We start from the raw sequence: 139,049 nt of genomic DNA on the forward strand, positions 1-139,049 counted from the left end.
TAGTTGAAGCACTGGCTAAGTATTCAGCAATTCCAGTTATTTGAGTGTCCTCAACTCATTATTTTTTTTCTTTTTTTCTTTTTTTAAAGATATTTATTAGAGTTTTTTTTAATATAACAATAAAAAAATAAAAAATAAAAAGAAACAAAATACAACATAAAAACAATTAAAAAAACAAATAATTTTCCATAACATATCTTTCTTACGCTTATTTCCCCAGACCTCCTCATACCTCCCTTCTTTGTATTCCACTTCAATTTGTTAGTTCAGCAAATCCTTACCATTAAGCTTTTACCCATTTATAAACCTTTTTTTCCCGTATCTCCTAAAGCATTACAGCTGGAAACCCCTTAGTTTCTATCCAACATCCTTCTAACATTCATTAATTTTACAATATTTCTGTAAATAATCTTTAAATTTCTTCCAGTCTTCTTCCCCCGACTCTTCTCCCTGGTCTCGGATTCTGCCAGTCATTTCTGCCAATTCCATGTAGTCGATCACTCATTATTATTATTTTTCTTATATAGGGCTAGTTTAAGCATGTAACTCTTTGTTGGAATTTATCAGCATTATCTTAATATAAAATTTAATTTAAAAAATATATTTAAAAATAACTTCTGGATTAAAGGGTGCTGTGCTGAATTAAAAAGCTGGTAAGACTTGGCTAAATACTTCCTTGACTTTCCATATCCTTGGTAGATGATTGTAGCTCAGTGGCAGAGTATCTGCTTTGCATGCAGAAAATCCCAGGTTCGATTCCCAGCATCCCTCATTTAAATGTTCTTTTTTCTTAAAGGCTCAAGGGATTAAATAAATAAATAAATAAATATTAAATTCCTGTCCTGCCTTGCCTCCCAAAGGAAGCCAGGGTGGCAAACAACAAAATGATATAATTAAAAAATAAAACAAGGGATGGGGAATAAACATTGAAGGGTGTTTTGCCACACCAGCTCATAGCTAATAATGTCAAGGCTGCTGGAAATGCAGTTATCATTCGGCTATCAAATCCCTGGGTGAGCAGAAATCTGTTTAAATTCCTGCTGTAGGTTAATAAGGGGGAAGCACCTCACCAATGGGGGGCATTCCAAAAATGGAGAATGTGGACCAGTGCCAACCAAGCAGCCCCACCAACAGTTTATGGGGCTTGCCCTCTGTTTTAGCTCAGGGTACATACCTCAACGTGGGTGGTGCTGTGGGTTAAACCACAGAGCCTAGGGCTTGCCAATCAGAAGGTTGGCTGTTTGAATCCCCGCGACGGGGTGAGCTCCCGTTGTTCGGTCCCAGCTCCTGCCAACCTAGCAGTTTGAAAGCATGAAGTACAAGTAGATAAATAGGTACCGCTCCGGCGGGAAGGTAAACAGTGTTTCCGTGCGCTGCTCTGGTTCGCCAGAAGCGGCTTAGTCATGCTGGCCACATGACCCGGAAGCTGGACGCCGGCTTCCTCGGCCAGTAAAGCGAGATGAGCACCGCAACCCCAGAGTCGGTCACGACTGGACCTAATGGTCAGGGGTCCCTTTACATTCCTCAGCTAAACAGGAAGCTGCCTTATACTGAGCCAGATCACTGGTCCACCTTGCTCAGCGTTGCCTCTATACTGACCGACAGCAGCTCTCCTGAATTTCAGACCTGCAGATGCCAGGATTAAATCTGGGACCTACTCTCAAAGCAGATGCTCTACCACCAAGCGCTTCCCCCTAGTGGCCACCAGCCTCCATATTTGAGCTTTCAGGATCCCTTTCTAGCTGATTCATACATCTCATTCATATCCTGCCTTCTTTCCAAGGAGAACAAAGTGAGACATCCTCACCTTCACCATGTTATCTTCATAGCAATTGCTGAGAGAGGCATTAAAAGACCTGCCAAAGGCTGCCCAGCTGCTGGTAGTTTGGGATTGCCAGACTGCTTTGGTCACCCTATATGATGACCTCTGATGACACAAGGGAAACATGTCCCTGTTAATTCTTCTCGACCTCTCAGTGGCTTTCAATACCAACGACCATGGCATCCTACTGGAGCAACTGTGCAAACTAGGGGTGGTTGGCACTGCTTTGCGGTGGTTCCAATCTTACTTGGATGGTCATTCCAGGAGGTTTTATTTATATATATATATATATATATATATATATATATATATATATATATATATATATGCTTTCGTAGATTTTCACGGGTACAGGAATGCAGGTTTTGGTGTCTTCGGGTGTCTTCCCGTGTAAGAGTCGGGGTGTCTGTGCGACGTTTCGACGAGGTGAGACCTCGTCGAAACGTCGCACAGACACCCCGACTCTTACACGGGAAGACACCCGAAGACACCAAAACCTGCATATATATATATATATATATATATATATATATATATATATATATATATAAAAGTTTCAAAAAAAGGAATTGCATTACAACAGAAAATGCAAAAATAAAAGACAAAAATAAAAATACAAGAAAAATACAGAATAAGTATACAGATTAAAAAAAAAGAAAAATTCAACCTTTCCATATCTTACATTCATATCCTTGTTTCCCTGACCTCCTCATACCTCCCTTTTTTGTATTCCAATTCAGTTAATTAATTCAGCAATTTCTTTCCCTCCTTATTATCCTGATCTTTGATCTTAATATATTATAACATTAAATTTTTACCTATTTAAAAATCCAATTTTCCACATTCTTTTATATCATTACAGCTGGAAACCGCTTAACTTCATTCAAACATCATTCTAACATTCATTAATTTTGCAATACTTCTGTAAATAGTCTTTAAATTTCTTCCACTCTTCTTCCACCGACTCTTCTCCCTGGTCTCGGATTCTACCAGTCATTTCCGCCAGTTCCATGTAGTCCATCACTTTCATCTGCCATTCTTCCAAAGTGGGTAAATCTTGTGTCTTCCAATACTTTGCGATGAGTATTCTTGCTGCTGTTGTAGCATACATAAAGAAATTTCTGTCCTTCTTTAACACCAATTGGCCGGCTATGCCCAGGAGAAAGGCCTCTGGTTTCTTCAAGAAGGTATAATTAAATACTTTTTTCAGTTCATTATATATCCTTTCCCAGAACGCCTTAATCCTTGGGCACGTCCACCAAAGGTGAAAGAATGTACCTTCAGTTTCTTTACATTTCCAACATTTATTATCGGGCAAATGATAGATTTTTGCAAGCTTGACTGGGGTCATGTACCACCTGTATATCATTTTCATAATATTTTCTCTTAAGGCATTACATGCCGTAAACTTCATACCTGTGGTCCATAACTGTTCCCAGTCAGCCATCATTATGTTATGTCCAATATCTTGTGCCCCCATTCCAGGAGTTGCTTGGGGAATGCTTTTCATCCCCATGGAACCTTCATGTGGGGTTCCGCAGGGCTCAATCCAATCCCCTACGTTATCCAGTGGTTTGGAGTACATTGTCAGCAGTATGCTGATGATACCTGGCTCTATTTCTCCTTTAAATCTGCAGGTGAGGCAGTGAAAGGGCTGGACCAGTGTCTTGCCTCGATAATGGACTGGATGAGAGCCAACAAACTGAAATTCAATCCAGATAAGACTGAAGCACTGTTGGTGGGTGCTTCCCCTAGACCAGATGGGTGGGAAATCGCCTGCTCTTGATGGGGTTACAGGAGCAGGTTCGTAGCTTGGATCCTTTGCTGTCACTCGAGACTCAGTTGGCTTCAGTGGCCCACAGTGCCTTCTATCAACTTCTGCTGGTGGCACAGCTATGCCCCTATCTGGACAGCGATAGCCTAACCACTGTGGCCTGTGCTCTGACAACCTCAAGGTTAGATTACTGCAATGCATTATACTTAGGGCTACCTCTGAAGACAGTTCAGCTAGTGCAGAATTCAGCAACCAGGTTGCTCACCGGAACATGACGGTTTGAGCATATTACAGTCATACCTCGGGTTACAGACGCTTCAGGTTGCTTTTTTTTGGGGGGGGGTTACCAACCCGCTGAAACCTGGAAGTACCGTTACTTCCAGGTTTCGGTGGTCGTGCATGCGCAAAAGTGCTAAATCGTGCTTTGCGCATGCACAGAAGCGCTGAATCATAACCCACGCATGCGCAGACGCGCCACTGTGGGTTGCAAACACTGAGGGTTGCAAGCATGTATCCCGCACGGATCACATTCGCAACCCGAAATCGCACAACCCGAAGCGTCTGTAACCTGAGGTATGACTGTATAAAGCCTGTTTAAAACATACAAATAATTACAATTAAAAAAAATGGCACTAGCCCTTTCATTAAAAAAGGCAGTTCCCAAAGGCTGCTGGAACAAGAAGGCAGAAGGAAAACCAGGAGGGAGCCAATCTGAGATCCAAAGTCTGGGAGCAGTCACTGAGAAGGCCCTCTTCCATGTCCCCACCAACAGCCTGTAAGACTGGATGGACCTAGAGAAGATCTCAAAACCTGGGCAAGATCATTGGGGGGGGGGTGCATTCTTTCCCAGTCATAACCAGCACTTAGAATTGCCGGTGGAGCTGTTACAACAATGGGCTTGTATACTGCTGTAACCATCTGGCTTCAGCTCTCTTTGTGCCAGCTGAAGTTTCTGACAATGTGCGAAAGCCACCCACGCTTACCCAGCAGATCAAAACTTTAGCTTCTCTCTTTAGACAAAAAGCAGAACCACTCAGTATTTACAGTACACAACGAACAAAAGCCAGCTTTTCCAAGCAACAAAACAAAATTTAATTCTTCTGCTGGCTTTGCAAGCACAAATCTAAAAATTGCTACCTTCTAAATGAACTACAGTGGTACCTAGGTTCTCAAACGCCTTGGTTCCCAAACACTGAAAACCCAGAAGTGTTCCGGTTTTCAAACGCTTTTTGGAAGCCGAACGTCCGATGCAGCTGTCGGCTATTGTTTCTGGGGCGCCTGCACCAATCAGAAGCCTTGCCTTGGTTTCTGAACATTTCGGAAGTCAAACGGACTTCTGGAATGGATTAAGTTTGAGAACCAAGGTATCACTGTATTTGGCACTTTTGTTTTTGAGGCTTTTTTGGTTCATTTGTTTTTGTACTGTGTGGAACCCAGTTCAGCTACTGATTGATTGATTGATTGATTGATTGACTGCGGAAACGGATAAAAGCCCCCCATCCAAACAATGACTATCATCAGTACAAGTAAGCATTTATCTATTTTTAAATTTTTATAAACTGCCTTATTTTATAGTACCGCACATCGATCAATGGTCTCATTAGAAAGTAAAATTCATGTTAAATGGGGTTGTTTTCAAAAGTCTGGAATAAATTAAGTCCGTTTTGCAATGCTTTCTACAATGAAAGCACAACTTGGTTTCGGAACAGAATTCCAGAACGGATTAAGTTTGAAAAGATACCGCTGACAATAAAAAAAAAATTATTACAAAAGGTTCAGATCAGAAGGGTACTGTGCCCCGTCGTAACAATTCGGGACGGCACATCTCACGCAGGCGCATGAAAACCCACTCATCACATGACAGAACCTGAAGGATCGCTGAAGCGCCTGCGAGCCTGCGCCACCATTAGGTACCGCAGGCTTTGATGTTATGGTGGCCTCGCTCCTAACCCTCCATTTCTTGCCCCTACATGTCTCCTCCTGACGAAAAAACAAAGGCGGTGCTTCTTTCCCTCTCCCTCCGTAGCCTGGATTTCTTCTTTTCCCTCAGCAATACCAGGACCGGGCACTCTCATTAGGCATGTTAATATATTCACCATCCGTTCCCGCCCCCTTTCGCTTTACGGGAAACCGGTTTGCGACCTGTGGGAAAGCGTCGGTGCTTTCCGGCGATTTGTCGCACAGAGCTGCGGTTTCGCGGCCAAAGCCGCCTGAACAGAGTAAAGTGGGCTTAGAATAAGGAGAAATTGGCGAAGCTACATGAGGAGGAGGAGATGTTCATAGAGATTAACTGCTAGAGCGGCACGTAGGCTGAGCTTCCGGTTCAACTCGGAAGCCACCATTTTGTTTGTCGTCAGCCATGATATTCCGTGCGGACACCCTCTCTCTCTCTCCCTTGACTCCAGTGTAGTGGAAAGCATGACTACTTGGGACCGGGCGTTAGAGTGAGAGGGCAAAGGCCCTTGACAGTTTTGCGTCGGAAATGCTTCTGAGGCTTCCGGGCCGCGTGTTCTGCTTCCTATCTCTAGGGTCTCCGCTCGAACTTCCGGTTTGAAACGGAAATCCGCTGCTGGCCGGGTTCCGATTCCCTGGGAGGCCTAATGAGGCCGCTCTAGGCCGCGGCCTCTCTATGGTGAGAGCCCTCTGCCCAATCCTTTGCTCTGGGACGCGCTTTAAGACCAGCTCAGACTGAGTATTAGAGCTCAAATACTCAGAGGGGCTACAAACGCCTTATGAGAAGGCTAAATACTCCCGAAGGAAGCTTGCATTCTCAGCAAGGGTTGCAATAAATGCAGGGAGGCTAGGAACCAGTTTGCTGGGAGGAGGGGTAAAAGTTTTTTTTTTTTTTGGGGGGGGGGAGAAGATTGAGGTCCTTCTCCATCACCACCACCACCCAGAGCCAATGGCGCAGCATCCCTTGCTAGATTCCCTACAGTGGAGCATCCCAGAGGGCCAGGGATGCCTCCCCCCATCAGAGCAGGTTCTCTCCCAATTCTTGCAGCTTTTTGCAAGCAGGGGAGCCAGCAGTGATGCCAAGGCAGGCATGATCAGAGACCTCCTGGCCATCTTGGAGGCCGTGGACTGCCAGTGGCTCTTTGGGAGCTGCCACCCGAATGCCGCCCCCACCCTGCTCCGTGACATGGTGGTCGCGCTGAGCCTCTATGCGGCGCCACCCCAGCAGCAGGAGCCAGAGGGAGGAGGGCCCCCCAGCGGCGACCCCTCCTATGCCAGCCGAGCAGCAGACGTCAGCCTGGGCTTCATCAGCATCGTGGCCAAAGTGGAATCGGCTAAAGGCCTCGAGAGACTTGGCACTGCGGTGGTTGGTCCCATCTTGCGCCAAGTGGCAGGGCCCTTGTATCTTTTTGCCGTGACACACGTTGAAGAGAGGTGGTGGACCACACCAAAAACTCGGCGCATGGCTCAAGAGCTGCTGGATGGTCTCCTTCAGGCTTCAGACTGCCGGTCGGTACCTGAGTTCCTGAGAGGCGCACGGGAAGACGAAACAGGGTGGTTGGCAGTGGTGGTGCAGTGCCTGAAACCAGAGTTGACCAAGTAAGTGAACTGAAAGCCCAGTGATGGTTGTCAGAGGCTAATTATATTTGTGGGGCCTTTTATAGGGACAAAACGATTCATATGGACCACCCATCAGTGACAATGTTACAAGGCTTTCAGGATTGTTTGGAAGTCCGAAATTGAATGTAACTTCTGTGAGGTATTGTGGGTGTGGTGTTTTAGGCAGAAGGACGGCTGTGGCTTGTGAGAACTGTGGAATGTTCTTCAGTTATTTCATCCCACTGGGGTCTTGAATATGGGAATTCTGTGGAAGGGCCATAGGGCAGAGCAGCTGCTTTGCATGCACAAGATCCCAAGTTCAATCCCTGACTTCTCCGGGTAGGGCTGGGAGAGAACCCTGCCTGAAATTCTGGAGAGTTGCTGTCAGTCAGTGTTGCTAACATCAGCATAGACAATATTGAGCAGAAGGACCAATGGTATAAGGCAGCTATGTTTCCTTGCAGCTAGTTCTCTAGCCTTGATCATCGCTTGCTGCAAGTGAAGAGTCTGGTGCTGCTCTTGCAAGGAACCTAGGAAGCAAGCGTATACCATCACTTGCTTGTGCCTAACCCTTTTAACAGGAGGTGCCAAAAATTGAACCTGGGACCTTCTGCTTGCAAGGCTTTTCCTCATTCCATTCACCATAATAAGGGGCTGCTTCTCTGAATACCAAGCCTGTTACCACTAAAGTCACTTTGTGGCGGCTGGTATTGCAGGCTTCCCACTCTTGGCTTGAATAAGGTGGGTAAATTGCCTGCTTTTTGGCTGCCCCACTGTGGCTGACATATGGGGGGGGCATTTCTGAACTGCCTCCAGTTATGAGAGAAATATTTAAATGTGCCCAACAGAACTCTGGCTTGAAACAAGCATCTTCCAAATCCTTGGCCGCCACCCCCAAGTCCCTGTTACCTTCACCACCTTTTGAATTAGTGCTGTGTGACTGAAATTAGCACACATCTGTGAACTGGAGGCACCATACCTCAGTGAGAGAGCACAGGCACTGCATGCAGAAATGCCGCATTGAATCCCAGGCTCCTTGTTAAAAGGGCTGTGTCACAGGTGACAGGGAAAGCCCCCTCTTGGCCTGAGAGGTCTAGTTAAGAGTAGATAATCCCTGGGCTAGCGGGGCAGAAAGACAGATCTGGTATAAGTTTATGTTGTTAACACACCACCAGCAGTCCATCTATAATTGCAATGATTCCCTTTTCCTCTGCTCCAGAGATACATGGCAGCGCAGCCCAGCAACAAAACATGTCTTCTCCTGCACGCTCCAACACGTCACAAGGCCCTGGCTTGGCCCTCACTTGGAGAAAGTCCTGCCGCCCTCGCTGCTGCTGTCGGACGACTACCGAGAGGAAAATAAAATCTTGGGAGTGCAGTGCCTACACCATATCATTCGGAATGTGGTAAGGACAGACGTACATAGGCATTTGGGGGACCATGAACTGGGTCACCAGAGTCCTCTGGTCTCCAGCCAAAAGTTGGGGGTGGCTTTACGACTTTGTCTGACTTCAGAGTAGGGAATCATCCTCAGAGCCATAGGAGAGAGTGTTAGCAGGGGCTGAATCCTCACACCCACCCACCTCCATTTTACTAACTATTTTGCCCACAACTAAAACAGCATTCATGAGAATTGGTAGCCATTAGATCATTGCTGTTAACATAGGTACCCTTGGATCAAAGACTGTTACTTGGCCTAGTGTCCAGTTGCATCCTCACTACCTTTGTAGTTGGAGTTGTGAGGGAAGGAAAGGTGGATTTGGGTGATGCTGCTGTACAGTGGTGCCTCGCAAGACGAAAAGAATCCGTTCTGTGATTCTCTTCATCTAGCGGTTTTTTCGTCTTGCGAAGCAAGCCCATTGAAGGATTAGCGGATTAGCGACTTTTATCTGCTTATCTGCTGATCGGATCAGCTGATAAGCGGCTTAGCGGCTTAGAAAAAGGGGGGGGGGAGGAAAAAAACCCAGCAGGAACTCGCAAGACATTGTCATCTTGCGAAGCAAGCCCATAGGAGATTCGTTTTGCGAAGCACCTCCAAAACAGAAAACTCTTTCGTCTAGCGGGTTTTCCGTCTTGCGAGGCATTCATCTTGCGGGGCACCACTGTATTACGTAGGTTTTTAATAAGAGCAGACACCATTCAGACATAAGAAGACACCTAGTGGATCATGCCAAAGGCTCATCTAGTCCATCATTCTGTTCTCACCTGAAGGACCTGAGTGCATCTTCTGGACAACCCGAGAAGTTTCCAAGTACAGCATGGTTTTATTTACTGTTGCTTATTTCAAGCATCTCATTGCTTAAACTGCAGCGCCATTAACTGTTATTTTGTCATTTGCTGTCCTGTTGGGTGGGATTTGTAAAGGTCCCATCAAAGCTTGTGTCATGCCACCGCCCCTGTTAACAGTAAGGGTGAACCTTGTCCCTTGTACAGAATTCCTTTTGCATAATGCTGGTCAGATGATAACAATCATTTCCTTTCCTTGCAGCCAGCAGCTGACCTCTGCCAGTATAACCGGGCTCAGGTTGTGTACCATGCCCTTTTCAACCACCTTTATAGCAAGGAAGCCCAGCTCCTGCAGGTAATATAAAGACTGGTGTTTCCTCTTTAACTCTACTGAATTTATTCAGGTGGTGGACTAAATACAAGATTACAGATCCTTTTACACTCTACAGTAGGGGGTGGCAACCTTTTTGATCCTGAGAGTCACATCCAGCAATGGGTGGGCTATTGCAGGGTGACACACCACTCAGTGTGGGTGGTGATGGGCAGGGCCTAGGCTGACACACTCATGCACACACACATATTCCTATGTAGTTGTGCTTCCCCAGGTTCCTAAAGAGCTGTTTGGCAGGCTGGGGGAAGCAAATTTTACATTGGTAGCATGGCATGTGTGGATGACTTTCTGACTTGCTACCCTGTGCTTCCTTTAGCCCTTCCAAACAGCAAGGGGAGATATTAAGGGTTAAAGCCAATGTAGCACTAAGTAACAGCCCACATGTGCTCTATAACATCTGTTTCTCCCTGATGCTTTCTAAGCATTACGTTTTGAAGGGGCAGCAGGTTTCAGGTCGTAAGTGGAATTTCTACTGGTTCAAATCTGAACGTGCTTAAAAGAACCAGCCATAGCAATATTCTCATAGTGCTGGCTCAGTAGGGGCTGCTTATTTGTTCTCTTCTGCTGCCTTGTTAACAAGCAGGCTGGGAATATGTATCCTTGCTAAACCAAGACCTGTGTTTAGACCACCATTTTGGCATTTGGCGAATGCACAACAGAAGCTGAGGTTCGAGTAGCAAAACAAGGTGCTGCCTGATGGCATGTCAAGCCATTGGTCCGCCAAGCTCAGTGTGTGGGCTCTGCACTGACCTGCAGTTCAACATAAACATCAGGGTTAGAAGCAACTGATAGCCTTATCCTCTATGAATTTGTCTAATCTTTTTTTGAAACCCCTCACTGCCTCTTGTGGGAAGAAATTTCGTAGTTTAAGCACTGTGTGAAGAGGTACTTTAGTTTGCCTGTCCTCAATCTTCCAGAATTCAGCTTCAGGTGTTACTTGCTTTTTCTCTAAACCCATCCCGTTACTCTTCGCAGGTTGTGTTGCTGTGCTTGCTGGACTTGCTTCCCATCCTGGAGAAGGCCCTGCAGCGGCTGCCCCACAACCCCCAGCTTGTCCCACCTTCCGATGAGGTGCTCCAGCTGGTCCTGACCCACATGGAATCGGAGCACCGGCTCCCCTTACGGAGGGCGTACGCCAGGAACCTGCCTGCCTTTGTGGAGAGGTGAGTGTTTTAATGGTGAGCCCTGTAAGCAGATAAGCCTCCCTCTTTGTGCAGAGGTTTATAATCCTTGATTTGTCTTTTGAGAGGATCGGCATTCAGATAGCCCGTCATCTGAAGAGGTTGCAGCGGGCGATTGTGGGATACCTGGAGGTCTCCGATGGTCCTGACGAAACGGCTAGATTCGCAGCATTAGAAGCCTTGAAACACACCATACAACATGCTTGGCCCAGGTACTTTGATAATCCCTAAGCACTGGACAGTAGCTGTGTACTTGTAGAGGGGCATTTTTCTCTTCACTTGATCTTGCTTTAAAAAACCAACCAAAAAACCTGTCGCCAAGAAGCATCCATCTCAGAGGTGGGTTGGCAGCATGGAAACTAGTCCCACTGCTTTGGAGGTGCTGCTTCTGACCCCAGTGTGAAGCCGAAAACTTGAGTGTAAGCAGTAAACACTTCTGCCTGCCTAAATACAAATATCTAGCTAGTAGGAAATGAGAACTTCTGGTTCCTGAACCTGCCACATGTTTTTGAAATGGATATGGGGACCTAATACCAGTGAGCCTTAGCTGAAATTCATCAGGCTGTTATTGTGTTTGGACTGTCCTGGTTGTACAAGAGCTTTGACTCAGCAGGCTCAGTTCAAGGCATCATAAGGCTCCTGCACTTCCTCATCCCATTTTTCTTTCCCTTTCCCAAATGCACTAGATACAGTGGTTTAGAGGAGGAGAGTTCTGGCAGCAGTATCTTTCCCCTTCCCCTGCAGCTCCGTCGCCTGTCAAAAGTCTGCTCCGGAAGGTTCCCATTGTTCCCTACTCTGGGAGGAACCATAGCTGGATAACCTGTTTTGCATGCAAAAGGACATAGGTTCAATCACTCGTTAAAAGGGACCAGGTGATTGGAAAGATCTGCTAAAGATCCTGAAGAATATCCCTCCAGATATTGTTGGGACAGCCGGCATGGCCAGCTGTCAGGGATGATGGAAGTTGGGGGTCTACATCTTGCTCTGCTCTGTAAAGGTTGTTACTTGTACCAGCTACACTGAAGTTGTAGTGGCAGCTCCTCCTGGGATGCAGCGGCTCCAGAAGTAGCTTTCATTTTTTTTAAAGTAATATTTATTAAAGTTTCAAAAGGTACAAAAAACAAAACAGAAAAGCAAAGAAAAACACACAAAAAATTCCACCTTTAAAATCTCATTTTCAATAACTTCTTTTCACGACTTCCCCACACCTCCCCTTCTTGTATTCCAAATCCAATTATTTGTTCAACAAGTTTTTATCCCCAATGTCTTAACCTTAATTTGTTAATGTGTTTATTTGTATTAGATTTTAACCCTTAATTCATTATTATATTTAGTTCAGTTTATAAATCAACTTTTAGTTTATATACCTTAATCATATGTAAAGATAATTTTTTCTAAGGTTGACTCTGTTTCCCTTCCACGAATTCCCCATTCTTATAATGATAAACAACATGAAATTTAACACAGCATAAAAAAGATCAGGCCCCCTTTGGACTTCCAAACCCCGCCCTTCTCTCCCCGGTTTCAGTCCCAAACCATAGTCCATTGGTCCATCTATTTAGCCTTACGTCCGAGGCTCTCAAATCTCTCTCAGTCCCTTTCTCCAGAAGTAGCTTTCAAGTCAGGCTGACATGAGTTTGCCATCTCCTTGCTGTAGAATGTCCTGCCGCCTCGCTGTCCTTCTCAAGGCTTTGCTGAGAATGATGTTGGATGTGGCTACAGACAGGAGCTTAAAACCAGAACCAGTGAAAGCAGAGTTACTCCAGAAAGCCACTGAGTGCCTTATCTTACTGGATCACGCTTCTCACGGACAGGTGAAGGTAAGCAAGACCAAGGGGGAGCCCAAGGTTCAGCAGGCCTGTGATTTAGGGGAAAGCAGGCCCTCTGCTTCTTAACAAGAGACAACTGCGGAGTCTCTGGGTGCGTTGCATATGTCTGGCAGTCACCACTGATCAGCAGCTGATCAGCACGCATGTGCCCATAAGAAACAAATTAAGTGCAGTCCTTTTTCTCAAATGGACATGCTAATGAATACTCTTGTCGTACTCCCAATTGATGAGTCCAGTCTTCCTTGATTTTAATACTAAAAGTAGCTCCGTCAAGGAAGTACACCTTGCAGTGCGCAGACAACAGCCTCAGCACCTGGCTCATAGGTGCTTTGCATTCGGAACATCCTAAAATCACTCTCTGGCATCTCCAGGTAGGACTGGGAAAGCCGCCTGAAATGCTGGAGAGCAACTGCCCACCTGTCTGGACAATGCAGAGCAATGGTCTAACTTAGAATAAGGGAGATTCTTGTGTCAGAAATAGAGCAGATAAGAGGCTGTTGCTGCCCACTTCTAACACGATTAAATTTGATTTCTTCCCATTCCTAATATTCAGGTCCTACTACAAGGAGTCCGACGCAGCTGTCAAGATGAGACCCTCAAGGAATGCCTAAGAAAAGTAGAGGAGGAGCCTGTAAAAAGTATAATCACTCCCTGAGCTCAAGTGGGGAGGCTTATATTCACTGTGTTCAGAGTTGGAAGGAAGAACATTCCTAGCTTAAAAGCTAGTCTTAAAAGACTCATGCTATACATAAACTGTATAATGTTGGAGAAAGCAGGGCATTAAGTAAAAAAAGGCAATGACAGGTTTGTTCTGATTCATATTTATATGCTACTTTTATACCTCCCAATCCACCCCCCCAAAAAAATCCCTTCAATGCAGCTCACAAATTAATAGACATATACAAATATTTAACAATCTTAGTTGGGTAGCCTTAAAAATAGATGACGTTTTAAATTGTCAATATGCAAAAATATACGCTGCGGCATCTGGGAATGCCAGCTCACTAGGTCTTCAAGCAGCTGGAACTTTTCCTGTATGATCTTGCATCCCGGTGAGTCAGCCTTTGCGGAGAAACATCCCACCAGCTAGTTCATTCAGTCCATTTTTCAGATCTGCCCCCACACACTGGGTGGAATCACGTTGCTTTCAATTTAGACAGCGGTTCTGTCTCCTGCTCATACTCTATTTCAACATAAGCTCGTTTTTTCCTGACTGCTGGCCCCTTCAAGGGAGTTTTGCCTTTAGACTTGGGCCGCTGGCCTTTCTCTTCCTCCTCGCTGGATGTAGCCTCCTCCTCCTCCTCACTGCTCGTTGCCAGTTTATCCATATCCTTGGCAGAGAAAACAGGCGCGTTAGCACACTCCCTTAGCAAGGTTATCGGTTTTAAGAGAAAATGCGAGTAAAACGAAACATGATAGAAGTATATATAATTAGGCCTGGTGTAGAAGTTGTGTGAAACCGCTTGGTGTGTTCTGAGCATCGCTGCCCTCCCTGACCGCTTAAGTCAATGTATTACATACAACTTTTATTTGTTTTATTATCTATGCATTTCATTTATAGCCCACCTTCTCCAAGGAGCTCCAGGTACCACACATAGTTCTCCCCTTCTGCAATCCACACAGCCCTGTGAGGAAGGTGAGGCCACCCAGTGAGCTTCACAGCCAAGTGGGAATTTGAACCCTGGTCTCCCAGCTCCTAGTCTGACACTCTACCCACCAGAAACCCACTGGCATTTTTGTTCTGCCTGATGTGTAGTTATTCTCATCATACTTTTTGATTCCCAGCCCTGCTTTGAGGGACGTGTGTGCATTGCGTGTAGCAAGTACGTAAGTTAAGTAGAGCAGAAAATATTGGGAGGAACCAGCAGAGGGTTACAGGATAGGTTCTACTGAAATAAATGCTGGTCAGGAGCAGTGCAGCACTCTGCTGGGGCTTAAAGCCAAAGACCCAGTTTCTCTCTACAGTGATACCTCGGGTCAAGTACTTACCGTATTTTTCGCTCTATAACACGCACCTGACCATAACACGCACATCATTTTTAGAGGAGGAAAACAAGGGAAAAAACATTCTGAATGAAACAGTGGATGTATCATTTTTGTGCTTCATGCTGTGGCCACAGACATGTGATCTGATGGTGAATTTGGGCTGACCCAATGCAAAGATCCTGAGGATCCATGTGGATCCATGCTTTGTAATCATGTTTTTGCACCATTGCAGCCCCAGACAACAGTGGGTGCGTGATTTGGGGGGGGGGGGCAGGCTGTAGCCATGGACATGCTATGTTCTCTGGTGGTGAATTTGGGGGTGACCTAATGCAAAGATCCTGAGGATCCATGTGGATCCATGCTTTTTAGCCACATTTTAAGTGGGGAGGGAAGGAAAAACACAGAAGGGCTAAGAATGCAGGAGTGGGGTATAACGGGAGGGAGGAAAGGAAGGCAAAAGTTTCCCCCACGCACCCACCCAAGCCAGCCAGCGCGCGCGCTCTCTCTCTCTCTCTCTGTGTGTGTGTGTCTCTCCCACCTGCATGTTTTCAGCAGCACCGGGAGCACAGAGAGGAAGGAACGACACTCTGCTTTCCCCTCTTCTTGCCTGGAGGGGAGGGGCTTTCCCTGCTCTTTGTTCCGTTTCAGCAAACACAGCAGGGAAACAGAGGGGGTGGGCAGTAAGACCCTGAGGCAGAGTGCAGGAAAGCAGAAACTTCCTCTTTCCAGGTTTCCCTTCTCTGTGAAGCGCGGTTTGATTTTTGCCCGATTTTTCGGCTCCAGGGACCACACATTCGCTCCATAACACGCACAGACATTTCCCCTTCCTTTTTAGGAGAAAAAATCTGCGTGTTATAGAAAGAAAAATACGGTAATTCGTTCCGTGGTCAAATTTGAAGTTATCATTGTTAGGCCAAATTGCTGCGATAAAAATGAATGTGCTGCCAAGGATGTTGTTCTTGTTTCAAACATTACAAATTTTGGATAAGATGGATTGTTTCAAGAAGTGGCAGAAAGATATTTCCAGATGTGTTTGGCAGGGCAAGAAGCCTCGAATAAAATTTAAGATATTAACTGATGCTAAAGAAAGCGGTGGTTTTGCCCTGCCAGACCTAAAACTCTATTATGAATCAGCTGCTTTTTTGTTGGCTGAGAGAATGGCTGCTACTTGAAAACACTGATGTGTTGGATCTAGAAGGTTTTAATAATGTATTTGGTTGGCATGCATATCTGTGGTACGATAAGGTAAAAGTACATAAAGCGTTTAAAAATCATATTGTTAGAAAAGCATTGTTTAATGTTTGGATAAGATATAAAGATTTGTTAGAAAAGAAAACCCCAAGATGGTTGTCACCAATGGAAGCGAAGGCACAGAAAAAACTCAATATGGAGGCCAAATGGCCGAAATATTGGGAAATTCTGGATCAAGATGGAGACAGAATAAAATTGCAGAGCTTTGAAAAATAAAGTGCGAGATTGGCTCCATTATTATCAAATAACGGAGGCATATAATTTGGACAAAAAAGTTGGTTTCCAGGTGGAAAAATCAAAATTGGAAACAGAACTGCTAGATTCAAAAATCAAGAATTTGTCAAGAATGTATAACTTGCTGTTGAAATGGAACACTCAGGATGAAATGGTGAAATCAGCTATGATTAAATGGGCACAAGATGTTGGACATAATATAATGATGGCTGACTGGGAACAGTTATGGACCACAGGTATGAAATTTACGGTATGTAATGCCCTAAGAGAAAACTTAATGAAAATGATTTATAGGTGGTACATGACACCAGTCAAGCTTGCAAAAATTTATCATATGCCTGACAATAAATGTTGGAAATGTAATGAGACTGAAGGCACATTCTTTCACCTTTGGTGGACATGCCTAAGGATTAAGACATTCTGGGAGATGATTTATAATGAAATGAAAAAGGTATTTAAATATACCTTCTTGAAGAAACCAGAGGCCTTTCTCCTAGGCATGGTCGGCCAAATGGTACCAAAGAAGGATAGAACCTTTTTGATGTACGCAACAACAGCAGCAAGAATACTCATCGCGAAGTATTGGAAGACACAAGATTTGCCCACCCGGGAAGAATGGCAGATGAAGTTGATGGACTACATGGAACTGGCGGAAATGACTGGCAGAATCCGAGACCAGGGAGAGGAGTTGGTGAAAGAAGACTGGAAAAAGTTTAAAGACTATCTACAGAAATATTGTAAAATTAATGAATGTTAGAAAAATGTTGAAATGAAGTTATATGGCTTTAGTAAAAATATTATAAGGAATTAAGTACAGATAGGTTAATAGAGTATTAAAGGAAAAAAGTTAAGGTTAGAATGAGTTAAGATAATTATAGGATAGAAAACAGCGGAGGGTGGAAAGGAATTGCTGAAATAATTAACAGAAGTGGAATACAAAAAGGGAGGTGTGAGGAGGTCGTGGAAATAAGTGAATGAAAGATGGGATAATGAAATTGGTTGATTTATTTTATTGTCTTAGTCTTGTTTTGTTAATTTGATGTGTTGTATTGTATTGTTTTTCTTTTTTTTTCTTTAGTGTTTTTGGAAAAATAATAAATATTATTTTTTATTTTTTTTAAAAAGTACTTAATTCGTTTCGGAGGTCCGTTCTTAACCTGAAACTGTTCTTAACCTGAAGCACCACTTTAGCTAATGAGGCCTCCTGCTGCCGCTGCGCCACTGGCACGCGATTTCTGTTCTCATCCTGAGGTAAAGTTCTTAACCCGAGGTACTATTTCTGGGTTAGCGGAGTCTAACCTGAAGAGTATGTAATCTGAAGCGTATTGAACCTGAGGTATCACTGTATTATGCTCAGGGAGGATTCCTTGATAGGAATGGAATAATCTCATCACACGCCTTCTCCTCTCCCACCTCCAGATTCTAGCATGGTTTTACAGCACCATCAGTGTGCACAGCACTTAAATTTGACACAAAGGAAGGGGAGGCAGGCCAAAGAAAATAGCAAAAAGTATGTTTCAGCGTTCCATTAGAAGAAATGAAACGTAAGAGGCTCTAAATTATCATAAACAGTTTTTGACAGGCTGCACTTACCTCAAAGTCACTGAGGTCACTCTCATCTACTTCCACAAATTCTCTCTTGTTTGAGTCCTACAAGCAGAACATAGCAGAATACGAGTTGGAAGGGGCCTTACTCTAGGTCAAATACCCCCACCCCCATGCACGATTTTGCGATGCAGGATGCAATTACAGCATTCCTGACAGATCAAGGGGAAGGAAGGAGTGTTCCTTCTCCCTTGGCTACACTTTTATTTTTTCCTAATTTCAGTCTACATGATAAGATCCTTCATCCAGTTCCAAGTCCTTGATCAATGAAATCCAAAGTTTTTGGAACCCCAGTTCTTGGTAGGAGACAAAGCACAAATTGATACATAGTGCGTAACAGCCAAGTGAACAGCTGTGGTTTCTTTGGCAATGCCAGTCTATATCTGAGGTTTCTTGGCAAGCGATGAGGCTCTGGCTATGACTGTGATGTCCCATATGCAGGGCCTTGGGCTAGTCTCCTAAGTACATGAACATTTAACGCACGGGCAATTAATATTTAGCCACCCCATCCATGACATTATTTCTGGAGGAGGAAAGCTTAGGGAAGGGAACAGAGAACTGTGCGAAAGTTGTAATAAGTGCTGTTTGGCAAGAATGCAAGCCATTTGGCAGAAATAACTTGCAGACCCAATTCTCTCCTTAGTATAAATGTGCAACGCATAGAGTTGCACAGTTCCTGCCCTCCAGCCCTGGAGAGTTGCACTGGGAAAAGAGTTTCAAAAGCATTACTTCTTCCTCCTCCTCCTTCTTCTCTGTATCCGAGTCACTCTCGCTCTCCACTTCCTGTTGTTCTAGAGCTTTGTCGAAGGCATGGATGGGGAAGTTGTAGATATCGCCGTACTGAAGAGGGAGCACATTAAGGAGGAAGGACGATTAGATAAGATGATCCCCAAAAGCACACAAAAAAGCCACAGATTTAAAGACATAGACAACTTTGCATACGATAGCCTACCAAAATAGGAATGAACACTCTGCAGCGTTAGCCAACACATTCCATAACTTTGGGGCTTCCGCCAAGGATGATCTTAACCCAACCAAGGGTAAGGAACCGCCATCCCACAAGTGAATTCTGGCCCGCAAGGCTACTTCCCCCAAGCTGCTCCCACCAGCCCATCAGTTGAAGCCAGTGGATGATGTCAACAAGTGGCCGGATTCACTCCTGCTTGGGTGGTCCCACCCCACCCACATTTCAGCCATTTTCCAGCTGCAATTAGTCTAGCTGCAGTTAGGTAATTTTAAGACATGGGACTTAAGAGTCGTACAGTTAAGGTGGTAACATGCATACTTATTTGGAAATCCGATAAGTCAGCTGTGCTGCTTTTTTGGGGGGGGGCTCTCTGCTCATTCTGGCCCTGGGCTCTCCCCCCCCCCCACAAAAAAAAATCCTGCCCTGAGCTGCAGAGCTCAAAGAAAATGATCTGAGGGCTGAACACTGTAAAATTGGGCTCAGCTATACAGGGCTCTAAGGTAATAATAATAATAATAATAATAATAATAATAATAATAATAATAATAATAATAATAATAATTTATTATTTATACCCCGCCCATCTGGCTGGGCTTCCCCAGCCACTCTGGGCGGCTTCCAACAAAATATTAAAATACAGTAAAGCATCAAACATTAAAAGCTTCCCTAAACAGGGCTGCCTTCAGATGTCTTCTAAAAGTCTGGTAAGTTGTTGTTCTCTTTGACATCTGGTGGGAGAGCGTTCCACAGGGTGGGTGCCACCACCGAAAAGGCCCTCTGCCTATAGGCTATCTGCTGAGCATCATGCAGAATCAGGCCCTGGGATCCTCTTCTGTCCCTCCAGCAACAACTCTCAACAGCCAAAGTTGTCATCCAAAACATTGGGGGGGGGGCGGGCAACCAGGCTAGCAAAGGCTAGTCCAGGTGCCACAGGTGAGTTACAGCTAACAGCAAGGCGATCCTAGGTAGGTATCTGGGTACTGCTTCATTTCTTTCACTGCCTCCTGGGGAAGCAACCTGGTTAATTGACCCCTGCACAAACAGCATGCACTGCATCACAGCATCTTACCGTCTCCTGCTTGAGTCTCTCCAGCAATTCTTTCTCTATTGCGTTGTCCAGCTGAGCAGCAATCAGAGCTTTTTCCTGGCCAACAAAAACAAAGGGATGAGTTGATTTGGAGGAAGGAAACAGTGGATTTATCCTGAAGATTTTTCACGATGGATGGTGGCGAGTGGGGGAAAGAGGAGAGGAGGGTGCCTTTTGGAAATAGGTTAGTTCCTCCCATCTTCACCAGGAAGCAGGACTCTGCAGGGGTTTCCCCCCGTCCTATTCCACCTGGGATTGCAGATGAGCAGTTAGGAATGCCTTGCTTTAAAAATGCCCATTGGCACAGCGTCCACCTTCCATGCAGAAGGTCCCACGTCCAATTTCTGGTATCTCCAGGTAGGGCTGGGAACGTCCCCTGCCTAAAGCCCCATGAGAGCGGCTACCAGTCCGTGTAGATAATACTGAGCTAGGCAGACCAATGGCATGACTCTGTATTTGGCAGCTTCTTAAGTTTCCATGTAAGGCAACAAGATCTGGGAGAAGCAGCTGGTGAGCAAAGCTCTACTGGGGGCATTGTGGGAAGTTGAAATGGTAACTCCAAAACACAGCTGCCTGGTGCTGATTGGAGTATTAGGGGAGGCAGAAACAGCAGGCCTTATAGGAGCTGCATGCTTCATCTGGACTGAGAGATAAACTGACGAACAGTAAGGAACCACAGCAACAGACAGGTACGTTACCTCTCGTCTCTTCTCACGCCTTTCGATCTTTTTACTTAACGGAACAAGCTTCCTCCTACAAAGGTGAAAATGAAGTTAGTTAAGTGGTTTTGCAAAAGCAACTGTCAACAAGCAACTAGGAAAAAAAGACTCCAATTTCTAGGGCTTTTTAAATGTTCTTCTAGCCGAGTTTCTATCACAGTGCTTTTGAACAACCCCCTGAGCATTCTGGGGACACCTGACTCTCCCAATAATCCCTTTCAACTTCTTCTTTTTTTAATAGCAACTCCTTCATTTCAGGGAAGTTGCCTCTTTTCTGAAGTCAAATGTGACTGTTGTGGACTTTTGCGACTGGCAAACTGCCCAATGACAGATATGCTGGATTTGATATCACTGTGGCCACTGTCCCCGGCTGGTTGGCACGAGTCTGCCTGGGACAACAAAACTCAGGAAAAGGCCCCATGCCAAGCCCCATGACTTACTGCCTCTTGAGAGTCAGCTTGCGGATTCGGATCAAGTACTGGGTGATTTTGGTGAAGCGCTGCTTGCACTTGTGCCGGATGAAGCGGGGCCAGTAGATCAGGTTCTCGTCAATCTCCTCCAGCGCTTTCTCATAGTTCTTGCTCAGCCGAACCTGCCAAAAATTAGGAAGGGGAGAAGTCTGTGGTGGGTCCTCATTTGCCATTGTTTTTCCATTGTTTTTCTCGTTCACAGATCCTTTTGGAGCTCTGTGACGTCCTCTCGGGTTTTTGCCACCCTAAATTAGGGAAAGTCCTCCACTGAACTGCCTGGAGAGCTACGTCCAGTCAGAGTAGACAGTGCTGAGCTTGATGGACAAATAGTCTGACTTGGTATAAGGCAGCTTCCTATATTCTGAGAGGCCCATCAGTGCAAAGTAGAGAGAAACAGACTTTGCCATGAAAAAACTTGAGTTTCCATTCTGGCTTAAGATGTCCTTTCTTGACTAGGGCCATGCAGATTTAGAGACTGGTTCTTATTTAAATTGCTTGCTTAAGTTTTGAAGAAAGACTGTAATAGTTATGAAGGTGAGAGTTAATCCACTAGTCCTAAGAACGATCAGACCAAAGGCTCAGCTAGTCAAGAATTGCTTTTTCACAGTGGCCAATCAGATGCCTTCGTGTCTTCTACTTCAACTTTTAAACATCTGCTGTAAACTTTTTCCATCGGGCTTGTGCAGGCATTTAATGATATATCTTCTCACAAGTGTTTCCTGATTTTAACTTCTTTATATGGTTTTTATTCTATGGTTTTATGTAGTTGCTGTGAACCACTTTGATTTTTTTTAAATGACTTTGTGATATATAAATATTTGTATAAATAAACAAATAATTCAACAAGCAAGGCCTGAGTGAAACTCCCCAGTTGTGATTAACAGGAAACAGTGCCCTTGAAGGTACAGGCTGAACATCGATGTTGTAGCTAGTAGACACCAGTAGCCTTATTCTCCATTAAAACTCATCTTGATCCTCTTTCAAAGTCATTAAATTCACAGCTATTTCTAAGAAATAAGGGCTATCTGTGCAATCAAACTCAGAATGTGTGGGTAGCAGCAGCAGAGAGGAATCGCAGCCTCTCCTACAAGCCGTAACACATCCATTGTTTAAAGTCTGATCACTCTTTGAACGAAAAAACCCTGCAGCATCACGAACCCAAGCCATAAAGCTAAAAACAAACAGATCAGACCCACACCACCCTAGGAGGACTGGAAGGAGGACTTACCCTTTCCCACAGCCGATTGGGGAACGCAGCACGTTCAATGGTCTTCATGTATAGGTAACACTGCCCTAAAAAGGGAACAAAAGCAGCTTATGCATGGTCACCACGAGGTCTGCTGCAGCCTTGGTTTACGAGATGCAGGATGCGGGCCACAATACAAACACAGCTCACACCATGCAAGGTCAATGCTCAGACGTTACTGGAGCACCAGGTTTCTAGCTGAAGAGCAAGTGCTCCTAAATCTACGAAGAGCTCCAGAGCAGGCACAAGACGGCCTGATGCAAGGCGTTGGATAAACGGGGACCAGGCAAGCATGGAAACAGTACTGTCATTGCAAACCCTTCATCTCTGATTTTAAGCTAGAGCTCTTTCATCTTTTCTTTTAACCCTCCCATATTGTGTGTCACATCAGATGCATTAAGATTTGTCTCAGATAATTCCTAAGGTAAAGGTAAAGGTACCCCTGCCCGTACGGGCCAGTCGTGTCCGACTCTAGGGTTGCGTGCTCATCTCGCTCTAGAGGCCGTGAGCCGGCGCCGTCCGAAGACACTTCCGGGTCACGTGGCCAGCGTGACAAAGCTGCAGCTGGCGAGCCAGCACCAGCGCAGCACACGGAAACGCCGTTTACCTTCCCGCTATAAAGCGGTACCTATTTATCTACTTGCACTTAAGAGTGCTTTCGAACTGCTAGGTGGGCAAGAGCTGGGACCGAACGACGGGAGCTCACCCCGCCGTGGGGATTCGAACCGCAGACCATACGATTGGCAAGTCCTAGGCACTGAGGTTTTACCCACAGCGCCACCCGCATCCCTCAGATAATTCCTACCGGTGCATAATATTCACAGCATTTTAACCTTTGGGCAGTGCTTATAACTCTCGATGGCTTCTGCACATTGTTTGAAAGGCACTTCCACAAATTTAAGACAAGCCTTCCCTCTAGGGGCCTAAAGAGGTCAAAGACCTATGAGACCACTAGAATCACAGAGTAAAGGGACCTCAGGATCATCTAGACCAACCCCTGCAATATGCCGCTCCTTCTGGGGGATCAAACCTGCAATCTCAGGATTATCAGCACCACACTCTAGCCAACTGAGCTATCCATGAAAGATGAGAACCAGGTACAACATTGAGGAAAACAAAGCAAAGAGCCTCACCTTTCTCTTCCTTAATGGTCGCATACTGGCTGTTTGCCAAGGGGCAGGAGGAGCGGTTGCACAGGCCTGTTATATTAAATTCATTCCGGCAAAAGCTCTGTGTTTTCGTCCTACAAGGAAGAGACTTGGAATGAAACATTCGTTTCCATACCTTGTATTACGTAGAACATTAATTCTAATCCAGACTACGGAATGTCCCTACAGAACTGGAAGAATTAAACTGATGGGCACAGGGGGGTTTAAAGTCAGATGTCTTAGGGACAGCCTTTCCCAACCTGACACCCCCCAGATATGTTTTGTACTTCTAACTCTCACCAGCCCCAGCAAGCATAGCATCTGGAAGGCTGCCTGACGATATGTTCTGATAAACATTCAAACCACAGGCAAAAAAATATTTTGGATTTTGGATAATCCCTGTGTATTCCCTTAATTCCCGTATACAACGCAAGCTGGCACATGCCATTTATTATTTATTTATAAATATATACATATTTATATACCACAATGCCACAAAAAATATCAGAACGGTTTGCAACAAGAATATCTATATACAATCGAACCGACATTAAAAAAATAAAACAAATCAGAGGCCATCTATTAACAGAAAGATGTCTTCTCAATTGCCAGCACAGAATAATTTTCAGCGGGCAGTTAAACGCAAGGAAGCTGCTGAATCTTCCACCGGACCAAGCCAAAGAAAGCAAAGGCTCTTTTTCTTGTTGCTGACAGATGTGCCTCAACAGCTTGGGGGATGGCCAATGGCGCTTCTGCAGAGGACCGCAGTGACTGAACCAGGATATAAGGTCTCAGGCCTTCCCTAAGGTACCCTGGACCTAAGTTGTTCAGGGCTTTGAAAAACTAATGCAAGGACTGTGAACCTGGTTTGAACATCCAGCAATTGATGTGCTGCAGTCCTCTTAAATCAGGGTAGGGAGCCTGCAGCCCTCCAGATGTTGCTGGACAAAACTCCTATCCTCCTTGACCACTGGCCAGGAGGCCACCAGATAACATAGCCCTCTTCAGATGGCGTGGCCTCCAACTCCTATAAGCCCCAGCCAGCAGCCCCAATTATCGGGAATGATAGAAGCTGTAGCCCACAACTTCTGGAAACTACCATATGATCTAAATCTACACTTTTTTAAGCGTGCCTACATATTCAGAGGGGATGCGGGCGGCGCTGTGGGTTAAACCACAGAGCCTAGGACTTGCCGATCAGAAGGTTGGCGATTCAAATCCCCGCGACGGGGTGAGCTCCTGTTGCTCGGTCCCTGCTCCTGCCCACCTAGCAGTTTGAAAGCACGTCAAAGTGCAAGTAGATAAATAGGTACCGCTCCAGCAGGAAGCTAAACGGTGTTTCCGTGTGCCGCTCTGGTTCGCCAGAAGCGGCTTCGTCATGCTGGCCACATGACCCGGAAGCTGTATGCCGGCTCCCTCGGCCAATAATGCGAGATGAGCGCTGCAACCCCAGAGTCGGGCACAACTGGACCTAATGGTCAGGGGTCCCTTTACCTTTTACATATTCAGATGTTATGCGTGCTTGCTCAGGAAAGATACAAATTAGGCAGGGGGAAGCTCAATTTAAATCACTATTTACTTTGGTTCTTTTTCCTGAGATCCGAATCTACCCACCCCAGGCAGTACTAGAATAGCTAGTACTGTAGCCCTTAAATTCAACAAGAGGTAGAGGAAAGGGAGCAGAATACTTACTTGATCTTAAATGAGCAGAACTGTCTATTGCCAAGAGTGTCCCAGACAACCTGACAAAGAGAGAAAGCTTTGTTAGTAATTCTCCCAATGCTATCCTGCTCCGAAACATCAACACTCTTTGTCTGATATGCTGTAGCTGCAACTCAAATTGAAGATCTTGTGTTTGAGCACTGGTTTTGCACTGCTAGACAGCCTCCAAAGTCCCTTCCAAAACGTCTATAATTTTGGACACATGGCAAACACCTTGCTCTAATTTAACCTCTGTTGTCGTTTTATCAAATTACTACCGATTCCTCACTAACAGGACGGATCGGAAGCCTGTGGGAAGCTTGAAAGTTGGGCGTGGGCCCCGGTCTTATTAAACGGATCACAACAGGAGGGTTGGGAAAGGCAGAGTTGACAACCTTAGCTGAAATAGATGGATGATCTTAGCAGCCTTGCAGCAACAGAGCTCCTTCCCAGCAGCGACTGAGCTTTCAATGCACAGATGGTGGCCTCCAGATGTTGGCATGCTACAACTCCCACCATTCCAGACCACTGGCCATGCTAGCTGGAGTGAGGTTGGGAATGCCAACCACATCTTGGGGGGGGGGGGGCACAGGTTCCCCAGCCCTGCTTGTAATGTGATGCATGTGAGCACACCCAGTACGGGAAAGTACATGCGTCTGCAACAGGGGTCATTCAGTCAGACTCTGGTTCAGTCCTGACATCTACAGCAAAGGTCTCAGAGCCACCATCCTTCAGCTAAGATCAGGCGCTGTTTCTCAAACTTGGGACCACAGCTCCTATCATCTCGGACCAGAGGTTCTGCTAGCTAGGGAAGATGGGAGTTGTAGTTCCAACCACATCCGGAGAGAAGGCGAGCTTCCTACTTGACGTAAGGGAGCTTTCTATACTGCCACCAACTCACTCACTCACAAACAGACAGACAGACATGCTTCTGGAATCAGTAACAACAACAACAACAACAACAACAACAACAAAAAATTATTATTTAGATCAGGGAGGCTAACACCAATAAAATCACAGTAAAAACATTATAGGGGGAAAAGAGAGGGGGGGAACCAATTTAAAATACAGGTTAAAATGCAATTTAAAATGCAGCCTCATTTGAAAGTAGCTGATAAATCAAGACCATAAGGGGAGGGAAACATAAGGGTCAGACCGATGAAGTAATGGCGCTCTGTGCATGCTCAAGGGTCACCTTTCCACGTGCAAAGTTCTACACGGGAAGGGATCCGGCGTGGTGTGGTCTGAGACGACGGCCGGGGAGGCACAGAATCACAGAATTGGGGGTGGGGTGGAAATTGGGTGGCTGCTTTTAATTCTGAGGATGTATTTTGTGGTTTTGTATTTCGATTTTATTCTGTGAACCGCCCAAAGTATAGGGCGGTATATAAATTCAATCAATCGAACAGAACTGTGTGGAGTTGGAGGGACCCCTAAGGGTCATCCAGCCCAACCCCCGCCATGCGGATCCCCGTTCCACACGGGTCTTCCCCCTCAAAGACTCCCTGCCCGCTTTGCCCCCCGACTCACGTCGTCCGCGTGCATCTTGCGGCCACGAGGGAGACGCGACACAGCGACCCGGCGGAGTCCAGGCGGAGCTCAGGGGAGGAGCCGCGCGCGGAGACCTCGCGAGAGCTGGGCGGTGGGCGCTGCCCGGAGGAGTAGGAGGCTGCAGCTGCGCATGCTCGGCCGTAGATCCTTAACATACAGATCCACGCGCGGGGTCTCCTTACGGGTTCAGTATAACTTTTGCTTCTCTTTCTTTTCTCCCCCCCCCCCCTTTTCTCTCTCTTCCCCCGGTAAAAAAAATAAAAATAAAAAATCAATACAGGGTTATAGTGCAGCCTGGGTGGTTTTTTTACACAAAGTGGCTTTCAAGGCACAACTGCCTGATCTCCCTAACACGGGTCTAATTTAGCACGGTTTTCTTTCTTGCTTTCAGGACGTTTTTAAAAGTGTAACGTATCTGCATACAAGTCGATTCTGCATGCAGTTCCGCACTAAATTTGGGCTAGTTCTGGAAGTTTAACAGTGACTTTTCTTATTTGAACCCGGAAACGACATGCCCAGATAAAGAGACGCGTCACTCTTTCTTGATTTCGTATCTCTAGGCAGTAAAAGTGTGGACGCATGGAGAGGTGGGTTTGAATCTGATGAAGGGACACAGGATTGGCTGAATTGCAGCTAGGGGTGGAGCCTCTCCGTGCGTGGCGACCAATCAGAAAGCTCAGCTGTTTGTTTCTCTTTATCAGTCTGGTTAGGGTTTTAGCCGCGTTATTCCTCCCGCTTTTGTTGCTCTTCAATGTATCCATTTTTTAGAAATTAGTAAATTGGGGTGGTGGCTGTCTGCGTAGTAGGAAAGTCTATAGCAGTGGGGTGCGATCCTGCCCCAGCCCACCCAAATAGCTTGTAGTTTGGCAAACCTTCTGCAGCTAATTTCGAAGTATATCAGTTGCTAATTCCCTTTTTTATACAAAAAGTAAAGGTAGCTTTGCCATGAGAAAAAAATCAAAAATCTTTATTAAGGCAATGCCGTTACTAGGTCAACTGAAATGCCACAAAATACTTGCAGAAATACTGTAAAATTAATGAATGTTAAAGGGATGTTGGACTGAAAATACCGTAAGCGGTATTGGTAAAAAGATTAGTAAGAATATGTAAATACGGATTGACAATGGTTGGAAATACATGGTTATAAATAGGTTAAGATATTAAGTAAAGATAAATGATAGAGGGTAAGGATTTGCTGGATTAAATATTTGAACTGGAATACAAAAAGGGGGGTGTGAGGAGGTCAGGAAACAAGTAACTGAAATATAAGATATGAAAATGTTGATTCTTTTTTTTCTTTTTTAACTTTCTTTTTACTTTTTATGTACTTTGTCCTTGTATTTTTCTATCTCTTTTTCTTTTAGTATTGTTATTCTGTTCCATTTTTTATTCTTAATTCTGTAACTTTTTATTGCTTGTAAAACTTTAATAAATATTTAAAAATAAAAATGAAATGCCACAAAATAATGCTCGAGCGTTTCATATGCGCTACCTGGAGATGCCAGGGATTGAACCTGCATGCAAAGGATATCTTCTACCATTGAGCCTCAGTTCTTCCCTTAAATCCCTGCACTCAGTACCAGATCACCAAACCAGGAGACAGGCATTTGTGCTTGCTCAGGACAAAATGCTGCAGTGTAATTTGTGCCATTTAAATGCCTTCAGTCCTTGTTCACAGTTTTAAAAAAAACAACAACAAAAAACATTGCAGGGAGAGAAAGCAACCACCAGTGTCTCAGGAGCCATCTGTATGCAGGTCCTTTCTCAGAGGTTTCTTCTCCACGTCCCTTTGGAAATCTGGCAGCATGAACAAGGATGCCCTGATTCCCTTCCCAGTCTCACGCCTGGACTGTTTGAAATGGAAATTGTGGTTGCTTCAATGATAGAGACAGGCAGGTGCAGTCAGCCCATGACACACACTGATGGGTGTTTTTGAGTTCCTCCAGGGACAGTTGAGATGAGAAGATTCAGAACAGGGATTTGCGTGGAATATGGGGAGAGGTGGGGAGTGTGCAATGCATTAAAAAGGCAACAAAGCCTTCTAGAGTTTCTCAGCACAACAGTCCTGCTGGATCACAGCAAAGACCCATCCTTTCAGGTATCCTGCTTCTCACAGAGACAAATGAGATACCTTCAGGAAGTTCACAAGCAGCACATGAAGGCAATAGGCTCTCCTCTTATAGTACACATAAATAAACTGGTCTTTGGATATACTGATTCTGATCATGGAGGTTGCACTTTATCATCTTTCCCTCCATTGAGAAAGGTCCATAGCTCAATGGTAGAGCATCTTCCTTGCAGAAGAAGAGGAGCTTGGATTTGATATCCCGCTTTATCACTATCGTAAGGAGTCACAAAGTGGCTAACAATCTCCTTTTCCCTTCCTGCCCCACAACAAACACTCTGAGAGGTGAGTGAGGCTGAGAGACTTCAGAGAAGTGTGACTAGCCCAGGGTCACCCAGCAGCTGCATGTGGAGGAGCGGGGAAGCGAACCCGGTTCACCAGATTACGAGTCTACCGCTCTTAACCACTACACCACACTGGCTCTGCAAGAAGTCCCAAATTCAATCCCTGCAATCTCCAGGTTGGGCTGGGAGAGATGCCTGCCTGAAACCTTCGGATGCCGCTGCTAGTCGGTGTAAACAGTACTGAACTGGATGAACCAATCATGGTCTAGTGAATCAGAAGAGGCACTTTATATATGCCTTAGGTGTGAGTGCTGTTATTTAGGCAACCAAAAGGGCACCATTCTCAGAAGAAGGAGATATCAGCATTGTTGTCCATATGAGTTTTCTTGATATTTGCAAGTATTCGTTGACTTTTAAAGTATATTCCTGTAGTATGGAGACGAAAGGCAGGACCAGAAAAGTGGATTGTGTGAATCCTGAACTAAAAGTAGTAAGAGACTTATACCTTGAGCCTGGAAGGATAAATACCTACTGCCTGAAGACCTCACCATCCTTGCTATATTTGAACACATTTTTTATATGTCAGTTTCGTGAGGATACGTATTTGGACATGTAAATGGCTTACATAGATTTATATACAGTGGGCTTGTAACTTATGCCCCCTTTGCATATGTGATTGCAATCTTACACGGGTCAGAGGGAAATAAATAAAAAGATGGAGATCAGGGAATATCCACAGTTCCCCACTCTCCATTTATTCCCCCCCCCACCAGTTCACTCAATGTGTTTTCCTTGCTTACTAGCCTCTGCAGTGGTCATGGGAATACCCTGGGAAGCTTCCAGAGCCCTCACACATCTTTTCTAGGACCCGATAAATAGCCCTCTGCCTCATTAGGGGGCATTTCCAGTGGTTCCTGACTTTGCTTGGTTTTGCCTTTGCACATGGACCCCCAGAACAGATTCCTTGCATACGTTGTGGGCAAACTGTACAGATGATTATAGTATTATCAATGTGAACTGATGGGAAATTTCCCCTTTTTTCACACACCCACCTCTCTGTTTTTCTTAACTTTTCTTTCTTTGTTTTTCTTCATGATGCAAATTCTGGCACTCAAAGCTGGAGAAGTATGGACCTGCAGCTGGTCAGACCCCCTCTTTGGGATGTGTGAGATTTTATTTTAATTTTAGTTAAAACATTTGTACCCCTCCTAATGCAGAGAGGTTGCTAAAGGACGCTATTCCCAGATCAAGCAGAAGAATAAGTCAAATAGCTTTAATCACTCAATAATAAGACAGCAAACAATGTTTAGATGAATAGCACAGACTGGCCACATCTGTTTGTTTCAAATAGCCATAGGAAGATATTTAACTTCTGAATGGCAAATGGGAAGTGTTTCAAAGCAAGGGTGTTAGTTTGCCTACACACTGCACATAAATTGACATTCCCTCTGTTTCCAGGGTTCAGAGTAGGAGTGTCATTGCTTATGTTGCCAAAATGGCACCACCCACACACAAGAAAGAGGCATCAGCAAGCATTGGGAAACTTCAAAGTTTGCAGAAGTATGAGAGAATCTTGGGGTGGGGAGACCCAAGAACAGTTGATGAGGACTCAACTTGTTCAGTGGCTGTCGAATGAAGGTGGAATCCAGTTGGCAAGCCAGAGGGAGAAGGAATGGAACGGAGGAGCTGGAATCCTGAGCAGGGAGTATCCCAGGCTGCAGCATTCTGTTGCAGGACCCACTTCTGCATTCTGATGCCATCCTCCGCCATTTATTATAGTACATCCCAGGGAGACCCCTTAGAGTACTGCACTTGACTTGGGGCTGCACTGACTTGACAACGCAGCCGTTGATTGAGTCTCGGTTCTGCTCATCGCTCTCAGCTCCTATTCTTCAGTCTCAGCTTCTTCATCACTGCTGTCTGTGAGTGGGAACTCCTGGAGGGCCTTCTGTGTGGTGTAGCTTCTGGTCTGCATGGGGCATTCTTGGCTTAGAATTGCCTTTGGAAGTGGGGTGGGGGTAGCGGGGAGAGACAGGACAAAAAATATCAGATGCATTGTAAGGTGCCGGCCAAGGGATCTTAAATGCCAGGTCTTTTGCACTGACTCGGCCCTTCAGGGGGAAATGTCTCAAAGGTCCTGTTGTCCCCGTCCCAGTGAACGACACACTGAGAACCCCTGCCCTAGTACAACCAAATATACAAACGACTCCTCGCTCTGGAGTTGTATTCATAGGCTGTGAGCAACCCATATATATTGTAATAAGAATTTTAAGGTCTTAGATATATATTAAATGTTCATAAATGTACCAAGCAAACATGTACATAAATATATAAACCACACGTCTGAAGCAGCACAGGAAGACAGCCCTGAAACCATTTTGACTCCCAGGCTGACCAAATGTTTCTCTGAAAAGGAGGGAGGAGGTGGGGAAAAAAACCTTCCTTGTTACAGGAATTTAGTAATCACCATTTCAAAGGGTGACAGACTACCAGGAAAAGACTACCAGGAAAGGCAATCAGATAAGGCATTATCAGGTAACCTGGCAGACAGGAAAAACAACAACATTCAAATTTCTGTTGTAAGGCCACCTTTTCTGTGATGTAGGTATGATGTTTGTGGGGGGTGGTCTTGGGTTACACCCCTTCTGTGATGTATGTATGATGTATGAAGGGGTGGTCTTGAGCTCTAGGGCATGGAAATTAAAATGTCTATAAAAGGGCAGGCACACCTTTGTTCTGGGTCCTCCTCCTTTCCTGTATGTGAGGGGAGCACCCTGTTGCAACAGATCAATAAAGATCAGGCTTACTAGCTGCTTTGCTTCTCAATATTCTCTGGTTGGTCTCTGTTATTTTCTCCTACCAATAGCGAACCCACGTAAGGACTCTATGCTGGCTCTTGGATACCCCATAAGGGAAAAAGGGCAGATTGGTTTTGTTTACAACAATATAAAGCACACAACTTCCCCCAAAGAACCCTCGTTTGTCCCACACAGAGCCACAATGCCCTGCACCCTTACCAAACTATGGTTCCCAGGATGCTTTGGGGAGGCTTTGCTCATGCTCTAAGTGTATGATCAGCACGTAGCCAGAGTTGCACCCGTGCCACACGCAGGCTGCTGTTAATGGGTGCCCTGGACATAGCAGCCCAGATGGAAAGAAGGGAGGAAGGCATGGTTGGAGTTTCAATAATTAACAGACTAGCCTTAAAGAAACAGCGTGTGCACATGTTTGCTCACTTTTGCAGATCACCCAACAAGAAGCTACTCACAATCATCTTTCCTATTTGCAAGAGAGGCACAGGCTATGCATAGATATCTCAATCTGTCCTACAGAGGGAGCAATGCTGGAGGCACAAAATGTCATGCCCCCCTCCCTTCCTTGGAGGTTGCTTCTGGCAGTTTCAATTTTGCACAGAATTGTCACACGGAGAGATCATCGTAAGCCCCTGCATGAATTTGACTTTATAATATTTTCTTAATTGGGATTCACTTTGAAAATTCATACCAAACCTTTCGATCAGATTATTTGCAAGGCAGCTTGCCAGTCCGAAGAATACAAAAACCTCCATCCCAGCCACCTTTAGTCCCGTGGCTGGTGAATGAGGCCAGAGTGTGCTCAGTTCTGAAATCCTGGGGCAACTCCCCGTTGTTCTTTCTGACAAGGAGGGATTAAGCAAGCTCACTGCATCTGCACTTTCTCTGGCCAATGGATGGGGCCAAACAGGACCTCCCCTTTCCATGATGAATTTCCTGGGAAGTTCAGCCTCTCAGTCATCTCTTCTGCAGAGAGGGATGTTTCCCTTTTCTCCCTTGAAAAATAGATTGATCTGAAGGTGGAAGTTGGAAGAGTTACACTTTCCCCCTCCTCCTCTTTCAGCTCTATGTGTTTCTTAAGTCCCAGATTAATTCTACTGGATCCACATTTTCTACAGGATCCAGCAGCAGTCTTCCAATGCTCTTTGCGCCCCTGGTTAATGGCACAGGCCAGAGTGGATATTTTAGCTGCTTACATTTGGACTTCACCTGCTGGCATTCCCTCCTTTTGATATGACTTTTGGATTATGGGTTTCAGATGCTGGGAGGCACCTTGGAAACATTACGGAAAGGTGGGGTCCAAAATGTTTTATATAAATAAACAAGAAGACTAGGAACCCTTTGGATTCGGTCAGATGACTCCCTCGGGGGTGAACTTACAATCTTCTCCTCCTTAGCTGGTGGGCTCCGCAGGAACCAGCAGAGAGGGGCATAGGCAAGGTTGATCCCTCCGATGATGACCATCAGCCAGGGAAAGCCAATGACCCGTACAAGAGAACCCCCTATAGAGGGACCTGCAAGCAAAGAATAATATCAATGCTTAGTTAATTCAGTGAGCTAAGTGCATTCAGGCTGTGCAGTAAATTCTGTTTTCAACATTCAGTGTCCTTCAAAAGCTATGCAGTATTCAGAGACAGTGGGCTGATTGGGAGCTGGTGGGGGGATGAAGACAACTTTACAAATTACAACTTGCATCTGTTCTGAGGTTGGGCAAGGGACACAACAGACTCTCTGAGGTGACTTTTTGTTTTGGCAAATTACAGTTGAAATTAGAAAAAAAAGCCAAATGTTCTACTGCAGCCTGAGGACCTCTCCAGATGTCCTTTTCTATCACACATTCTTGATGGTTTGTGTTCATGATGCTGTCGGAGAAGTCATAAGCCAGCATGGTGTATTGGTTGGAGTTAAATATTTAAAAGCTAGAAAAGAACAGCACATGTGCGCAACCGATAGGCAAAGAAACCACAAGGCGGCAGAGTACTCATCCATACCAAAAGCAAAGCCCATGCAGAAGGCCACGTCAGCAATGGCATAGACACTGCCGTAGACAGAAGTGTGGCGAAGGTCCACCAAATATCCCATGATCGGCATCATTGAAGAATCCACCATACCTATTCCCAGAACAAAAGGGGGGGAAATGCCATGAGACGTAGTATTTAGCCATAGCCCAGGTTTCAAACCACATGTGATTATTGTTCTGAAATATTAATATTATTATATTATATTCAGTGCTTTTTTCCTTAAAAAAATGTTTAGGGGTACTCTCATTTTGACTCAAGAAAATCACCATTTTATAGTTCAAATCGGGGGAAATAAATACGGTAAATGGACAAAAGTACAAAGATTTACAAAATGTTTAGGGGTATGCGTATCCCTGTGTATCCCCCAGGAAAAAAGCACTGATTATATTAATGAATCCCTGTGAAACATTGTGAAGCAATCATATATATGTATAATTTTATTGCATCTAAGCTGGGATAAAAAAAATATCTCCACTTAACATTTATTGGTTGGTAGATATGGTGGCTATGAAATAACTGCAACAAATAACCCCAAAATACATTGCCTCCCCCATTTTCTTAACACACTACATTTATGCAATTCAGTCTAGAAGATATATTCCAAGCAGACCTTTTGAATTACCCTGGGAATTTTCCCTGGCACATAGAGGCAAAGGCTTGTATTAGTCATACTCTGAGACTACTGAGAAATTAATGAGGACGACAAATTTAGGTCCACGAATTTCAGTGGGTCTACTCTGTGTATGACTAACATTCGATGCAACCCAAAATCTTTGCCCTGCCCCATCACAAAAAGCTGAAATGGCAACTCTGAATAACCCATCTGTTGACGCCTCTTAAGATCCTTACTTGTGAGTCAGATGCAAAAAGTCAACTAAACTAGAATGTGTTTCCTGGGAGAAGGACAACCAGAGGCCTGTCAGGATGGAAGTTAAGGAAAACAAGGTTCGGATGAAAACTTGGTATGAAATGGAGAAGGAAGATTGGGGACTCCCTCCTATGGGGAGTCCGAAAGACCTTTGGATTACAAATTTGATAAAGGTGAAAATTGAAGCATTTGGAACATTTGGGACATTGGTACTGGAAAAGACCAAGAAACAGGATCTGGACCTTTTCTTTGAATATGGAGGCCTGGTTGGAAAAAATACAGACCCTAGTGGGTCAAAGCTGCTCCGAGATTTGATGTTCAACATGAAAGACCGTCAACAAAACCGGCTGAAAGGGACTGAAAGAGACTTAAGGGCCTTGGACGTGATAGACCCAGGCTGATAGATTGAAAGACAATTTTCGGGGAGCAAAACCGGGGATGGGGGAGGGGAGATTTTGGAGTCCAAAGGGATATAATTATATGTTTTTATTGGATAAATTGTTGGGTAACAATTACAAAAATTGGGAAACTCGTGAAAGGGAACTTGGGTCAACCTTAGAAAAAGGGGTAAATGTTATGTATTGAAAAGAGGTTTAGAAGTTTAAATTTGATAAATTAAGACAATTTAAGTAAAATGTTAATAAGGGATAATTTGGGGATAAGAACTTGCTGAGTTAATTATTGGAATAGGGATGTAAGAAGGGGAGGCGGGGGAAGTCCGGGAAAGTGGTTAAGAAATTAAGATTTTAAAACTATATTTGTTATGTGTGTGTTGTGTGTTGTGTCTGTATGTTGTTGTGTTTGTCTAAAAAACTTTTTGAAAACCCTAATAAAAATTTTATTAAAAAAAAATAGAATGTGTTTCCTGGTCCAGCATGCATCGTTTGTTTGTTTGTTTGTTTGTTTGTTTGTTCTCTTATCCCAATTTTGCAGTCACCCTGTCTCTGCAGTGGAGGCTGAGGATGAACACAAAGCTGAGACGCAGAAGGCCAGATGTCTATCAAAGGAACGTATTTCTGTTATACCGATAGCAAAGTGACAATACAGTCCTCTGAGGTTTCCCTTCTCAGGTTACACAGTATGCTTTCAAGATAATCTGGGTTAGAGTGGAGGGGAAATTTGAGATTTGTAGATGGTTGGCAAGCAGGAGCTTTGTAGGGTTCCAGCATGCAGTTTGCTTTGGGGAAACTGAGGCAGCTTTAAAGACTAGGGACTCAGGTACACTCGTCAATTACCGTATTTTTCCATCTATAAGATGCCCCCATGCATAAGGGCATGCATACTATTTTGGGGGACTCAGATTTAAGAAAATGGGGGGAGATGGCCCAGAGTATGACACCCCCTAATTTTTGACATTCTTTTATAGGAAAAAAACGTAGTCTTATACATGGAAAAATACGGTATATTCTTATAACTGCGTTATAAACATGCGACAGCAGATGGCATTGAGGGGCAGTGATCTGTCATTAAGAGTTTGTAGAACATGTTTTCCTGTAGTGTTTTCTTTATCTGTGTAGATCCAGCCAAAGACTGCAATATTTTTACTGAATTCAGAGTCCCAACCCAAAATGGGTCACATTTTTGTCCTGATTTTGAAGTCCCCCTGACCCAAAGTTCAGGGGATATATTTGTAAACATGTATTACAAAAATATCATTTATCTCCAGTATTCAGATTTCACAAGGGAGTGAACCCTATAAAAGGCAAGTCTTGGGAATTCAAGCTGCTCAGGATGAAATGCAGGGAACTCTTCCATTCCTGCAGTACCTGTTCATTTCAGCTTCCTTCTCTCTTCTAGAGTAGAAGTCTCTACTGTCTGCAGTTATCACCATTAAAAAGGCAACAGTTTTTCTAGACTTGCTCAGCTCCTGCTGCTGCAGAATATAAAGGGCCAAGGGCCCTGTCTCATCCATATTTATGACCCCTGTTATTCCAGGGACTTCCTGAGGTAAACTATTTATTGAACAACCATCCTCATTTAACAATGTAAGAACAGCCTGCTGGAACAGTGTTTGGCTTGCACAAAGCTAATGCAGAGGTTAGACTATGTTCAGTCTTTGTTTAGCATTATTCTTTCATTCCACACCTTTTAATGCACCTCCCTGTCACTTTTCAAACGCCAATTCTTTTAAAAAGTAGATTTGTTGCCCAAGCGCTTTAATCCAGTTTAATTGTGCAAACCTAAATTGGCACAATGCACTCGAATCCCTCCCACAAAATAGTGGCAGTCTGGAGGTATCTCAAGTGTGGACAATCAAGGGCCAAACCTGGTGGTCTCCTGGCCAGAACAAGGATGGGTCCCCTCTGATGGTTGAAGAGCCTGTCCATGCAGGACGATAGTGACCTCCCCTCCAGCCCTTCTCAAAATCCAAGAGCCTTCAGACAGTGCAAGTGTGCTCATCCTGGACTGCACCACTTTGGATTCCAGGTGGGGGTATTGTGGGAGGGAATGCTTTCTTCATGTCAAACCCCACACACACCTAGAAAAGCCGCATATCCAGGAGAAGACTGCCCCATGACCTTTCTTCCTGGCATGCTAAGCTGGATCTTTCATTTTAACTCCAAGCCTGCAAATTCCCCACCAGCCTTTCTAAAGCTGTTTGGCTGTTTTTCAACATGCGTTTTTGCTCTATGTGTTTGCTGCGGACGACTTCAAAACCTTACCAAGGGCAAAGCCAACCCCACCATTAGGCCCGATGAGTCCATAAAGATTTTGAGCCAGGGGGACCTGTAGGACGAAAGAAATGAGATGGGGGTAAGGCCTGGAAAGGACAATAAAAGCCAAAACAGTGCCCTGCCTCTTATTTCCTTTACAGCATGGGTAGGCAAATTAAGGCCCAGGGGCCGGATCTGGCCCAATCGCCTTCTAAATCCAGCCTGCGGACGGTCCAGGAATCAGCATGTTTTTACCTGAGTAGAATGTGTCCTTTTATTTAAAATGCATCTCTGGGTTATTTGTGGGGCATAGGAATTCATTCATCCCCCCCCCATTCAAAATATAGTCCAGCCCCCCACAAGGTCTGAAAAAGTTTGCTGACCCCTGCTTTACAGACTTAAAAGCATGGATATGTGAGTTCAACACCTGGATATGAAATGAGAGCACTGGCAGAGGAACGGGGGGTGGGGCAGGGGAAGCGCACCCCCAGCACCGTCAGGGAGAAGGTGCCATTGCAACCGTCCCCCACGGGCATGCGCCGTGCACCCCCCACCGTGCTGGGCGCCACGCCCCCACAGGCGGCACACATGCCCCCAGGACACATGCCCCGCCCTGCGGGGTGTGCGCCAGCCACACCCCTGCCTGCTCTCCTCCCCCGGTGCCAGAGCAGGCAGCTTCACCACTGAATGAGAGAACACATCTCAATCCAACATGACGACTCAGGTACCAAGAATGACATTGATTAGGAGTCTTGCGACAAAAACGTCACAGTGTGGAGTGTCCCTATTCAGGGTTCCAGCAAGCCAGCCATGGCCTGTCCCAGGATACTCCAGCCCTTCAGCTAATCTTGAAGGGAAGGTGCCTGGGACGGTCCTGGCCCTATAGGCCTTGGTGGTACAGAAGGCTCTTCCAGGGGTTCCCTGCTGGATAGCCTCGGATCTTCTGCAGCAGGCTCAAGGTCACGCTCCTGCTGCTTATCTGGTGAGTCTGCAGCGTCTGACTCTGTGCCTGGATTGCTGCTGGTTTCATGGGTTATGACATGGGGAGTGCTTAAACCACAGTTTCCTGGTTTGGACATGGTAGGAAACCATGGCTTGACAATTCATAGGTAAAGATGGGCATGGAAGGAGATGGGCTATGACTTTAATTCATCACTTGAGCAAACCACTGTTGATTGGAGAGAAACCTAAGTCTGAATTGGGCTACTGCCTTACTATTTGGGTGGGTGGGGGGTGGACTTTGCTCTCCTGGTGGATCATCGGTCTTCATTTCATAGGACAGAAAATACTTGACTAGTCTGCTGCCACCAAATTCTCTTCCAGGATTCCTTTCCCACTCATAACGCAGATGGCCAGAGTTAAGCTGGCACTGCGGCTCTTTGGCCTGGCTCCCCATTACAGCTGATTTCTCTGCATGTCAGTCATGGAATACAGATTCACTAGCGTACTCACGCAAAGGAGGCTGACTCCCACTACCACCATCCCAATCAGTGAGCAGAGCCACCTATAAAGAAAAGGCAATTGGTGAGAGAGAGATCCGAGCATGATCTGAAGGGCACAGCAACCTTTCTGAAGCTAAGCAGGTTGAATAAAACTGACAATCTCATGCTGCTGTTACACAGATCTACGATGACACCACACTTGGAATACTATGTGCAGTTCTGGTTGTACATCTCAGAAAGGGTACTGTTGACCCAGAAAAGGGAAAGAAGGGGGCAAACAGGGGGCTGGATTTGCAGCCCTACAAATAAAGGTTACGTTTGAGGTTATTTCATTGAGGGAAAAAACAGCATGAAAGGGGAAGCATTTATTAAACTTGGCATGCAAAAAGTCCAAGGTTGGATTGCTGCCTCCAGTCAGCATCCAAGATGGATGGAGCAATGGTACGAATAGGTTTTTAAGGCAAGTCCTGTGTTTCCCAAAGGTCATAAAAGTGACTCACGGATTTGCAGGATTCAAACATCTTTGGGCTCCTCCACTTACCGCCCCATTTTGTTGGCTAGCATCCCAAAGAGGTTGGTACCAATGAGGTAAGACAGGCTAGCAGGCAAGAAAGCTACACCTGCAAAACAGAGAAGCATCAGTCTGAAATAAAAGCACGTGGCATTTTCTGCAAAGGGACAGAATGACCTCGCAGAACTCTCCTTAAATCCCTGTCACGTGCAGAGATACATAAATGCAGCAGCGGACACCTACAGGAGGCCAATCCTCTAACAATGGTCAGGGACAATAGGTCTTGTTAAACCAATACGTATGCATTGAAGATATGTCCCTATATATTTAGTTATTTATAGAGTGGGGGAGGAACAAGATTTTAAAATGGGATGAAACATATTTGCAGAGGACCGGTCTAACAATGGGTATTAGCCATCATAACAAAATTAAACCACCAGCTATAATGGTGTTATTGGCTGAATACCAGTTGCCAGATGGGAAACCCAGCCAGATGGGCAACGTATAAAAAGAATAGCAATTATTATTATTATTATTATTATTATTATTATTATTATTATCACCATCCACTTCCTCTCCAAACTGCACAGGGATCATGTTCTCAAAACTCTGGTGGGTATCTCATTCACAAACACAGAGAGATTCCCAGCTATCAGGAGACCATCCCCTAAACATGGCCTTCAAGCTCTGCTTGTGGGATTTCAATAATGATGATGATGATGATGATGATGATGATGATGATGATGATGTATTTGTACTCCATCCATCTGAATAGCTACAACTGGAAAGTGGATGATTGACCAAATGAGCCATCCAGTAAGGCTATTCCTAAGTACTCTTAAGGGGAGAAAGAGGGACACGTATAATAAAAAAACTAGATTCCATGTTGCCAATTGTGGTGAAAGGTGGGACTGGGTATCATTGCCTTAACTAGACTTCCCCACTACTGGCTCCCTGGATGTTGTTGAACTATAATCTCCACCAGCTCCATCCAGCATAGGCAGTTGTCAGGGATGATGGGAGATGTAGTCAAACAACATCTTCAGAGCCCATTTGGAGGGAGGCTCCTACGTCTCCTTGTTTTGAAGGTGTCATGAGATAATCTTACCCCTAGCTCCTTTGATCATTTGCAAAATCTTGGCTGAGATATACTCCTGAATCCCTGGGCATCATAGATATTCCATACCTAAGTTGTATTCAAAACAAGTTCCATGGCAGACCCCTTTTTTAAACTAGTCCATATGAAACCAACCCATTTCCTCCCTCACTTCAGCCTCATGCTCTGGACCAAGAGAACAGCAATTTGATCTGCAGTTATAATTAAATCCAAATCAAATATTTGACAGGCTGTCGGTTGGCAGTTGCTTAGCTTTAATTTACTCTCCTCCGGCTTACAAATGTGTTGCAGGCACCTCTGTTTGCCTGGATATGTCACAGCATCCTTATTGAAACCCGGCCATTTGTGTTTAATTTCCTCTAAGACAAACCCTTATGTTTATCTTGCCAGTGCTCTGGGAAAATCCATGCTCTTCTGCTTGTGAAACACCAGGTTAGGCAAATAAAAGCAATAATTGAAAAATGCCCTGTGCCAATAGTTCAAAAATACTCAAAATGATGATGATGTCATTCGTCAGCCTTAAGAACGTAAGATAAACCAGGTCAAAGGCCCCTATAGTCCAGCACCCTGTTCTCACAGTGGCTAACCCAGGCACCCCCAACCTTCAGCCCTCCAGATGTTTTGGACTACAATTCCCATCATCCCTGACCACTGGTCCTGTTAGCTAGGGATCAGGGGAGTTGTAGGCTGGAGGGCCGCAGGTTGGGAATGCCTGGGCCAACCAGATGTTGCTGCAAAGACCACAAATGCAACCTGAGTGCAACAGACGGTTAAGTCCAGTCAAAGGAGACTCTGGGGTTGTGGCGCTCATCTCGCTTTCAGGCCAAGGGAGCCAGCGTTTGTCCACAGACAGCTTTCTGGGTCATGTGGCCAGCAGGACTAAACCACTTCTGTCTGGCACAACAGAACACCATGACAGAAACCAGAGCGCATTGAAATGCCATTTACCTTCCCACCACAGCGGTACTTATTTATCTACTTGGACTGGTGTGCTTTCGAACTGCTAGGTTGGCAGGAGCTGGGACAGAGCAACAGGAGCTCACCACCGTCGCATGGATTCAAACCGCCAACCTTCCGATCAGCAAGCGCAAGAGGCTCAGTGGTTTAGACGACAGTGCCACCCATGTACTGTTACAGCTATTACAATCTACTTGCTCATTGTTAGGTTTTATCTACTGGACTGGAACCATGTTTAATTAATCGGGCTTAAGGTTCCATTGTACTCATAGAATCATAGAATTGTAGAGTTGCAAGGGACCATCTAGTCTAACTCCCTGCAATGCAGGAATCTCAACTAAAGCATTCGAGACAAATGGCCATCCAAACTCTGCTTAAAAACCTCCAAGGATGGAGAATCCACTACCTCCTGAGGGAGCCCATTCCACTGTCAAACATCTCTTACCATCAGAAAGCTACTCTTAACATTTAGTCAGAATCTCCTTTCTTGTAACTTGAATCCATTGATTTGAGTCTTACAGTCCGGATCAGAAGAAAACAAGCTTGTTTCATCTTCCATGTAAAGCCCTTGAGATGTTTGAAGATGGCTCTCCTCTCACTCTCCTCTTTTTCAGGTTAAACATGCCCAACTCCCTCAACTGTTCCTCATAAGGCTTGCTCCATATGAGCTGGGGCTCTTTTTTATTTTATTGCCCTTAGTTATTTATTTATTGCATTCATATATCACTTTTTTGTACAAGGAGTTCATGGTGGCATACATACATGGTTCAATGACAACCAACACTCAGGTCTATTGATTTCAATAGGTGTACTAGTAGGACTAACATTGGATACAACTCAATGACTGGCCCAGGATCACGCAGTGGACAACTATAACAAGCAGGGATTTGAACTAGTGTGCCAGTAACACAGCTGATGTGTACGTGTATCTCACACATGATGGGAACTGACTGAGAGTTGACAAAGTGCTAGGCTCCAGAGCAGAGGACTATAAGGTTCTCCACTGTTCATGAAGGGGTAGGAGTCTGGGGGGATAGGCTGGCAAGAAAGGATAAAAAGTTCTCAAACAACTCCAGCTCCAGCCCTTATGGAGCAAGTTGTCATCTTGGAGCTATCCAAGGTCCTGCAGTACCAATCTGGTGGTACCCGGATGTCCATCGTTCTGCATAGTCTCCTGTTCATGGTCCAAACAAGGCAACTGCCCTGAAAAGAGAGCAGTTGGATCTTTGCCACTAATGTAGATGAGGAATTAGCAGCCTTCCATATGTAGTCAGATTTCATCTCCCATCAGCCCCAGGCAGCAGTGATCAGGAATAGTGGTAGTCTAGCAACATCTTATCCTCAATTTCAGAATAACGATTCCTCTTTCTTCTTCCCATGTTTCACAGGTTCTGTGTCTCTCGTTTGTAACATCCTTCTCATCCTTCTTTGCTCCACTGCTTGTTCTTAGAAGCGAGCAGAAAGGTCATGCTCACAGGCCCTTATTTAGCCAAGGCTTCCTGCTGACTAACTGGTAGTTAACTTGATTAGTGGCTCTCGGGAGCACTACTGAGCCTAGGTAGCAATTTAATTTGGGAAGAAAGCATAGCTGAGAGCATCCCCCCAGGCCCCTCCTCCCCAAATTGAATTTCGAGGGGGGGGCGTTTTACAGAAAAGGTAGGCAATTTCATCTCATTATCCAGTCTCCAAGGCAGCACATAATTGCCATGTACCGAGTCACCCTTCCTGTGCCTCTGAAGATACCTTTGTTGTTGTTATTTTAAATCTGTAGGTGCACCTTCAAAAGCCATGTTGTCTGATATGGTTGTGTTGGCGGGGGTGGGTTGGGTTCCTCTTGAAGTTAGCAGTTGGGGGCATGGGTGGAAAAGTGCTCTCGCACCTAGTTGCACGCAAAACCATGCTCATTCAGGCCCAAGTCATTTTATTAGCTAAGGTGAAGATAATGCCCCATCTATTCCATATATTGAAGCCAAGTGGGCTGCAAGTTGACTCTTGGGGCACTTCCAGACTGCAGCTATTTTCAGGTGGGAATAAATCACACATTGGCAAATTCACGGTGTGCAATTAATCAGCCTTCCCAGTCTTGCAAAGCGGACCAATTTCCGAAAAGATCACAGCATTTGTGATAAGGAGAGTGATGAGGAAAGGTAGTAGAAAGTGTGGGATAATGCTAGCATTGACAGAATGTTGTTTAACCTCTACACACACACACACACACACACACACCACAACCACAATCAAAACAGGTGTTCATTAAATAGCCAACTGCATCTAACTCCACACAAAAGGAATCAAAATGAATGCTCAGTAAATAGCCAACCTCTTCTAATCTCTCTGGAAACAAATTAGAATGAATTTTCATTAAATAGCCAACATTGTCTAATCTCCCTGGAAACAAATCAGAATGAACTCTCAAATAAGTAGGTTGTCTCAAAGTCCTTTTACCTCAAGGCTATTGATGGGTGGCAAACCTACCATTTGTAGGCAAACTAAGGCCCGGGGGCCGGATCTGGCCCAATCGCTTTCTAAATCCGGCCTGCGGACGGTCCAGGAATCAGCATGTTTTTACATGAGTAGAATGTGTCCTTTTATTTAAAATGCATATCTGGGTTATTTGTGGGGCCTACCTGGTGTTTTTACATGAGGAGAATGTGTGCTTTTATTTAAAATGCATCTGTGGGTTATTTGTGGGGCTTAGGAATTCGTTCATTCCCCCCCCCAAAAAAATATAGCCTGGCCCCTCACAAGGTCTGAGGGACAGTGGACCAGCCTCCTGCTGAAAAGGTTTGCAGACACCTGGTCTAACCTGCACACCTGAGGACAGCAGGTTAACAAAGCAGAATGCATGGCACACAGAGCCCTAGAATGGCTAGGGAGCTCAAGAGGAATGGCAGGGGGCTGCTGCTGCTGACCCCCATCCCAACACCTGCCACCCGAGAATTGCCCCCCCAAGACCTCACAATCACCTGAAGGTCACTCCTTGGCTACTTCAGACCCCCTTTGGCTAAAGGCTAGTGGCCTTTGCCAACTGATAGCCAGGAAGGATATGAAAAGGAACTTACCCAGTTGCCACTCTGGGGAACACATGGTTTGCATCATCCAAATGGGCAAAGTGGCTTCGAGGATCGCAACCCCCATGTTGGCAAAGCAGATTGAGCCTGGAGGGAGATGAGAGATACCTGCATGGTCACCATTCTTGTTAAGGAAGCAAAAGGCAAAGCAATCCCCCATCATCCAGTGTGGTGTAGTGGTTAAGAGCAGCAGACTCGTAATCTGGTGAACTGGGTTCGCATCCCCGCTCCTCCACATGCAGCTGCTGGGTGACCTTGGGCCAGTCACACTTCTTCGAAGTCTCTCAGCCCCACTCACCTCACAGAGTGTTTGTTGTGGGGGAGGAAGGGAAAGGAGAATGTTAGCCGCTTTGAGACTCCTTAAAGGGAGTGAAAGGCGGGATATCAAATCCAAACTCTTCTTCATCCCTGACCATTGTCCATGCCAGCTGTGGCTGATAGGAGTTGGGTGTCCAACAGCATTTGGAGGGCTACAGCTTCCCCACGCCTGGTGCAGAGAATCCCAGAAGCTCCAGAAGTAGCATATTTTGAAGCCCCTTTTGGCAATATGAATTAATAAACAATCAGAATACAAATAAGTTCCCGCCGATGCCCAGAGGTAAAGGAATTCTGGAATAAAATCCTAAAGGTTATTAATGAACTGTTTAAAGTGAAGCTTCCAATAGACTTTGATTTCATGACAGTGGGTATACTTGGAAACATGGCTATAGAGAAAGGGGACCAGTTTACTTTCAAAGCCATGATATTAGCGGGAAAGGCAACGATAGCTTTAGGTTGGAAAGATACAGAAAAATGGACAGTAGAGGCATGGAATAGTTATTTGTTTGAACTTATTCAGTTGGACATTGTCTCAGTAATGTCACAGGAAACATCGTGGAAGGACAAGTCCACCACGATAAGGAACAGATGGAACTCCTATCTTCAATGGATAGAAACTGCTGAAACAAAAGACATTTGGTGGAAACTAAAGACGCTATGCCTGTGGCTGAGGATGATTGTTTGAACCCTTCCAACGGATATGGGGGGGGAGGGGAAGGGGAAATTGTATGGGAAATTTTAAAACTGGAAGGAGATCATGTATGTAAAAAGCCTGAAATAATAATAACAATAAAAAACAAAATAAAAAAATTCCTTCCTGTAGCACCTTAAAGACCAACTAAGTTAGTTCTTGGTATAAGCTTTCGTGTGCATGCACACTTCTTCAGATACGCACACGAAAGCTTATACCAAGAACTGACTTAGTTGGTCTTTAAGGTGCTACAGGAAGGAATTTTTTTATTTTGACTATGGCAGACCAACACGGCTACCTATCTGTAATAAAAAACAAATAAGTTCTCCCCGCAAATGAAAATGGGGACCTCCCTATTCTCAACCCAACAGATCTTGTTTCTTTCCACTGTTTCCCTCGGCATGTATTTCATTGAAAGAATCAAACGTTCAAAGTGACAAAAGCAGTAGAATCAGAGGAGCAAAGGTTCACTAAAACAGGGGAGACTCACCTGCAGCCAGGGCTGGCCCAAGACATTTTGCTGCCCCACGCAAAGGGGGAAATGCCTCCCCCTTCAATGTACAGAAGGTGAATGAAATGGCAGGTGAATCTGACTTCAACAAGGTGGCGAGGCATCCTTCTCCACCACACCTAAGGTAGCAGGAGGACCTTTACAGTATCCAGAACTTTAGAGGACCCAGAAGGGGGACATGTGGCAACAGAGAAGAATGGAGCTGCTGCTGTTCCAGAGCATCTGCTGCCTGAGGCAGCTGCCTCCTCATGCCCAATGATAGGGCTGGCGCTACCTGCAGCCCTCCAGAACTGCAACTCCCATCAGCCCCAGCTAGCATGGCCAGTGATCAAGATGGTGGCAGTTTTAGTCCAGAAGCATCTGGAGGGCCACACGTCGGCTAGTCCTGCTCTTAGAAAAGGTAGCTGCTTTTTAATTAATTTATTTTATTAATAAATGTGTTTGTTTTGCCCTCCCCCTTGATTGATGCTTGGGGTTTAGTTTTGTTTCTGGGAGGGGTGCACACATTTTCTGAAGTTTATAAAAATGTTCCTCTCGCCAGCTCCATATCCAAAAAAGCTAAATTCCAGTGATGAATATCCATGACCCCAAATATCCAGGAGGAAGGCATGGCGACTTACCTGCTGCAATCAAAATGTAAGGGTCTCCTAGCAAGGTCAACAGCGGAGTCCCTTTCGTACTCTGGAAGACACACAGAAAAAGGTAGATTTTATTTTTTGCAATAATTCTAAAACAATTAAAAAACTAATAAGTGTATGTTGTACCTACCTCAGGCGCAATCTTTGATGGATGTAAGATACAAAGCTGTAAAGCTAACACAGAAATATTGTTACTGGCTTGCTTTTCTTGGAATGTCATTTCAACTTTGCTCTTAATGGTGATGTTTTGATGCTCCCTCTCTTTCAATTTATTGCTTCACTCACTCCCCACAAATCCTGGGAACTGTGGTTTACCCTTCACAAGAGTTACAATTCCCAGCATACTTATCAAACTACAGTTCCCAAGATTCTCTGCAGGGGAGAAAGTCATGGGAGTTAAATGTATGGTGAGGCTGTGATCTCGGCTCTCATTTGGCTTTGGAGCCTGGGCGGTCAAATCCTAAGCAAAATTATCCAGAAATAAGTCCCACTATGTTTAGTGATATTTACTTCAAGGGAAATATATTCATCTCTGCCAAGCTAAGCAGTTGGCTCCTTACCTCTCTCGCCCTGACCTAGCCACTGTGATCCATGCGACAGTCACCTCCAGACTTGATTATTGTAACTCACACTACATGGGGCTGCCCTTGAGACTGACGCAGAAACTCCAGCGGATGCAGAATGCTGCGGCGAGACTCCTTACGGGGTCCTCGCTGCGGGATCACACTCACCCGGTGCTATACTAGCTGCACTGGCTCTCGGTGGAGTACAGGATTAGGTTTAAGGTGCTGGTTTTAACCTTTAAAGCCCTATATGGCCTAGGAACCTTGTACCTACATGACCGCCTCTCCTGGTATGTCCCACGGAGGACCTTACGGTCTTCAAACGAAAACATCTTGGAGGTCTCGGGCCACAGGGCGGTTAGGCTGGCCTCAACCAGAGCCAGGGCTTTTTCGGCTGTGGCCCCAATCTGGTGGAACACTCTGTCACAAGAGACAAGGGCCCTGTGGGACTTGACATCTTTCCACAGGGCCTGCACCAGGCCTTTGGCCAAGGCACAGTCTGACCCCCCCTCCTTTGGTAATCCTCATAGAACTCTAGCCCAATGGTTGCCATTAATTTGATTCTGAATTGATTTTAGAATGAATTGATTGTAGAATGCTGTGTTACTTTTACTGTTGGTAGCCGCTCTGAGCCCGGCTTCGGCTGGGGAGGGTTGAAGGACTGCAGCCTGATGAGATCCCATGCACAACATGCACTTAAGGCACATTTAAAGCATTTGACTTCCCCCAAAGAATCCTGGGACCAATAGTGTATTCCTCATAAAAGTAAAGGTAAAGGACACAGGCAGCGCTGTGGTCTAAACCACTGAGCCTTTGGGCTTGCCAATCAGAAGGTTGGGGTTTGAAACCATACAACAGGATGAGCTCCTGTTGCTCTGTCCCAGCTCCTGCCAAACTAGCAGTTTGAAAGCACACCAGTGCAAGTATATAAATAGGCACCACTGTGGCGGGAAGGTAAACGGTGTGCGCTCTGGCTTCCGTCACGGTGTTCCGTTGTGCCAGAAGCGGTTTAGTCATGCTGGCCACCTGACCCGGAAAATTGTCTGTGGACACGCACAGGCTCTCTTGGCCTGAAAGCGAGATGAGCGCTGCATCCCCATAGTCACCTTTGACTGGACTTAACTGTCCAGGGGTCCTTTACCTTTTTTACTCCTCAAAGAACTATAATTCCCAGCACACCTCAAAACTACAGTTCCCAGGGTTCTTTTGAATAAGCCATGTAATTTAACTGTGTGTTAAGTGGATTTTAAATGTTTGGTGTGGATATTTGTAGCTCAGCTTGCCTCAGTCACGCAGTTGTCTTGATCCTGCCACTAGTTGTTTCATCATGGTAGGGTTTCCACACCCCTATGCACCAGAATGAGCATGGGGGTCCTCAAATGCATCACAGCTGGCTCAACACATTTTGAAGGGAGTTTTGAAGTTCTACATCGAAAGAAGTCCTGCCCCACACATGCCTTGTAAGACCATTAAGTCCAGAGCCTAAAATTGCCAAACTGCCCCACTGCGTGACACCCCAGAGAGCTACTCACCTCCATCCAAAAGAGCTAAGAATGCCAGGATCATAAAAGGAGATGACTTCCCAACAAATTCATACATGACGCTTCCGAAAGGAGCACCGACTGCAAGGAAAACAGTGATGATCAGCACTGCCGGTGTTGGAAAAAGCAACCATAGAAACAGAAAGAGGTTTATAGCGTTGAGGAACCCTTCTCAACCCCAAGGATAGAATTCAATTGAAATATTGAATTGAAATACTTTATTTTCACTTTTACAACTTGTATACAGTGAGATTACACGAGGACCCCCCACTCAGCTCTCTTAGTCTTAATTCCCTTTGTTTACTGACGCACACCCACCAAACCCAAAAGTCAGTTGCCCTGTTGTTATCTTTTCATTCAGCAGCCTAACAGCCCAGGGATAGAAGATGTTCTTTACCCTGTTGGTGCGACTAATCATGCTTCTATATCTTCTGCCTGAGGGCAGGAGATCAAGAAAGTGCCGGCCAGGGTGTGAATCATCCCTGAGAATTTTCCTCACTCTCCTGAGGCAACGTTCTTCCACTATTTCATCCAGTGGATTCACGGGACAGCCCATAATATCTTGTGCTGTATTCACCACCCTCTGTAGGCACTTCCTATCAGTTGATGTCAAACCAGCATACCACACCGTGATGCAGTATGAAAGGACACCTTCTATTGTTGACCGGTAGAAGGAGATCATCAGATGTTGATTGACATCGTTCTTCTGCAATACTCCGAGGAGATGGCGTCTCTGTTGGGTTTTCTTAACCACCTGGGTTGTATTTATTTTCCAAGTAAGGCCTTTGTGGAGTGTGGTGGTCTTCACTGAGATAAACTCCATTCCTCAAGTGGCCAGTAGCCAGCAGAGCCAGAGGAAAACTGAGTGAAGCAGCAAATGTGAATGTTGGCATTGTACAGTAGGCTAGTTTCTACGCAGAAGCAAACACTCTGCTCTCCATGCAGATCAAAGGTAGAGGCATGAGCCGAGTTCAAGAACACATTTCAGCCAGGCAAAACTGCCAAAAAGGGGCATGAAACAGGGGCAGTGTATCTGGTATGGCCTGAAGAGATTCCCAAGGCTTGGATAGCTGCATTTGGTCTTCAGAGTCTGAGGTTGCATATTCCTGCCTCTGAGGATCAGCACCTGATTCCTCCAAGGCTTCAGAATGAAGGGAAAGGGAAAGGTAAAGGGACCCCTGACCATTAGGTCCAGTCGTGGCCGACTCTGGGGTTCCGGTGCTCATCTCGCTTTATTGGCCGAGGGAGCCGGCGTACAGCTTCCAGGTCATGTGGCCAGCATGACTAAGCCACTTCTGGCGAACCAGAGCAGTGCACGGAAACGCTGTTTACCTTCCCGCCGGAGCGGTACCTATTTATCTACTTGCACTTTGATGTGCTTTCGAACTGCTAGGTTGGCAGGAGCAGGGACCGAGCAATGGGAGCTCACCCCATCACAGGGATTCGAACCACCGACCTTCTGATTGGTAAGTCCTAGGCTCTGTGTGGTTTAACCCACAGCACCACCAGCGTCCCTTCAGAATGAAGGTAGTTCGCTTCAATGGAGTGGAGGGGAGAGAGGTTGCTAGCAGGATTGGACAAATCATTTTTATTCTTTATGATCTCCCATTTATTAATACTGTTACTGTTCGTACAGAGGCATCAGTGCACATTTACACATTCTTACAGTGTTTCATACAGTCCCCTGCCCCAAGACGTATCCCTGCGCCCAAGAAGCCTTGAGCATGAATTGGGGAAGACAAGAGGAAGAAGAGGAGGAGGAGGAAGAGGAGGAGGAGGAAGCAGGTACTGTAAGGTGAGCAGACTGTGAGTCTATCGTTGAGACAGAGAGGAGGGGAAAGTGGGGAGATCGGCTAGTTTAAGCCCCTGAGAGCTTATGGCACCATGGAGATTTGGACCTCCCTGCTTCTTGACATACTGTAAGGCAGACACCTTCACTAGACTCTTTTCATTACCTGCTAAAAACAATTTTGTTTAGGCAAGCCTGTTCAGACGAGTAGAATGTTGGCATGCGTTTTAATTTGGCTTTTTGCTTATCGTTGATTTTTATTGTTTATGACAGTTTAAATACTGAAGTTGTTTTTACCTCTGTGTGTTTTCATCTGATGATTGTGTTGTTTTATTCTTTCTGTAAACCGCTTTGAGGTTTTTATTGCCATCAAGCAGAATACTATATACAATTTGTGGCATAACTAAACAACCTGCCTGGATCTAAGTGGGCATCACAAATTAGAAATAGTGGTTCAGGGGAGCACAGGAATGTGATACTTAGCAACAGGCTAGTGGATAAACACTGTGCAGTGGACAGAGTGTGTTGGGCTTGGGTGATGAAGACTCAGGAATGAAGAGGAGGCTCGTTCTTTAGCCCAGCAGAGGTCCTCATCATCCTTCATCATTGGCCATGCTGGCTGAGGCTGATGGGAGTTGGAGTCCAGCAATGCCTGATGGGTCCCAGGTCTAATTAGACGGGATAATGGAAGCTGAGCAAAGGAAAGACTGAAGCAGTATAGAGAGGCAATCCACCAGCATACGTTCTGACATTTCTACCTGTTTGCTGTGGATGTGAAGGATTACTCACCCAGCACTCCCAAAGCCAGACCCCCCAAGGCTATTCCCATGGCATTTCCCCTCTCGTTGTCATCCGTGTACACACTTGCTAGCATCCCCAGACCTGCAAACAGAGAGAATAAAGCCACTGTGGTGAAGTGGTAAGCGTGTTGGGCTACAACTTAGGAGCCCAGGGTTCAAATCTCCACTCATCTGTGAAGCTCCCTGTGTGACCTTGGGCCAATCCTCATCTCTCAGTCTAACCTCCTCACAGGATTGTTTTGAGGGCAAAAAGGGAAGCAGGAGAGCTATGCTTGAGCTCCTTGGAGGAAAGGTGGGCTATAAGGTAGTGAAGAAATAAGTTTTGAGTGTCACTCTGGACTCCTCATTTAGTAGCACAGGAGGCTGCCTTATAGAGTGCAAGGTCATTGGTCTATCTGACTATCTGGCCAGTGGGCAGTAGCGTCCGTTGGGGGTGCAGGAGGCAAGGAAGCCAGCAGCGGGTAGAGCCAGAGTCAAGGGAAGCTCTTTGTAGTTTTGTCCCATCATCCGTTCTGAGCTCTACAAGGGCAACTCTGAGATTAAGGAGAAGGAAGCTCCCAACCAGAGGTATGATGGCAGGAAGATGGGGTCTGGTTGAAGGTTGACAGGTTAGTGGGGCAGTGCCCTTTCCCCCCCCCCTAATGGACCAGCATCCACTGGTACCAGCTCTTTAGGGTTTTAGACAGGGTCCTAGTCCTACCCGAAGATGCCGGGGAGAGAACCTGATACCTTTTCCACACAACGCATGTGTTACACCCCCTCCTCTATGGTGTACCTTCTAAAGTAAAAAGAAAAGGTAAAGGAACCCTGGACGGTTAAGTCCAGTCAAAGGCGATTATGGGGTTGCGGGACTCATCTCACTTTCAGGCAGAGGGAGTCGGCGTTTGTCCACAGACAGCTTTCCACGTCATGTGGCCAGCATGACTAAACCGCTTCTGGTGCAATGGAACACCGTGATGGAAACCTGAATGCATGGAAACACCGTTTACCTTCCCACCACAGCTGTACCTATTTATCTACTTGCACTGGTGTGCTTTCACACTGCTAGTTTGGCAGGAACTGGGACAGAGAAACGGGAGCTCACCCCGTTGCGGGGATTCTACCTGCTGACCTTCCAACTGGCAAGCCCAAGAGACTCAGTGGTTTAGACGACAGCGCCACCCTCTCCAGGTAGCATGTAGCTACAGCTGCAGCCCCTCCTCTAAGGTGCACCCTCTATGAAGAGTCCTCTCCTGCTGCCTTTGCACACAGGGACTGGGCTGGTGTCTGCTGGCACCCCAGGATACAATCGTAGCAGCACTGCTGGTAAGGCCTGCCCACATATTTACCTGCAACAGACGAACAGGCAGAGCCAATGCCTTGGAGCGCTCGGGCGATGAACAGCAAAGTGTAGGTACTCGAGAACGCAAACACTAAGAGAAGGAAATAGATGTGCCCAGTTGTAACAGTGGCATAGTCAGGTTATTGGTTTGATGTTTGTGAAGTGCTTTAAACCCTCTGCAGCAGAGATGGGGAACATTCTCTCAAGGCCCGCATTCTCTTCCCAGCAACTTTCTGATGGCCATGTGCCTGTGTTGGGCGGGGCCAGAGACAAAAGTGGGCGGAGCATGTATTCTGAGGGAAGTTCTGAGGGCCAGACAAACAGGCCTGGAGGACCATGTTTGGCCCCTTGGCTTGAGGTTCCCCAGCCCTGCCCCATGATATTGCTGCTTCAGTTATTGCTATTGCATCTTATTTGTAGTCTATGTTGAGAATCCCAGGCTGAAAAGGAGGAATGTAACAGTGGTACCTTGGGTTACTAATGCTTCAGGTTACAGACTCCGCTAACCCAGAAATAGTACCTCGGGTTAAGAATTTTACTTCAAGATGAGAACAGAAATCGCGTGGCAGGCCCCATTAGCTAAAGTGGTACCTCAGGTTAAGAACAGTTTCAGGTTAGGAACAGACCTCCGGAACGAGTTAAGTTCTTAACCAGAGGTACCACTGTAATTATAACAGCAGCAGCTATCAATACCTCTAATTCCTTCAGCCCTCCAGATGTTGCTGAACTACAACTCCTGTCAACACCAGCAAGCATTGACAAAGGTGAGGGATGATGGGAGTTGTAGTTCATGAACACCTGGAGGGCCCAAGATTCCCCACGCCTGCTCTAATAGCAAACACAGATGGCGAGTGCGGACAGGATTTGAGCCAAAATAGGGCTTGAGAAACAAGAGGGCTGTGGTTTGCAGAAGTACAACAAACATATATAAGAATGTAAATGTCTAAGGGAAGACTGAGAAATAAAACAGCCCAGTGGCGTAGCGTGGGGGGTGCAGGGGGGGCCGGCCACACCGGGCGCAACATCGGGGGGGGGGTGCGCTCGCACGCGCAGCTCTCTGCCCCTACCTGGCTCACTCACTCTCTCTCAGCGCTGTCACAGATTTCGCAAAAAAATTCGCTATTGTCACACGGATCCTCCTCCTAGCCAATCAGGAAGTGGGATCCACTTCCTCATTGGCCGAAAGGCGAATGCATTCAATTGGCTGAGCTGCCGAGCAGGAGGCGGGAGGACTCGAGGAGACGCGGGGAACTGAGTAGAAGCCGCCGCTGCAGGTAAGTCTCTCTGCATTGAAAGGGGGCACGCTGGTCTCTCTGCATTGAAAGGGGGCACGCTGGTCATTCTGCATGTTGAGCTGACCAGATGGATTGAAGTTTGGTTGGCTCAACAGTGACGAGACAGATTTCGATCCATACGTAGCTGCTCCAGCTCAACATAAGTTGATGTAAGCCAGTAGGTCTAGCAACCTTTAATTTATTTTATTTTTTGCTGAAAGAGTAAGGCAATAGGTATGAAGGTGAATAAACATTATGTTAAGAGTAAAGAAATGGTTATACAATGAAGGGGTGCTAAAAGTGCAGCAAGGCAAGAAAGTGATTTTCTTTTTTTCCCTTTTTTTAGAATTTTAGCAGAATACTATACCTATATCATGCCATACAAAAAAGAATCTGGTGCACAAGGCAGATGTCCATTGAGAGAGACTTTAATGTAGATTTCAATTCCATTGTTGAAAAATTTGTGCTAATTAAAAGCAGGTGAATTTAAATTAATCTGTATATACAGATTGATATCTTGCACTTATATTAAAGAATTACAATTAGAGGTACAGGATTGAGGAAGTTGGCTCCATCTAGCCCAGTCTTGGATCATCTCCAGGGTATGGTTCCATTTTGATGTTTAGTTTTTGTTCTTGATATTTTTTGTCGTTTACGATGGTTGTGAGACGACATATAATAGCATGGCCCATGCTAGGTTACTACATTTGTAAATTTGTATTCATAGACCTGCTGAAAATGTGGAGAATGTGTAATGCATGTTCGCACTCAATAAAGTGTTTGAAAATAAACTTGTATTTAGATGCATTTTACTTTAATTACATCAGTATTTTCATAACAAACAATACATGTGCTTAGGGGGTAAGGGTTTCTTTAACTAATCTAGTGGAAGAGACTCGAGTGCTAAAATCCACGGGTTAGGGGGCGCAAATTACTTGCCTTGCCCCGGGTGCTGACAACACACGCTACGCCACTGAAACAGCCCAATGAGGACTGGTGGGAAGGGAGGAGGAGAATGGAATATTCTGGAGGATGGCATGGTAGGTGAGTTGATGACCTCCACTTGCAGCATTCTGATTATGGGGTGAGCATGAGAATAAATACTGCAGCATTTTGTTACAGGTCTGACTTGTAATAAAGGTTGCAATGTTCTGTAGATTAATTGGTCAGTTTAAAAACTTTTAATCCACGAAAAAGGTGCCCTGATTAATTCAGGCAGCTATTTTTTATTATTTAAAAATGCTTTTAACACACAAGCTTATAAAATCTGCAGATGGCAAATAACATCACAAAAGAGGTATTTCTCCCCCTTTTCCTCACATAGTAGAAAATGCTTTTTTCCTACATGGATGCCCACTAGAACACACATGTGGATCTTCTAAGAACAATAGCAACAAAAAGCACCCTGCTTGCTTAAAAAAATATTACTTTTACTCATAGGCAAATTTCACAATCTCATAGACAAGATACCTGAAGGCCAGGTAGGAGGTGCAGGATACTTACAAAGGGTGGAGAGGAACATGATGACAAATCCAAGAAACATGGGGATATGGTATCCTATCCTGCAGGGAGAGAAGACATAAGGGTTTGCACTCACTGTTAAGCACACACTTATTCCCCAGACCAGAGAATGTGTCTGTGGAATGGGTTCTGTTTGCAGAATCCTTGGTCCAGAGAAGGTCCACTTCTTTCTGACTTGGCCATCCTTTTGGCACTGAGCAGTTGGGCAGCACCACTGACTGGATATTTTTACTCTATGTCTTTCACAGAGTTAAAAAGCAACACGATAGCATAGAATTATACATGGTATGGAAACTGGGTAGAGAAGAGTTTTCTCCTTCTCTCACAGCACTAGAACTTGTAGGCATCCAATGAAGATGATTGCTGGCAGATTCAGGACAGGCAAAAGAAAGTTCTTCACAAAGCGTATACAGTGGTACCTTGGTTCCCAAAACGCCTTGGTACTCAAACAACTTGGAACCCAACTACTGCAAACCCGGAAGTAAGTGTTCTGGTCTGCGAACTTTTTTTGGAAGCCGAACATGCTCCATTTTGAGCGTTACGCTTCTGATTCGAGTGCCACACTTCCATTTTGAGTGTTAGGCTGCGGTCTGTCTGTTTTTGCTGTTTATTTTGCGTTTTTGTTTTTGTGACTGTGTGGAACCAGTTCAGCTACTGATTGATTGATTGTGTGACTGCAGTACATTGTTTATTGCTTTCATTTTATGGATCAATGGTCTCATTAAATAGTAAAATCCATGTTAAAAATCTGTTTTAGGGGTTGTTTATAAAAGTTTGGAACAGATCCGTTTTGCCTTACTTTCTATAGGAAAGCGCGCCTTGGTTTTGGAACACTTTGGTTTTGGAACGGACTTCCGGAACGGATTGAGAACCACTGTAGTGAAGCTATGGAATTCACTCTTGCAGGAAGCAGTGATGGCCACAACTTGGAGGGCTTTAAAAAAGGATTAGGCAAATTCGTGAAGGATAAAGTTATCAGTAGCCACAAGGCAGGATCCCTGTGCTCTGTCCCCACAGTAAGAGACAGCCATGTTTCTGGAAACCTTAGGAGGGAATAATTCTCTTCTGTTCAGGTTCTGCAGGTCAGTTGGTTGCTGCTAGAACAGGATGCTGGACAAAAAGTGGGCCACTGGCCTGATCCAGCAGGCTATTACGTTCATAGGTTAATGTATATTCATTACAGAATTTTATTTTGCAGTCACATCCACATCATGCATCCACAAAGCACACGATAATCCTGGGAACTGTAGTTTGCTAAGGGTGCTGGGAAATGTAGCTTTGTGAGGGCTAAACTACTGTCCCAATAATTCTTTGAGAAAATTTAATAATATAATATAATAGTAATAATTGTAATAATGATAGAAGTAAGAAAGGTAAAGATAAAGGACCCCTGACAGTTAAGTCCAGTCGCAGACGACTCTGGGGTTGCGGTGCTCATCTCACATTACAGGCCAAGGGAGCCAGAGTTTGTCTGCAGACAGTTTTTCTGGGTCATGTGGCCAGCATGACTAATCTGCTTCTGGCGCAATGGAATACCGAAACCAGAGCAGCGCACTGAAACGCCGTTTACCTTCCCACCAGAGCGGTACCTATTTATCTACTTGCATTTTGGGGCATGCTTTTGAACTGCTAGGTTGGCAGGAGCTGGGACCGAGCAACGGGAGCTCACCCTGTCACGGGGATTCGAACCTCCGACCTTCTGATCGGCAAGCCCAAGAGGCTCGGTGGTTTAGACCACAGTGCCACCCACGTCTCATGATAGAAGTAGTAGTAGTTAAAAATGCATAAATATTTTTTTAAAAAAGAAAGAAAAGAACTCTGGAGCAAGAAAATAATCAGAATAGCTCTTCAATTTACTGTGAATTGCAAACAACGTATTGTTTAAGGTAACTTCAATAAATGACAACAACAACAACAACAACAACAACAACAACAATAATAATAATACATGTGCTTTAAATCAGGGGCAGAGGAAGGGGGTGCGGTGGGGGTGCGGCCGCCCCAGGTGTCACCACCGAGGGGGGTGACAAGATGCTGGGCGACATTCACCACGGGGCCTGCGGCATGCCCCAGCCACACGTCTCTCCTGGGAGTGACGCGGTGGCTTGGGGGCCCGCAGGCTCCGTGCTGCCACAGACAGTCCGCCTGCTGCCTCCCCCTCAGCTGTAGGGCGGCTGGGTGGGAGGAGGCAGGCAGACTCTTCAGAGGCCCCACTGAGCATCCTGCCCCTATGGGTGGCTCGCCCCGCCCCTGGCCGCGCCGCCCAAGGCACCCAAGCGGCTTCCTCTGCTACTGCTTTAAATGTATGTTGTGGGTGTGACTGTCTTCTTAAGTGCTTTGGGTGTTTTATTGTGGCAAATGATTCATGTATTAAGTAAACCTACAATGACAAGTGCACTCCGTCTACCCTCAAAGAGCCCACCAAGGCTGACACCTGCCATGTCCCTCCCTTAGATGAGGCAACAGGCACCACTATTTCCCAACATGCCCCAAAATGCCCAGCATAGTGCCACTCTATTGCAGAAAATTAAAATGAAGCCTGGACTGATGGTTTGTCAGCACGCACCACAATGTTGCATATTTGGGGCACGGTGGAGAAGTAGCAGCTCATAGCACCCCACTACTCCCCCCCCCCTCCATCAAGTAAGCCAACAGCCAGGAGCCCAGCAAATTTAGTAGCGCACCACAGAGGACATTTTGCTGAGGGACCTCTCAGAGCAGTGTGTGAAATAACTCCCTCAGCCCTCAGTGCTATAGTTTCCTTGCCACCTTTGCAATTCTGTTTGTGACAGGGAGCCGCTGTCTGTGGTTCCTTGCGTACACGAAAGTAAGGGGAATAACACCTCCCCCCCCCAAAAAATGGGCATACCTGTTGGTTAAAGGTCCCACAAATGGGTTGACTAAGAGCTGCACTGTGGCTTTCGAGGCAAAGAGCAGCCCAACGCGAACGTTCTCTTTGGAAAGAAAGTCCACCCCATCTGTACAACTGTTACTCAGCAGCAAAGTGGTCGTGGGAAGGTGAGGGACAAGATTTCTGTCTTGGGTCTCGTTTACGTGGACCGCAGGGGGATGAGCATGAGAGTCCAAGGTGAGCACTGTGGTTTCGTCATCTTGAGAGAGCCCTGAAGCGTAGGGAGCTGTCGAGGAGAGGGCAGCAGTCGTCATCGCTGTGGTCTGAAGAGAAGAGTGGTTTGCGCTTTGGTAGGTGGCAAACAGGAAGGAAGGAATGATCGGCACTGCAAGGAAGTCCGTCGAGAGGTTAGATATTGCACTTCTAGTGGGCAAGACGCAAAGCAGAGCAGCCGGATAAGAAGACAGGCATGAAGCAAGCTCCTCCTACAGAGACGTCCCATTCAACCCTTCTCTTGGTCCTATCAACATCAGAAACATGGTTGGTGGTGACCCGAGAGATAGCCTTTCTTGTGGCTGCTCTCATATTGCAGAATTCCCTCCCAAGAGAGACGAGGTGGGCTCTCTCTTTGTTATTCTCCCATTGGCAGGCTAATATCTTTCTATCCAGGCCTCTGAAAACTAAGGCACAGGTGGTGCTAATGACCAGGCTTGCTGCCAGGGCAAACTGTAATTTAACGTCGATTCTAATCTGTGTTTGGATGTATTTTAACTCTTGTTTTTAACTAGTTTGTTTCTATTACTTTGTATTTTATAACGTTGTTTTTAAGTGTCGTAAGCTTCCTTGAATCAAAACTTATGAGAAAGTCTCAGTATAACAACAATCTGAAGAAGTGTGCATGCACACGAAAGCTTATACCAAGAACTCACTTAGTTGGTCTTTAAGGTGCTACTGGAAGGAATTTTTTTATTTTAACAATAACAACAATAATTGCAATATAATATAATAACCAGAGGACTGTTTGATAGGAAGCAGACATGCTGCTATTGTGACTCTAAGGGATGGGTGGTGGACCACATTCACCTCCCAGTGAGGATGAGCAATAAAACTGCTTTGCAAAGCTAAGCAGGGTACGGTGTGGTTTCAAATGGAATGAGGACCACTTATTGAGATTCCTGCGTTGCAGGGGGTTGGACTAGATGACCCTCAGGGTCCCTTCCAACTCTGTGATTCTAGGCAACCACTCAAGGGTCACTTGCCAGAGATAAAAGTGGGAAATTTAAATGGTGCCATCCAACTGACTGCAGGAATGGAGCCAAGTGAGCTCAATGGCCGTATTATGGGAGGGAGATTACCGGAGGAGGTCAGCTGCAAGATGCTAGCCTGGATCCTGCCCTGTCTGTCAGCATTAACACAGCTCAGAGGAGAGAGAAGACAAAGCAATGTGCCACCTACCCACAACTGTCAGCAGCATGTTGTCAACCAGCAGGGCAACAAACACAACCAGCAGCACTAACTTCCGGGATTCCCTCCCCTCCTTTAACCAGCTCCGCGGGGCACAATCCATTGGCAACCTTGGGGAAAGCAGCGCCATCAGCTTCGAGGTGCACTTCTTCGCCTGCTTCTCGGGGCTCTCAGTCCCCAGGTAGCTGTAAGAGGGGGGAAATGTTGCAAAACCTCTATCCAAACGCTTCGGCTTCGGAAGACCAACCAGGAGGAGAAGTTTCCAGGGCTCGAAAAGCACTTGCTGTATAATGGGTTTCCATGCTCATATTTATTCATCTTTCAATTTGGGGTGGTTTATTTGCAAATATAAAGTAAAGGGTAAAGGGACCCCTGACCATTAGGTCCAGTTGCGAACGACTCTGGGGTTGTGGTGCTCATCTCGCTTTATTGGCCAACGGAGCCGGCGTACAGCTTCCAGGTCATGTGGCCAGCATGACTAAGCCACTTCTGGAGAATCAGAGCAGCGCACGGAAACACTGTTTACCTTCCCGCCGGAACAGTACCTATTTATTTACTTGCACTTTGATGTGATTTCAAACTGCTAGGTTGGCAGGAGCAGGGATCGAGCAACGGGAGCTCACCCCGTTGCGGGGACTCAAACTGCTGACCTTCTGATCGGCAAGACCTAGGCTCTGTGGTTTAACCCACAGTGCCACCCGCATCCCATTTGCAAATATAAGAGTCCATAAAAAGAGTGTCGGACTAAGTCGCATTGATTTCAAAGCGTAAATGCTAGGAAACCTTTTTCAGCCTGAGGACCACATTTCCTGCTGAGCTAGCTTCTGGAGTAAAAATGGGTGGAGCAATGGAAGCGAACATTATCTTCATGCAGTAGACTGGTTTCTACACACACACACACACACACACACACACTTTGCATGCAGAGAGTCCCATTCTGCATCCAGGCTAGCAAGAAGCCTTATCAGAGGAAACTTGCCAGCCAGGCAAAAATGTCAAGGAAGGTGCATAGCAGGGTCAGTGTGGGGGCATGGCCTTCAGAGAGGGGTGTGTAGCCTGGGGAAAAGGACCAGACATAAAGGACTGGAGGGCTACCTTCAAGGTTTCAAGGTCTTTATTGGCTCCAGACTCGAGACAAAGCTAAACTCTACTTTCTACTACATACAATTCTCCTGGTCTTCGAAGTAAAGATGCATATGTACAGATAGATCTGCTAACACTACCAACATGCTAGCTAACGCTGCTGTATGAAACTCACAGCTTCTTTCCCCGACTCTCACAGATTCAGAGTCAGACCATGACACACAAAGAGGGCAGCCTCAGGACATGATGAAAGAGACTATTACACCCATCTCTCTACGCACAGACATATCCCTTGAACTAATGGGAGGGGAATGGCTCAGGAAGTCATGCACTCAACCTCTCTGGCGTTGCTATGGCAACCCAGTGCACCTGGCACCCTTGCCTCAGAGCCTCCAGACGTGGGGGATGTGCTCCTCAAGATATGAGACCAAGCACTGTGCAGTTTAACCCATTGTTCACATTGCACCAACAAGGCTGCAGTCCAGGCGTAGGCAGCTCTTTTGCCACCATACGGTGGATGGGCAATTGGGACTGCGGGCCAGAGGATGTGGCAGTCAGTAGCTGGTGATGGGCTCACTCACACATACATTCACTGGGAAGATGGGCCCAGGGAGAGAACTAAAAGGCAGAACCAAGTTTTGTGAATGTTTTCATGGGCAGAATGCCCCCCCTTCCCAGTACTTTTCCATCCAAGGGGCATTGAATTGTCTGTTGAAGTGGGGGAGGAAAATGTAATCAAGGAAATGGCTGTGATGGCTGTTGAGAAAGAAAGCCCAGACAGAGAAAGAAAAAGGAAAATGGCACTTGTGGTAGTAGACATGGGGAAACAAAACCAGACAAAGGTATTGTCTGTTGGGTAGTGGGTGTACACCCCAAAGCCCTGCTTTAGCTGAAAGCTTTTTGAGAGTAATTGGTTGCAGTGCTACTCTCCATAGCAAACTAGTGGATTTTAAAAATCTGTTTATCTGTTTTTTCTATCTTTCTCGACAGGTAGGTAGATGTTTTATATATTTTTACATTAAAATGGAAAATCAAGCTTAGAACAAAATAATCACAGAATACAGGCATGAAAGCAGAGGGGGGGGGGTAGAGACATCAGTAATACATTTCAGACTTATAATAGCATAGAAATTATAACGAGTCTATAAAAGTTAAAAGACCATTAACATGGATATCCTTTATTTTCCAAGGTGATGAGCTGCATTCCCAGTGAACTTTTGTTTGTAAAGTTGTTCATATATTCCTATTTCATTGTATTATCCACAGCAATTTTTCATGTTGAGAGTATCCTCCTTTTTTGGCTTCATCAATCAACACAGCAGAACTTTTTAATATCCATACACCAGCTATTTTTATCCCCCGTTCAATTTATCTGTCAAAGATACCCACCTATTGCTTCAAACTGATTACAATCTTATGAAAAGACTTCTGGGGGGCAAAACCTCATTGCTTTATTTCATATTTTAAAAAATAACAATGAGTGGATATTTATTATTGCTGCTTTGTCCTGGTAGCCTTCATTGCAACATGGGATGCTTTCAGACTCATTTTTGGACAGTTGCTATTTTGCTGTTAGGGTTCAGTTGCACACCAGAAAATTCAGGTTGCAAAATTAAAGTTGATTTGGCACTGTTGTGCAACAAACCCACTTTCACATGTACACATAAATCAGACTTTTGTAGTAAGGAAAGTGACAGGAAGATGTATGGAAAAGTGTGGGATAATAATTGCTTGATACGGCATCAGATAGCCTCCCGCACAAACAAATCAGAATAAATGCTCGATAAATAGCCATTATCATAAAATATGCTCACAGATTTTGTGCAAATAAATGCTCAATAAACAGGTTGTCTAGAAGTGACTCTGAAATTTCCTTAGCACCTAGCAGAGTCAAATGTACGGTAATTAAATCTGTACAATTCCTCCTGAACTCCATCATAAAGACTCTAATAAACTGTAGCCTCTGGGGCTTTAACATATTCTACTTTTTCCTCCCGCTGCACCTTGTTTTGATTAACATTGAGTGCGAAGAAGAGTCCAGGAGAACTCATAGCCTTGCCTGATATTTCTGTGACATTTTGGTAGTCCCTTTAAAGGTTATTTCCTATTGTATCTTTTAGGTTCTTTTTCTAATGGAGCAGCGCATCAAAGCTACCTGTATCTTTTAAAAAAAATGAAAACAGTGTTCCGGTTTAAGGAACCATATGATTATCCAAATAGCATGTAACTTTCTAGTCATTTTATGTCAAGAGGTCCTTCTCACTGAATTCAGAGGGCTTAATCACTAGTAATCAAGCTTCAGATTACAGTCTAAATCATCTGCCTGTCTGTCTTTCCTGCTAAAAAGATAGGATTTGAAACTCTAGTTCCCTGCATCCGTCTCCAACTTGTTGCCCAGAAGTAAGAAAGGGAGAGTCCTTTTTCTTACCATTGCCGAGTACATCACAGTCCACTGCTCTCCATGGTGCTGATGGCGGCACAGGGCTTTGAAAGTGTCCTTCCTGGTAAATTTATTAAAGCCTTTTATCTGGGGAGGATATGAGGATCCCTTGTCCAGGAAGATGCAAATGGAAGTTCAAATATGCTCCATTCAATCTGTCAGCTGCGTTTGCGTCAGAGGCAGGGGAACAGGGTGTGGACTGGAAAGGGCTGCAGAGATTATCTGCTGTTCTGAGGCACCTGAAATCCACAGCTCTTTTTTTTAATTATCAGGATTTATCTCTTAGACGCATGTGCTCTGTTGTCACAGCCCAATGAAGGTGAACAATGCAGGCCCCTTCTCCATGTGATAAAAGGTTGTTGCTCACCTTCAATGGACTCCATCACTTTTCCCAATACAGGCTTCCTCCTCTAGGTCTCCCATCAGAATATTCCCAGCAAGATCACTGAACTGAAGGGAGCTGGGAGGTATTCCAACCTATCTCCTTTTTTTCTGAGACACCATCCATCAGCTCAAACCCACTTCTGACAGAGAAGCCCATATACTGGAAGATGGCAATATCCAAGCAACAATGTGGCCCAGAAAAAGTGCCATTTGGGCCAAAAAGGAGAGTCCTGAAGTCTTCAGGTCCAGCTCAACAGCACACATAGACACATCACCTCTAAGGATGGGAGAATTGGTGTTTCTAGTTTCTCTCGGTTTCTCATTTTTCTATCTTACTTTGTATTATTTATAAAGTCCTCATGGAAATTCACCAGCAGTTTAGCGCAAATTTCTCCTACTATATACATTGCATTGTTTCAGAAAGTGAAGATTGATGGTTTTGCCTTTAAATGCAAACAACCAAACTTCTCCCCTATCTCCAATGTGACCTCTCTCACCCATGTACTCAGGGCCAGTCCTACCATTAGGCAAAGTGATGTGATTGTCTCAGGCAGTCGATGCAAGAGGGTAGCAGCAGCCCCTGGGTGTTCCTTCTAAGCCCTTCTGGCCAGTGGCATTGGAAGGGGGTGCAGGAGGTGCGGTCTGCCCCGGGTGTCATCAGCGAGGGGGGTGACAAAATAGCCAACCAGCTGGGAGGCGGGGACACCACTTCCCCAGTGCCAGCACTCAGCTCTGAGCGCACTGTGCACCCGCTTCCCGGCACTACCATCCTGAACTGGAGCCAGCTGGCACTGGCTTGGGGAGCTGGGTGGGGGGCAAAGCCTGACTCCATCCCACTGGAGATGTGGGGCAGGGGCGAACTTGGAAGTAGAGCCTTCTGCAGGAAAACACAACATGCACAAACAGGCGCCCTGCAGCAGCGAGTGTCTTTCAAAACACAAGCAAAGCCACCAAGCCAGGTGACTTTTGTTTATGCCATGTCCCCCCACCAAGCAGCCTTGCAAGGCTCAGATCTGGGGAGGGGGCTGTCAGAAGGGCGCAACAGCCTCTGCTTGGAGCTGGGGTTGCTCCAGTGGTGGTGGGGGGGGGTTGCCTGCAAGATGCCTTTGTTCTCTGCCACCTGCCCCACCCCCTCCCATCCCAGGCGTGCTGTAGTCACGCTCTGCCACTGCTTCTGGCCACAGCCCTTTGTTGGAGGACAGAGTTTTGGATGGTGCACGGCCTGTCCTGACCCACTGAAATTAATGAACAATCATTTCCATTGATTTCAATGGCACTACTCTGAGTAAAACTTAGTTGAATACCACCCATGATGCTGCTCATTACTAGTTAAGTAGCACACACAAAAAACACTCGGTTCTGGTGAAACACTGTCATTTTCCCACACTTAGATCACAGCACCAACAGTTGATGTCACATTTTCTCCAGTGAGAAATATTACTTTCTGAGAGTTTTGAAAATGCAATATCCCCACAGTGAGAATGCAATATCCTGCAGTGCGGTGGAGAAAGAGATGTGCCCACAGTGCAAAAGATGATAGACAAATATGTATACATATTACTTAGCGAATTAATGGTTGCCAAAGGACCCAAGTCTCTACTCTTCTGAAGGAGTAAGCAAATAGCAACATTTATCTTGCGCAAGAATTGTCTGCGTGAACCATAACAAGGGCAGTAGCCTGTAACTGTTATCTCCCACTGCAGCCTTTATTACTCAAATATTGGATTAGATACCAATCTAATAAGCCTCCGGAGAACAAACAACCTACTATAATTGGAGCAGCTTCTGAAAACACTGTACTTTGAAGGCTGCATTCTATCTGCCATTGTGAAGGGTTGAGTTGGGGTGAATTAAGTAAAGCAGGTAGGAACATTTGCAAAATAGGGGTGCACTAAAAGTATTGTTTTGTTTGGTAGGGTATAGAAGCTGGATTTCTCTCCTTGAGAAGCCTGCATGGTGGGTGAATTCAAGGGCATTGTGGAGAGGAAAGAAGACCAAAATCACCGTTTGCATCATTAAAGTTTCTTTCTGTATGCTTTGGTGGATATGGTTACATCAATCTTGTAAGTCAATATTACTGTTACCATACAAAATTACAAAATTACACTGTGTGTTTTGTACTTATGCTGGTTATGTTGCTGCCAAAAATGATAATAAATAAAGTGTTTTGTGGAGGGGGGAACAGGCATCCAAGGATGAAAATCTAATATGAGAGACGTCGTAGCTCAAGACTTCCTGGCACACATGTCCTTTGACATGGAAGCTCTTCAGATAAATCTATGCTGCCTTAATAACATTCACATACAGAACGTGTAGCTCAAGCTAGAATTGGGTGTGCTCTTTAATGTCATGTGTCTAAGCACTTGCCAAAGCAGTCAGAAACTATATTGGGGTCAATAGCACATATCACAAAAACTGTTTCTTCAAATTCTTCACCCTGTTCCCAAGCAGTGAGGGAATTTCACTCAATATTCTCCAGGGAGTATCGCATGTGAAGGGCATATCTTTAGCAAACAATATTGGGGCCAATAGGACACATTCCTACTCTCTGCTGCATGGATGGGGTATCTGTGGCCAGGGTCCAGAACGATGGGAGTTGTAGTCCAACAACATCAGGTGAGTCACATGTTCCCCATCCCTTTTCTATGAGATAGATTCAGAACCTTTCAATGGTTGCAGTTGAAACTGGAGGAGAGCAAAAAAACCAAACACATTTTTCCAAAATCTTCACCCTGTTCCCAAGCAGGTTGTTGTTGTTGTTGTTGTTGTTGTTGTTGTTGTTGTTGTTGTTGTTGTTGTAGCAGCAGTAGCAGCAACAGCAGCAGCAGCAGCAATATCATTTATATCCCAACCATCTGGGAAGCTTTTAATGTTTAATAGGTTATTGTATTTAAGTGTTTTGTTGGAAGCTGCCCAGAGTGGCTGGGGCAACCCAGCCAGATGGGTGGGGTATAAATAAATTATTATTATTATTATTATTATTATTAGGAATTGCACTCAATGTTCTCCAGAGGAGACAAAGATTCTTGCATGGGAAGGGCTCCTCTTTAGCAAATGTAGTACACTGCAGAGTGGAATTCACTCTGGTCAGTGACTGAAACAAATTGATGGAGTCACTGATTGATTGATTGATTGATTGATTCAGCATAGTGGAGCTAGCACACTGCACATGCTCAGGAGCACTGCCAAGCTCTATGATAATATATGATATGTATATATATTCAGGTCCAGGGTTTAGATCCCAGGCGCTCCCCGTGGAGCTCTGCCTGAAAACAGATGCCCCCTTCTCCCCTCCCGCCTCCGCTCAGCACCCTGGCCAGCTCCTTCTCCCTCCCGCTACTTCCGGGTTCTCCCCGCCGGCTCGCGGGAGGGGCGGGGCCGGAGAAGGAGGGAGGGAGGGAGGGCAGAGCCCGGCGAGGAGCGCCTATATGAGCGCCTGCGCAGTAGCGCTGCGGGCCATTCGAGGGATGGTGAACGGAGTCGTGTCCGAGCTCAGTGAGTAGCGGCGCCGCGGGAGGCAGGTGAGGAGAAGGGAGGGGGAACCGGTGCTTTCCGGCTATGATCTCGTAAATAGATGTGTGCATTTATGGAATTTTTAATTGCACATTAGTATCCAATTATTGTGAATAATAAGGTAATGGTAAAGGAGCCCTGGACGGATTAAGTCCAGTTAAAGGCGACCATGGGGTGCGGCGCTCATCTCACTTCAGGCGATTCCATTTTTTTACAAAAAGAAGTTGTATTGATTTCGAGAAGGAAGGAAGGGGCTGTTGCAGAAAACTCAGCTTTCTTGCCACCCCCGGCCCCTTAAAATAAAACTTTCTCATTGTGGGTTGGGGGGTAAGGGGCTTGGCTTGAACTGCTTCTATGTCCCTTCCCAAGATTAGCAGAATAGCAAGGGGAAGTCGTAAGCATTTTCTTAATTTACAGACGGGGTACAGGTTGCAGAATTTTAGTTACCATACACAGATTTTATTTTTTTTCCAAGTGGGACAGTAAGAACCCAACCTTGACTCTTGAAGGGCAGACTAGTCAAGAAAGGCTGCCCACAAATGTACAGATTTCGTATGGTGCTGCCATTGTTCCTTTCTGGGCTTCCAGCCTTCGAAATACAGTGGTACCTCAGGTTAAGTACTTAATTCGTTCCCGAGGTCCGTTCTTAACCTGAAACTGTTCTTAACCTGAAGTAGTGGCGTAGCGTGGGTTGTCAGCACCCGGGGCAAGGCAAGTAATTTGCGCCCCCTAACCCATGGATTTGCGCCCCCTAACCCTAACCCCCAGATGTTGCGGCCGGTGCGGCTGGCCCCCCCTGCACCCCCCACGCTACGCCACTGACCTGAAGCACCACTTTAGCTAAAGGGGCTCCTGCTGCCGCTGCGCCGCCGGAGCACGATTTCTGTTCTTATCATGAAGCAAAGTTCTTAACCTGAGGTACTATTTCTGAGTTAGCGGAGTCTGTAACCTGAAGCGTATGTAACCCGAGGTACCACTGTAGAACCAACCATTTCTTTCTGTCCTCGGCAGGATCAGCTGTGCTGAATCTCAACAGCTAGCCGGCAACTGTGGCAACCCTAAGCCACCTCCCTCTCTATCCAGCTGTGCAGAGTGATGATTGGTTGGCCTTTCTTACGAAGCCCTTTCTCAACCCCCATCAAGCTGTAGAGTGTTGATTGGCAGGCCTTTGTGGCTGTCAGCAAACCACACATACCTTCTTGCGCAGAGCACTGTTTCGACTTCTTCCCAGACATCCAGTTTATTTCTCTTTAAAAAGGCGCTGAACACAGGAAGTTGCCTCCCTCTACTGGTCCGTCTAGCTCAGTATTATGAGCTCTCCCGGGTTTCATGCCAGGAATCTTTCTCAGCCCTGCCTGGAGATGCCAGTGAAGGTTGAACCTGGGACATCCTGCAGGCAAAGCAGAGGCTATTCCACTGAGAGCCCTTCCAATGGAATGAACCTTAACTGGATAAACATACTGTATACCTGAAGCTTGGGGTGGGGGTAGATCAAAAGCAAGTTCAAAAACCAGCACTTCATTCAGGGCCTGGCACATGCTCCAAAGGAAAAGTAAAGGTTGGAGGAGCAGAGAATTGGAATGGGCCCAAATGACAATCTAGTCCAACCCTCTGCAGTGCAGAGACTGCAGGATGAAAACACACTGGCTCTCCTTTTAATGGCTGCATTCTCTGTTTTGTGTCTGCAGAGCAATTATTATTTTGCTCACTAAATTATTGACTATGGCCAGTGAATACCCACTCTGCATAACTGTTCAATATACACACACAAAACATAAATTCTGTTCTTGGGTCCATGAGATGCAGTAGTGACACAGCCCTTGCTTGCTTCCCACGTGGGATGTACCTGCACACCTTTTTACAAGAGGGCTTTTATTTTTAGGTTTTCCTTATCCATATTTACCTTTTGCCCCACTCTTTCCAGGCACTGATCTGTGCTTTAACACACCGTGTCTGAGCATGGTTTCTGCTTTGTTTTGACCTGAGCTTTTCCCACAAAACCCCGCTCTTTAAATCTGGATCAGAGCAAATGTCAATTCAGTTTTTACTCAGATTGCTGTTTGCTTTACGATTGAGCTTTAAAGAGTGAGTTTTTGCAGGGAAAGCTCCCGAGCCAAAAAAAGGGAGGGGGCATGGAGCTTTAAATCACAGACCGTTCCTGGAAAGAGAGGAGAAAGGGTTGTGTGCATAAGCCCTTATATTGCACAGATGGACTTCAGAAAGTAAGGAACTGAAGTGCCTTCTGAACTGTGACTGTCTGGAAAGAGAAATGTTTGTGTGTTAGGGTTAACTTGCTGCCAGCTAATGTAGCCAAACCAGTGCAACAGGGCGACTGCCTTCGTACAGGGCTGCCTGCCAAACCCTACTGTCTGCTGTCCACATTCGTTTCTGACTCACCTCTAGTCGTCACACCCAACTTGCTGCAACTTTAAGTCTCTGTTTCCCCAAGGATAGCTCGGGGAGTGCCTGACGCTTCCTAATGTCGGCATTCAAAGTTTCTGAAACTTCAGGGAGAATGCCTGAATATGGCAAACTGAAGTTTTTCATCCAGAAGGCTCAGAGTCAGGTGACTGGAGGTGGGATGACGATGAGTGGTCTGAGGAGAAGAGGGAGAAGACTGGAAGGAGGAGGGGTTGGAAGCTGAAGGGTTAACAGGGTTTAGTAAGCAGGAAGAGAGCAGTCCAGAATCAGAGGCTGGAGAGGAGGCAGGCCAAGATGCATGGGGAGTCAGACTGCTGAAGAAGCCAGGGAATTTCCCCTTCCTGCTGGGACCAGCTCCACACCCCACACCCTGAAGAGGTCAGAGCAGAGAGGGGCTGTGTGCAAGCAGTTTGTGACTGCTTGGGAAAGACCCTGGAGAGGAGGAGCCTTAGGAAGTTCTGGGAAGGCAGGGACCCCCTCGCAACTGCTTTGTTGGAGCAAGACCTACTGGGAAGAGTTGCTGGGACCACTAGGCCTGTGCCGTTTCAGTTTCTCGAATAAGGAGTTAACTTCACTGACACCGTGCTTTTCTTTGATAGCTGACCTAACGCTTGACTCTAGCTCCTGACAGCTACTGCTTTTAAAACGGCAACCCTAAAAACACCACCTGCCCCATGGCATGTGCTGGAGTGGTGTCAAGGTCGAATTGCAGCAGCTGCAGGTGGTGTGAAGCAGAGATGGGAACCTGCAAAGGAGTTTGTAGCCATGACCTGACAGTTGCATGCAGCTGAAGGACTAAGCAGGAGGCAGAAACAGGGAGCGGGTGAGATAGGCGTCCGGAGGGCAGATGGCAGGGACTGGAAACCTGGAAGGGTAGCTTTTCGCCACAAGGGTGCCCCTAGTTTGAATGGTGAGGCCAAATTTAGCTTGCTTTGCCTGAAAGGAAGTGAGGTGGCATCTTATCTTACCCTGCTGCATTCTGACCGCAGCAGGTGGCTCAGACAGAGGAAGTGCTGTGGGGCCTGGGAGTAATACACAGCAGGAAGTGAAGCAGGACTGGCTATCTGGGCCACAGCATCCCTGTCCTGGTTTCAGCTGCTATATACAAGACTTCTGCTGCACGGATGCTGTTGGCTGGCCTACTGACAGCACCTCTGAGCAAAGTGGACCGTGTTTTATTACTTTAAAACTTATCACATGGGAACACCCCTTCCTCAATAAATTGACAATTAATTTTAGGGAAATAGCAAGAATGCACCACTTTTCCTGGCTCTGGGAAACATGGGAGCCTGTCGTTTCCCAGGGTCAGATTATTTCCCCATGTAGCTCAGCATTGCTTACTCTGCCTGGCAGTGACGTTTCTCAGTAGGAAGCAAATTTCCTTTTACATCACCAGCTTTAGACGCGCCTCTTTTCTAGCAACCAGTGAATAAAGTGAACTTCCACCCCAAGCAGTAGAATTCTAGGCAACTGTGCAGCAGACAGGTGGGAATGTGTGTGTAAGAGTAAGATTCGGTCTCTGGTTACCCATTTGGGGGGGAGCAGCCTTGCGTGGGCCCAGCTGCAGGCTGAAAGGGGTCAGCAGCTTTCCAACCCCCAGAATGAAAAGGCAGTCATTTTGAAGTCACCATGGGAGGCATCCGGTAGCCACCTCTGTCTCTACCACCAGACTAGGCACAGCATCGACCCACATCCCCATCTAAGGAGCTGAATTGGCACCACATACATGCCTGCCACATCCATCCTCTCCCCTCAATGTTTGTTCAGACCCTAAAGCTCTCCTAAGTGCAACAGAAACTTGTGCAGAGGTGTGTGCTGGCTCAGGCCTCGCTGTATCCTTCCCGTCCTGAGAAGCCAGCCCACCCAACCAGCCATCTCCGAGTCACAGATTTGGGTGTGCCACAGGATTGGTTGCTGGTCTCTGTGTTTGAACCCTACCTTTTGCTGCAGGCTTGCAGTTAGTGGGCAAGTCACCCTTCCTCAGGGGCTTATGTGGCATCATCTCAGAACACTTGCTGTGCCACGCAAAGAGGACAAGTGCCAAGGAAGTTTCTTAAACTGAAGAGAATCAGGTCTCAGATGAAGGAGTTGGCCCAGCAGCTGATAGCTTTATAGCATGGGTAGGCAAACTAAGGTCCAGGGGCTGGATCCGGCCCAATTGCCTTCTAAATCCAGCCCATGGACGGTCCGGGAATCAGCGTGTGTTTTTACATGAGTAGACTGTGTCCTTTTATTTAAAATGCATCTCTGGGTTATTTGTAGGGCATAGGAATTCGTGTGTTTTTTTCCCCTTTCAAAATATAGTCCGGCCCCCCACAAGGTCTGAGGGACAGTGGCCCGGCCCCCTGCTGAAAAGGTTTGCTGACCCCTGCTTTAGAGCGCTAGCTGGAAGCTGACTGGCTCCCCCTGACCTCTGCTGTGCTAGCGGCTGCAAAACACACTCTAGCCAGTGATGGTGCTGACACGCAGCAGAGCAGAAGAAGGGTTCTCAGCACTGCCTCTGCCCACAGCTGCAGGTGTCAACACTGCTCCACCCAGTCGCATTTCTATTGGCAAGAACATGAAAAGAGCCCTGCAGGATCAGGCCAGTGGGGACCCATTTTGTCCAGAATCCGTTCTCACCTTGGAAAACCCACAAGCAGGACCTGAGCGCACGGGCCTTCTCCCTTCTTGTGGTTTCCACCACCTGGTATTCAGAAGCATTTAGTGCCTCCCAACTGTGGAGGCAGAGCTTAGCCATCACGGCTCGTAGCCACCAATAGCCATGAATTTGTCCTAACCCTCTTTGAAAGCCATCTAGGTTGGTGGTCATCACTGCCTCCCAATGAAAGCGAGTTCCACAGTTTAGCTCTGTGCTGCACGAAGAAAAACTGTCTTTTGTCTGTCCTGAATCTTCCCACATTCAGCTTCATTTCTCTGTGCTGGCTATAATTTCACAAACTTCTAGCATGTCACCTTTGACTCAAGGCCGGCTTGTGATCTTGGAATTGAGCTGGTGGGGGTCACTTCTTCCAGGGTCAAAGGGTGGGGTAGGAGGAAAGGTCCAGAAGCCACTTGCTGCCACTTCACTGCAAACCTGCCTCCTGCTTTCTAGCTGCACACCCACACTCTTACCCAAGGCTTTCTCACGTTCCCATCCAGGTAAACCCCTCAATACCACCAACAAACCAGGAGTAACAGTGACCCACATTGCAGGGCCGCAGCGTAACTACACCATAGAGACTGAGGGGGAGCCATCAAAACAGTGGCAGTTTGGAGGTGCAGCTTGGCTAGCGAGGACCGCGCTCTGCACGCCTTGCCAGGGCTCCTGGCTGGATGGACGATACCTTGAGGATCTTTGCTTGGGCCACCGCTAGCGAGCCGAAGAGGATGCAGATGCAGATGCTGGTTAAGAAGGTGGACGGGCCAATGAGCAGGAAGAAAGCATAATCTTTTACGTTCAGCCAGGGCTCCCGGCAGTGAGCAAAGGACTCGTTCCCAATGGCAGCGATGGGATGTTGGGTGAGCTGTGTGGGGCGTTTGCAAGAGACAGAGTCCACCTCTGGAAAAGGGAGAGACAGAGACTCAGGGCAAGGCTGTGGTTATTGCAGCAGTTGGGGATGTTGGACCAGAGGATTGCTAACCAACAAGCACAAACCAGCTTAAGCTCTTAAGCTGCCTGACAAAGGAATTAACGTGGATTGCTTGGAGTTTGCTTCTGCTAGGACCTTTTAGGGAGACCAAGGCACCTGCTGTTCTAAAGTTAGCCAGAAAAGAAATCAAAACAGCAGTTCCATGTGGTGCATAACTTCCATAAAAATCCATCAATATGTCTTCTACATGATTAATTGCCAAACCGGAGATAGTTGTGACCCCGCACCCCCCCCCCCCCGGGTGTCTGGCCGGGAAGGAATCTAATTTAGAAATAAAGATTGTATTCAATGTTAGTCCTACTCAGAGGAGACCCGCTGAAACTAATGTACATGGCTAACTTAGGTTCATTTGTTCCAATGGGTCTGCTTTGAACTTTGTTGGATACAACCCTCAATGAACAAACAGATGGTTAGTCATTTCTAAAGGAGCTGATGGTGCTATAATAAAAGCCAGTTGCGTCCAGCTGCCCTGCTTCACCCACCACACACCATGTATTCTTTTTGGCAAGCTGCTTGGGGAAACTGAATCCTCCCCCTAAAAAAAAATGTTATGGCTTCAATTTATTTATTTGTTTTGAGAAACTGTGTTCACAGACTTGTATTGCTGGAACTTTGAAGGGCAGTGGAGGTAACTGATAATAAAAATTTCAACCACTTTGAGGTTTTCTACAGTCAAGCAGTACAGTCAACTCTTATCTTACATGAGGGTTACATTTCAGGGATAGTGCATAAATCCAAAATTGTGTAGAGTCAAAACACGAGTGCTGGTGGAAGCTGGTGGAATTGTCAACATCATTTTCCCCCCCAGACACCCGTTTTTTAAAAAAAGATTTAAAATATTTTTTTGCCAAGCGTATAAAGCTAAATGTGCACAAGTTAAATGTGCCTAAGTTGTGGGTCTACTGTTTATAAATTTCATGAAATGAAACAATAAATAAAGGTGATCGTTGTTGTTAAAGCCACCAGCTACGGGTGAGCTTTCCAACCCCTTCCCTGTTGAGTCCTGCTCACCTGGGACTTTCTCCACGTTGTCAGTGAGCCACTGGTAGAGGGGCTGGATGGCGCAGGTGCACCCCCAGGGGTTGTTGTGCAGCCTGAGGAAGTGCAGGGAAGGCAGGTTGCTGAAGAGGTCGGGCGAGAGTGAGACAAGTGCATTGCCCTGCAGAAACAGAGCCTCGAGGTGGGGCAAGGAGCTGAGCAGCTCTGGCTCCAGCGTCAAGAGCCTGTTGTTCCCCAGGTTTAGCATCCTCAGCCTCGGCACGGGGAGGAAAGTATTGGGTTGCAGGACAGTCAGGTAGTTGCCACTCAGGTCCAGTTCCCGCAGCTCACTAAGGCCAGCCAGGGCCTGGGGGTGGATGACCCCGAGGATGTTGCTCCGAAGGCTCAGGTGGCGCAGGGCGCTGCCCTGGAGGACAAAGGTGCGGTTCTGGAGGGTAGCAATGCGGTTGTAGTCCAGCAGGACAGTGGTGGCATTGGCGGGAAGGTCCTCCGGCACCCAGCGCAGCTTGTGTTCCATGCAGTCGATTTCCCCAGAGGTACAGCTGCAAACAGCTGGGCAGGCAGAGCAGCTGGGGGATGGGTAGAGGAGGAGGAGGAGGGCGAAAGTGGCAAAGGTCTGAAGGCAACTGCAGCGGGTAAGGCTAGAGCTTGAGGGGAGGACCTGGCTTCTACCACACCAAGCCATGGAGCCTCCTCTTCATGCCAGGATTCACAGCTTGTGCCAAAAACCTCCCAACCCACCAGCCTTTCCCTGCAAAAGGAGGGCAATTCTCGGGCTCCCCTTCTTAGCAACTGCCCTTGCTCCAGCAGAGTCCTTCTGCCCAGCTATTAACTTGGCTGCTCTTCTGGGTGCAGCTGATGGTGGGTGGAGCTTTCACTCTTCCTTAGCAAATATTTTAACAGGGCAGCCTCGCCTGCCAAGGGGCAAAGCCACAGCTTCCTCCTTGGCCCAGCCTGTCTCCTCCAAAAGAGTCACACCAGGCTGCCCTGGGATAGCCAGCTCCCAGCTTTGCCTGGCATCACCCCTCAGCTCCTGCTCTCAGGCTGCCCTGGCACATCATGCCAGGCAAGTTAACTGGTTTACTTATTAGTGTGCTTCACCCTGCCCTTCCTCCAAGGAGCTGCTCAGAGCAGCATTTCAGGCTCACAGCAAGAAGCCTGTAAGGTAAGGTCAGCCTTGAAACACAAGGCATAGTTATAGCTGAGGGGATTCACACCACAAGAGGTGGGTGACAGTCAGCTTGGATGGCTTCAGGAGAAGGACTAGGCAAATTTGAGGAGAAGCAGGAGGAATGATGCAACAACATGCTCACGAGGCTGGAACCGGGATTCCCAAGGGTCTTGCCTACGCTTGACTCCAGCTCCTGACAGAGAGGGACTTGGCTGTCTGCTGCAGGGGACAGGACGATGGAGGAAGCAGATGAAAACTCTGACAAAGCAGCTTTTGTTCCGCCATAAGGCGGGCCAGCTACTGGCCCATTTCCAGTTGCACAAGGGGTGCCCCATGGACTGCAGGTGCCAACAGCCATGGGGGGAGGGGGTGCTTCTGAATAGCCATTGCTGGAAGCCAAAGGAAAAGAGAGTTGCTCTTCCATGCAGGTCCTGTTGGTGGGTTTCCCATTGAGGCATGTGGCTGGCCAACCGGAGTGGAAAGGTGTCACAACTCCCTCCCTCTACAAATGGGACACCCAAATTTGCCACTTTGCCCTGAGCCCCTGCTGCTGCCCATCCATCCATCCATCCAAGCTCCCAATGGAAACAGGAACACTCGGGATGCAAGCCTCAAGAAGATAGGAGGGGACGAACCCCCCCAAACCTTTTATTGACCCCTTCCCTCCCTCCCTTCCTTCCTTCCTTCCTTCCTTCCTTCCTCCAGGATGCGGAAACAGCATCATGGGTATTTGGCATCATAGATGATTTTGGAGGAGTTTCCCCGGTCCCTTTCGTCTTCTGCGGTGAGGTTGAGGGAGTGCAGCACTTTGTACTGGACCATGGTGATGAGGGCCAGCTCCTCAGGATCTAGGCCGCTCATCAGGGTCACGTCTGGGGGATAGAGGAAAAGAGAGCACACTGGGTGGCTGGTTCCATACCTGCCGACTTCTCCAAGCCCAGGCCAACCTGAAGAGGGAGGAGGGTCCTGTGCTGGACCCCTTCCTGCCAGCGCAAAGCTGTCAGCTGAAGAAGCATTTCAGCTACCCAAAGAGGGCTCCTTCCTGGGAGAGGCAGCATACCATCTCTACTGAAGACCTTCCTCTTCCAACAAGACTTTCAGTTTTAGACTTTTTCCGGTCTGCCTCTGCACTGGAAGGATTTTTAAATGTTTTGAAAGGTTTTTGGTAATGTTTTGTTACTTGCTGCCACCCTGGCCATCTTTAGGAGGAAAGGCAGGATATACATTTGTTAAACATAGAACTAAAGAGGAGGGGCGTGGCAGGGGCAGGAGGTGGAGCTGCTGATACAAAGCACAATCCTAACTTTTAGGGCTGGTGCTCTGGAAAAAAGGAAGCAGCCAGCAACCAGTCAGACGAAACTAGCAAGGAACTAGCCCACGAGCCCCACCAACAGGTAAGTGGCAAGGAGCTTCGCAGTTTAAGGAACTGGGCAGCCAGTGTATGGATCTAGTGTCACTGGACTTGTGCTGTACTAGTGGCCACAAGACACAGCCTGGCCACCTATAGTGTCCCCCACCCACCCAAATAAGAGGTACTGGCTTCCAGAGGCCCCATAGTGCTTCACCTTCTTCACATCACCAGGCCCAAATTCAACAACACTTAACATTGCATCCATTGGGATCCTACTGTAAACAACAGGCCATGGACCTCTGCTCAGCTTGCCAGCACAGCCAGTAAAGTGTACAAATACACAAATCAAATAAATGAAGAAGAATGAAGCCTGGTAAGGCCGGTTTTCAGTGGCTCAGGCAGGTTTAGCAAAATACCTCTCCATATGCAAAGAAGCCAAGGTCTGGCAAGCAGCTCTGCTTCAGTGGGGAGCTTGGGCTTTGCAATGTTTATTTTTATTTTGTTTACCTTGCAGAAAGATTGAGGTCTTGCAAAGAGGCTTGTAAGGATATGCAGGACTATTTACGCCATGCCATGCCAAGGAATAACACACCAGGGATATTGTTTTAAGAAAGAAAGCTGTTATCCTTGGAAATCTATCTAAGCCCAGAGACTGAGGACCCAGAGAATGGGGAGGGTTTGCCCATGTGCTCCCAACCCAACTCACGGGACAGGGGCTCTTTGCTTACCAGTACAGGCAGGCAGACAGAGAGAGCAATTGCTCCAGGTTGTCATTTGCTGGCAGTCCTCCACACACGTCTGCACTGGGACACCACAGACTGCAACAAGAAAGGCCCCTTAGTTATTTGTCTCAGGCAAAACCTCAGACTCACCGCCTCCTCTTCCTACTCAGCAGGATGTAACTATGCAAATGCCTATGCTACCACCAGTGTAAACTGGTTTAAGTCAACTTCTCCCCCCCCCCACACACACACACTGCAAAACCCATACTCTGTGCAAAGGAAGGATGGCAGAACCAGGAAATGGTGGGGTCAGTACACATGGTAGGAGGACTGGACAGTGCCAGACTCTGGTGAAAACACCCTCCAAGGGCTAGGGAAGGGGCTGCCCCACAGCTCTGGAATGCCTCTCCCACCCCCAAGCATCTCAGCCTGTGGCTTTCCACCATTGCTGAAGTAACAGAGCCAAGCCCCAGATGTACGGGGCTGAAGGCTGGGTCAGAAAGTTCCATTCTCAAGAATATCTAAGGACTGGCTAGCATCACACACCAGGTGCAAGAGAGTCCATGTCTACTAACCATGTCTACTCAGAAATGAGTCCTGTTGAATTCAACGGAACGTACTCTCAGGTAAGCGGGGATTGGATTGCAGCTATGCCACGTCAAAATGAAAGCATAGGAACCTGTTCCATCAGGAAAGTAAACAGACTTCTCTGTGCCCGCTGTCCCTACCCACCTCTGCAACAAGCAGGTTTCTGTCACTGGGGTTGCCCAGGACAGCTGGCAGGAATAGGATGTCCTGCTGGGAGCAGCTACACACAGGTATGTATGACTAAGATGTGTGCGCTCTCTCTCTCTCTCTCTCTCTCTCTCTCTCTCTCTCACACACACACACACACACACACACACACACACACACACTGCTGCTGGGGTGAACCACATTCATCCAGGTTTGGTGCTCAGCAACTGAGCAGGTACTTGTGCACTCCTAAGTGGCCACAGCCTGCCAGCCATGCTATGTAACCCACTGGAATGTTGGCACAGGCCACAAAAAATGAGTTTCTTGAGCCACTGCTGCTCCCCAAGAGAGGCTCTGTGACAACGAATGCCGGTTCCCTCACCTTTCTCAGCCGTTGTCTGGAATTGGCCGCTGCAGTCGCAGGCAGGTCGTGGTTGGGGTGCCGAGGCCCTATGACAGGAGGGGCCGCTGAAGCCCTCTGCACAGACTGAAAGGAAACAGAGCAAATGAGTGCAGCAGGGCTCAGGCATGAGAGGGAAGGGCATGGTGGCCCCAGAAGCAGCTGACATCCCACAGCTCTCTCCTCCAAGTAACCGCGTTTCTGGGGCTTCGCGACATAACACACAGCATTAAAAGCCAGCAGGATGTTCTCATCAAACACCTGACTTGAGCAACTGTTGCTGTTGTTATTTCAACTTGGCTCTCAGGCAAGCCAGTGAGGGCAGAGAAAGAAGGCCGAGATGGACAGTGGCTTCGCCTTTTAGGCTGGCCTACTGACTGCAGCTGGCTTGACACTTTCCTCCCATTGCTTTTCTGCTGTTCTTTCACATCAGCATGATGCACAGAAGTCCAGCAGATGAAGTTCTTCCTTTAATCAACAGGGAAAGCTACACCAGTTTCATGTCTTGCACATGGAAGCAGCTCTCGACAAAGGGCTGTCCATACCTGGGCTTAATGCAACCCATGCAGCTCTCCTGTTTGGATTTTCAAAGCACAAGGAATCTCTGGATTTAGGGAGGAGATGTTGGAGGAAAGCCCCCACGTGGATGAGGGGGGAATAAAGTAGGCGTGAGTGGTTCACGATCTGCATTAACCCCAGTTTGGACAGACCCTAAGGCCTTTGCATTGCAGACCTGGATGACCTGGTGCATGTGCTCCTCACCAGAGCAGCCAGGATGCAGGCATGTTGCAGATCGCTGGGGGTGGCACTCTGCCCCTGGGCAGGCAGTGCTGACTCCAAGGTAAATCATGGTTCAGAATTACACTTTGGTGATGCCTTTCTCTTACAAGGACATAAGAAGAGCCCTGCTGATCTAGGCAAGATCTAGTCCAGCATCTGTGCTGCTCACAGGGGCTTTAGAGATCCTTCTGAAAGCCCCCAAGGAGACCTCCTTCTCCCTGGAGAGAAGTGCACTGCCACTACACCTGGAAGCTCCACTCCTCTGCAAGGAGGAACCATCACGTCCTTCAGGCAGAAGACACGAAGAGGGTTCTCTTCCCGTCCCTATGCAAGACCCACTTACTGGTCCACCTGTAAAGCGTTGAATCTGGCTTGGCGACAATGCTGTCTGTGGAGCTTATCAGATAGAAGCCAGTTCCTGTTTGGAGGACGGCGGCACACACGCTGTGCTCCATCAGGCACTCCTGCTTCGCTTGCTCCAGGCTCTCAGCGGAGGGGTACAGCACGGACGGCTCTCCTGCCACGCCGTGGCCAGGTTGCTCATCAAACCATTCTGTGGCTGCTGGGAAGGGAAACATGGTGTGGCCAGCTTAGCTAATGCTCCACAATTAAAACCACCAACAGAGCCTGTTTACATGGCATGTTGTAAAATTATTTATTTGCAGATGCATTCGAATGCGGCTTTTTGTCCCCAAAACAACCCCCAAAAGTGACTCACATAAAAGCACAGTGAAAGAGCAGAGCAGAAGAAAAGACCATCATAACCAACAAGTAAAAATAACAGCCAGTCTCCAGGGTCTGAGGTAGTTTTCAAAAAGGGCATGTGCATGGGCAGGGGCCTGGTTTCAGCATTCAGAAAGAGCAATGGGGATTGTGTGCTCCCTCCTCAGGGAAGGAGGGTTGGGTTGGTTGTAAGAAGCTTTGGGTTACCCTGGGCAAGATAAAGCAACTCACAAATTCAACAAATAAACAAATTACCTTCACTACATTTGCACAGGAAAGGCTTCTCCTCCTTGCAGCTGGCATCGTTGAGAAGCCCCGTTGATGAGTCAAACCACACACAGTCCTTCAGGCCCCCATCAGCCATATCATCCTTCAGGTACCTTTCCCCACACAAAAAAGCAAAAGGAAGAGGCTTGTTTGTGTTCTCTCTCTCTCTCTCTCTGTGTGTGTGTGTGTGTTACAAGAGCTCCCTCCAAAAGGAATTTTGCAAATGCTCTCAACTAGGATGCCAGCACTCCAGGGCATATAAATTCAATTCATCATCAGAGGTATTGCCACATCTCATATTTCCTGGTTCAAAATGCAATGCTTTCCTCGAATATGACATGAACACCATTACCCTCCCAACCGATTCATAGAATGATAGAGTTGGAAGAGACCACAAGGGCCATCGAGTCCAACCCCCTGCCAATTCTTCCATGGCTCAGATTCTCATCTGAGCTAGGGCAGTGTTCACTTCCTTCCCTCCTTCCCCTAAGCTCTCATCCAACAACAGTCCTTCAAACTATGTTCCTTCCAGCCCCATTGTTCATTGGTTGCTACATTGATGGTGGCAGCAGGCAGAGGGGAGGGAGAAAGAGAGACAGACAGACAGACAGACAGACAGAAGGGATGCAGGCTGGCTATACAACACACCAGGTACAAGGAGGAATGGAAAATGCAGTTTTGCCAGCCACTGACGCTCTGGTGGATAAGGGAGGAGGCCCACGGGAGTTGGGTTGGGATTGGATCCCATTGCATGTGCCCAGTCAGGGGCTGCAATGCCAACTGGGTCATTTTGGATTAAGCTGAGCTATTTTCTATTACAAAATAATGACATTGTTGAGGGGATATCTGAGCTGATCTACTTCAAGCTTGGTGGGGCATGACCTTCCCCAGCACCATTCGCCCACACGGCAGTCATATCTAGGGGGAAAGGGCCCTAGAGGAGCCACCCGGGTGCTCACTGTGCCATCTGCTCGCTGAGGGGCTCCTGTGTTGTCCACCGGAAGACGGATTCCTCCTTCAGGTCATTCAAGCCCGTCCAGAAGGAGCCTCCAAAGTTTGAGCGGACCCAGTCCTGGAACAAACATGGCAACCGCAACCTCAGGGTGGGTGGAAAGAAGGCAACCACCCCATGATGCCTCAGTTGACCTTTCACCTGCCTCCCTGCACGGAGAGGGGTGGGGGAGTTGGGCCCGTACAGGGTGGCACAGGGTTCTCCAGAAAGGTCAATATCAAGGAAGGAGCGGGCTCCGGCTTCCCTAGGGCAAGCACCACTTGGCCCCTGTTTGCAGGCTGAGGGGAGGACCAGTGAGGGAGCCGTCTTCTGAAAACTGCAGCCCAACTCCATGGGCTGCATGCCATCAGAGGTCATCATGAGGGGCCCTGTGCCTCTGGAGGGATGCTGGTATGGAAAAGCCATACCTTCTCTTGCGGAGAGGTCAGGTGCAGCAGTTCTGTATTCTTGAATCTCCGGCAGGCATGTAGGGCCTCTTGCCACTCGCTGGCCAAGGAGGGGTCCCAGAAGTAGCAGCTGCCATTCCAGTGGCTCCACCCAGGCTCTGTCGGACAGGAACTCCGGGGTGCTGAGGAGGAGGCAGGGGGATATTATCCAGAATGAGGCCCAAGCCGCTTTCCCTGATTATGACCATAGTCCATCATTCCCAAAGTCCATTCAGTGGAGCAGAGGCTCTCTGGCCAAGAGAGCCAGGTGAGAGCATTGGGACCTGATGACATTGTCCCCTTCCAAAGTCCTGCCAAGCACTTACCCAGTGGCCCCTCGCACACCCACGGTTTGAGCTCGGAGCAGGAGGATGCAGCCACCTGCCCCTCTCCCTGCGGTCCAATCTCCAGGCAGCCCCCGGTAGCAAGCTGTGTGTCTGCCAACCTAGCGAGGGAAGCAAAAATGGGTCACATGTGGCTGGGACCACCAACTTCTCGACAAGGAATGGCAGGTGCCAAGGAAGCCAAAGTCACATGCCAGACAGAGAAGGAAGGACAATGGGGACCTGGAATGAGGTGCTAAGCCTTGCAAGCTGGGGGTGCAGTTCTGACAGTGTGGTGGCAGGAGATGATCACTGTCCCTCCCCAGTCTCCCTAGACAAAGACACTCCTTCAGAAGCTGCATAAGGGTTGGACTAGATGTCCCTTGGGGTCCCTTCCAACTCTACGATTCTGTGATTCCGGTTTGCAGGAGTTCTGGATAAGTTGGTTGCCAGCGGTCCAATATATCAAGGGAGCCCCTCTGTCAGTGGTGGAGCACCTGCTCTGCCTGTAGAACAGGGCCGGCCCCTCCATGAGGCATACTGAGGTAGCTGCCTCAGGTGACAGAATCCAAGGGGCCCCTCCATGGGTGTGAATCCCACCACCACCACTGTCTCCACTGAACTGAAGAGAAGCAGCTGCAGCAGCTGCTTCCAGGGTGACCTTGCAAGAACAGCATGTGATCTCACGGGATGCTCACAAGACCTTGACAGAACCCAGAAGCCATAGCCACACACCCCAGTAATTGGGGACAGCATGGGTAGCACCTTCATGCTTTGCCTCAGGCAGCGAAACAGGACAGGCCACGCCGGCTGGAGGTCCCGGGTTCAATCCTTGGCCCAGCATAGAGGGAGTCTTTCCTGTCAGTGCTGGTCTGGTTGCCCATGTCTGCTGGAAGGCAGCCACCTGCCCCCAAAACACTCACCAGGGAGAAGAGAGGTTGGCTGCTCGGCCCTCTGCCCATGTCCAAGTCCCGTCTCTATCGACATCATTCAGCCCCGTCCAGCTGTTCTTCTGCACCATGGCTGCTGTCCAGGCCTGGAGGGGGAGAACATTCAGCTCTCTGGCAGCAGCAATGTGCTTCATAGCTCCATATATTGAAACAAAATGTTTGTAGGTATAAACACCTATAAAGAGTTAGAACAGCCTCCCAAAAGTGGGAAACGTTCTCCCGCCCAGTGATCTGAGGGTTGGTTGCCAGGAACATTGTCCTTCAGCCGTCAAATGCCTGGCAAACAGGAATGCTTGGAAATTTCCTCCTAAAAGTCAGTAGTGAGGAGGGCACTCCACAAAATGGGAGCCACCACTGAAAAGGCCCTGTAGTAACATCCCTGAATAGGCCTCACCTACTGATTTTGCAGAGTCCAAGATGGCAATGGGGAAGGTGCATGGGCCCAAGTCATTTAGGGCTTCATATACTGGCCTTGAACTGGGCCACGCAAGCTTACTGGCAGCTACCCCACAGTGAAGCATGGAGCGCCAGCCATGCCACCTGGGAGCATGACTAGCTCCCAACCTGCCTTTTCCTTGGCACTGCTGAGGGTCAGGAGGCCCACGTCTTTTCCATATGTCTGGCAGGTGGCTTTTGCCCCCTGCCAGTTCTTGCTGCTGTGCTCCTCCACGTAATAGCAGTGACCATCCCAGAACCACCAGCCAGGAGCATGTGGACATCTCGAGCTCACCAAACCTGGAAAACAACCACAGGCAGAGCAGTAGTAGCTTCGCAACGTGACCCTGACTCTAACCTGCCAGCCTGCCTGTTCTCTGTGAAGTTGTAGCGCTGCTGCCTCTTGACGATGTTGCTATTTCCAATGATGTATTGTTTTGTTTTTCTATGTTGACTTTCCCTTTTATCACCAAGCCACTTGGCTTATTTTATTAACAGAAAAGATGAGCATAAATGATTAAGCTAAAGAAATGCGTCCAACAGTGGGAGTTCATGGAGCAAAAAAAGGCCTGCCTTGTACTTATTTATTTCATTAAAAAAAGATACACCGCTTGATTGTATTTAAAACAAAAACAGCAAAAAAACTACACACCTCAAAGTGGCTTACCGAAAGATAAAACAGTAGCATCAAGAAAATTAACAATAATATTTTTAAACATACGGAAGTTAAAGTACTAAAACAGACTGAAATTCACATCCACTTTCCAAACACCGGGCTAGGGTTGCCTAAACAAGGATGTTTTTAGCAGGCGCCTGCTTGACCTCAATAGGCAGTGAGTTCCAAAGTGTAGGTGCTTGGTGGAGTATGCGGAGATGGCTAAACTTCGATGGGAGGAGTAAGGAACCAGGAAGAAAGAAATTGAACTAAGACTGGGGGAAATTTACTGAGTTTTTTTTAAAAAAATTGTGAACAACTTAAAACATTAGCAAGGTTAATGTAAAATGAGTAGTAAAGATAACTCAAGGAAATTATTAGAGAAAATAAATAATAAGGTATTGATTTGGATATGCAGCAGTAAAGATAAAATGAAAGAAACCACAGATGAGAGGGGGAGGGGAGGTAAATTTGATGTTATTTTTGGTTTTGCTATAGAATTTGTATGTTTTGTTGTCAAATTGTACACACCCCCACACACCGCTATAACAAAGTGTATCTGTGGCACCTGTAGCAATGCCAATTATGCCAAGTCGGTCATGACTGGACCTAATGGTCAGGGGTCCCTTTACCTTTACCTTTTAAGCAGTTGATAGGCACATGTAATCACACAATCTCGTAGGTACCGTATTTTTCGCACCATAGGGTGCACCGGACCATAGGGCGCACCCAATTTTTAGGGGGGGAATTCAAGAAAAAAAATCTCCCCTCCCCCGCAGCCTTAAAGAGCAGCGTACAGGCTGCACACAACCTCTCCCTGCCGGAGGGGTTGCGTGCAGCTATGGAACAAGCCAAGGCAGCGAGCGGGATGGATTCTGCTCGCTGTTTTGGCTTCCCCTTTAGCCCCGTGCAGCCTCTCCTTGGCGAAGGGGTTGCGCGCAGCTATGGATCAAGCCAAGGCAGCGAGCGGGATGGATTCCGCTCGCTGTTTTGGCTTCCCCTTTAGCCCCGTGCAGCCTCTCCTTGGCGAAGGGGTTGCGTGCAGCTATGGAACAAGCCAAGGCAGCGAGCGGGATGGATCCCACTCACTGTTTTGGCTTCCCCTTTAGCCCCGTGCAGCCTCTCCTTGGCGAAGGGGTTGCGCGCAGCTATGGATCAAGCCAAGGCAGCGAGCGGGATGGATTCTGCTCGCTGTTTTGGCTTCCCCTTTAGCCCCACGCAGCCTCTCCCTCCCAGGAGGGGCTGCGTGGGGCTAAAGAATCCATAGCCCCGTGCAGCCTCTCCTTGGCGGAGGGGTTGCGCGCAGCTATGGATCAAGCCAAGGCAGCGAGCGGGATGGATTCCGCTCGCTGTTTTGGCTTCCCCTTTAGCCCTGTGCAGCCTCTCCTTGGCGGAGGGGTTGCGCAGGGCTTTCCTGGCTTTCCTGGGAGGTGGGGGGATTCCCCCACCTCCCGCAAAACCGGCAGAAGCTGCGCGCACTTTAAAAGGGCTGCACGGCTTCTCCTGGCTTTCCTGGTAGGTGGGGGGATTCCCCCACCTCCCGCAAAACCGGCAGAAGCCGTGCACACTTTAAAAGGGCTGCACGGGTTCTCCTGGCTTTCCTGGGAGGTGGGGGGATTCCCTCACCTCTCGCAAAAGCCCGCAGAAGCCGCGCAATCCCTTTAAAGAGATCGCGGCTTCTCCTGGCTTTTCTGGGAGGTGGGAGAAGGGACTGATGCTGCCAGTCAGTCCCTTCTCCCTCCTGTGGAAAAGCCCGCAAGAGCGCACGGAGCTTGTGTGTGGCTCTTGGGGGCTTTTCCCGCCTGCCTCCCCCCTGCATTCGTTCCATAGGACGCATACAAATTTTCCCTTGCTTTTTAGGAGGGAAAAAGTGCGTCCCATGGTGCGAAAAATACGGTAAACTGGTCCCAAGTTGCCATGGGCTTTATATGCAAATGGCAACACCTTGAACTCGGTGCAGGAGCAAATCAGCAACCAGGGCAGATCTCTGAGTGCAGGTGTCATATGCCAACAAGGCCTCATTCAGTCATGCTGCAGCATTTTTATGTCACTCATATTCCGTCCCGCCCCCAAACTTACCATGAAGGCATGAGGGGGTGAAGCGACGGACGCAGCGCAGGTGGCGCCCATCGCATTGGCCAGTCAAGGGGTTGTAGGTCGATGTGCTCAAGCACGGAGAGCAGCGCCGCCGGCACCCATCCCCACAGAAGCTGGGGGAGCAGGCTGCAAGGACAGAGAGTTGTCGGTTAAGGCAGTGAGCTACCTGGAGACACCAGCCCCTCTGACTGGCCTCACGATACTCTGGATAGAGGCATGTCTGCTGGAGGCCCTGCAGAAGTCACTGGAGGTGTCAGGGGTCAGATCCTGCAGCTTTGAAGCTCAGCCTTTGAACCTGGTGGCACAGGCACACACCAACACACAGAAGGAATGGCCAGCCTCAACAAGGAAGCCTCTCTCAGCACTGGACTAGGGAGGAAAGTCTCAGTACAGGCCAGGTGGGGTTAGGGCTGCCTTTGTGCCTTGTGTGATGTGTTTGGCCATCAGGTCTTTGGTCCTCCCCAGCAAATCTTAAGCTTTTATTGACACCAGAGTGGGATCTCTCTTTCAAGTCAGCCTCTGAAGACCATCAGAGAAGGGCTGCTTCTCTCTCCCCTCCCTGCCCCTTTCCCCTTGTGTGTGTCTGTCGTGATTTTTAGATTGTAAGCCTGCAGGAACTGCCTTGTTTTAACTGGAAGCCTCTTGGGCTGAAATAAATAAGCAGTAAATAATAAAATTGCCTCCCAGCCCTCATTGGGGACTCCCCGGAAGCATCTGACTGGCCACTCTTGGAAACAGGGCACAGGCAGAGTGGGAGACGTCTCCTGTCTTCACTTGCAGCTGAACCTGCAAACATTCCTCAGCCCAGGTAGGATGGGTCAAAGGGCAGTAAGCCAGGCATGAATTTATTCTGGGAGAGGCTCCTGAAATCCATTGACAAAGGGGCTTCTAATCCACACAAGCTCAGACTGCCATACACTGGGTTGGCCTTTAACCTGCCACCACAAGACACATTTAAAGCACCTTGCTGGGCTGTGCAGTGTTCAGGGCATCCCTGAAATGGAGGGAGGAAGGTGTTCCAGCCCCCGATCTACCAACCCACTACTATTCCCCCTTCCCAACCGCCTCCCTGTCCTCCTGCATCTCAAATGCAGCAGAAGCAGCCACTCACCCGCCTTCACGTAGAGGATGGCGTCTGAGCCAGGGCTGTCCACCAACACCGTCCCTGCCACCAGGTAATAGGCCCCGCTAAGTCTCAGCAGCCCCATGCAGCCCTCCTTCTGCAGGTAGCAGGCGTCCTTGGCTTCCTGCAGCGACGCTCGCCTCTGCTGGGGGGCTGAGCCCTGCTGAGGAAGGAGCAGCTTCTCCCTGAAAGATGGCAGGTCCACATCTGTGTGGGGATGCCATGAAGCGGGAGAAATAAAGTGAAAGCTCTTCCTGGCAATGTACAGAACAAGGCGACTTAAGGCACATTTCCTCCACCCGAAAACTGGGAGCTGTAGTTTACCCCTCACAGAGCTAGAACCCACCAGCACCCTTAACAACATGCAGTTCCCAGGGTACATTGGATAATGTGCTTTAAATATAAGGTGTGTATGCAGCCTGGAACTCAGCTCCCGGGGGCATCCCCTGAAGTGTGACAAAGGGCAAAAGACCCCTAACATTCCCCACCTCTCCGCTATAAGGATACGTTGGCATTAAGCCCCTCAGTGCATCAAAGACAGATTGAGTGGGGATTTAGGTGCCAGGCAAAAGTGTTCCTCCTTAACCAGGCCTTTGGCTGACTGACATCCAGTGCCCTTTTAAAATGTGTTTGGGGAGCCTGTGGGATTACTGGGCTGTTCTTGTTTTTATTATGTATTTTGTGATTTTGTAATATTGTGATTTTATGTTGAGAACCGCCCTGAGACCTGCCGGTATAAGGCGGTATACAAATTTAATAAATTCTCATCATCATCTTTTCTCCCCAGAGAATACTCCCACCTTCAGGTCGCTGGCAAGCCCAGTGGAAGCTGCCTGGCTCTGAGCCTCCTCTTTCGCCACCAGCAAAGCCAGCCCTGGCCTGAAAAAAAGAAAGAAAGGGGAGAGATGGGGCAGCTCAGCCTGTGGAGCAGTCAGATGTTGCTGGGCTCCCATCATCACCCCCTTGATCCCTGGCCAGGTTGGTTGGGGCAAGACCAGGGGAGGTTGCGGGAGAGATCAGGCATGTCAGGTTCAAAGTACTTTGCCTGTCCCAGGATCAGTGCTTTTTTTCTGGTGGGACACAATGGTACACAAAGCCATCACCTTTTTGGAGGGGAGGAGGAGGGAGGGCTCTTGGACCCCTCAGAGCATCACGCCTCCTTTCCCAAGGAGGCAGGAGGCTGCGACAGGATTCTGGAGCCCTGCTGCCTCCTTCCCAAAGCCGGGCAGACCCCCTTAGAGCATTGTGCCTTCTTCCCTAAGCTGGGCAAATGCCTCCTGGGCTTGAGGAAGGAGATGCGAGCCCAGGTCCTGGCAAAATGCTGGACAGTGTTACCCCTGTGGTAAAAATAGGCATGCATAATGCAGCAAGTTATTTATAATGCATCTCTATATACCAAGATAGGGACGCGGGTGGCGCTGTGGGTTAAACCACAGAGCCTAGGACTTGCTGATCAGAAGGTTGGCGGTTCGAATTCCCGCGACGGGGTGAGCTCCTGTCGCTCAGTCCCTGCTCCTGCCAACCTAGCGGTTTGAAAGCACGTCAAAGTGCAAGTAGATAAATAGGTACCACTCCGGCGGGAAGGTAAACGGCGTTTCTGTGCACTGCTCTGGTTCGCCAGAAGCGGCTTAGTCATGCTGGTCACATGACCCGGAAGCTGTACGCCGGCTCCCTCGGCCAATAAAGCGAGATGAGCGCCACAACCCCAGAGTCGGCCACGACTGGGCCTAACGGTCAGGGGTCCCTTTACCTTTACTATATACCAAGATCTCAATGAAGTTCCAGTAAATCATGTAATTGTTTTACATGTATTTGTTTTTCCTGGCCTTGAGGAAATTTTGCAGCCAGGGCAAAATTTCCGGCACCTTTTTCCTAGAAAGAAAGCACTACCCAGGACCCCTTCCCATAGCCCGTCTCCAGGAGGCTGGCATAGCACACCCATTCCATGGCTATTGGGGTCCCTCTCAACTCTAGTCAAGTCAAATCATGGTGGTTCCAATGTGAGAAGTTCACCAGAACCTACCTCCTCCCCCACCCCCAGCCTCCAGCAGGGACCCCATCTCACCTTGACCTTCTGCACGGTAGCACCCAGGTACCTCTGGCAAGCAGAGGCTGCTTCGTCCTGCCTGCTGTAGCGCTCCAAGGACACGCAGGCTCCATGCTCAAACACCCAGTCATCCAGGGGCAGGCACTTCAGAGAGACATACGCCGCTAGGGAAAGGGGTTTGGCCATTACTAGCTGACCGCGGTGCCAGGGGGTTACTCGGCAACCACACACCCTTGTGCACCAAGTAACTGCAGGGTGCCCCCTGGCTCCTGGCACTCAGGAGCAGGGTTTTTAAGTCAGAAGGCATGATGCTTCCTGGCAAGCCGCTCTGAGCCCGGCCATGGCTGGGGAGGGCGGGGTATAAATAAAAAATATTATTATTATTCTGGAAGAGCTACAAGCTTGAAGGCAGCTGCAATTCCATTTGCACTGGGGCAAGGGAGCAAACAGGTGGCAAGGGAGGTTATGGGGGGGGGGGAGCAGCAGAAGGTCTGAAGGGCTCCATGGTGCCAAACGAGGCCACCAGCTCTCCTTCCTCTCAGGGCTCCAGGGCTGGCGGTTGGAGCCAGTGCCACGACTGGTTTAACCCTGTTTCTCCAAATGTGACCTTTTTTTGCATGGGATTGAGGGTGGCTGCATTAGGGACGGCTCGGAGGAGAGCCCCACTAGCCCACTGCTTTGAGATGCACATACCGGCTGCCTCCCTGTAGCGCAGGAATCCATCGCAGAGGCCCGTCAGCGGGTTGCAGCTCAGGCCTGACTCACACCGGGGGCACATCGACTGGCAGTCCTGCCCAGAGAAGCCGGGCCGGCAGCTCGTCTTGACATGCACGGCAGCAGCCGAACTGGCGTCAGGGTCTTCCAGGGCCACAAGGCGTGTCCCCCTGGCAAGGCGGTGGCCCCCTGCGGAGCTGACCACGGCATCACACCCTGTGCCCAAGGCAGAGCACTGCCGCTTGGCAGCCTCCAGCGAAGGGAAGCTCAGGTCCAAGGAGGGCGCACCATAGAAGGACTTCTCAGGGAAGGTCATGTAGGAGCCTGAGGGGAGGGGAGAATCATAGAATTGTGGGGTTGGAAGGGACCACGAGGGCTCCTTACGGGGTCCTTGCCGTGGGATCACATTCATCCAGTGCTTTACCAGCTGCACTGGCTCCCCGTTGAGTACAGGGTCAGGTTTAAGGTGCTGGTTTTGACCTTTAAAGCTCTATGCGGCCTAGGACCCATGTACCTACGGGACCGCCTCTCCTGGTATGCCCCACGGAGGACCTTAAGGTCCACAAATGACAACACTTTGGAGGTCCCGAGCCTCAAGGAGGTTAGATTGGTTTCAACTAGGGCCAGGGCCTTTTCAGCACTGGCCCCGACATGGTGGAACACTCTGTCACAAGAGACTAGGGCCCTGAGGGACTTGACATCTTTCCACAGGGCCTGCAAGACAGAGCTGTTCCGCCCGGCCTTTGGTTTGGACTCAGTCCGACTCTTATGTTTCCCTCCCCTTATGGTCTTGATTTATCGGCTATTCTAAAATGAGGCTGCATTTTAAATTGCATTTTAACCTGTATTAAAAAAAAAAATCCCTCTCTCTTTCCCCTATTATGTTTTTACTGTGATTTTATTGGTGTTAGCTGCCCTGAGCCTGGCTCTGGCTGGGGAGGGCAAGGTATAAATAAAAAATGTTGTTGTTGTTGTTGTTGTTGTTGTTATTTAGTCAAACCCCCTGCAACTCAGGAATGCCCCATAGATACCAAAATGAAAACTCAGCCTGGATAGCTCAGCTGGTTAGAGTGTGGTGCTGCTAATGCCAAGGTTGCAGGTTCAATCTCTGTATGGGACAGCTGTGTTGCAGGGGGTTGGACTGGATGACCTTCGGGGGTCCCTTCCAACTCTAGGATTCTATGAAATGAAAAATGTCTGCAGCCCAAAGCAGCTCTGCTTACCACTCTGGTGGGAGGCCTGGCATATCCAGCGGTGAGGCCTGTGGCACGGCTCAGCCTTCAGGAAGCCGGAGCTCAGGGCCAGCATGCAGGTTTCTATGTCCGAGGGACCCTGTGAGAGAACAAAGCTGGCCGCAAAGAGAATGAGAGAGGGTGAGGGAAGCCTTTTGAGGTGCTCACTTTTTCATCTCGTCCCCTTGGCTTGGCTTCAGTCCCATGTTTCTCAGACAACCTTCTTGGAAATCAAAGCAAGTTGTTCAAGACTTGCAATTGCTAGATCCAGGCAAAAATAAGCCTGGTGACTGAAACAGCTCCTCTGAACGTTTCTCTATCAGACCTTCAGGACCTGAACAGCTCCTTAGGAGACCTCAAACTCCTTTGAAAATTTTTTTGGGGGGTTGAGACTTTTCAACATACAATACAATAATAAAAAGTAATTAAATAAAAATAGAACTCCTTTGAAAGTTGCTTACGATAAACTAGCTGTCTCCCAGCTGCAGCCTCTCCCCCTACCTTCCCCCACATGCAATATGGTGACAATGATAGTGGCCAACCTTACCGGGTTCTTGTACGGATGGCAAGATGACTTGGCAGCGAGTGTTTTCAATCTCTGCACTATAGCTGCTTCTATTATTTATTGACTGATTATTCAGAAGTGGTTCTTATTAAGTTCCGTGAGATGCACTTCTAAGCAGGTGTGCACAGGATTGCCGTCTTAATAGACAAATGGCCCCAATCCACCCATCCCGCCCCACAGTCTCTTTCTCAGGGGTTCTTACTTACCGCCGCAAGGCTTTGTTGAAGGGTGCCCCATCGGCCCAATGCCACAAGCCTCTGCCACTGCGAAGCCCAGTCCAGACACTCACCTCCAGCTCTTTCTGCAGCCAGACCTGTGGAGGAACGCAGAAGGTCATTCTCCTTCGCCAGCCAAAAACACACAGTGGGGATCTTGCCCGTCAGCGCACCCCAAAGGATGCAAACTGTGCAAAGCCACCAGAGACAGCAGGGTGGAGAGGCCTGAGTGCCAAGGAGATGATGGGAGGAGCGCAAAGAGCCTAGACTGGGAAGCCCTGCGCCATTACCTATGTAGGGCCGGCCCTATCATGAGGCAGAGTGATAAGTGTTAGAAACTCAACTGATCTAGACCTAATTTACAGTCGCCACAATGGCACCAGATTTTCCCCCAGTGGGATTTATTGTTATTATTGTCATTATTATTATTCATTTCATTTATATACGACTTTATATTTTAAATGAAATCTCAAAGTGATTGACAACACATTTAAACAGCCAATCAAACATGAGGAAATCCCGACCAAAGAATTGTCGCAAGAGAAACTGATGGATTACGCGGAACTGGCGAAATTGACACACAAACTACGTGATAAGGATAACTGTGACTTTAAAGAAGAATGGGAACCTTTTACAAAGTACTTAAAGAAACAACAAAATGAACGGGACTCCTTGGCAGGTTTTGAATAAACATACACATTTTTTTTATTGGTATCATATTGATAGATTAATTAAGGATCTTTAACATTTTACAATATGAAGAGAATAGCATATGCTGAGAAACCAGAGAGAGGAGCTGAGGGAAGTCGGGGGGGAGGGTTTTCTTTTTCTTTTTAGGGGAGGGGGGAAATGGGGGGAAATGAGGATGATGTATTTTTGATAAATTGTTATTGAAATTGAAATTCCTAATAATTTTTTTTAAAAAAATAAAAATAAACATCCAATCAAACAATCCAGAATGAAATGAATTCAAGCAAATGTTATCGTGCTTATTATTAACATAAAAATGAGATTCCAAATTTATTTTATATCCTGTGTAAATACTTTTAGCTGGCCAGCCCTTGCTGGGTGGGGGCCCCATTTGTTTTTTCTTCCCTGGGGTCCAAATGACTCTTGGCAGCCCTGGGTGCCATTTCAGATACTCCCTGTGCTCAGACCAGAGCAACTGCTCACCAGATCTTGTGGGCTGCTCAGCGTGGCCAGATTCCCACCGTGGAACCTCTGGTAGAACTTCAGGGCCTGGCTCCACTCAAGGGCCGCATCCAAGACAAGGAAGAGGCATTTGTCCTTCCTGGATCTCCAGGCCCTGGACTGGGGGCAGTACACATCTGCAGGAGGAAATGGCAAAGAGCATGATGTGCACACCGTTGGAGAAAAACAAATACATTTCCTTCTCAGTGAATTTCTACATGTGTTACTTTAAACCATACAAGGCACTGTTTGTCTAAGAATCTAGTCAGCACTTGCTTGTAGCCTCTGTTTACTCTGCCCCTTAACCCTGAGCTATTTTGTTTTTATTCTGTCCTGACAAAATGCCTTTCTCTCTCTCATCTCCGCCCAACCTATAAATAGTTCTTGCATGAATAAAGCCTTTGAACTCCAGAAACTGTAAGTGATTACGCCAATCTAATTCACACAACCTGCAAAGTCTGCTAACAAACACATCAGGCTTCCTTTTGCACACACACCAGCTGGGCTCATCACAGCTCACCCCTCCCCGCAGCAAAATGAAGCAGTCCAAACTGTTGGCTGTGTGAGATGGGCCCCAACGAAGCACCAGGTGTTGTGTCAGTCATTCTGCCTCACCCAAGACTCCTACCATGCAGGGTTGTGGTGAAGATAAAATGTGAAAGGGGAGGGAGGAGTCTCCTGACCTGAACTCCTTGGAGGAAGGGAGGGGCAAGTATACTTTTTAAAGAACACACCGCGATCCAGCACAAAGTACAATGCCTGTGGGGTGCACTTCTCCAGGTACAGCTTGGTGTGAATGACTCCTTGAAACACGCAGAACCCCAAGTGCAGATTCTGCAGCCGCTGGTCCGGTAAGAGGCGAAAGGAGCTCTTGGTGTCCATGGAACAGTCTGAACTGCTCAACAAGGAGACTCCGCCTGGTGCCACCTGCACAGAGAACAGGGGAGAAGCCTGCATGAATCACAGAATCAGAGAGCTGGAAGGGACCCATTGGATCATCTAGTCCAACTCCCTGCAATGCAGGAATATGAACCTGTACGGGGATCAAACCCATAATCTTGGCATTATTAGCATCACACTTTTAACAACTGAGCTAACCGGACAGGAAGGAACACAATGGACAGAATAATTGTCACACACAGAAGGAATAAGGATATAGTTTGAGTGCTTCACCTACAGATTTGTTAATCATTTAATGTGTCAAGATGAACGGATGCCGTTAATATTGCAGTTGTTGTATAAGGGAGTGTTATTTTGAATGGAATGGAATTGAGATCAATAAGATTTTGGAACGCAGAAACAAAGTAAATCATCAAACCATCAATTCTAGCACATGGGAGGCCTCCTAAATTACCGTATTTTTCGCTCTATAAGACGCACTAGACCACAAGGCGCACCTAGTTTTTGGAGGAGGAAAACAAGAAAAAAAATATTCTGAATCTCAGAAGCCAGAACAGCAAGAGGGATCGCTGTGCAGCGAAAGCAGCCATCCCTCTTGCTGTTCTGGCTTCTGGGATAGCTGCGCAGCCTGCATTCGCTCCATAAGATGCACACAAATTTCCCCTTACTTTTTAGGAGGGAAAAAGTGAGTCTGATAGAGCAAAAAATATAGCATATAATTTGGCATCTGAATGACTGGGGTTCATAATTGTATTATAACTTGGCATTGTTATAATGAGGCTACCATTGGATTATTGTAACTGAAAACTAATTATTGAAGGGGGGAAACCCACAAACAACTGAGCTCATCGGCAAGCTGGCACAAGAACTCACACAGAGATACCCCACAGGAATTAGAGCTCCTTTCTTTGTAATAATAATTTAGTAATATTTTTATTATTTTTACACCGCCCATCAGATTGGGTTGTCCCAGCTACTCTGGGCAACTTCCAACAGAATATAAAAACACAGCAAAACAATCAAACATTTAAAAACTGCCTTGAGATGTCACCCCGAAACTACAGACTTAAATCTATTTAACTCTCATGACTCCTAAGCAAGTAGTTTTTCTGTGAAAGGGACAAGTAACACCTAAAAGAAAACCGTAGCACTCACACAAAAATGCAATTTCTAGAGCTGGGAAATGCAGGGCAATGGATGCTGTTCCAAGCTGGTTTCAAACCGGCAGTGCTGGTGGCTGCATGTGTGCCATATCCCTGATGCTCATCTCCTTCCTTTAAATAATCTTGGGAACTGTAGCTCAGCCCTCACAAAGCTACAATTCCCAGCACCCTTTGGGAACGGGGGTGTTTTAAATGAAGTATGGTGGGTATACAGCTGGTGTGAGGGGAAGAGAGACAGCCTTTGCCACTGAGGCTACCTGCCACCAAGTCAAATGGTTGGTCAGCGAGTCTGCACTCAATGGGCTGTTGCATTTTTAAAACATTGTGTTGCATTTAAACAACAACAACAACACTGACCTTTTATGTATATCTGTGCAGTGAGTCTTCACCTTTCCAAAAATAACATTGTGGGCTGATTAATATTCTACAGCCTTTTAAATGTGTTTTAAAGGCTGTTTTTGGTTTTGTTTTGTTTCTGTTCAATTTATTTGTGCTTTTATCCTGTTCTTTAATCTTTTGAACTGTCCTGAGATCTTCGGATGAAGCAGGGTATATCAATGTAATTAATTAAGTGGTGGTTTTTTGAAATGCATGAGCAACACCCCAGGACTTAGCCAAGAGCCCCCCCCCCCAGCATCAGGGTGAGGAATCTCCTGCTGCCCCGTCCGTCTCCTCAGGTTCATGCTGGAAAATCAGCATAATAATAATAATAATAATTTATTATTCATACTCCGCCCATCTGGCTGGGCTTCCAAAAGAATATTAAAATACTGTGATACATCAAACATTAAAAGCTTCCCTAAACAGGGCTGCCTTCAGATGTCTTCTAAAAGTCTGGTAGTTGTTGTTCTCTTTGACATCTGGTGGGAGGGCGTTCCACAGGGCGGGTGCCACTACCGAGAAGGCCCTCTGCCCGGTTCCCTGTAACTTGGCTTCTCGCAGTGAGGGAACCGCCAGAAGGCCCTCGGTACTGGACCTCAGTGTCCGGGTAGAACGATGGAGGTGGAGACGCTCCTTCAGGTATACTGGACCGAGGCCGTTTAGGGCTTTAAAGGTCAGCACCAACACTTTGAATTGTGCTCGGAAACGTACTGGGAGCCAATGTAGGTCTTTCAAGACCGGTGTTATATGGTCTCGGCGGCCGCTCCCAGTTACCAGTCTGGCTGCTGCACTCTGAATTAGTTGTAGTTTCTGAGTCACCTTCAAAGGTAGCCCCACGTAGAGCGCATTGCAGTAGTCCAAGCGGGAGATAACCAGAGCATGCACCACTCTGGCGAGACAGTCCGCAGGCAGATAGGGTCTCAGCATGCGTACCAGATGGAGCTGGTACACAGCTGCCCTGGACACAGATTTGACCTGTGCCTCCATGGACAGCTGTGAGCCCAAAATGACTCCCAGGCTGCGCACCTGGTCCTTCAGGGGCACAGTTACCCCATTCAGGACCAGGGAATCCTCCACACCTGCCCACCTCCTGCCCCCCAAAAACAGTACTTCTGTCTTGTCAGGATTCAATCTCAATCTGTTTGCCGCCATCCATCCAGCAGAAGAGGCAGTGGGGTTTCCCCCCCCCCAAAAGGTACATAGAATCATAGAATGTGGAGCTGGAAGGGACCACAAGGCTCATCAGTAGTGGTACCTTGGTTGTTGAACTTAATCCGTTCCGAAAGTCTGTTCAACTCCTGAAACCATTCGAAAACCAAGGCGCGGCTTCTGATTGGCTGCAGGAGCTTCCTTCCCCCAAGCGGAAGCTGCAGTTGACTTCCTTTAAAACGTTCGCAAACCAGAACATTTACTTTCGGGTTTGCAGCATTTGGGAGCCGATTTGTTCAACAAATAAGCCGTCCGAGAACCAAGATACCACTGTATTCCAATGCTCTGTTTTGCAAGATTATTTGGCCCACCATGGGGCTCAAAACCATGACCCTGAACTATCCCAGAGCAGGTTGTTTTGAAGCACTATCAAGCTACTCCCGGAGTCTTGCATTTCTTTCCCTAAAGCATTTGGGGTGTTGGCACCCCCTGCAAAGGACCCCGCCCCCTGCTTGTCTTCCTATTCATTTTTCTCAGGAGCGGAGGGGAAATAAATGTGTGTGTGTGAGAGAGAACCAATCAGCTCCTAAAAAGAAGCTTGTATAAATTTAAGCTGCTTTAAGGGGTGTGAATCGAAAGCAGTCTGGGTGACCCTTTATTGCCTACAACATATTGCTTTGTTGGAACGATTCAGTGATGTGAAAACAGAGACTCTTTGTGTGTTCTACTGTGACTTAAGAAAAATTTAGTAAGAACATAAATAAAAACTGGAAAAGGAGTTGCTGTGATCTAGCAACCACTTCAAATTAACCAATATCATAAAAAAAGCTTTTTCCCTGTAGATTTGAGAGACTGGAAAGAGACGACTGAGATTAAAAGCAGTCATAGAATGCAAATAAATAAATAAATAAATAGGGTGGCCGATTCCTCCTGCACCCCTCACTCCACCACTATCAAAGAGTTTATCCCCTGACGTCATTCAGGAGAGGGAGTGCCAGTTCCATTTACCTGAAGGCAGGAAGGAGGGTCTGCGATGTTGCGGAGTCGACCATTTGGCTGCAGCCCCCAGAAAGCACATTTGAGGTGCTGGTCCAGCGCAAGCTCAATATAGACCAGGGACTGCTCTGGATCGGTGCACAGGGCTGACTGTTTGCCTCTGAGCCGAAGGAACCCAAACCACACGAAGACAGTGCCTGTGGTGAATCACAGAATCATAGAGTTGGAAGGGACCCCGAGGGTCATCTAGCCCAGCCCCCTGCAATGTAGGAATTTCAATTCAAGCATCCAACCTCCGCTTAAAAACATTCAAGGAAGGAGAGTCTACCATCTTCAGATGAAGTCCATTCCACTGTTGAGCGCTCCTTATGACAGAATGCTTAGTTGGGATCTCCTTTCTTGTAACTTATAGCCATTGCTTTGAGCCCTACCCTCCGGAGTGGGAGAAAACAAGCTTGCTCCACCTTCCATGTGACTGCCCTTGAGATATTTGAAGATAGCTTTCATATCTCCTCTCAGTCCGGAGCCCATGTCTCACAGGAGCTAAAAGCTGCTGCCCACAACCCGAGATGAAGGTCACATGATGACATCACACAGTCCCCTTAGTAGCCCAAGCTGCTGCCTGCCCTCACCCCCCCCCCTTGAACTTTGACGTGCTTTCGAATTGCTAGGTGGGCAGAAGCTGGAACCGAACAACAGGAGCTCACCCTGTCGCAGGGATTCGAACCGCCAACCTTCTGATCAGCAAGCCCTAGGCTCAGTGGTTTAGACCACAGTGCTACCCGCGTCCCAAGCAGGTAGGTAGAAGAGCTTATTTATTGCATTTATAGCCCACCTTTCCCTCCAAGGACTCCATGGTTCACTCCCTCCTCAGTCATTGCCTACAACAACCCTGTGAGGTCGGTTAAGAGGCTGCGACTGACTCCAAGGCTACTCAATGAGCTTCATGGCTGGCTGGCTGGGGATCTGAACCCTGGTCTCCCAAGGTCCTGTTTTGACACTCTAACCACTACAGCACACTGGCTTCCTAGATTTACTTCTGCTATGGAGCAGCTCTTTTAATTAAGTTGGTCGACAAGTATGGGGAAAGCTAAATGTCACTGAAAGGTTCTGAAGTATTCCCCTAGGTGCTTGAATTTGTTTTATTCTGAATTGTTTAATGGGATGTTTTAATGTGTTGTCAACCGCTTTGAAATGTTTCCTTTAAAATGTAAAGCGGTATAGAAATGATAACAACAAAAACAAAAACAATATTCATTGGGGGGGAGTTGGTGCCTAGACATTCCATTGCGGCGACTGTAACTTAGGTTTAAGGTGCCATTTGGCGATTAGCTTATATATCTGGCTGCAGCAGCCCACTTACCTGGGTCTTGGCTTGCAGTGCTGATTTGCACAGAGGAAGGCTTCCTTGCTACCAGGGTGCTCCAGCTCACCACGTTCCCAGGGAACTTCCACCGAGTCCTTGAGGCTGCCAGCTGCTTCATGGAAACCTCGGGCAAGGCTCGGTCCCACAGGTTGACTTCACTCAGGTCACCCACAAAGAGGCTGGTCCCTACAATGCAGCCCCAACATGCAGGGATGTGGTAAGAGCCCCTTAGAATCATAGAATCATAGAATCATAGAATCATAGAGTTGGAAGAGACCCCAAGGGCCATCGAGTCCAACCCCCTGCCAAGCAGGAAACACCATCAGAGCACTCCTGACATATGGTTGTCAAGCCTCTGCTTAAAGACCTCCAAAGTAGGAGACTCCACCACACTCCTTGGCAGCAAATTCCACTGTCAAACAGCTCTTACTGTCAGGAAGTTCTTCCTAATGTTTAGGTGGAATCTTCTTTCTTGTAGTTTGGATCCATTGCTCCGTGTCCGCTTCTCTGGAGCAGCAGAAAACAACCTTTCTCCCTCCTCTATCTGACATCCTTTTATATATTTGAACATGGCTATCATATCACCCCTTAACCTCCTCTTCTCCAGGCTAAACATGCCCAGCTCCCTTAGCCGTTCCTCATAAGGCATCGTTTCCAGGCCTTTGACCATTTTGGTTGCCCTCCTCTGGACACGTTCCAGTTTGTCAGTGTCCTTTTTGAACTGTGGTGCCCAGAACTGGACACAGTACTCCAGGTGAGGTCTGACCAGAGCAGAATGCAGTGGCGCTATTACTTCCCTTGATCTAGATGCTATACGCCTATTGATGCAGCCCAGAATTGCATTGGCTTTTTTAGCTGCCGCGTCACACTGTTGGCTCATGTCAAGTTTGTGGTCAACCAAGACTCCTAGATCCTTTTCACATGTACTGCTCTCAAGCCAGGTGTCACCCATCTTGTTTTTGTGCCTCTCATTTTTTTTTGCCCAAGTGCAATACTTTACATTTCTCCCTGTTAAAGTTCATCTTGTTTGTTTTGGCCCAGTTCTCTAATCTGTTAAGGTCGTTTTGAAGTGTGATCCTGTCCTCTGGGGCGTTAGCCACCCCTCCCAGTTTGGTGTCATCTGCAGATGTGGTTTTGAGGTTTTATGACATTTTATATGGGGTTTCTATACTACAGCCACAGGGCAAGCCTACAGCCTCTGTGCAAAGGAAGGACTTACCTCTGCTGCCCACTTCTAGCTGTCCAATTGTCAGCTTCCCCCCAAGGGAGAGCCCCTTCCTCAGGAAGCTGCTACTCTCAGCAAAGTGTGGCTCCCAGAGAAATCCATCCACGAAGACCTTGAAGGACGGGTAGCCAGGAGCGCTGGAGACCGAGACGGCCACATGGTGCCAGGATCCATCCATAAAGGAGCCCTGGGTGCCGCTGAACATCACTGACCTGCAAAGAGAAACCGGGAAGAAGTGATAGAATCATAGAAGTGGAATGGACAGCAAGGGTCAGCTAGTCCAACCCTCTGCAGTGCAGGAATATTTTGCCCATTATTGGGCTCAAACCCACAACCCTAAGATTAAGAGTCTCATGCTCTAACAACTGAGCTATCTGGGTTCTCCTTTTAATAACAACAACAACAACAACAACAACAACAACAACAACAACAACAACAACAATTTTTATTTATACCCCACCCTCCCCAGCCAAAGCCGGGCTCAGAGCGGCTTACAAGCAATAATAAAAACAAGTTGAATGATTACAACTTAAAAACAAAATTAAAATACAGCATTAAAATACTGAAACATTAAATATTAAAATGTAGCCTCATCGCAGGAGGAGAAGGAAAAGAAAAAAGAAAGAGAGGGAGGGAATCAAATTGGCTCCAAGCCAAAGGCCAGGCGGAACAACTCTGTCTTACAGGCCCTGCGGAAAGAAATCAGATCCTGCAGGGCCCTGGTCTCATGAGGCAGAGCGTTTCACCAGACCAGAGCCAGAGTTGAAAAGGCCCTGGCTCTGGTTGAAGGTAATCTAACTTCCTTAGGGCCCGGGACCACAAGGGTGTTGCTATTTATGGACCTTGAGGCTCTCCGTGTGGCATACCATGAGGCGGTCCCGTAGGTACGAGGGTCCTAGGCCGTGAAGGGCTTTAAAGGTCAAAAGCAGCACCTTAAATCTGACCCTGTACTCCACCGGGAGCCAGCGCAGCTGGAAAAGCACTGGGTGAATATGCTCCCATGGCAGAGACCCCGTGAGGAGCCTCACTGCAGCATTCTGCACCCGCTGGAGTTTCTGGGACAGCTTCAAGGGCAGCACCGCATAGAGCGAATTACAGTAGTCAAGCCTGGAGATGATCGTCGCATGGATCACTGTGGATCACTTTTACCTTTCCATGCTCAGGCTGGGATGTGTGCAGATAAATCAGCAAATGCATTTCAAAGAATACATTTCATGCCAGCTTCCTGGCTTGTTCAGATCACATCATTTATAGTCATGAGGTCAAAAATTATAATTTTGGAATTGCTGTAAATTGCTTGGTAGGTGGCTCGTTGATGAAACTCTCCTTAACTGAGGCCACATCCACATCAAGCACATTTAAAGCACACGACTCCCTCCCACACCCAAAGAATACAGGGAACTGGGATAATAGAATCATAGAGCTGGAAGGGACCATGAGGGTCATCTAGTCCAACCCCTTGCAGTGCAGAAATCTTTTTCCCAATGTGGGGCTCAAACCTACGACCTTGAGATTAAGGGTCGCATGCTCTGCCAGCTGAGCTATCCCCCTCACATAATGGACATTTGGAGTACAAAGAAACTTAGGGGCTTCCTGGCAACTGGGATGGTGAGAGGGCTGCGCCACCAGCTCGAAACATTTTGGTGCCCAAGTTAGAGCGGCAGCAAAGGACATAGAATCATAGAATTGTGGAGATATGTAATATATAGCATTATACAGACACAGTATATAAACCCCATATAAAATGTCATAAAACCTCAAAACCACATCCAAGACCAAAATCTGGGAGGGAAGCATCATTTAAAACCATCATTGCCAGTGGAGGGACCTCCTGCTTACCCCTTGATGTGGAACTCCAGCCCAGAGGGGGAGAGGAGGAAGAGGGCAAACTCTGGCTGCCTCCACTTTAGCGCATAGCTGACCAGGCACATCTTGCGGGAGCCAGCGGCAGCAGCAGCAGGTTGACTTCGAACCCACAGCCCGATGGTGAAGTTGTTGAGGTAGCGACGTATGGCATCTTCCAGCTGCAGGCTGCTGCCACTGCTGGGGAAGTGTAGGTCAAAAGAAAGGCGATACTCTGGAAGGGAAGGCAAAGAGGTCAGCCTCTGAACTTACCCAACAATGTGAGCAGATTTGCAGATTCTCTGGGAAAGCACAAAAAGCCTTTGTAGCCTTTTCCTGCCCTCCTTCAGCTATTCCTGGAAACAATCAGTGGTGGACTTGGAGGGAATTGAGAGGGTGGGCTGCAGGTCAGTCGCACTTTGAGACTGGCACAGGTCCAATTGCGACTGCGTCAAGATCTCTGGGCACCAGGTTGGTGATCTCCACCTGATTCTCCAGCTTTCTTATGCAAGCAAGTTAGCAGAAAGGCTTATTTATTTCATTTATCTCCCACCTTTTTCTCCAAGGAGTCCATAGTTCACCCCCCTCCTCAGTCAATCCCTACAACGAGCCTGCAAGGTAGGATAAGAGTCTGTGGTTGACTCCAAGGTCACCCAGTGAGCTTCATGACTGAGTGAGGAGTTGAACCCTGATCTCCCAGGTCCAAAACCTGACACTCTAACCACTACACCATGTTTGGTTGTACTGCCCCCCCCCTTGTTGGAGGTGATGGTGTCTGTGCATGCAAAAAAAGAGAAAGAAAAAGCTGGCAGTCTTGCAACATGCAAAGCAAAGGTTGCACTGCTTGCAGATTTCTGACTATCATGCTCAGCTAGCAGATATATGTCAAGGAGAGAACCTGACAGTGCAGAAACTTCATTGGCCTCTGTTGACATGAATTCCAAGGAAACCAGGTGGAAGGGGCTTGCTGCAGGGACCCCCCATGTCTCTTTACAGAAACATCAATGTTTGCCCACCTTCTGCTGGTTCAAAAGCAAGGGGGACTCTTCTTTGTGTCCCCCCCCCAAAATCCACCCCAACCTACCTAGAGACGCGTTGGCCACGGTTGCTCCTATTATCCTCAAGGAGCCGAGGTTTGCAAAGGGAATGTCTTGGGCGCTGGAGAGACGGAAATGCTCCTGGTGGTCCAAGAAGCTTGCGAGGCCGTCAGCGTAAGTGAAGAGGCTCCATGTGCTGAACAGCCCAGGCGAAAAGGGCACCCCAGAAAAGTTCTTGCGCTCCAGGGAGCCGCCGAGATCTGTGGTGACACTGCCACGCACGTGGGTGGCATTGGATTCCAGGCTTAGACGGAAATGAGTGGCATCGGTGTGAAGGCCAGCCAAGGACAGGGTGCAGGAAGAATGACCAGGGAAAGAGAAGGTGACGTCAGCTGTGGCGTGCGGACCTATCCCTCCAGGGAGGGGAAAGTACACAGGCTCCGGCGGACCACAAAAATCTGGCAACAGAGATGGGAGCAAATTAGGCCCAGGGAAGGCAAGGCGGAGGAGCCTGCTGTTATTGGTGGAGCTCGACTCAAGGACTCCCAACACTCATTTCATTCAGAGCCTGTAAGAGGAAGCATCGGAGGGCTCCATCCCACAAGAAGCCCACCCGCCTTTTGGATCAGCCCCCTAGCACTCAGCCACTGCCTCTCCCCCCACCCCCTGCCGAGGCAAAAGGGATTGGGAGGGGCAGCGACCTACACAAATTCACATGTGGAATCTGAGGTTCCCAAACTTGTCCCCCAAATCCAGATTCTTTTATCTTTCAGGAGGATTTTATGCAGTTACGAAACAGGTATGATCCCCAAATGCAGATTCTGAAATCAAAATGAGCATGCCTTTTTTGAATTGCCTCTTGTAAACCACCCTGAGATCTTGATGAAGGGTGGCATATAATTTATATAAGGGTGGCATAATTTAAATAATTATAATTCAAGGGGATGAAAGCTATCCCCCTACATGATGGCTTTCTTCCAAGATTTCCCATAAAAGCCTTTGGAGAGGGATTTTGTCTCAAACTTGTCAGCTCAGTCCTTCACAGGTTTGTTGCCAGCCCTTTGCATAGTCTGTTCCTCTAGTCTTTCTACCTAATTTATCAGGAATTTGCTAATTAGGGGTTTGCAATTCCTTGGATCTCAGAGTGGCTGGAGCAGAGTACAATTAATAACATTGTTACTGTTACTGTTACCATTATCGTTACCGTTATGTTTATCGTTATCGTTAATCGATATCATACTGTTACGGTTATGGTTACAGTTCTGGTTACTGTTACCGATATCGTTATCGCTATCATTATTATCAGCTGCTTTCTGGTCTCCTTGAGATGATGTCCAGCATTTCAGATGAAAATCCAACAGTTTCACACCTGAGTGGTGCTTTTATACTGCAAATTGCTTTGTGATTTTAGCTCCCCTTTTCTCCACTCATGAGAAGAGAGGAGTTAAGAGGCAGCTCTCTCTCTCTGCCTGCTCCAGCCTGTCTGCGGCCCCTCTGTTGCCCTTGAGCATCTATGGCACTCACCATATCTGTGCTGGCAGACAAATCCTGTTATTTCGGTCGTAGGACGCTCATTGCACGGTCTGGTCTGCCACGTCCCATGCTGGGCCATATTGGTGGGCTGCAGACTCAGCACCACACACTGGTCCTTCACCTGTTCGGGGGCTTTTCCTAGAGAATAGAGCAGCCAGGGGTTGTAAGAGCCCATATGAGCGGCTTCTAGCTACAGCCTCCTACCTTGTCTCCAGGAAGTCCCAACACACTTCCTAATGCTACCTTCATTATCACTTCCTGCACTTCTTTCCCACCCAAAGTGGGAAATGGGCAAGAACTTTAGGCCCATTCCACACCCTTCCCCCAGCCTCAACACCCCATCCCAGAGCCCATTTGTGTGGAGAAGGAACCCCAGCTGAGTCAATGTGGTATTGCAGACTAGGGCCTGGGAGAGACTAGGGTTCAAATCTTAATTTGGGCATTGTTGTTGTGGGGATTAAGGGGATTAAGGGTGGAGGGAAAGAGCTCCTTGTAGAAAAATGTGGGATATGAATGCAATAAATAAATAAATAAATAGGGGCAATAAAATAATAAAGAGCCCCAGGTCTTATGGAGCAAGTCTTATGAGGAACAGTAGAGAGAGTTGGGTATGTTTAGCCTGAAAAAGAGGAAACTGATGGGACAGATGAGAGCCATCTTCAAATATCTTAAGGTCATCACATGGAAGATGGAACAAGCTTGCTTTCTGCTGCTCTGGAGTGTAAGACTCGAACCAATGGATTCAAGTTACAAGAAAGAGGGTTGTGACTAAATGTTAGGAACAACTTTATGGCAGTACGAGCTGTTCAACAGAGGATTGGACCCCCTCAGAAGGTGGTGGCGTCTCCTTCCTTGGAGGTTTTTAAGCAGAGGTTGGATGGCCATCTGTCATCATGCTTGAGTTGAGATTCCTGCATTACAGGGGGTTGAGTTGGGGTCCCTTCCAACTCTACAAATCTATTATTCTAGTTTTTTTATGCAGTTCTGGATGGCAACCAAGAGTTCTGACACAGAGAACCAGCTGTGATTCAGGACCCTTCTGTTCAGGAGCGATCATGTTTGGACTCAACATACCCAGATGCCACCGGAAATAGGCTGGGGGGGCTGACGAGTCACTCCACCTCCATGTGGTGCCAAAGCGCAGCCCGATCCACATCTGCCAACCATCCTCAGGAAAGGCATCTGGTGAGGAAATGGAGAAACCATCACAGATGTTTCTTGGTAAGGATTAGATGACCAGCTCCCCGCACCCTCTTCCAGTGCAAAACCATCACTACTACCTCCCAGTTTGAATGGGGACAATAAATGCCACCATCTCATAGAATCATAGGATTGTAGGTCTGGAAGGGATCCAAGGGTCATCTAGTCTGACCCCCTGCAATGCAGGCATACACAGTGGTCCCATACGGGGATCAAACCTGCAACCTTGGCATTATCAGCACCACACTGTACCAACTGAAGAGGAGGAGGAAGAGAGTTATTCTGAGGGCGGCATTTGGGTACAGGTCTCTTTTAAGTTTTGAAAATCTCCACTGTTAGTTTCATTTTTTGCTGCTTTTGACTGTAAGCATCTTTAAAGGGGCATTTGCCCAGAAAAGCAGCCCCCAAAATATTTAAAATATAAAGAGATAAATGGCAACAGCCATCCCCTAAGGGCACTTAAAAAACTAATAAGAAGCACATATCTCAATTGGTAGAGCATGAGTTTCTTTATCTCTGGTTCGTGGGTTCGAGCCCTGTGTTGGGCAAAAAGGATTCCTGCACTGCGGGGGCTGGACTACTAGATAGATGGTCCTTGTGGTCCCTTCCTACTATGAGTCTATTATTCTAAGAGGAGCCCAGGTAGATCAGCCCAAAATGCTACTGTCTTGGCTACTGGTTTGCTGCTTCCATCCCTCACCTGACAGGAAGGTGTTCTGCTCCTCATCTCCAACAATTGCGAGGCCCTCCCCAGATTCCTGGCAAAAAGACTGGGCCTCTCTCCACGACCTCAGTTCCCGGAAGGATGGGAAATGGAAGGCGTAGCAGTGGGAGTGGAAGGGCACTTTCCTCACAGAGCCAGGGAGGGCATCTAAACAGGAAAGGCACAAGGGGAGAGAGAGAGGTACAAGAAGGTGCAGCTATGAAGTTGGTGGGCAGGTCCACAGTTTAGATTAATGTAAATGGTGAACTCCTCACACTGCCTTTATTTCCCCTTCATCCACCCAGCGTTCTCCTCCACACTTTCTCCTCCTGAAATCCAGAGATCCCCTTTGCACTTCCCCCAGCAGGGCTTTCGACAAAATCCCCCATGATATTATTGTGAAGAAGCAGGTAAAATGTGAGCTGGACGAGGAAACTGTTAGATGGATTTGTAGCTGGTTGCCTGGCTGAACCCAAAGTGTGCTCGTTAATGGTTCCTCGTCATCCTGGGGGGAAAGGGGGGCTGCCGCAGGGCTCTGTCCTGGGTCCGCTGTAGTTTAACATCTTGGATGAAGGAATTGAGGGGATGCTCATCAAATTTGCAGATGACCCCAAAATGAAAGGGGTAGCTATTGCCACAGAAGACAGAATCGGGTTTCAAGATGACCTTAACGGATTGGAGAACTGAGCCCAAACTAGCAAAATTTCAACAGGGACAAATTTAAGGTTCTGCACCTTGGTCGGAAAAACCATCTGCACAAATATAAGATGGGGGACACCTGGCTTACTAGTAGTACACGTGAAAAGGGTCTAGGGGTCTTAGTGGACAAGAAGCATAACATGAGTCAACAGTGTGATGCACAGAGGAGAGGCCTGTCAATGGCTACTAAGTCTTGAAGCGTCAAGGGACCCCTTCCATGCCGACTCTGGGTGCTGGGGAGGTAAAACCCAGCCAGATGGGCAGGATATAAATACTACTACTACTACTACTACTACAATTACTACTACTACTATTAAAATTAGTGAAGGCTGCTGGGGTTGGCTCTCTCCATTCATCAGCAAAATGCAGTATTTCTATAGCCTCCCTCATTATGCCTCCTGCTGGCTGCTGAATGTCGAGGCTGGGAAGGAGACACCACCTTTGCTCTTACCTTTCATGGGCATCTCACAGATAAAGGAGACGTTGGCACCGCAATCCCAGTCCCTCCACTGGCCAGCGTAGATGCCCACGAGCTGTGTGCAACGCTCCTTCTTGGGGTGGCCTTGGAGCCAGTTTCTGATAAAGCAGAAAGAGTTCAAGATCCAAAAGCAAAGAACTTGCTTCTGATCTCTTAGCAAACCACTTTTATAGCTCCTTCGGCAGAGCAGGAGACTTGATCTTGGGGTTGTGGGTTGAAGCCCCACACTGGAGCCCTCTGCCATCGGAGCCACGCATCAAGGTTCTCTTACCTGTACCAGCTCTGCGATAATGGGGTCCCATCCACCCAGGCGAGCTGACTGCTTGCCTCTCGCCATGCTAACCCAATCCAGTAGTGCAAGGCAGTTTCCCGGGTGCTGTCTGAGAGTTCCGTCAGGAACATCTGTGCAAAGGCAGCATAATAAAATCACAGAATCATAACATTGTTGAGTTGGAAGGAACCCCAAGGGTCATCTAATCTAAACCCCTGGAATGCAGAAGTCTTTTTGCCCAATGTGGGGCTTGAACCCACAACCCTGAGATTAAGAGTTTCATGCTCTCAGATTGTTCTTTGCTGAAAGAAAATTATATGAAGATGATGTATAGATGGTATATAACTCCAGTGCAGTTAGGTAAAATGTATAAAACCAGTTCAAATGTGTGTTGGAAGTGTAAGGAAAAGGAGGGGACATTTTATCATATGTAGTAGGATTGTAATGAAATTAAAAAGTTTTGGGAAATGATATACAATGAACTGAAGAAAATGTTCCATCTAGCATTTGTTAAGAAACCTGAAGCATTTCTGTTAGGAATTGTAGGAAAAGACCTGCCAAGGAAGCTGAAAAATATCTTCATGTATGCAACAACGGCGGGGAGAGTCTTAATAGCACAAGGATGGAAGAATGAGGAAACCCCGACTAAAGAGCTATGGCAAGAGAAACTGATGGACTATGCAGAATTGGCAAAATTGACACGTAAACTATGGGACAAGGATAACTGTGACTTTAATGATGAATGGAACCTTTTACAAAGTACTTAAAGAAACAACAAAGTGAACTGGCAGGTTTTGGCAGGTTTTGAATAAACACTCACAAACTTTTTATGGACAATAACCAGCCAGATAAATTAAGGATTTATACAGTTTTGTAATATGCAGAGAATAGTATTTGTAGAGAAACCAGAGACTGGAGCTGAGGGAAGTCAGGGGGGGAGGGGAGGGTGGGTTATTTTATGGGGGGAGGGGGGAATGGGGGAATTAAGGATGATATGTATTAAGATAATATGTTTTGTTTAAATTTGTAATAAAAAATATTTTTTTAAAAAAAGAGTTTCATGCTTTACCGACTGAGCTGTCCTGCATTGGGAGCAAAGGCAGGCAGCATAACTTTCGCCACTTTCCCAACAGTCTCTGCCAGGGACTTCTACAGGAAAGGGGCCATGGCTTGGTGTTAGGGCAATTGCTTTGCATGCAGAAGGCAGCAACTCTGGGTAGCGCTGGGGCAGCGTCCTTGCATGAAATCTTGGAGAGCTGCTGCCAGTCAGTGCAGACAATGCTCAGCTAGTTGCACAAGCTGTTTATGTTCCCGGGCTCAGGAAATGACCTAGCCGACCTGGGACTCAAGAGCCCTCATTGGGCGCAGAATAGAAAAGGGTTCTGAACAGTGTTAGAAATTCGCCAGGTGCCAGGTGCATTTTGCAGAGATCTCTTGGTTCGCCTCCTCCTCAGTTAATCTCTACAACGACCCTGCGAAGTAGGTTAAGAGTCTGTGATTGACTCCAAGGTCACGCAGTGAGCTTCATGACTGGCTGAGTGGGGAGTTGAACCCTGATCTCCCAGGTCCTGGTGCAACTCTTCAACCACTACAGCACACTGGCTTCCTAAAGAAATTCTGCTATGGGACCACTCTATCAATTAAGTTGGTCAATAAATATGGGGAAAGCAAATTGTCACTTTGAGAAGGATCTGCAATATTTTCCTTGAACCCCTTCTGGATTGTTTGATTGGATGTTTTAGTGGGTTGTCAACCACTTTGAGATTTTTCCTTTAAAAGATAAAGCAGAAATGAAACACGGCACCTAGAGCACCTGGCCATTGCCATACCTGGGTCAGATCTGGATTCTATGCCAGGCAGTCATCCTCAAGTGAGGTTTCCCACGCTTCCTCCCTCCCAAACTAAAGCATTCCCAGCCTGCAGCTTGCAAAATCCGCCTCTTACCTGCTTGTGGTAATCCTTGATGACAACCAGGTCTGCCTTTTGGTCCCTGCAGAAGACTCTGGCTTCACTCCAGGACAGAACAAGAGAGCCAGCTGGGATGTAAAGGCAAAGCTCATTCCTGTACAGGATCCACCTTGGGGGGCACAACCCCAGCACTGTGTGGAAAGGAAAGGTGGCATCAGTAAAATGTTAGCTTCTTGTTGCTAACTTTCAAAACAGTAGCTTCTTGTTCCCACCTCTCAAAGCTGGGGATTTGGACAAAGGAGGGAAGGGGCATGTCAGATGGTGTTCCTGGGCACTAGAAATGCTTTTGGGTTGGGCCTGCTTGCTGGTCTGGGAACCACAGAATCATAGAATAGGAAGGGACCCTGAGGGTCATCTAGCCCAACCCCCTCCAATGCAGGAATCTCCACTCAAACATCCATGACAGATGGCCATCCAATCTCTGCTTTAAAACCTCAGTTGAGCAAAAAAGAACAATAACTCCAACTTCCTGCATTGCAGAGAGTTGGACTAGATGACCTGTGTGGTCCCTTCCAAATATATGATTCTATTATTCTAAGGAGAACTGCTCTTGCTGGTTACAGACAGCCTTTATCTCCTTTGCCTTGCCAGCCTAACAGTTGACTCTGACACCTAGGACTTTTGCTTGCACACACACACACACACACCCCTCATAATTTTATCCACAGATAAAATGACTCAGAATTTGCTCAGTTGCCTCCATAAGAAGAAGAAAGAAAAGCCAGGGCACTTGAAATAAATATTGTGATCTTCCCACTTTTTATCTCTTGTCTTCCTCCAGGAACTTCCTACCAGAACTGGCGAAGAGCAACCCCAACACGACTCGGACTATCATCTCTGATCTCCTTAGAGCCGCTGACTCCATCACCCTAAAATCGAAATTGCATCACAGTTAGTCTTTCTCTGGGATAGGAGATCTCCATCCCCTGCCAGGACATGTTCCCAACCTAGTCAAGGAACAGACTGCATACTGGTCTTCCTCATGCCTTCAATTCAATGCTACCAATTCATGTGGTAATGGAGCAACTTTTCTGGTCTCTGTACCCAGCAGTGTTCAAAATTCCCCAGGTGAAAAAGGCGAAAGATTTATATGATCTGAAGAGAAGCCAGAGTATATTTAAGAACTATCTTAAGAAACATTGTAAAATTAATGAGTGTTAAAATGATGCGGCTTTAGAAATTAAGTGGATTACAGCTGTAAAGATTAAGTTAAAAGAAAAGAAAGGTTAACAATTAGATAAAATTAAGGGTGAGGATTTGCTGAACTAAATATTTGAAATTGGAATGCAGAAAGGGGAGGTATGAGGAGGTTGGTGAAGTAAGTTTTAAGAAAACAAGGATTTGAAATTATATGTGTTTTGGTTTTTTTCTTGTTTGTGTTTGTTTGTATTGTTGTGTTTGATTATATAATTTGTGAAACTTTAATAAATATCTTATAAAAAAAAATTCCCCAGGTGAGTTTTGCAATGGGCAGAGGTCCAATTGTGACCACGTGGAGATCTCTAGGCACCAGGCTAGCAACTGACATCTCCATCTCACTGGCCCCTCCAGCTTTCTTAAGGATGTAAGCAGAAGAGCTTATTTATTGCATTTTTATCCTACTTTTTCCTCCAAGGAATACATGGTTCACCCCCAACCATAAAAAAATCAAACAATCCAGAATAAAACAAATTTAAGCTTCAAAGGAAGTATTTCAGATCCTTCTCAAAGTTACACTTGGCTTTCCCCATATATATTGACTGACTTAATTCATAGAGCTGCCCTGTAGCAGAAAGACTCTAGGAGTGGTTAAAGCACCCAGTATGGATGCTTACAAAATGGCCTCTGTGATCTCTCTCTCACACACACACACACACACACACACAAAAAAAAAAAAAAACCAGGATGGTTGAGGAGCAGTTGAGGGGTCTGAAATAGCCAACCTTTCCTATGTGTGTGTAAGAGAGAGTGGCAACGACCACAGCATCGCACACCCACCCAAAAACCCCGCTGGCTTTGGGGCGCTGCCTAGCAACTGATAACTCTAGGCACGCTTGGTTTAAAGGTTCCAGCCACTAGGCCAAAACACAGCCTGCCTTTTGTTACTAGTTGTTGCTGCTGGTCATAGATCATAGAATGGTCTAGTTCTGATGAGATGAAGAGTCTCATGGTCTCCTGGTGATGATCAGTGCTGGGGGGAAACAAGGCATTAGGAAATAAATTTTGACTCAAAAACAATAACTACTGGGGGGGGGGGACCACACACACACCAAAAACACCCATAGCCGGACAGGTGAAAAAATGGATGAGGCAAAAGCAGCACCTCCCTTGGTCAAGAAGAGAGCAGAATGGTGGCCCTTTGGCAGAATGGCGATGTTTTTGTGGCAGACCTCAACAGCTTTGTTGAACATCATCTAGTTAGGATGGGGAGACAGCTGCCCCTGTTGAATTTCTGCCTGCCAATGCAGGAATCATTTGCCCAATATGGGGCTTGAATCCACAACTCCGGATTAAGAGTTTCATGCTCTTACCAACTGAGCTTTCCCATTGTCCTACCTGGGGATGCAGGAATTTGTTGCCCAACGTGGGTTTGAACCCACAACCCTGAGATGAAGCACCTTGTGCTTTACTGACAGAGCTATCACACCTATTTAGCTCTCTGAAGCAGTATGATTCTGATGCTGAATTTTTTTTCCAGTTGCTTTTGCTTCATGAAAGCTCAGTCAGTAGAACATGAGACTATTAATCTCAGGGTGGTGGGACTAGATGACTATTAATCTCATGGCAGGGGGTTGGACTAGATGACACTTGCGGTCCCAGACGTACGATTCTATGATTCTAACGCTGCAATCCTAAGGCTCATATAAGACAAGAGCACCTCACCTAATTGACCGACACAATACTTTGGGGCATTACCATGAATGAATGGTTCTTTTATGCGCTGACAGTGAGATGTCTGAAGAAGGGGAAATGTACCAGGCCGAAAAATCAGTGAACAATGGCTGCATTGACTCGACTATATGTGTTGAAATCCTGTTTGCGTCAAGAGGAGCAGGAACGACGGAAGCTGCTTTAAGTGACCCTGGAGCAGCAGGCTTTGATGTGTTGACTTTATATCAAAAGATTTATATCGAAAGATGGCCCCTTTCCAAGACTAGCCTGAAAAGTGAGAACAATCTGTCATTTCTCAACCTGAGATAGCTCAGTTGGTGGAGCATGAAACTCTTCTTCTCTGGGTCGTGGGTTCGAGCCCCGCATTAGGGGACAGATTCATGACTTGTGGGGAGTTGGATTAGATTATCCTTGGGCTCTACAGTTCCATGATTCTAAGTTAACGCTGAAACAAGCTCATATCCAGTGCTATTCCATGGACTAGGTAGACCACTGTTTCAGCTCCGTTGGTTAGAGCGAGGAGCTGGTAATGCCAAGGTTTGATCCTGTATTGGCAACCTGCATATTCTGCATTGCAGGGAGTTGAAGTAGATGACCCTTGGGAGGAGAGGGGGCCAGGAGACAGACATGCGCTCCCCACCCCCAGTCTTCCAGAAAACACAGAGAAATGAAAAGATCAGAGGAGAGATTGGTTGCGTACAGACGCAGTCTACGATAGCTTGGGAAAAAACCCAGAGAGGAAGGGAAGACAGGGACCTTCAGTCCTCACAACTGGCTCACCTGACAACTGGCTCATTCTCTTACTGAGAAGAGTTGCTGGCATCACTAGGACTGTGTAGTTTTAGTTTCTTTGAATGAAGAATTAACTTCACTGAGACTGGTGTTTTTTATTACAGACCTACACCTGACTCAGACTCCTGACATGCAAACAGGACAGCAGCAAGGCATGCAATGTCCTAGAGACTATGATACCCATCTCTACATGTAGTCATGAAATGACTCAGCAAGTCATACACTTGACCTCCCAGGTATCACAATGGTAACCCAGTGCCACATGGCTCCCTTATCTCAGATCATCCAGACATGGGGGATTGGTCTCAAGACATGAGACCATTTAATTTTAACCCATAGTTCACAATGTCCATCAGCTCAAACCCACCCCTGACAGAGAACCCCATATGCAGGAAGATGACAACATCTTCCTGTGGCCCAGGAAAAGTGACCTTTAGAGCCAAAAAGGAGAGGCCTAAAGACTATAGGTCTGGCACAACAGCACACCCCACTCTAAGGATGGGTGAATCCCTAGATGTCACCCTCCGAACCTCTCAGGGAGGTGGGACATAGAGAAGGGCCTCAGATGACAAGCACAGGGTCTGGGATGGTTTGTATGGGGAGAGGTGGTTGTTTAAGGCACTGGGGTCCTGAGCTGTGTAAGACTTTATAGGTGGTCAACACCAGTAAGTGACACCTGTCAGTCCAGTCAGCTTCTGTGTACATGAAACAGGCAGGAGGTGCCATCCTATCCATTGCTACAGGTGGCAAAATGTCTTGGGCCAGCCACGCATGTACTCATCCACCAGAAAGGACCCACACAGAAATGCCACCTCTCACATCCCTGGACTTAGGGGGTAGTATTCAGCTATGTTTCACTTGGAGTAGACCCACTGAAATTAATGGACCTACAGTAACAGTCATTTTCATTTATTTCAATGACAATAGAGTAAAACTTAGTTGAAAACCATCCAGGGTGCTACGCATTACTAGCTAAGTTGCACATAAAAAAAACACTCGAAGGTACAGTGTTTTTAAAAACTGCTCCAATTATAGTAGGTTGTTTGTTTTTCCCCCAGAGGCTTATCATCCAGTTTTGATTGGTATCTAATCCAATATTTGAGTAATAAAGGCTGCAGTGGCAGATAACTGTTATAGGTTACGGCCCTTGTTATGGTTCATGCAGACAATTTTTCCAGGCCAGAATAAATGTTGCTATTTGTTTATTCCTTCAGAAGAGTAGAGACTTGGGTCTTTTTGCCACAATCAATTTATTATGCAATACATATTTGTTTATCATCTCTTACACTGTGGGCACATCTCTTTCTCCACCGCACTGCAGGATATTGCATTTTCACTGTGAGGATATTGTATTTTCAAAACTCTCAGAAAGTAATATTTCTATCTGCCATTGTGAAGGGCTGGGGTGGGGGGTTAAGGAAAAGCAGGCAGGCTCACTTGCAAAATAAGGGTGTACAAAAAGTATTGTATTGTTTGGTAGGGTATAGAAGCTGGATTTCTCTCCTTGAGACAGGTTTGCACTGTGTGTGTACCCAACAACATTGGGGGGGGGAGAGAGAGAGAGAGAGAGAGAGAGAGAGAGAGAGAGAACCAAATCACTGTTTGCATCAGTAAGGGTTTTTTCTGTATGCCCTGTTTAGGAAGTTTTCAATGTTTAATGTTGCATTGTGTTTTTAATATTCAGTTGGGAGCCATCCCAGAGTGGCTGTGGAAACCCAGCCAGATAGGTGGGGTATAAAATTTTATTATTATTATTATTATTATTATTATTATTATTATTATTATTAGGTGGATATGGTTACATCAATATTATGAGCCAATATTAATGTTACCATATCTATGACTACAAAATTATACTGTGTGTTTTGTTCTTATGCTGGGGTTTTTACATTGCTGCTAAAAAAGGTAATAAATAAAGTGGTGGACTTCCTGGCACACATGCCCTTTGACATGGAAGCTCTTCAAAGAAATCTATGCCGCCTTAATAACATTCACATACAGAACGTGTAGCTCAAGCTAGAATTGGGTGTGCCCTTTAGTGTCATGTGTCAAAGCACTTGCCAAAGAAGTCAGAAACTGTATTGGGGTCAATAGCACATATCACAAAAACTGTTTCTTCAGATTCTTCACCCTGTTCCTAAGCACTGGGAGAATTTTACTCAATATTCTCCAGGGAGTATCGCATGTGAAGGGCTCATCTTTAGCAAAGGTAGTGAGCACTACTTCATTCTTTTTCAGAAGGGTTTTTCTTCTGTTGTTGCTGCTGCCAAGAATGAAGCAGAGCTTTGCTTTGCAAAGAGGATATAAGGATAAGAAAATTAGTGTAGGTTCAGAACTGCAGAACAGTTTGATATCTCACTGGGAACTATCACATCTATAATATGCAGAAGTGTGATGTGTTTTGCCCTCGCTATGTGGTGCCTTGAATTTGATATCATACTTTGCAGCCTGATCTTAGGAAAGCATGCTCATTTATTACCTTTGGAAGAAGTTATGAATCTGTATCATGCACTTACTAGTCACCGAAGAGGAGGAGGGAAAGATGACCAGTTGTGGCTGAGAAGAAGGGGAAATGAGGACTGTCTCACGATTGTTCTTTACTTCTGCATGGTTCCAAAAGTGCAAGAAGTCTCGAGAGACTTGCTGGCAGGGCCTTAAATGTGTGTTAGCGCACATGCTTTATGTGGAGAAGGTGCTAGGATCATTTCCTGGCATCTCTAGCAAGGAAAGGCTGTCATCACGCAGGGGGGCACCCATAATTCACAAAGCTAAGCGGGGTCCAGTATGGTTTCAAACTGGACGGGGGACTCTATTGCAAAGGGATGGACTAGATGGCCCTCCCAACTCTTCGATTCTATGAACCACAGTTAATTCCTTTTGGAAATTAAAGGGACAGAACTACCTAAACTGGATAGAAATTTATTCATGTGTGTGACTACAGTGGCAAGAATGTTACTTGCCCAAAAATGGATAGAAGAAGAAGTCCCAGCAAAAGAAGAATGTTTACAAAAACTTATGGAATATGCATAAATGGCAAAATTTGCCCAAAAAATAAGAAATTAAGATAACAAGCTTTTTATAAAAGAATGGAAATGGTTTATTGAATATTTACAAATAAACTGTAAACAGATAAGACCATTGGCAGGATTACTGTAATAACCTGCAGTTTTATAAGAGTACAGTGGTTCCTCCGGTTGCGGATGGGATCCATTCCGGAGGAGCGGTCAGATCCCAACGTTTCTGCAACCTGGAGGCTGCTTCTGCGCATGTGCACGTGGCGAAACCCAGTCAAATACTTCTGGGTTTCCACTTTCACATCTTGAAGTTTACGTAGCAGAGGGTTACGTAACCGGAGGTACTACTGTATATGTTTAAAGTAGATGAATAAATGAGCAAATTAAGTTAATTTGTATACAGTGGTACCTCTGGTTGCGAAAGAGATCCATTCCGGAGCCCCGTTTGCAACCTGAATGGAACCCAACCCGCGCCTGCACACGCATGGGTCACAAGTCGCCGCTTCTGTGCATGTGCATGACATCATTTTGCGCATCTGCGTGTGCACAAGTGGCGAAACCCAGAAGTAACCCTTTCTGGTACTTCCGGGTCGCCGCGGGACGCAACCTGAAAAGACGTAACCCGCAGCGTTCGCAACATGAGGTATGACTCTATGCAGAAAATGTAAAAAATAAATTTAGGGAACCGCAGAAAGAGGGGGGAAGGAAGTCAAGTTTTGAAATGTTAATAGGATTGTAAAAGTATCGAAATGTATAAAATGGAAAATCATTATATATGTTAGATAGATAGATAGATAGATAGATAGATAGATAGATAGATAGATGATAGATAAACTGCAGTTAATACACAGCAGGGTGGAGCTAGCACACTGCACATGCTCAGGAGCACTGCCGAGCTCTGTGATAATATATGATATGTATATATCATATTCAGGTCCAGGGTTTAGATCCCAGGCGCTCCCCGTGGAGCTCTGGCTGAAAAAAGATGCCCCCTTCTCTCTCCCCCCCCCCGCCTCCGCTCAGCACCCTGGCCAGCTCCTTCTCCCTCGCGGGAGGGGGGCGGGGCCGGAGAAGGAGGGAGGGAGGGGGGGAGGGCAGAGCCCGGCGAGCAGCGCTGCGGGCCATTCGAGGGATGGTGAACGGAGTCGTGTCCGAGCTCGGTGAGTAGCGGCGCCGGGAGGCAGGTGGGGAGAAGGGAGGGGGAGCCGGTGCCTTCCGGCTATGATCTCGTAAAGAGACGTGTGCATTTATGGAATTTTTAATTGCACATTAGTATCCAATTATTGCGAATAATAAGGGAATGGTAAAGGAGCCCTGGACGGATTAAGTCCAGTTAAAGGCGACCATGGGGTGCGGCGCTCATCTCACTTCAGGCGAGTCCATTTTTTTTACAAAAAGAAGTTGTATTGATTTCAAGAAGGAAGGAAGGGGCTGTTGCAGAAAACTCAGCTTTCTTGCCACCCCCTTAAAATAAAACTTTCTCATTGTGGGTTGGGGGGGGGGGTAAGGGCTTGAAGTGCTTCTATGTCCCTTCCCAAGATTAGCAGAATAGCAAGGGGAAGTCGTAAGCATTTTCTTAATTTACAGACGGGGTACAGGTCGCAGAATTTTAGTTACCATACACAGATTTTATTTTTTTCCAAGTGGGACAGTAAGAACCCAACCTTGACTCTTGAAGGGCAGACTAGTCAAGAAAGGCTGCCCACAAATGTACAGATTTCGTATGGTGCTGCCATTGTTCCTTTCTCGGCTTCCAGCCTTTGAAGTACAGTGGTACCTCAGGTTAAGTACTTAATTTGTTCCCGAGGTCCGTTCTTAACCTGAAACTGTTCTTAACCCGAAGCACCACTTTAGCTAAAGGGGCCTCCTGCTGCCGCTGTGCCGCCGGAGCACGATTTCTGTTCTTATCATGAAGCAAAGTTCTTAACCTGAGGTACTATTTCTGAGTTAGCGGAGTCTGTAACCTGAAGCGTATGTAACCCGAGGTACCACTGTAGAACCAACCATTTCTTTCTGTCCTCGGCAGGATCAGCTGTGCTGAATCTCAACAGCTAGCCGGCAACTGTGGCAACCCTAAGCCACCTCCCTCTCTATCCAGCTGTGCAGAGTGATGATTGGTTGGCCTTTCTTACGAAGCCCTTTCTCAACCCCCATCAAGCTGTAGAGTGTTGATTGGCAGGCCTTTGTGGCAGTCAGCAAACCACACATACCTTCTTGCGCAGAGCACTGTTTCGACTTCTTCCCAGACAACCAGTTTATTTCTCTTTAAAAAGGCGCTGAACACAGGAAGTTGCCTCCCTCTATTGGTCCGTCTAGCTCAGTATTATGAGCTCTCCCGGGTTTCAGGCCAGGAATCTTTCTCACAGCCCTGCCTAGAGATGCCAGTGAAGGTTGAACCTGGGACATCCTGCAGGCAAAGCAGAGGCTATTCCACTGAGAGCCCTTCCAATGGAATGAACCTTAACTGGATAAACATACTGTATACCTGAAGCTTGGGGTGGGGGTAGATCAAAAGCAAGTTCAAAAACCAGCACTTCATTCAGGGCCTGGCACATGCTCCAAAGGAAAAATAAAGGTTGGAGGATCAGAGAATTGGAATGGGCCCAAAGGGCAATCTAGTCCAACCCTCTGCAGTGCAGAGACTGCAGGGTGAAAACACACTGGCTCTCCTTTTAATGGCTGCATTCTGTTTTGTGTCTGCGGAGCAATTATTCTTCTGCTCACTAAATTATTGACTATGGCCAGTGAATACCCACTCTGCATAACTGTTCAATACACACACAAAACATAAATTCTGTTCTTGGGTCCATGAGATGCAGCAGTGACACAGCCCTTGCTTGCTTCCCACGTGGGATGTACCTGCACACCTTTTTACAAGTGGGCTTTTATTTTTAGGTTTTCCTTATCCACATTTACCTTTTGCCCCACTCTTTCCAGGCACTGATCTGTGCTTTAACACACCGTGTCTGAGCATTGTTTCTGCTTTGTTTTGACCTGAGCTTTCCCCACAAAACCCCGCTCTTTAAATCTGGATCAGAGCAAATGTCAATTCAGTTTTTACTCAGATTGCTGTTTGCTTTACGATTGAGCTTTAAAGAGCGAGTTTTTGCAGGGAAAGCTCCCGAGCAAAAAAAGGGAGGGGGCATGGAGCTTTAAATCACAGACTGTTCCTGGAAAGAGAGGAGAAAGGGTCGTGTGTATAAGCCCTTATATTGCACAGATGGACTTCGGAAAGTAAGGAACTGAAGTGCCTTCTGAACTGTGACTGTCTGGAAAGAGAAATGTTTGTGTGTTAGTGGCTGCCAGCTAATGTAGCCAAACCAGTGCAGCAGGGCGACTGCCTTCGTACAGGGCTGCCTGCCAAACCCTACTGTCTGCTGTCCACATTCGTTTCTGACTCACCTCTAGTCGTCACACCCAACTTGCTGCAACTTTAAGTCTCTGTTTCCCCAAGGATAGCTCGGGGAGTGCCTGACGCTTCCTAATGTCGGCATTCAAAGTTTCTGAAACTTCAGGGAGAATGCCGGAATATGGCGAACTGAAGTTTTTCATCCAGAAGGCTCAGAGTCAGGTGACTGGAGGTGGGATGACGATGAGTGGTCTGAGGAGAAGAGGGAGAAGACTGGAAGGAGGAGGGGTTGGAAGCTGAAGGGTTAACAGGGTTTAGTAAGCAGGAAGAGAGCAGTCTAGAATCAGAGGCTGGAGAGGAGGCAGGCCAAGATTCATGGGGAGTCAGACTGCTGAAGAAGCCAGGGAATTTCCCCTTCCTGCTGGGACCAGCTCCACACCCCACACCCTGAAGAGGTCAGAGCAGAGAGGGGCTGTGTGCAAGCAGTTTGTGACTGCTTGGGAAAGACCCTGGAGAGGAGGAGCCTTAGGAAGTTCTGGGAAGGCAGGGACCCCCTCGCAACTGCTTTGTTGGAGCAAGACCTACTGGGAAGAGTTGCTGGGACCACTAGGCCTGTGCCGTTTCATTTTCTTGAATAAGGAGTTAACTTCACTGACACCGTGCTTTTCTTTGATAGCTGACCTAATGCTTGACTCTAGCTCCTGACAGCTACTGCTTTTAAAACGGCAACCCTAAGAACACCACCTGTCCCACGGCATGTGCTGGAGTGGTGTCAAGGTCGAATTGCAGCAGCTGCAGGTGGTGTGAAGCAGAGATGGGAACCTGCAAAGGAGTTTGTAGCCATGATCTGACAGTTGCATGCAGCTGAAGGACTAAGCAGGAGGCAGAAACAGGGCGCGGGTGAGATAGGCGTCCAGAAGGCAGATGGCAGGGACTAGAAACCTGGAAGGGTAGCTTTTCGCCACAAGGGTGCCCCTAGTTTGAATGGTGAGGCCAAATTTAGCTTGCTTTGCCTGAAAGAAAGTGAGGTGGCATCTTATCCTACGCTGCTGCATTCTGACTGCATCAGATGGCTCAGACAGAGGAAGTGCTGTGGGGCCTGGGAGTAATACACAGCAGGAAGTGAAGCAGGACTGGCTGTCTGGGCCACAGCGTCCCTGTCCTGGTTTCAGCTGCTATATACAAGACTTCTGCTGCACGGATGCTGTTGGCTGGCCTACTGACAGCACCTCTGAGCATGTGCAGAGCAAAGTGGACCGTGTTTTATTACTTTAAAACTTATCACATGGGAACACCCCTTCCTCAATAAATTGACAATTAATTTTAGGGAAATAGCAAGAATGCACCACTTTTCCTGGCTCTGGGAAACATGGGAGCCTATCGTTTCCCAGGGTCAGATTATTTCCCCATGTAGCTCAGCATCGCTTACTCTGCCTGGCAGTGACGTTTCTCAGTAGATAGCAAATTTCCTTTTGCATCACCAGCTTTAGACGCACCTCTTTTCTAGCAACCAGTGAATAAAGTGAACTTCCACCCCAAGCAGTAGAATTCTAGGCAACTGTGCAGCAGACAGGTGGGAATGTGTGCGGAAGAGTAAGATTCGGTCTCTGGTTACCCATTTGGGGGGAGCAGCCTTGTGTGGGCCCAGCTGCAGGCTGAAAGGGGTCAGCAGCTTTCCAACCTCCAGAATGAAAAGCAGTAGCCACCTCTGTCTCTACCACCAGACTAGGCACAGCATCGACCCACATCCCTATCTAAGGAGCTGAATTGGCACCACATACATGCCTGCCACATCCATCCTCTCCCCTCTATGTTTGTTCAGACCCTAAAGCTCTCCTAAGTGCAACAGAAACTTGTGCAGAGGTGTGTGCTGGCTCAGGCCTCGCTGTATCCTTCCCATCCTGAGAAGCCAGCCCACCCAACCAGCCATCTCCGAGTCACAGATTTGGGTGTGCCACAGGATTGGTTGCTGGTCTCTGTGTTCGAACCCTACCTTTTGCTATAGGCTTGCAGTTATTGGGTGAGTCACTTCCTCAGGGGCTTATGTGGCATCATCTCAGAACACTTGCTGTGCCACGCAAAGAGGACAAGTGCCAAGGAAGTTTCTTAAACTGAAGAGAAATCAGGTCTCAGACGAAGGCGTTGGCCCAGCAGCTGATAGCTTTATAGCATGGGTAGGCAAACTAAGGCTCGGGGGCTGAATCCAGCCCAATTGCCTTCTAAATCCAGCCCATGGACGGTCCGGGAATCAGCGTGTGTTTTTACATGAGTAGAATGTGTCCTTTTATTTAAAATGCATCTCTGGGTTGTTTGTGGGGCATAGGAATTCGTGTGGTTTTTTCCCTTTCAAAATATAGTCTGGCCCCCACAAGGTCTGAGGGACAGTGGACCGCCCCCCTGCTGAAAAAGTTTGCTGACCCCTGCTTTAGAGCGCTAGCTGGAAGCTGACTGGCTCCCCCTGACCTCTGCTGTGCTAGCGGCTGCAAAACACACTCTAGCCAGTGATGGTGCTGACACGCAGCAGAGCAGAAGAAGGGTTCTCAGCACTGCCTCTGCCCACAGCTGCAGGTGTCAACACTGCTCCACCCAGTCGCATTTCTATTGGCAAGAACGTGAAAAGAGCCCTGCAGGATCAGGCCAGTGGGGACCCATTTTGTCCAGAATCCGTTCTCACCTTGGAAAACCCACAAGCAGGACCTGAGCACACAGGCCTTCTCTCTTCTTGTGGTTTCCACCACCTGGTATTCAGAAGCATTTAGTGCCTCCCAACTGTGGAGGCAGAGCTTAGCCACCACGGCTCATAGCCACCAATAGCCATGAATTAGTCCTAACCCTCTTTGAAAGCCATCTAGGTTGGTGGTCATCACTGCCTCCCAATGGAAGCGAGTTCCACAGTTTAGCTCTGTGCTGCACAAAGAAAAACTGTCTTTTGTCTGTCCTGAATCTTCCCACATTCAGCTTCATTTCTCTGTGCTGGCTATAATTTCACAAACTTCTAGCATGTCACCTTTGACTCAAGGCCGGCTTGTGATCTTGGAACTGAGCTGGTGGGGGTCACTTCTTCCAGGGTCAAAGGGTGGGGTAGGAGGAAAGGTCCAGAAGTCACTTGCTGCCACTTCACTGCAAACCTGCCTCCTGCTTTCTAGCTGCACACCCACACTCTTACCCAAGGCTTTCTCACGTTCCCATCCAGGTAAACCCCTCAATACCACCAACAAACCAGGAGTAACAGTGACCCACATTGCAGGGCCACAGCGTAACTACACCATAGAGACTGAGGGGGAGCCATCAAAACAGTGGCAGTTTGGAGGTGCAGCTTGGCTAGCGAGGACCGCGCTCTGCACGCCTTGCCAGGGCTCCTGGCTGGATGGACGACACCTTGAGGATCTTTGCTTGGGCCACTGCTAGCGAGCCGAAGAGGATGCAGATGCAGATGCTGGTTAAGAAGGTGGACGGGCCAATGAGCAGGAAGAAAGCATAATCTTTTACGTTCAGCCAGGGCTCCCGGCAGTGAGCAAAGGACTCGTTCCCAATGGCAGCGATGGGATGTTGGGTGAGCTGTGTGGGGCGTTTGCAAGAGACAGAGTCCACCTCTGGAAAAGGGAGAGACAGAGACTCAAGGCAAGGCTGTGGTTATTGCAGCAGTTGGGGATGTTGGACCAGAGGATTGCTAACCAACAAGCACAAACCAGTTTAAGCTCTTAAGCTGCCTGACAAAGGAATTAACGTGGATTGCTTGGAGGTTGCTTCTGCTAGGACCTTTTAGGGAGACCAAGGCACCTGCTGTTCTAAAGTTAGCCAGAAAAGAAATCAAAACAGCAGTTCCATGTGGTGCATAGCTTCCATAAAAATCCATCAATATGTCTTCTACACGATTAATTGCCAAACCGGAGATAGTTGTGACCCCGCCCCCCCCCCCCGGGTGTCTGGCCGGGAAGGAATCTAATTTAGAAATAAAGATTGTATTCAATGTTAGTCCTACTCAGAGGAGACCCGCTGAAACTAATGTACATGGCTAACTTAGGTTCATTTGTTCCACTGGGTCTGCTTTGAACTTTGTTGGATACAACCCTAAATGAACAAACAGATGGTTAGTCATTTCTAAAGGAGCTGATGGTGCTATAATAAAAGCCAGTTGCGTCCAGCTGCCCTGCTTCACCCACCACACACCATGTATTCTTTTTGGCAAGCTGCTTGGGGAAACTGAATCCTCCCCCTAAAAAATTGTTATGGCTCCAATTTATTTATTTGTTTTGAGAAACTGTTTTCACAGACTTGTATTGATGGAACTTCAAAGGGCAGTGAAGATAACTGATAATAAAAATTTCAACCACTTTGAGGTTTTCTACAGTCAAGCAGTACAGTCAACTCTTATCTTACATGAGGGTTACATTTCAGGGATAGTGCATAAATCCAAAATTGTGTAGAGTCAAAACACGAGTGCTGGTGGAAGCTGGTGGAATTGTCAACATCATTTTTCCCCCCAGACACCTGTTTTTTAAAAAAGATTTAAAATATTTTTTTGCCAAGCGTATAAAGCTAAATGTGCACAAGTTAAATGTGCCTAAGTTGTGGGCCTACTGTTTATAAATTTCATGAAATAAAACAATAAATAAAGGTGATCGTTGTTGTTAAAGCCACCAGCTGCAGGTGAGCTTTCCAACCCCTTCCCTGTTGAGTCCTGCTCACCTGGGACTTTCTCCACGTTGTCAGTGAGCCACTGGTAGAGGGGCTGGATGGCGCAGGTGCACCCCCAGGGGTTGTTGTGCAGCCTGAGGAAGTGCAGGGAAGGCAGGTTGCTGAAGAGGTCGGGCGAGAGTGAGACAAGCGCATTGCCCTGCAGAAACAGAGCCTTGAGGTGGGGCAAGGAGCTGAGCAGCTCTGGCTCCAGTGTCAAGAGTTTGTTGTTCCCCAGGTTTAGCATCCTCAGCCTCGACACGGGGAGGAAAGTATTGGGTTGCAGGACAGTCAGGTAGTTCCCACTCAGGTCCAGTTCCCGCAGCTCACTAAGGCCAGCCAGGGCCTGGGGGTGGATGACCCCGAGGATGTTGCTCCGAAGGCTCAGGTGGCGCAGGGCGCTGCCCTGGACGACAAAGGTGCGGTTCTGGAGGGTAGCAATGCGGTTGTAGTCCAGCAGGACAGTGGTGGCATTGGCGGGAAGGTCCTCCGGCACCCAGCGCAGCTTGTGTTCCATGCAGTCGATTTCCCCAGAGGTACAGCTGCAAACAGCTGGGCAGGCAGAGCAGCTGGGGGATGGGTAGAGGAGGAGGAGGAGGAGGGCGAAAGTGGCAAAGGTCTGAAGGCAACTGCAGCGGGTAAGGCTAGAGCTTGAGGGGAGGACCTGGCTTTTACCACACCAAGCCATGGAGCCGCCTCTTCATGCCAGGATTCACAGCTTGTGCCAAAAACCTCCCAACCCACCAGCCTTTCCCTGCAAAAGGAGGGCAATTCTCGGGCTCCCCTTCTTAGCAACTGCCCTTGCTCCAGCAGAGTCCTTCTGCCCAGCTATTAACTTGGCTGCTCTTCTGGGTGCAGCTGATGGTGGGTGGAGCTTTCACTCTTCCTTAGCAAATATTTTAACAGGGCAGCCTCGCCTGCCAAGGGGCAAAGCCACAGCTTCCTCCTTGGCCCAGCCTGTCTCCTCCAAAAGAGCCACACCAGGCTGCCCTGGGATAGCCAGCTCCCAGCTTTGCCTGGCATCACCCCTCAGCTCCTGCTCTCAGGCTGCCCTGGCACATCATGCCAGGCAAGTTAACTGGTTTACTTATTAGTGTGCTTCACCCTGCCCTTCCTCCAAGGAGCTGCTCAGAGCAGCATTTCAGGCTCACAGCAAGAAGCCTGTAAGGTAAGGTCAGCCTTGAAACACAAGGCATAGTTATAGCTGAGGGGATTCACACCACAAGAGGTGGGTGACAGTCAGCTTGGATGGCTTCAGGAGAAGGACTAGGCAAATTTGAGGAGAAGCAGGAGGAATGATGCAACAACATGCTCACGAGGCTGGAACCAGGATTCCCAAGGGCCTTGCCTACGCTTGACTCCAGCTCCTGACAGAGAGGGACTTGGCTGTCTGCTGCAGGGGACAGGACGATGGAGGAAGTGGATGAAAACTCTGACAAAGCAGCTTTTGTTCCGCCATAAGGCGGGCCAGCTACTGGCCCATTTCCAGTTGCACAAGGGGTGCCCCATGGACTGCAGGTGCCAACAGCCATGGGGGGAGGGGGTGCTTCTGAATAGCCATTGCTGGAAGCCAAAGGAAAAGAGAGTTGCTCTTCCATGCAGGTCCTGTTGGTGGGTTTCCCATTGAGGCATGTGGCTGGCCAACCGGAGTGGAAAGGTGTCACAACTCCCTCCCTCTACAAATGGGACACCCAAATTTGCCACTTTGCCCTGAGCCCCTGCTGCTGCCCATCCATCCATCCATCCAAGCTCCCAATGGAAACAGGAACACTCGGGATGCAAGCCTCAAGAAGATAGGAGGGGACGAACCCCCCCCAAACCTTTTATTGACCCCTTCCCTCCTTCCTTCCTTCCTTCCTTCCTCCAGGATGCGGAAACAGCATCATGGGTATTTGGCATCATAGATGATTTTGGAGGAGTTTCCACGGTCCCTTTCGTCTTCTGCGGTGAGGTTGAGGGAGTGCAGCACTTTGTACTGGACCATGGTGATGAGGGCCAGCTCCTCAGGATCTAGGCCGCTCATCAGGGTCACGTCTGGGGGATAGAGGAAAAGAGAGCACACTGGGTGGCTGGTTCCATACCTGCCGACTTCTCCAAGCCCAGGCCAACCTGAAGAGGGAGGAGGGTCCTGTGCTGGACCCCTTCCTGCCAGCGCAAAGCTGTCAGCTGAAGAAGCATTTCAGCTACCCAAAGAGGGCTCCTTCCTGGGAGAGGCAGCATACCATCTCTACTGAAGACCTTCCTCTTCCAACAAGACTTTCAGTTTTAGACTTTTTCCGGTCTGCCTCTGCACTGGAAGGATTTTTAAATGTTTTGAAAGGTTTTTGGTAATGTTTTGTTACTTGCTGCCACCCTGGCCATCTTTAGGAGGAAAGGCAGGATATACATTTGTTAAACATAGAACTAAAGAGGAGGGGCGTGGCAGGGGCAGGAGGTGGAGCTGCTGATACAAAGCACAATCCTAACTTTTAGGGCTGGTGCTCTGGAAAAAAGGAAGCAGCCAGCAACCAGTCAGACGAAACTAGCAAGGAACTAGCCCACGAGCCCCACCAACAGGTAAGTGGCAAGGAGCTTCGCAGTTTAAGGAACTGGGCAGCCAGTGTATGGATCTAGTGTCACTGGACTTGTGCTGTACTAGTGGCCACAAGACACAGCCTGGCCACCTATAGTGTCCCCCACCCACCCAAATAAGAGGTACTGGCTTCCAGAGGCCCCATAGTGCTTCACCTTCTTCACATCACCAGGCCCAAATTCAACAACACTTAACATTGCATCCATTGGGATCCTACTGTAAACAACAGGCCATGGACCTCTGCTCAGCTTGCCAGCACAGCCAGTAAAGTGTACAAATACACAAATCAAATAAATGAAGAAGAATGAAGCCTGGTAAGGCCGGTTTTCAGTGGCTCAGGCAGGTTTAGCAAAATACCTCTCCATATGCAAAGAAGCCAAGGTCTGGCAAGCAGCTCTGCTTCAGTGGGGAGCTTGGGCTTTGCAATGTTTATTTTTATTTTGTTTACCTTGCAGAAAGATTGAGGTCTTGCAAAGAGGCTTGTAAGGATATGCAGGACTATTTACGCCATGCCATGCCAAGGAATAACACACCAGGGATATTGTTTTAAGAAAGAAAGCTGTTATCCTTGGAAATCTATCTAAGCCCAGAGACTGAGGACCCAGAGAATGGGGAGGGTTTGCCCATGTGCTCCCAACCCAACTCACGGGACAGGGGCTCTTTGCTTACCAGTACAGGCAGGCAGACAGAGAGAGCAATTGCTCCAGGTTGTCATTTGCTGGCAGTCCTCCACACACGTCTGCACTGGGACACCACAGACTGCAACAAGAAAGGCCCCTTAGTTATTTGTCTCAGGCAAAACCTCAGACTCACCGCCTCCTCTTCCTACTCAGCAGGATGTAACTATGCAAATGCCTATGCTACCACCAGTGTAAACTGGTTTAAGTCAACTTCTCCCCCCCCCCCACACACACACACTGCAAAACCCATACTCTGTGCAAAGGAAGGATGGCAGAACCAGGAAATGGTGGGGTCAGTACACATGGTAGGAGGACTGGACAGTGCCAGACTCTGGTGAAAACACCCTCCAAGGGCTAGGGAAGGGGCTGCCCCACAGCTCTGGAATGCCTCTCCCACCCCCAAGCATCTCAGCCTGTGGCTTTCCACCATTGCTGAAGTAACAGAGCCAAGCCCCAGATGTACGGGGCTGAAGGCTGGGTCAGAAAGTTCCATTCTCAAGAATATCTAAGGACTGGCTAGCATCACACACCAGGTGCAAGAGAGTCCATGTCTACTAACCATGTCTACTCAGAAATGAGTCCTGTTGAATTCAACGGAACGTACTCTCAGGTAAGCGGGGATTGGATTGCAGCTATGCCACGTCAAAATGAAAGCATAGGAACCTGTTCCATCAGGAAAGTAAACAGACTTCTCTGTGCCCGCTGTCCCTACCCACCTCTGCAACAAGCAGGTTTCTGTCACTGGGGTTGCCCAGGACAGCTGGCAGGAATAGGATGTCCTGCTGGGAGCAGCTACACACAGGTATGTATGACTAAGATGTGTGCGCTCTCTCTCTCTCTCTCTCTCTCTCTCTCTCTCTCTCACACACACACACACACACACACACACACACACACTGCTGCTGGGGTGAACCACATTCATCCAGGTTTGGTGCTCAGCAACTGAGCAGGTACTTGTGCACTCCTAAGTGGCCACAGCCTGCCAGCCATGCTATGTAACCCACTGGAATGTTGGCACAGGCCACAAAAAATGAGTTTCTTGAGCCACTGCTGCTCCCCAAGAGAGGCTCTGTGACAACGAATGCCGGTTCCCTCACCTTTCTCAGCCGTTGTCTGGAATTGGCCGCTGCAGTCGCAGGCAGGTCGTGGTTGGGGTGCCAAGGCCCTATGACAGGAGGGGCCGCTGAAGCCCTCTGCACAGACTGAAAGGAAACAGAGCAAATGAGTGCAGCAGGGCTCAGGCATGAGAGGGAAGGGCATGGTGGCCCCAGAAGCAGCTGACATCACACAGCTCTCTCCTCCAAGTAACCGCGTTTCTGGGGCTTCGCGACATAACACACAGCATTAAAAGCCAGCAGGATGTTCTCATCAAACACCTGACTTGAGCAACTGTTGCTGTTGTTATTTCAACTTGGCTCTCAGGCAAGCCAGTGAGGGCAGAGAAAGAAGGCCGAGATGGACAGTGGCTTCGCCTTTTAGGCTGGCCTACTGACTGCAGCTGGCTTGACACTTTCCTCCCATTGCTTTTCTGCTGTTCTTTCACATCAGCATGATGCACAGAAGTCCAGCAGATGAAGTTCTTCCTTTAATCAACAGGGAAAGCTACACCAGTTTCATGTCTTGCACATGGAAGCAGCTCTCGACAAAGGGCTGTCCATACCTGGGCTTAATGCAACCCATGCAGCTCTCCTGTTTGGATTTTCAAAGCACAAGGAATCTCTGGATTTAGGGAGGAGATGTTGGAGGAAAGCCCCCACGTGGATGAGGGGGGAATAAAGTAGGCGTGAGTGGTTCACGATCTGCATTAACCCCAGTTTGGACAGACCCTAAGGCCTTTGCATTGCAGACCTGGATGACCTGGTGCATGTGCTCCTCACCAGAGCAGCCAGGATGCAGGCATGTTGCAGATCGCTGGGGGTGGCACTCTGCCCCTGGGCAGGCAGTGCTGACTCCAAGGTAAATCATGGTTCAGAATTACACTTTGGTGATGCCTTTCTCTTACAAGGACATAAGAAGAGCCCTGCTGATCTAGGCAAGATCTAGTCCAGCATCCGTGCTGCTCACAGGGGCTTTAGAGATCCTTCTGAAAGCCCCCAAGGAGACCTCCTTCTCCCTGGAGAGAAGTGCACTGCCACTACACCTGGAAGCTCCACTCCTCTGCAAGGAGGAACCATCACGTCCTTCAGGCAGAAGACACGAAGAGGGTTCTCTTCCCGTCCCTATGCAAGACCCACTTACTGGTCCACCTGTAAAGCGTTGAATCTGGCTTGGCGACAATGCTGTCTGTGGAGCTTATCAGATAGAAGCCAGTTCCTGTTTGGAGGACGGCGGCACACACGCTGTGCTCCATCAGGCACTCCTGCTTCGCTTGCTCCAGGCTCTCAGCGGAGGGGTACAGCACGGACGGCTCTCCTGCCACGCCGTGGCCAGGTTGCTCATCAAACCATTCTGTGGCTGCTGGGAAGGGAAACATGGTGTGGCCAGCTTAGCTAATGCTCCACAATTAAAACCACCAACAGAGCCTGTTTACATGGCATGTTGTAAAATTATTTATTTGCGGATGCATTCGAATGCGGCTTTTCGTCCCCAAAACAACCCCCAAAAGTGACTCACATAAAAGCACAGTGAAAGAGCAGAGCAGAAGAAAAGACCATCATAACCAACAAGTAAAAATAACAGCCAGTCTCCAGGGTCTCAGGTAGTTTTCAAAAAGGGCATGTGCATGGGCAGGGGCCTGGTTTCAGCATTCAGAAAGAGCAATGGGGATTGTGTGCTCCCTCCTCAGGGAAGGAGGGTTGGGTTGGTTGTAAGAAGCTTTGGGTTACCCTGGGCAAGATAAAGCAACTCACAAATTCAACAAATAAACAAATTACCTTCACTACATTTGCACAGGAAAGGCTTCTCCTCCTTGCAGCTGGCATCGTTGAGAAGCCCCGTTGATGAGTCAAACCACACACAGTCCTTCAGGCCCCCATCAGCCATATCATCCTTCAGGTACCTTTCCCCACACAAAAAAGCAAAAGGAAGAGGCTTGTTTGTGTTCTCTCTCTCTCTCTCTCTCTCTCTCTCTGTGTGTGTGTGTGTGTTACAAGAGCTCCCTCCAAAAGGAATTTTGCAAATGCTCTCAACTAGGATGCCAGCACTCCAGGGCATATAAATTCAATTCATCATCAGAGGTATTGCCACATCTCATATTTCCTGGTTCAAAATGCAATGCTTTCCTCGAATATGACATGAACACCATTACCCTCCCAACCGATTCATAGAATGATAGAGTTGGAAGAGACCACAAGGGCCATCGAGTCCAACCCCCTGCCAATTCTTCCATGGCTCAGATTCTCATCTGAGCTAGGGCAGTGTTCACTTCCTTCCCTCCTTCCCCTAAGCTCTCATCCAACAACAGTCCTTCAAACTATGTTCCTTCCAGCCCCATTGTTCATTGGTTGCTACATTGATGGTGGCAGCAGGCAGAGGGGAGGGAGAAAGAGAGACAGACAGACAGACAGACAGACAGAAGGGATGCAGGCTGGCTATACAACACACCAGGTACAAGGAGGAATGGAAAATGCAGTTTTGCCAGCCACTGACGCTCTGGTGGATAAGGGAGGAGGCCCACGGGAGTTGGGTTGGGATTGGATCCCATTGCATGTGCCCAGTCATCGCAATGCCGACTGGGTCATTTTGGATTAAGCTGAGCTATTTTCTATTACAAAATAATGACATTGTTGAGGGGATATCTGAGCTGATCTACTTCAAGCTTGGTGGGGCATGACCTTCCCCAGCACCATTCGCCCACACGGCAGTCATATCTAGGGGGAAAGGGCCCTAGAGGAGCCACCCGGGTGCTCACTGTGCCATCTGCTCGCTGAGGGGCTCCTGTGTTGTCCACCGGAAGACGGATTCCTCCTTCAGGTCATTCAAGCCCGTCCAGAAGGAGCCTCCAAAGTTTGAGCGGACCCAGTCCTGGAACAAACATGGCAACCGCAACCTCAGGGTGGGTGGAAAGAAGGCAACCACCCCATGATGCCTCAGTTGACCTTTCACCTGCCTCCCTGCACGGAGAGGGGTGGGGGAGTTGGGCCCGTACAGGGTGGCACAGGGTTCTCCAGAAAGGTCAATATCAAGGAAGGAGCGGGCTCCGGCTTCCCTAGGGCAAGCACCACTTGGCCCCTGTTTGCAGGCTGAGGGGAGGACCAGTGAGGGAGCCGTCTTCTGAAAACTGCAGCCCAACTCCATGGGCTGCATGCCATCAGAGGTCATCATGAGGGGCCCTGTGCCTCTGGAGGGATGCTGGTATGGAAAAGCCATACCTTCTCTTGCGGAGAGGTCAGGTGCAGCAGTTCTGTATTCTTGAATCTCCGGCAGGCATGTAGGGCCTCTTGCCACTCGCTGGCCAAGGAGGGGTCCCAGAAGTAGCAGCTGCCATTCCAGTGGCTCCACCCAGGCTCTGTCAGACAGGAACTCCGGGGTGCTGAGGAGGAGGCAGGGGGATATTATCCAGAATGAGGCCCAAGCCGCTTTCCCTGATTATGACCATAGTCCATCATTCCCAAAGTCCATTCAGTGGAGCAGAGGCTCTCTGGCCAAGAGAGCCAGGTGAGAGCATTGGGACCTGATGACATTGTCCCCTTCCAAAGTCCTGCCAAGCACTTACCCAGTGGCCCCTCGCACACCCACGGTTTGAGCTCGGAGCAGGAGGATGCAGCCACCTGCCCCTCTCCCTGCGGTCCAATCTCCAGGCAGCCCCCGGTAGCAAGCTGTGTGTCTGCCAACCTAGCGAGGGAAGCAAAAATGGGTCACATGTGGCTGGGACCACCAACTTCTCGACAAGGAATGGCAGGTGCCAAGGAAGCCAAAGTCACATGCCAGACAGAGAAGGAAGGACAATGGGGACCTGGATTGAGGGGCTAAGCCTTGCAAGCTGGGGGTGCAGTTCTGACAGTGTGGTGGCAGGAGATGATCACTGTCCCTCCCCAGTCTCCCTAGACAAAGACACTCCTTCAGAAGCTGCATAAGGGTTGGACTAGATGTCCCTTGGGGTCCCTTCCAACTCTACGATTCTGTGATTCCGGTTTGCAGGAGTTCTGGATAAGTTGGTTGCCAGCGGTCCAATATATCAAGGGAGCCCCTCTGTCAGTGGTGGAGCACCTGCTCTGCCTGTAGAACAGGGCCGGCCCCTCCATGAGGCATACTGAGGTAGCTGCCTCAGGTGACAGAATCCAAGGGGCCCCTCCATGGGTGGGAATCCCACCACCACCACTGTCTCCACTGAACTGAAGAGAAGCAGCTGCAGCAGCTGCTTCCAGGGTGACCTTGCAAGAACAGCATGTGATCTCACGGGATGCTCACAAGACCTTGACAGAACCCAGAAGCCATAGCCACACACCCCAGTAATTGGGGACAGCATGGGTAGCACCTTCATGCTTTGCCTCAGGCAGCGAAACAGGACAGGCCACGCCGGCTGGAGGTCCCGGGTTCAATCCTTGGCCCAGCATAGAGGGAGTCTTTCCTGTCAGTGCTGGTCTGGTTGCCCATGTCTGCTGGAAGGCAGCCACCTGCCCCCAAAACACTCACCAGGGAGAAGAGAGGTTGGCTGCTCGGCCCTCTGCCCATGTCCAAGTCCCGTCTCTATCGACATCATTCAGCCCCGTCCAGCTGTTCTTCTGCACCATGGCTGCTGTCCAGGCCTGGAGGGGGAGAACATTCAGCTCTCTGGCAGCAGCAATGTGCTTCATAGCTCCATATATTGAAACAAAATGTTTGTAGGTATAAACACCTATAAAGAGTTAGAACAGCCTCCCAAAAGTGGGAAACGTTCTCCCGCCCAGTGATCTGAGGGTTGGTTGCCAGGAACATTGTCCTTCAGCCGTCAAATGCCTGGCAAACAGGAATGCTTGGAAATTTCCTCCTAAAAGTCAGTAGTGAGGAGGGCACTCCACAAAATGGGAGCCACCACTGAAAAGGCCCTGTAGTAACATCCCTGAATAGGCCTCACCTACTGATTTTGCAGAGTCCAAGACGGTTGGCAATGGGGAAGGTGCATGGGCCCAAGTCATTTAGGGCTTCATATACTGGCCTTGAACTGGGCCACGCAAGCTTACTGGCAGCTACCCCAGAGTGAAGCATGGAGCGCCAGCCATGCCACCTGGGAGCATGGCTAGCTCCCAACCTGCCTTTTCCTTGGCACTGCTGAGGGTCAGGAGGCCCACGTCTTTTCCATATGTCTGGCAGGCGGCTTTTGCCCCCTGCCAGTTCTTGCTGCTGTGCTCCTCCACGTAATAGCAGTGACCATCCCAGAACCACCAGCCAGGAGCATGTGGACATCTCGAGCTCACCAAACCTGGAAAACAACCACAGGCAGAGCAGTAGTAGCTTCGCAACGTGACCCTGACTCTAACCTGCCAGCCTGCCTGTTCTCTGTGAAGTTGTAGCGCTGCTGCCTCTTGACGATGTTCTTATTTCCAATGATGTATTGTTTTGTTTTTCTATGTTGACTTTCCCTTTTATCACAAAGCCACTTGGCTTATTTTATTAACAGAAAAGATCAGCGTAAATGATTAAGCTAAAGAAATGCGTCCAACAGTGGGAGTTCATGGAGCAAAAAAAGGCCTGCCTTGTACTTATTTATTTCATTAAAAAAAGATACACCGCTTGATTGTATTTAAAACAAAAACAGCAAAAAAACTACACACCTCAAAGTGGCTTACCGAAAGATAAAACAGTAGCATCAAGAAAATTAACAATAATATTTTTAAACATACGGAAGTTAAAGTACTAAAACAGACTGAAATTCACATCCACTTTCCAAACACCGGGCTAGGGTTGCCTAAACAAGGATGTTTTTAGCAGGCGCCTGCTTGACCTCAATAGGCAGTGAGTTCCAAAGTGTAGGTGCTTGGTGGAGTATGCGGAGATGGCTAAACTTCGATGGGAGGAGTAAGGAACCAGGAAGAAAGAAATTGAACTAAGACTGGGGGAAATTTACTGAGTTTTTTTTTTAAAAAATTGTGAACAACTTAAAACATTAGCAAGGTTAATGTAAAATGAGTAGTAAAGATAACTCAAGGAAATTATTAGAGAAAATAAATAATAAGGTATTGATTTGGATATGCAGCAGTAAAGATAAAATGAAAGAAACCACAGATGAGAGGGGGAGGTGAGGTAAATTTGATGTTATTTTTGGTTTTGCTATAGAATTTGTATGTTTTGTTGTCAAATTGTACACACCCCCACACACCGCTATAACAAAGTGTATCTGTGGCACCTGTAGCAATGCCAATTATGCCAAGTCGGTCATGACTGGACCTAATGGTCAGGGGTCCCTTTACCTTTACCTTTTAAGCAGTTGATAGGCACATGTAATCACACAATCTCGTAGGTACCGTATTTTTCGCACCATAGGGTGCACCGGACCATAGGGCGCACCCAATTTTTAGGGGGGGAATTCAAGAAAAAAAATCTCCCCTCCCCCGCAGCCTTAAAGAGCAGCGTACAGGCTGCACACAACCTCTCCCTGCCGGAGGGGTTGCGTGCAGCTATGGAACAAGCCAAGGCAGCGAGCGGGATGGATTCTGCTCGCTGTTTTGGCTTCCCCTTTAGCCCCGTGCAGCCTCTCCTTGGCGAAGGGGTTGCGCGCAGCTATGGATCAAGCCAAGGCAGCGAGCGGGATGGATTCCGCTCGCTGTTTTGGCTTCCCCTTTAGCCCCGTGCAGCCTCTCCTTGGCGAAGGGGTTGCGTGCAGCTATGGAACAAGCCAAGGCAGCGAGCGGGATGGATCCCACTCACTGTTTTGGCTTCCCCTTTAGCCCCGTGCAGCCTCTCCTTGGCGAAGGGGTTGCGCGCAGCTATGGATCAAGCCAAGGCAGCGAGCGGGATGGATTCTGCTCGCTGTTTTGGCTTCCCCTTTAGCCCCACGCAGCCTCTCCCTCCCAGGAGGGGCTGCGTGGGGCTAAAGAATCCATAGCCCCGTGCAGCCTCTCCTTGGCGGAGGGGTTGCGCGCAGCTATGGATCAAGCCAAGGCAGCGAGCGGGATGGATTCCGCTCGCTGTTTTGGCTTCCCCTTTAGCCCTGTGCAGCCTCTCCTTGGCGGAGGGGTTGCGCAGGGCTTTCCTGGCTTTCCTGGGAGGTGGGGGGATTCCCCCACCTCCCGCAAAACCGGCAGAAGCTGCGCGCACTTTAAAAGGGCTGCACGGCTTCTCCTGGCTTTCCTGGTAGGTGGGGGGATTCCCCCACCTCCCGCAAAACCGGCAGAAGCCGTGCACACTTTAAAAGGGCTGCACGGGTTCTCCTGGCTTTCCTGGGAGGTGGGGGGATTCCCTCACCTCTCGCAAAAGCCCGCAGAAGCCGCGCAATCCCTTTAAAGAGATCGCGGCTTCTCCTGGCTTTTCTGGGAGGTGGGAGAAGGGACTGATGCTGCCAGTCAGTCCCTTCTCCCTCCTGTGGAAAAGCCCGCAAGAGCGCACGGAGCTTGTGTGTGGCTCTTGGGGGCTTTTCCCGCCTGCCTCCCCCCTGCATTCGTTCCATAGGACGCATACAAATTTTCCCTTGCTTTTTAGGAGGGAAAAAGTGCGTCCCATGGTGCGAAAAATACGGTAAACTGGTCCCAAGTTGCCATGGGCTTTATATGCAAATGGCAACACCTTGAACTCGGTGCAGGAGCAAATCAGCAACCAGGGCAGATCTCTGAGTGCAGGTGTCATATGCCAACAAGGCCTCATTCAGTCATGCTGCAGCATTTTTATGTCACTCATATTCCGTCCCGCCCCCAAACTTACCATGAAGGCATGAGGGGGTGAAGCGACGGACGCAGCGCAGGTGGCGCCCATCGCATTGGCCAGTCAAGGGGTTGTAGGTCGATGTGCTCAAGCACGGAGAGCAGCGCCGCCGGCACCCATCCCCACAGAAGCTGGGGGAGCAGGCTGCAAGGACAGAGAGTTGTCGGTTAAGGCAGTGAGCTACCTGGAGACACCAGCCCCTCTGACTGGCCTCACGATACTCTGGATAGAGGCATGTCTGCTGGAGGCCCTGCAGAAGTCACTGGAGGTGTCAGGGGTCAGATCCTGCAGCTTTGAAGCTCAGCCTTTGAACCTGGTGGCACAGGCACACACCAACACACAGAAGGAATGGCCAGCCTCAACAAGGAAGCCTCTCTCAGCACTGGACTAGGGAGGAAAGTCTCAGTACAGGCCAGGTGGGGTTAGGGCTGCCTTTGTGCCTTGTGTGATGTGTTTGGCCATCAGGTCTTTGGTCCTCCCCAGCAAATCTTAAGCTTTTATTGACACCAGAGTGGGATCTCTCTTTCAAGTCAGCCTCTGAAGACCATCAGAGAAGGGCTGCTTCTCTCTCCCCTCCCTGCCCCTTTCCCCTTGTGTGTGTCTGTCGTGATTTTTAGATTGTAAGCCTGCAGGAACTGCCTTGTTTTAACTGGAAGCCTCTTGGGCTGAAATAAATAAGCAATAAATAATGAAATTGCCTCCCAGCCCTCATTGGGGGCTCCCTGGAAGCATCTGACTGGTCACTCTTGGAAACAGGGCACAGGCAGAGTGGGAGACGTCTCCTGTCTTCTCATGCAGCTGAACCTTCAAACATTCCTCAGCCCAGGTAGGATGGGTCAAAGGGCAGTAAGCCAGGCATGAATTTATTCTGGGAGAGGCTCCTGAAATCCATTGACAAAGGGGCTTCTAATCCACACAAGCTCAGACTGCCATACACTGGGTTGGCCTTTAACCTGCCACCACAAGACACATTTAAAGCACCTTGCTGGGCTGTGCAGTGTTCAGGGCATCCCTGAAATGGAGGGAGGAAGGTGTTCCAGCCCCCGATCTACCAACCCACTACTATTCCCCCTTCCCAACCGCCTCCCTGTCCTCCTGCATCTCAAATGCAGCAGAAGCAGCCACTCACCCGCCTTCACGTAGAGGATGGCGTCTGAGCCAGGGCTGTCCACCAACACCGTCCCTGCCACCAGGTAATAGGCCCCGCTAAGTCTCAGCAGCCCCATGCAGCCCTCCTTCTGCAGGTAGCAGGCGTCCTTGGCTTCCTGCAGCGACGCTCGCCTCTGCTGGGGGGCTGAGCCCTGCTGAGGAAGGAGCAGCTTCTCCCTGAAAGATGGCAGGTCCACATCTGTGTGGGGATGCCATGAAGCGGGAGAAATAAAGTGAAAGCTCTTCCTGGCAATGTACAGAACAAGGCGACTTAAGGCACATTTCCTCCACCCGAAAACTGGGAGCTGTAGTTTACCCCTCACAGAGCTAGAACCCACCAGCACCCTTAACAACATGCAGTTCCCAGGGTACATTGGATAATGTGCTTTAAATATAAGGTGTGTATGCAGCCTGGAACTCAGCTCCCGGGGGCATCCCCTGAAGTGTGACAAAGGGCAAAAGACCCCTAACATTCCCCACCTCTCCGCTATAAGGATACGTTGGCATTAAGCCCCTCAGTGCATCAAAGACAGATTGAGTGGGGATTTAGGTGCCAGGCAAAAGTGTTCCTCCTTAACCAGGCCTTTGGCTGACTGACATCCAGTGCCCTTTTAAAATGTGTTTGGGGAGCCTGTGGGATTACTGGGCTGTTCTTGTTTTTATTATGTATTTTGTGATTTTGTAATATTGTGATTTTATGTTGAGAACCGCCCTGAGACCTGCCGGTATAAGGCGGTATACAAATTTAATAAATTCTCATCATCATCTT

The 139,049-nt window shown here is 47.6% G+C and overlaps 9 protein-coding genes and 1 long non-coding RNA gene across 19 annotated transcripts in view; 2 read left to right on the plus strand and 8 right to left on the minus strand.

The window, feature by feature from the left end:
• Positions 1-5,783: 5,783 nt before the first annotated feature.
• TTI2 (TELO2 interacting protein 2) lies at positions 5,784-13,902 on the plus strand. The gene is made up of 7 exons (XM_082200498.1): positions 5,784-7,148; positions 8,368-8,554; positions 9,637-9,729; positions 10,741-10,928; positions 11,015-11,158; positions 12,604-12,766; positions 13,329-13,902. Exons 1-7 carry the CDS (start codon positions 6,499-6,501, stop codon positions 13,428-13,430), a joined length of 1,527 nt encoding a protein of 508 aa, XP_082056624.1. The 5' UTR covers positions 5,784-6,498; the 3' UTR covers positions 13,431-13,902.
• On the minus strand, positions 13,412-26,822 carry MAK16 (MAK16 homolog). The gene is made up of 10 exons (XM_082200649.1): positions 26,720-26,822; positions 25,181-25,230; positions 23,474-23,583; positions 22,323-22,387; positions 21,065-21,216; positions 20,604-20,658; positions 19,888-19,962; positions 18,581-18,691; positions 17,840-17,896; positions 13,412-14,106 (listed from the first exon to the last, which is right to left on the minus strand). Exons 1-10 carry the CDS (start codon positions 26,732-26,734, stop codon positions 13,912-13,914), a joined length of 885 nt encoding a protein of 294 aa, XP_082056775.1. The 5' UTR covers positions 26,735-26,822; the 3' UTR covers positions 13,412-13,911.
• Positions 26,823-30,407: 3,585 nt separating this feature from the next.
• Positions 30,408-68,635, minus strand: SLC18A1 (solute carrier family 18 member A1). Of its 2 annotated transcripts, none has more exons than XM_082200475.1 (16): positions 68,501-68,635; positions 59,877-60,070; positions 58,440-58,806; positions 55,553-55,611; positions 52,783-52,866; positions 51,444-51,536; positions 48,857-48,946; positions 46,892-46,935; positions 46,744-46,804; positions 44,595-44,690; positions 39,489-39,567; positions 38,958-39,009; positions 37,515-37,578; positions 33,954-34,073; positions 33,343-33,476; positions 30,408-31,148 (listed from the first exon to the last, which is right to left on the minus strand). In XM_082200475.1, the coding sequence occupies exons 2-16, from the start codon at positions 60,013-60,015 to the stop codon at positions 31,035-31,037; spliced, it is 1,596 nt and encodes a 531-aa protein (XP_082056601.1). In that variant the 5' UTR covers positions 60,016-60,070; positions 68,501-68,635; the 3' UTR covers positions 30,408-31,034. The 2 variants fall into 2 exon arrangements, with proteins under 2 accessions (XP_082056601.1, XP_082056602.1); XM_082200476.1 differs by lacking the exon at positions 68,501-68,635 and adding an exon at positions 63,397-64,053.
• LOC309519536 (leucine-rich repeat-containing protein 26-like) lies at positions 67,743-75,999 on the minus strand. The gene is made up of 3 exons (XM_082200648.1): positions 74,370-75,999; positions 68,129-73,267; positions 67,743-67,973 (listed from the first exon to the last, which is right to left on the minus strand). The coding sequence occupies exons 1-2, from the start codon at positions 75,040-75,042 to the stop codon at positions 72,996-72,998; spliced, it is 945 nt and encodes a 314-aa protein (XP_082056774.1). The 5' UTR covers positions 75,043-75,999; the 3' UTR covers positions 67,743-67,973; positions 68,129-72,995.
• Positions 76,000-76,138: 139 nt separating this feature from the next.
• Positions 76,139-83,357, minus strand: LOC309519499 (C-type mannose receptor 2-like). Its single transcript, XM_082200568.1, has 9 exons — positions 83,190-83,357; positions 82,270-82,388; positions 81,926-82,086; positions 81,466-81,578; positions 80,495-80,619; positions 79,860-80,078; positions 78,719-78,823; positions 77,608-77,697; positions 76,139-76,400 (listed from the first exon to the last, which is right to left on the minus strand). The coding sequence occupies exons 1-9, from the start codon at positions 83,348-83,350 to the stop codon at positions 76,249-76,251; spliced, it is 1,245 nt and encodes a 414-aa protein (XP_082056694.1). The 5' UTR covers positions 83,351-83,357; the 3' UTR covers positions 76,139-76,248.
• A 357-nt stretch (positions 83,358-83,714) lies between these two features.
• Positions 83,715-114,249, minus strand: LOC309519397 (uncharacterized protein). 5 transcript variants are annotated; one of them, XM_082200235.1, is made up of 24 exons: positions 114,077-114,249; positions 113,357-113,539; positions 111,194-111,270; positions 110,378-110,532; positions 108,434-108,564; positions 108,136-108,260; positions 106,983-107,153; positions 106,157-106,264; positions 105,074-105,220; positions 103,597-104,007; positions 102,510-102,747; positions 100,665-100,882; positions 99,443-99,631; positions 98,092-98,276; positions 94,225-94,417; positions 93,473-93,627; positions 92,291-92,397; positions 91,511-91,635; positions 90,267-90,611; positions 89,592-89,737; positions 88,327-88,405; positions 87,515-87,733; positions 86,386-86,529; positions 83,715-83,951 (listed from the first exon to the last, which is right to left on the minus strand). In XM_082200235.1, the coding sequence occupies exons 2-24, from the start codon at positions 113,386-113,388 to the stop codon at positions 83,719-83,721; spliced, it is 3,933 nt and encodes a 1,310-aa protein (XP_082056361.1). In that variant the 5' UTR covers positions 113,389-113,539; positions 114,077-114,249; the 3' UTR covers positions 83,715-83,718. The 5 variants fall into 5 exon arrangements, with proteins under 5 accessions (XP_082056361.1, XP_082056360.1, XP_082056363.1 ...); XM_082200234.1 differs by having other exon boundaries at positions 113,297-113,539; XM_082200237.1 differs by lacking the exon at positions 113,357-113,539 and having other exon boundaries at positions 114,077-114,248.
• On the plus strand, positions 111,345-112,258 carry LOC309519662. The gene is made up of 2 exons (XR_014213945.1): positions 111,345-111,469; positions 111,856-112,258. It is a non-coding gene; the product is annotated as an uncharacterized lncRNA (long non-coding RNA).
• Positions 114,250-122,139: 7,890 nt separating the features above from the next.
• LOC309519535 (leucine-rich repeat-containing protein 26-like) lies at positions 122,140-125,805 on the minus strand. The gene is made up of 2 exons (XM_082200647.1): positions 125,117-125,805; positions 122,140-124,020 (listed from the first exon to the last, which is right to left on the minus strand). The coding sequence occupies exons 1-2, from the start codon at positions 125,790-125,792 to the stop codon at positions 123,749-123,751; spliced, it is 948 nt and encodes a 315-aa protein (XP_082056773.1). The 5' UTR covers positions 125,793-125,805; the 3' UTR covers positions 122,140-123,748.
• Positions 125,806-126,920: 1,115 nt separating this feature from the next.
• Positions 126,921-131,025, minus strand: LOC309519567 (uncharacterized protein). Its single transcript, XM_082200703.1, has 5 exons — positions 130,980-131,025; positions 130,595-130,810; positions 129,454-129,558; positions 128,346-128,435; positions 126,921-127,138 (listed from the first exon to the last, which is right to left on the minus strand). Exons 1-5 carry the CDS (start codon positions 131,011-131,013, stop codon positions 126,987-126,989), a joined length of 597 nt encoding a protein of 198 aa, XP_082056829.1. The 5' UTR covers positions 131,014-131,025; the 3' UTR covers positions 126,921-126,986.
• A 1,998-nt stretch (positions 131,026-133,023) lies between these two features.
• The window catches only part of LOC309519401 (uncharacterized protein), a 32,144-nt gene continuing 26,118 nt past the window's right edge, over positions 133,024-139,049 (minus strand). For 4 of the 5 annotated variants that reach the window (XM_082200245.1, XM_082200244.1, XM_082200243.1 and 1 more), the window contains exons 21-24: positions 138,261-138,479; positions 137,132-137,275; positions 134,530-134,696; positions 133,970-134,093 (exon numbers count right to left, since the gene is read on the minus strand). In XM_082200245.1, coding sequence (XP_082056371.1) covers positions 134,088-134,093; positions 134,530-134,696; positions 137,132-137,275; positions 138,261-138,479 — 536 coding nt within the window. In that variant the 3' untranslated portion in view covers positions 133,970-134,087. Of the gene's footprint in view, positions 133,130-133,930; positions 134,094-134,529; positions 134,697-137,131; positions 137,276-138,260; positions 138,480-139,049 lie in introns of those variants that run through there. The other variant, XM_082200247.1, reaches the window with a different exon arrangement.

This window comes from Podarcis vaucheri (assembly GCF_965113315.1).
Source record: "Podarcis vaucheri genome assembly, chromosome: 15".
Classification (NCBI taxonomy): Eukaryota; Metazoa; Chordata; class Lepidosauria; order Squamata; family Lacertidae; genus Podarcis; species Podarcis vaucheri.

Coding starts and splice junctions, on each gene's coding strand:
- TTI2 (XM_082200498.1), top strand. CDS start 6,499: ATGGCGCAGCATCCCTTGCTAGATTCCCTACAGTGGAGCATCCCAGAG. Junction 8,555..9,636: donor ACCATATCATTCGGAATGTG/GTAAGGACAGAC, acceptor CTTTCCTTGCAG/CCAGCAGCTGACCTCTGCCA. Junction 10,929..11,014: donor CTGCCTGCCTTTGTGGAGAG/GTGAGTGTTTTA, acceptor GTCTTTTGAGAG/GATCGGCATTCAGATAGCCC.
- MAK16 (XM_082200649.1), bottom strand. Junction 21,217..22,322: donor CCAATCGGCTGTGGGAAAGG/GTAAGTCCTCCT, acceptor AATTTTTGGCAG/GTTCGGCTGAGCAAGAACTA. Junction 18,692..19,887: donor AGAGACTCAAGCAGGAGACG/GTAAGATGCTGT, acceptor CTCCCTCTTCAG/TACGGCGATATCTACAACTT.
- SLC18A1 (XM_082200475.1), bottom strand. CDS start 60,015: ATGGCGCTGCTTTCCCCAAGGTTGCCAATGGATTGTGCCCCGCGGAGC. Junction 58,807..59,876: donor CATGCTGCTGACAGTTGTGG/GTAGGTGGCACA, acceptor ACTTCCTTGCAG/TGCCGATCATTCCTTCCTTC. Junction 31,149..33,342: donor CAGCTAAGGAGGAGAAGATT/GTAAGTTCACCC, acceptor CCACTTCCAAAG/GCAATTCTAAGCCAAGAATG.
- LOC309519536 (XM_082200648.1), bottom strand. CDS start 75,042: ATGGCTTGGTGTGGTAGAAGCCAGGTCCTCCCCTCAAGCTCTAGCCTT. Junction 73,268..74,369: donor CAACGTGGAGAAAGTCCCAG/GTGAGCAGGACT, acceptor TCCCTTTTCCAG/AGGTGGACTCTGTCTCTTGC.
- LOC309519499 (XM_082200568.1), bottom strand. CDS start 83,350: ATGAAGCACATTGCTGCTGCCAGAGAGCTGAATGTTCTCCCCCTCCAG. Junction 80,620..81,465: donor CTCAGCGAGCAGATGGCACA/GTGAGCACCCGG, acceptor GTGTGGGGAAAG/GTACCTGAAGGATGATATGG. Junction 76,401..77,607: donor CTGTCTGCCTGCCTGTACTG/GTAAGCAAAGAG, acceptor TCTATCCCCCAG/ACGTGACCCTGATGAGCGGC.
- LOC309519397 (XM_082200234.1), bottom strand. CDS start 113,388: ATGCAGCCATTGTTCACTGATTTTTCGGCCTGGTACATTTCCCCTTCT. Junction 92,398..93,472: donor TGAGCAGCCCACAAGATCTG/GTGAGCAGTTGC, acceptor GTTCCTCCACAG/GTCTGGCTGCAGAAAGAGCT. Junction 87,734..88,326: donor GGCTTGCCAGCGACCTGAAG/GTGGGAGTATTC, acceptor ATCCCCACACAG/ATGTGGACCTGCCATCTTTC.
- LOC309519535 (XM_082200647.1), bottom strand. CDS start 125,792: ATGGCTTGGTGTGGTAAAAGCCAGGTCCTCCCCTCAAGCTCTAGCCTT. Junction 124,021..125,116: donor CAACGTGGAGAAAGTCCCAG/GTGAGCAGGACT, acceptor TCCCTTTTCCAG/AGGTGGACTCTGTCTCTTGC.
- LOC309519567 (XM_082200703.1), bottom strand. CDS start 131,013: ATGATGGTCTTTTCTTCTGCTCTGCTCTTTCACT. Junction 128,436..129,453: donor CCAGACAACGGCTGAGAAAG/GTGAGGGAACCG, acceptor TTCTTGTTGCAG/TCTGTGGTGTCCCAGTGCAG. Junction 127,139..128,345: donor CTGTCTGCCTGCCTGTACTG/GTAAGCAAAGAG, acceptor TCTATCCCCCAG/ACGTGACCCTGATGAGCGGC.